Below are 144,179 nucleotides of genomic sequence, written 5' to 3'. Positions count from 1 at the left end.
CTCCACGAAGGAATGAAGGCCATCGCTGAATGGATGAAGAACAGCTGCCTGAAACTGAATTCTGACAAGAATGAGGTCCCCATCTTCGGCTCCACCCCCTCTGCATGGGACGACTACTGGTGGCCTGTCACACTGGGAACCCCACCGACACCCACCGACCACACATGCAACTTGGGATTCATCCTGGGCTCTTCACTATCTATGACCCAGCAAGTCAACTCCATCTCCTCCGCATGCTTCAGCACCCACGGCATGCTTCGGAAGATCTACAAATGGATCCCCACTAGAACCAGAAGAACAGTCACTTCAGCCCTCGTAAGCAGTAAACTGGACTACGGCAATGCCCTCTATGGAGGAACCACAACCAAACTCCAAAAAAGACTGCAATGCATCCAGAACACCTCCGCACACCTCATCCTGGACATCCCCTGCCACTGCCACATCAGAGCCCACCTGAGAGACCTGAATTGGCTCCCCGTCAACAAGAGAATCACCTTCAAACTCCTCACCTGTGCTCAAAAGGCACTACACAACACCAGACCAGAATACCTCATCAGATAGCTCTCCTTCTACACCCCGACCAGACAGTTTCGCTCCTCTGACCTTGCCCTCGCCACCGTCCCACGCATCCGCAGAAGAACCACTGGTGGCAGATCATTCTTACATCTCGCCACTAAAATGTGGAACACTCTTCCCATCCACCTGCATCAGACCAAGGACCTCCTTTCCTTCAGGAGACATCTCAAGACATGGCTGTTCGATCAGTAACAGCCTGCATCCCCCCGAGCGCCTTGAGAGCCTCATGGGTGAGTAGTGTGCTTTACAAATTCCCTGATTGATTGATTGACCTGGGGTATGACACATAACAAGTGCATGAGGAACAGGGAGTCACATGATTGCTAAGTCAGGAGGAAGACCCATATATACTGTGTATAGTACTTGGAGAAACATCACTGTGAAGGCCCGAAGGGCAAGTCCATGTAACTCCTACCACCAGGCAAGTGAACATGTGATATAGTGCATCTGTCTGTGAACTCACTAATGAAGTCTATCCACCTGGGATGGACCAAGATATAGGTCATGGTACAACCTGTGATGTGGCTACACACCCAGAAGCGTCTTGAGCAGCTATGCCTAGATGAAATGTGGACAGGAAGGACAGCTCAAAATGTAGACTATAAAATGAGACATTTCCACAATGCACTAACCATATGATGATAACTATCACATATACTGCAAGGTATTGGGTCTGCCTGCATAACAGCAGACTAGATTTTAAGATGACCCAAACCATATCCTTCTCAGCCACAGTTTTGCCTGCACTGATGGCAAGATATAAGTCTATGACCATCCCTCCAAGTGCTCAGGTACTCAGGCATTCTGAAGCCAGTTGATTGAAATGGAATAGATATGTTACTCAAACTCCAGGGCATTACAAAGGATAGCATTTAAACCTGTCACATAAAGGAAAACTGATTAACCCAAAGTGTACATGGCCCTACCCAAATGTCACTGTTATCTAATGGACATAGATGTCTCAATACAACCTGTAACATTATATCTCTCACATCAAGAGGCTGAGCATCCACTGCCACTACTGACGCCACTGAAGAGACCACCAGAGCCCCCAGGGATGAAGCCTTTAGTGAGAACACCACTCCTAGACGTATGGGTGTTGAGGGCGGTTCTGGACCATCTTGGCAACATGGTCAGTCGGCCACCAGTTAGCCTTACCCTGACAACATTGATTCCTTCCAGCCTAGTTGCCTCAACATGACAACCACCCGGTTGCCCACAAACCTGTGTCCCGAGGACAGTCACTAACATCTTTTGCCCCTCAGTCCAGGTTCCTGAGTCACTCCTGAGCCAACTCCGACAATGAAGGGCTTGAAACCAAGGATGCAGGCACATGGGGGTAAGGTGCGTTGGAGGGATGGTGTGGCCCAGTGGCAAGAAGCTGTGGTGATGCTCCTGGCTAGGACAGCATCAGCAAAGTCCTAGAAATCTACTAACAATCCCAAGGCGTGATGGGCCAGGTACTTATGCAACTCAGGCAGATGAAGCTACTGCAGAGGGACTTCCATCGGGAAGCCATGGGAAAGTGGGAAGTCTCCAACACTGTTAGAAATGGGGTTTTTGGTTGGCAGTTAGGTTGCCCTCTGTCCAAGCAAGAACCCTCACTCTAGTCAGGGTAAGTCACACACAATCCAAAATCAGCCTGTGCTCACCCTCCGGTAGCTTGGCACGAGCAGTCAGGCTTAACTTAGAAGGCAATGTGTAAAGCATTTGTGCAATAAATCATACAACACCATAGTATAACACCACAAAAATACACCACACAGTGTTTAGAAAAATATAGAATATTTATCTGGATAATTGTTAGGTCAAAACGATCAAAGTTGCAATACGAATTTGTAAAGATATCACTGAAAAGTGATATTAAGAGTCTTTAAGTCTTTAAAAAGCAAAAAAATGTCTTTCAAGCACAGAGTACCTGGTTTCTGGTGGGAAATCTCCTCAGAGGGCCACAGGAGAAGAGATGCGTGGAAAAAGGGGTGTGTGCGTCGTTTTCCGCTCAGCACACACAGACTTGCGTCGTTCTTTTCCACGCGGGGAAGTCGGGCGTCGTTTTCCGGCGCGCAGACAGTCTCTTTTTGTGGATCGCGGGGATTACCAGATGTCCCGGGTCTGTGCGTGGATTCTCCTGCTTATTTTCCGGCTGCGCGTCGTTCTGCGGGGCTGCGCGTCGAAGTTTCGATCTCACGGTAGGCGTCGCGTCGATTTCTCCTTGGAAGTCGGGCGTCGTTTTCCTTGCGAGGCCGTGCGTCGAAATTTTGGTCTCACGGCAGGCGTCGCGTCGATTTCTCCTTGGAAGTCGGGCGGCGTTGTCCTTGCGAGGCCGTGCGTCAAAGTTTCGCACTCACGGTAGGCGTCGCGTCGATTTCTCCTTGGAAGTCGGGCGGCTTTGTCCTTGCGAGGTTGTGCGTCGAAGTCTCGATCGTCCCGAGGGCGTCGCGTTGATCAGCATCGGTGTGCGGCGTTTTTCTCGCCGCGAAACAAGCTGTGCGTCGAAATTTTCGGCGCACGGAGCGTCCACGTGAAAGGCAGAAGTCTTTTTGGTCCTGAGACTTCAAGGAACAGGAGGCAAGCTCTATCCAAGCCCTTGGAGAGCACTTTCACAGCCAGACAAGAGTTCAGCAAGGCAGCAGGGCAACAGCAAGACAGCAGTCCTTTGGAGAAAGCAGACAGGTGAGTCCTTTGAGCAGCCAGGCAGTTCTTCTTGGCAGGATGTAGTTTCTGGTTCAGGTTTCTTCTCCAGCAAGTGTCTGATGAGGTAGGGCAGAGGCCCTGTTTTATACTAAGTTGTGCCTTTGAAGTGGGGGTGACTTCAAAGAGTCTCTAAGAAATGCACCCGGTTCCCTTTCAGCTCAATCCTGTCTGCCAGAGTCCCAGTAGGGGGTGTGGCAGTCCTTTGTGTGAGGGCAGGCCCTCCACCCTCCCAGCCCAGGAAGACCCATTCAAAATGCAGATGTATGCAAGTGAGGCTGAGTACCCTGTGTTTGGGGTGTGTCTGAGTGAATGCACAAGGAGCTGTCAACTAAACCTAGCCAGACGTGGATTGAAGGGCACAACAAGATTTTAGTGCAAAGAAATGCTCACTTTCTAAAAGTGGCATTTCTAGAATAGTAATATTAAATCCGACTTCACCAGTCAGCAGGATTTTGTATTACCATTCTGGCCATACTAAATATGACCTTCCTGCTCCTTTCAGATCAGCAGCTGCCGCTTCAACAGTGTATGAGGGCAGCCCCAATGTTAGCCTATGAAGGGAGCAGGCCTCACAGTAGTGTAAAAACGAATTTAGGAGTTTTACACTACCAGGACACATAACTACACAGGTACATGTCCTGCCTTTTACCTACACAGCACCCTGCTCTAGGGGATACCTAGGGCACACATTAGGGATGACTTATATGTAGAAAAAGGGGAGTTCTAGGCTTGGCAAGTACTTTTAAATGCCAAGTCGAAGTGGCAGTGAAACTGCACACACAGGCCTTGCAATGGCAGGCCTGAGACAAGGTTAAGGGGCTACTGAGGTGGGTGGCACAACCAGTGCTGCAGGCCCACTAGTAGCATTTAATCTACAGGCCCTAGGCACATGTAGTGCACTCTAATAGGGACTTACAGGTAGATTAAATAGTCAATCATGGATAAACCAATCAATAGTACAATTTACACAGAGAGCATATGCACTTTAGCACTGGTTAGCAGTGGTAAAGTGCTCAGAGGTCAAAAGCCAACAACAGCAGGTCAGAAAAAATAGGAGGAAGGAGGCAAAAAGTTTGGGGATGTCCCTGTCAAAAAAAGCCAGGTCCAACATGACCCCCCACCAGCCTAAAGCCAGGGGAGAACAATCACTATCCTGATGTACTTCCCTGTTTGAGGCGACAGAACAAGGACCCAGGCCCACAACAGCAGGGGCATGCTCCAGTTCTTCGCCTTCCTGACTCCAATTGGATCCCTCTGTCCATACTCTCAGGGCCCACTAAGCCCATCCATGGGGAACCTTTCTCCTTTCCTGCGGATCCCATCTGTGCAGCACCTAACCTTACTTTGCTCACAGATGTATCCCAGGAGCAGGATAGTACCCCCATGACCAACATAGTGGTGTTGCCCACTCTACCCCTGGGGTGTGACACTTGTCCCCTCCCCAGGGATAACTCTGTCCACCCGGACAGCAAGCCACAGTGATTACTGACAGCTGCCAGGGATGAGAGCCAGGCCCCAGGCCTCTCAAAGCTCTCCAACCACTGTGGCTGTGGAGAGTGGGGGGCGGTAGCCCCAGGTGCTGGGCACCCTTTAACCACTCTCCCTTCCACCAGGTCAGGGATGACAGCCTGAACCTGGTCCTCCCCTCTGGGGCTTTGTACCCTCCTTCCTGGAGCGGTACCCCCAGAGTCCAACATGGCCAGGGGGCTTACAGAAGTCGCCCTGTACCATTCCTCCACCAGTGCAGGGCTGTTAACCTGCCACTGGCCCTCCAACCTGGGGTCTGTACCTTCAGGTGGGACTAGGGCCCGGGGTGAGGCTTCCCTCCCCCTGCCCTCCCTTCTGGGGTCCAGCACCCTCCAACTAGGAGTGGCCTCCTCAGAAGACAACATGGTAGGGGCACTGTTATCAGTAGCCCCTCCCTCCAGGTCCAGGGGGACACCCTGAACCTGGTCTTCCAGCCCAGGGTCTGTACCCTCAGACTGGATCACCGCCTGGCAAACCAGGACTTCCTGGGGGGCACGCCTACCCCCCACCAGGTCAGAGTTTAACCTCTGCACCTGCCCATTCAACTCAGAGTCACCACCCTGAAGTTGAACAATTGCCTGGCACGCCAGGACTTCCTGGAGGGCACACTGACCCTCCACCAGGTCAGAGTTTAACCTCTGCACCTGACCATTCAACTCAGAGTCACCACCCTGAAGTTGAACAATTGCCTGGCACACCAGGACTTCCTGGAGGGCACACTGACCCTCCACCAGGTCAGAGTTTAACCTCTGCACCTGACCATTCAACTCAGAGTCACCACCCTGAAGTTGAACAATTGCCTGGCACACCAGGACTTTCTGGGAGGCACACCTACCTCCCACCAGGTCAGAGTTTAACCTCTGAGCCTGGTTCCCCAACCCAGGGTCACCACCCTGAGGTTGGGCAATTGCCTGGCACGCCAGGACTTTCTGGGGGGCACACCTACCCCCCACCAGGTCAGAGTTTAACCTCTGAACCTGGTCATCCAACCCAGAGTCAACACCCTGAGGTTGGACAATTGCCTGGCACAGCAGGGCTTCTTGGGAGGCACACCTACCTCCCACCAGGTCAGAGTTTAACCTCTGAACCTGGGTATCCAACCCAGAGTCAGCACTCTGAGGTTGAACAATTGCCTGGCACGCCAGGACTTTCTGGAGGGCACACTGACCCTCCACCAGGTCAGAGTTTAACCTCTGAACTGGGCCATTCAACTCAGAGTTACCACCCTGGAGTAGAACAATCGCCTGGCACGCCAGGACTTCCTGGAGGGCACACTGACCCTCCACCAGGTCAGAGTTTAACCTCTGAACCTGGTTCTCCAACCTAGGGTCACCATCCTGAGGTTGGACAACTGCCTGGTACACCAGGGCTTTCTGGGGGGCACACCTACCCCCCACCAGGTCAGAGGTTAACCTCTGAACCTGGATATCCAACCCAGAGTCACCACCCTGAGGTTGAACCATTGCCTGGCAGGCCAGGACTTTCAGGGAGGCACACCTACCTCCCACCAGGTCAGAGTTTAACCTCTGAGCCTGGTTCTCCAACCCAGGGTCACCACCCTGAGGTTGAACCATTGCCTGGTATACCAGGACTTTCTGGGGGGCACACCTACCCCCCACCAGGTCAGAGTTTGACCTCTGAACCGGGTTAGCCAACCCAGAGTCACCACCCTGAGGTTGGGCAATTGCCTGGCACCCCAGGACTTTCTGGGAGGCACACCTACCTCCCACCAGGTCAGAGTTTAACCTCTGAACCTGGCCATCCAACCCAGAGTCGACACCCTGAGGTTGGACAACTGCCTGGCACGCCAGGACTTTCTGGGGGGCACACCTACCCCCCACCAGGTCAGAGTTTGACCTCTTCACCTGGTAAGCCAACCCAGAGTCACCACCCTGAGGTTGAGCCATTGCCTGGCATTCCAGGACTTTCTGGGGGGCACATCTACCCCCCACCAGGTCAAAGTTTAACCTCTGAACCCGGTTATCCAACCCAGAGTCACCACCCTGAGGTTGAATCCTTGCCTGGCATGCCAGGACTTCCTGGGGGGCACTCTCACCCCCCACAAGGGACACGCCGTCCCCAAGGGCCACACAAGAGTCTGGTTGGCGCAGGTCTCCCGACCTCTGCCCATCCGGCAGAGTCTGGGTTTCCCCCAAACCAGAAACGGTCTCACCTGGGTCATTCCTGGGGGGCTCTGCTCTCAGAGCTGACCCCTGACTTTCAAGATCCTCCACTGGGGTCTGCCACCCCCTCTCAACCCTATGTCTGGACTTCTGCACCCCCTCACTAGGAGTGGTACTGCCAGACACCAGAACTGTTGGGATGCTGTCTACAGTCATCCCCCCAAGTTCTTCTGCCACTGCGGGGCTTCCCTCAAAAGGTGGCCCTACGGTACAGGTTAGGCTCTGAGACCTACCTGGGACACTACAATCCTTTCCCACCTCACTTGGTCGGGAACCACCTAGACCACTCCCTTCAGGAGCACCCCCAAATGCCTCTTCAGACTCTCTGGTACTCACCCAAAAGTCTGCCTCCACTGTAAGTTCCCTGGGGTCAGAGAACTCACACTCCACCTGGTGTTGGCGTAGCTCTGGAAAATAAGGACCAGACATATGCTCTCCAGCAATTACATCACTCTGCCCTTCACATGTATTAACCACAGTACCCTTCACCCAACCACCTAGTAACTCAACCTTGGAAAAGCACTCTACTTCACCCTCCTGAGACTGGTGAGACAGTATCTGTCTGTCCCTGACACTCAACCCAAACTCTTCTGGGATGTCTCTACACTCTATATCCAGGACGTCCACCAGGGGGGAACCCTTTTCTCTGTCACTCTCTGCTAGAGTCAGTAAAGTGTCCCTCCCCCCAGTAGGAATATGACTCCCTGTGCCAGTTCCCCAATCCTTCTCAGGGACCCTGTGCATAACGGGAACTACCTCATACCCTTGAACCGCCTGGGGTGTGTCAACTCTCTTCTTCAAGTTGGGTACCACATCTCTGGGCTTGTGCCCTTCTTCAGCAGTACTAGATGCAAGATTTTTGCTGCCACCATCTGAACTGGACTCAGCCCTTCCGGCCTCCAGTTTCAGCTCTTTACAGCTCAGCTCTTGAGCTGCAATCTTTTCTTCTTCCAGGGCTAAGAGACTTGCTGCCTCAGCCCTTTCAATAAACTCATCTAGCTCTTCCATCCACCGTGCTTGAGCCATGAGCCATTCTTTTTTCACTGGGTCTCTTTCCTCATCTGAGTCGTCCTCCTCCTCCTCTGAGGGGTACTTAGTCATTTGGTTTCTTGCTGCCTCTCTCTCTGCCCATCTGTCTTCCTCCCAGACTATGTAGGCACGTAGCATCTCTGCTTTAGTAGATCTCTTTGCTACAGGAAGGCCACATTCTCTGCAAAGCTTCCTTAGGTCAGCCTTAGTGAGGTGGTCAGTAGGCAAAAAGAATAAGTAGGTAAGCGATCCCATTCTGATAGGATCTTACCAGCAAAAACCAAAATCCAAAGTCCAAAATATCAATAGTATATCCAGGAGGACATCAGAGACCAAAAGTCAAAAAAGAGATAAAAAATCAAGTTGACCTTCAACTGTGGGTAGGTAGTGAAATACTTAGCTACTGTATGTCACTGCACAAACACAAGTCCTATCCTCACCGCTGATCACCAATGTTAGAAATGGGGTTTTTGGTTGGCAGTTAGGTTGCCCTCTGTCCAAGCAAGAACCCTCACTCTAGTCAGGGTAAGTCACACACAATCCAAAATCAGCCTGTGCTCACCCTCCGGTAGCTTGGCACGAGCAGTCAGGCTTAACTTAGAAGGCAATGTGTAAAGCATTTGTGCAATAAATCATACAACACCATAGTATAACACCACAAAAATACACCACACAGTGTTTAGAAAAATATAGAATATTTATCTGGATAATTGTTAGGTCAAAACGATCAAAGTTGCAATACGAATTTGTAAAGATATCACTGAAAAGTGATATTAAGAGTCTTTAAGTCTTTAAAAAGCAAAAAAATGTCTTTCAAGCACAGAGTACCTGGTTTCTGGTGGGAAATCTCCTCAGAGGGCTACAGGAGAAGAGATGCGTGGAAAAAGGGGTGTGTGCGTCGTTTTCCGCTCAGCACACACAGACTTGCGTCGTTCTTTTCCACGCGGGGAAGTCGGGCGTCGTTTTCCGGCGCGCAGACAGTCTCTTTTTGTGGATCGCGGGGATTACCAGATGTCCCGGGTCTGTGCGTGGATTCTCCTGCTTATTTTCCGGCTGCGCGTCGTTCTGCGGGGCTGCGCGTCGAAGTTTCGATCTCACGGTAGGCGTTGCGTCGATTTCTCCTTGGAAGTCGGGCGTCGTTTTCCTTGCGAGGCCGTGCGTCGAAATTTTGGTCTCACGGCAGGCGTCGCGTCGATTTCTCCTTGGAAGTCGGGCGGCGTTGTCCTTGCGAGGCCGTGCGTCAAAGTTTCGCACTCACGGTAGGCGTCGCGTCGATTTCTCCTTGGAAGTCGGGCGGCTTTGTCCTTGCGAGGTTGTGCGTCGAAGTCTCGATCGTCCCGAGGGCGTCGCGTTGATCAGCGTCGGTGTGCGGCGTTTTTCTCGCCGCGAAACAAGCTGTGCGTCGAAATTTTCGGCGCACGGAGCGTCCACGTGAAAGGCAGAAGTCTTTTTGGTCCTGAGACTTCAAGGAACAGGAGGCAAGCTCTATCCAAGCCCTTGGAGAGCACTTTCACAGCCAGACAAGAGTTCAGCAAGGCAGCAGGGCAACAGCAAGACAGCAGTCCTTTGGAGAAAGCAGACAGGTGAGTCCTTTGAGCAGCCAGGCAGTTCTTCTTGGCAGGATGTAGTTTCTGGTTCAGGTTTCTTCTCCAGCAAGTGTCTGATGAGGTAGGGCAGAGGCCCTGTTTTATACTAAGTTGTGCCTTTGAAGTGGGGGTGACTTCAAAGAGTCTCTAAGAAATGCACCCGGTTCCCTTTCAGCTCAATCCTGTCTGCCAGAGTCCCAGTAGGGGGTGTGGCAGTCCTTTGTGTGAGGGCAGGCCCTCCACCCTCCCAGCCCAGGAAGACCCATTCAAAATGCAGATGTATGCAAGTGAGGCTGAGTACCCTGTGTTTGGGGTGTGTCTGAGTGAATGCACAAGGAGCTGTCAACTAAACCTAGCCAGACGTGGATTGAAGGGCACAACAAGATTTTAGTGCAAAGATATGCTCACTTTCTAAAAGTGGCATTTCTAGAATAGTAATATTAAATCCGACTTCACCAGTCAGCAGGATTTTGTATTACCATTCTGGCCATACTAAATATGACCTTCCTGCTCCTTTCAGATCAGCAGCTGCCGCTTCAACAGTGTATGAGGGCAGCCCCAATGTTAGCCTATGAAGGGAGCAGGCCTCACAGTAGTGTAAAAACGAATTTAGGAGTTTTACACTACCAGGACACATAACTACACAGGTACATGTCCTGCCTTTTACCTACACAGCACCCTGCTCTAGGGGATACCTAGGGCACACATTAGGGATGACTTATATGTAGAAAAAGGGGAGTTCTAGGCTTGGCAAGTACTTTTAAATGCCAAGTCGAAGTGGCAGTGAAACTGCACACACAGGCCTTGCAATGGCAGGCCTGAGACAAGGTTAAGGGGCTACTGAGGTGGGTGGCACAACCAGTGCTGCAGGCCCACTAGTAGCATTTAATCTACAGGCCCTAGGCACATGTAGTGCACTCTAATAGGGACTTACAGGTAGATTAAATAGTCAATCATGGATAAACCAATCAATAGTACAATTTACACAGAGAGCATATGCACTTTAGCACTGGTTAGCAGTGGTAAAGTGCTCAGAGGTCAAAAGCCAACAACAGCAGGTCAGAAAAAATAGGAGGAAGGAGGCAAAAAGTTTGGGGATGTCCCTGTCAAAAAAAAGCCAGGTCCAACAAACACCATCTTGGCCTCCCTAACAGGGATGTTCAAGGAGATCAGCAGTACCCTTATCGGGGACTGTGAACAACAACATACCCCTTCCTGTGGCGCAACAGCACTAGCTCCTTCAACATCTGTGGCAGCCACTGGAAGGAAGGCCTGTCAGGGGAAGCACCCCCCTCAGACACCCTTGCCTCTGTAGCTACTGAACCTCCCCACAAGTGGGAACGTCCACCCAAGACTCCAGGAGGTGTGGATGGCAAGACACCAACCACTGCCAGGAAGTGACCTCTTCTTGATGAAACTCCTTTGTGTACCACCGATTCACTCTGTTGACTGGACTTTTAACACTTTCCATTTGCTATGGTAGTAGGCCACTGGACTTTGGACTTTAAATGTTGTGGCATCTACTCTATCGATTACATCCACCATGACTTATCACTTCGCCTTACTTTTTTTCAGAGTTTCACAACCATTCCATGTATATATGTAAATAAACACACCTATCACATAAAAACTACCTACTACCTCTTTTTAAACAATTTTGAAATGTTGAATGTTAAACCCATGTAATGCACATGAGGAAGACATACAATGGTAATGGAAGGAGAGAGAGGTCTCAGGTGTAGCCGTACCAAGGATGACAAGCAACACAATGACACAAGGGTGTGGTCATACCAAACATTTGATTGCACTGTACTGCAAATAGGATTTTAAAAGGTCTGGACTGCCATAGCCAAGAACATCTGAACCACAATGAGTTAGGTGAGATATCCCAAAGGGACCATCCCCCAGACCACAGTAGAATGTGCTTTGTCAGACTTTGTCCCCTGGAATAGGCCAACATATTTGTGGATGTTGTTACTATCTTGAGCCTTAGCAGGTCTGCCAGCTCTACATACACCAGAGCACAGCCAGAGGGCAGTATATCATTTCCAGATCCTAGGTCCATCCTATTACAATGACCAAGCATCTCGTGGTATGATGCTAAACTGTGTCAGTGTTGTGGCGTAGGCACTCTGGCCTGCTATGTGGAATCACATTGACAGCCACAAAAGATTGTACATGATCACTGTACATACAATGTGAAGGGAGAATGCATGGATTGCACTGGATGACATGTAGCAAGGACACAAGGTCACACATGAATCAATTGTCCCATCACACCACAACTGACAGGTGTATTGTACATTTCATATCTCTCCCCACCCTCTGTCCAGGCTCCTTTGACACAGGACCAATACATCCCAAATCTGTGACCAACATTACCTGGATCAATCCATGTCCACTTCAAATGTCAGAACAGCTACAACTACCTGTCAATGTCACAACTCTGGGATGCCCACATGAGGATAGCATGATGAAGAGGCCTGGGTGAAAAAGTTAAGGGGAGTTAAGGCATGAAAATTCATACATATGCCCCGCATTCATCACAAAGTACTGTAGATTCACTCACATTGCATTGAGACTGACACAAACAAGGCAGATTGTAAAGGTACTTACATGTCCTAGTCTGACTTGGCAAAGTTTGGCTGCATAATGCACAGCATAGGATAACCTGTTTTTAGTGGGAAATGATCCCACTCAAAACATCCTGACCCCCACACTTCCCCAGGCAATCACAGAAGTCACATCACATGACATACTTACACTGAAGTGAAGTAGTGTTTGATGAGATCTACCCGTAAGTCTTCACCTTCCTCTTCATCACTGTATCCTCACTTGGCATTTCAAGGGGCTCACCCAGTGGCATTGATAACTCCCTGTCATCTAGTATGTATGAGATGTTCATCCTCGGGGCAACGTTGTGGAGCATGCAGGAGGCCACAATGATCTTACTAACTTTTTTGGGTTAGTAGAGGAGGCCTCCACTTGTCTTGTCTAGACAGCAAAATCTGGCTTTAGGGAGCCCAAAAGCCTGCTACACAACACGCGTGTTCTTCCATAGGCATTGCTGAAGTGGACTTCCCCTGCCGTAGTTGGGTTCCTCACCGTTGTCACCAACCATGGACAGTTTAGGTCTGCGGGGATCCCCTGTAAGGGAATGCAACCTATGTGCAACTATGATTCCCTCGCATCATTTTCAGTGCAATAGACATTGCCTTTGAAAAATTGCATGACACATGTGACATACCAACCAACCAGGCTTCTCTGGGTACAGTCATGACATCAGCAGTGGGATTGCACTTTTCCGCATGATGACGGCATCATGGACTGAGCCCGGATAGCAGGCACAGACCTGTGAAACGTTGAGGTCCGCCAGACAAACAGCCTGGACATTGATGGAATGGAAAATCTTCCTGTTCCAAAAGACTTGTTCATTGCAATGCAGTGGAACCAAGGCTACATGTGTACCATCCATAGCTCCCATGACATGTTAGATATGTGCCAAACCATAGAAGTCGGCCGTCACATGGGCAAATTCTTCTTGTTGAGGAACCTGGATGTATCTGTCCAGGTGTTTCAACACTGCTGAGAGTACATCCTTCAATACTATATTGAACATAGTCTGTGACATCCCAGCAGATAGTCCCACTGTATTCTAGAAGGCCCCTGTGGCCAGTTAGTGCAACACTGCGTTGACTTGTGTGATGGGTGGGATGCTATTTGAATGACTAATGGCAGGCATCAGATCTGACTCCAACTGACAACAGATAGCCACAATTGTTTGCCTGTTCAGGTGGTAGATCGGGATGATGTGTCTGTCTTCCATGGCTTGAAGGTCTGCCAGTGGACACTACACAGGAAGATTTCTGATCCTTCCCCTCCTTGGGTAGCTAGGTGGGACAAAAAATGAGTATAGGCATCATTCAATGTGTCCCTTGCAAAATACATATATGTATGTCATTTAAACACTGTGACAAGGCATGTCAGAGGTTGAGGACATGATACACAGTACACATCACAACTGTCAATCACAGAGAAGTAACATGTTTCCCCCTTGCATTCCCACAACGGTGTACACATCATCTACCTGGACAGCAACTATTTGTGCATGAGACCTGCCACTTGGACTGTGAGTTGCTGTTACATACCATAATTTGTGTGGAGGGGGCTGTGTCTCAGAGCAAGTAACCATATGTGCATAGTGTATGCCCAAATGGGTGTTAAAATCAAAGGACCTGCATGCCAAGACAAGACCAGCACTCACCACTAGCACTAAAAACATTTTTGTACTTGTGGTGCATGTTTTTTGGCCATAAACCGCATGTTATGCCCCTAAAATGGCAGCTGCCAGACCTACTCGACTGGACATTGTGAACTGCCCTCAACCACTGGCGGAAGTTGTCATGGTGGTAGGGGGCGCTACCACAGCAGACACTGCCATCAGCTAACGTTGCTGCCAGTGGTGGTTTTGGGCCAATGGCTGTGTCTGCCGGTGGTGACAGCAGCGTACGTGGCAGACATGACAGCCATATTCTGAATATTCCCTCACTTGGGATCACTGTCCTTTGCTATGTGTCTGGTCATATGTGTATGCAGACATTGGCCACCCAGAAGCAAGTGATCTTCAGTGTATGATGGATGTTGGTGCCTTGCTGCAGTCTGTGATACATTAGTGCCCAGCATATATGTTACATGGCTTACCTGGCTAAAGGCCTGCAGGTGTAGCAAACTACTTTCCCTTGGTAAGTGGGGAATGTCAATTGACAAAAATTGTCATGACTGTAGCCAACATACCATTGCGCCTACATGTCAGCATTTTCCTTCCTGCAATGTCATGCATGTTTTACCCGTGTTGATGGGATACTGTATGTAGTCACACATATATATGTACACGGAAAACAGATAATGGATTGGTACAGTAACAAAGGTGGTCCATTTCATGTCGTGCCACAGACAGGAGTGTGCCACGTTTGGTTATCGTCTAACTGATACCTCCCTGTGTCACAGTATGTCATTTGGCATGTAGGACTGCAATTACACTGAGGAACATGGTAGGTAGACCAAGATTGTGGAACAACTCTGTGCTTCCCATGCCCTTGATGTGTCATCATGTTAATTAGTGCACTGCATCTGTCTAGTAATTGAGGATTGGGCCCTGATTCTAGGCATGCATCATGGAGTGACTTGTAGTGATGTTGACATCACAAGTTTTTCAGTTCAGGCATTCATCCACAGACAGATGGCAGGTTTACCATTTCTGAGAAGTGGGTAATGATGTGGCTTCACATTGGATAACGGTCGGGGTCCTTGTATTGGTCATTGCAAGTTCTATGACGCTCCAACATATAAGGAACAGATATTTACTACAGATACTGTCAGATGATGTTATTGTGATTGGTGTCAGACATTTTTGGTGGCGCCCCTGTGACTTGCTGATTCATTGTTGTGTGTTTTCTCAGGACATCTCTCCCTGACCTATTAGACCTGACGTCACTGTAGGTCCTTTTCATGCCACATGTGAGGCCTATCTGAGTGACCTTAACTACTACCTCCTTGACTCAGCTGGGACAGGTGTAGCTTATTGGGCTGCAGATTGTTGGTTTATGTCAATTGTTGGCATGGGAATTTCCATGTCACCTACTCAAGGATATTGCAGATATGAATCTAAGTTAGCTGATTTTCATTGGCATCATCTCTAATTGTTGGTACATCATGTAAGTGCAAGTTAGATCTGTGCATTTGTTTGTGTATGAAATATGGCAGAGTAGTTTACAGTGGGATACCATTGTTGGCTACAAGATGACTGGGGTCTGCTGCATGTGGCACATCTTGGAGGATGGAGAGGTCACCTAGCTGTAGGTATGTTTTTGTGGTTGCCAGACTTCATCCATTCAGTGTTAGTTGTCTGAGATCCTACATTTCTGGTGGAAAACTTTGGTAAGTCCAGATGGCATGCATGCATATGTGAATGTGCCACTTAGTTGAAGGTTGATCGGAGCTAGTTGATATGATCGTATATTCTGTCACTCAGAGTTGTGGTTACAAAGTAGTCATGTACCTGTTATGACCCTATTTCTCTTTGTATTTGTAGCATCAGCACAGGCAGAGAAAGGAGACAGCGCCGAGCTGAGTAGGTAAGCATCTGGCCACGGAACCCCGTGTAAAGAAACAACCTACACAGAGGGACCCAGTGGCCTTGAGGGCAACGGAAGTTCCATGGGGGAGACCGGGACTACGTCATCATCTTCAGATTACTCCTCCAGTGGCCACTCCCTAGTGGTGGCAAACCCATTGGGGACCCCGTATGGTCCTTGTTGGCCACCCTCTGTTCTATCACTGCCCTCCCTGTTGCCCCTCACCCAGTTGGCAATGCCCACTGACCTAAGATGGCGGGCATCTCCTTTGCCATAGGCACTTCTGCCCCAGCCCCTGTTACCCCTGCTGCCCTCAGTAAGGAGGCTATTGGCTTCCTGGGGACAATTTCTTTGGGTCAGTCACCCATCATGAATGTCATACAGGGACTGTCGACACAACTCCAACAGACAAACGTGTTCCTGGAGGGCAGTCACGGTGCAATGGCTGGCCTGCAGAGATCCTTTCAGGCTCTTGCCTCCACACTGATGGCAGTCAGTAACCCCCCAACCCCCACCCTCAGTCACCTCTCCACCTCCCACTTCCCAGTCCAAATCCCCCCTTCCCAGACCTACCCAAAGCACACAAACAACCCTCAAGCATCCACCTCAACAGACAAAGGAAGTGCACACAAACACAAGCATCATGAGACATACTAATACGCACACAAACAACATACACCCACAAAGACAGCAACAGTCATAACTTTCTCTGACATCACCACCACCTCCATCATCACACACACAACATCAAGCAAACCTCCATGCACCGCATCAACAGTCACTGATACAGCCACCACAACCATCCTACCCACAGACACTACCCAAGCAGACCCTCTGACATCCACCCCAATCACCACACCCGCAGAAGCCACAACTACCAATACACCTACATCCACCACATCTACCATACCTGCAGTCACCACCCCAACAGCCACCCAACCACTATAGCATCCCCCAGTACCTCCACCCCCCCAAAGCCCAAGACACATAAACAGTCTCATTCATCCACCCAACAGACATCCACCACACACAAGCATTCCTCCCAAAAGCAAGCACCCACGACATCCACACGTACACGTCATACGACCACCAACTCAACTTCCAAACCCAGTCCCCCTTCTGATGACCACCCAGTGTGTCCAAGAAGTTTTTCCTCTGTGACCTTGACCTAACCTCTGTCCTCCTCAACCCGTACCACACCCAAAAGGTCCTCTGTCTTGTCCAAGGCTGTCCCTTCCACCTCTACGGCCTCCCCTGCCCCCACTGCAAGCATCCATATCCATATCCCTCCCCAGCCAAGAAGAAGCCCACCCATTCCAAGGAAAGACCCCCCTCCCTAGCCCAAAACCCCCCTCCCAAGTCCGATCCCCTCCCCCCACCCCCGGATAATCCCTGAGGTGCCTGTCTGCCTTCTGGATGCCCCTTCTTGTGGAAAATGCATGACTGTCAGGAGTCAAGTAGGAGCACAACACTGTGCCATTTAGGGAAAATTGATAGACTGGCCTATGGCCTTGGACTTTCCGCATTTTTACACTTATTAAACCCAAACAGTTGTTTATTTTGGGTACACCTTTGTCCGGCACTACCATTGTTATCTTTATGTAGTTCCCGAGTGACTTTACAGTGTGCCTGCAGTTTTGTGTGTTTGAGCCTGTGTGCTGCTCCAAGTGGTGTTTTTTTGCAGTATGTGAGTTTGTGTGCAGTGCTGCTGTCCCCCAAGAGGAGGTTATGTGTTGTGTGTGTAGGTATGTGTGTGTAATTGCAATGTTGGTATTGTGACATTGTATAATGATTGTTGTGGTATGTATTTCTTATTATGTTGAGAAATCTGAGCACAAATGATGTTGGACTTCTCCCCATGATTTATATTCTGTACTGATGTGATGTGTATCATTTTGAGTTTTGTACGTGCAGACATGGAGTGTGTTCAATTGTGTTAGCTTTGTTTGCATTTGCCTGTGTCCATTTAGGTGTAAATCCCTTGGAGCTGGTTCCTGTAGAGGTCCGTCCCAGAAAGTAGGAGTTGTGGCGTTTTGTTGACTTGCCCTTCCTCATTGTTTAGATGTGCATAACAAATATTTCTAGTATTGTTTGTCCCTGTGACACATGTAGGGCCATTTCCTGTGGACATGTTGATTGAGGGTCCTGTTGTGATATGTCCCATAGCAGTCTCCTTCCCTGGGTGATCCAGTTGGCCCCATCCCAAATATGTAGGTACAGTTGTGTAGTAGTTCCTGGTGTATTTGTCTCTCTGAGTTTTTTGCATGACATTGTGCTTCCATTGTGGTGTGATGTGTGTGTCATGTGCATTCATTGCAGGGTAGTTTACTTGTGGTGTTGTTTGTGTTCCATGCCACAGAGATTGAGATGTGTTTTGTATGTAGGGGCAGTTCCTGGCCAGTGTTGGATGTGAGTGTGTGAGTTGTATTTGTATATGGACAGTGTGACAATGTTGTGTAGCCTTCAGTGTCCCTTGGCCTGAGCTGTGTGGCCATGTGTATTTGTGTGCTATTGCCATGTAGTGTGTGTGGGCTGGCCAAAAGGTGCACATTGTGAGTGTGTATGTGTCAGTGAGTGTGTATTCTATAAAACGTGTGTCTGCTGCCCATTGCTTACCCCCCTAAAACGTGTTTGCCAGCGCTACATGCAGTTTTTAAGTGTGAATGATACAGGTGGGTGTATGTGTACGTACGGTTGGTGTTGCTGATGTCAATGTTGATTTTTGTGTCTCTGGATGAGCAGGAGCAATGGCATGATGTTTCCACGTTGGCTCCGAGCTTGTGAGGCAGCCTACAGGTGAGGTTTCCCCATAATACTGTCTGTTTTTGCCAGCTTGTACATGGTGGCTAGACGGCCATGGTCACAGTGGCAGTGTGCAACCTGGTAATGGGTCCGGCAGAAACACAGGCTCAGCCAAACTGTTTGTCCTTGCTTGTGACCGTGGTGGTCTGTGCTGCCTGGCGGTGGCAGTGGACTGCTGGCAGTCTTCTGTGGGTACGACTGCCAAACTCTTAATACTGTGGTCCACTCCGCCATACCATTAGCGGTCGAACGCCACCACCAACATGAACCACCAAACTCGTAATCAGGCCCTAAGAGGTTTTCTCAGCATTAGTCATCTGAATGAATAAAACAAGGATCCATCAATAACTGTAAGCTGCATGGCTTCTTCATTGTTAAATTCATTGAACTTACAGTGTTTGATTAATGTATTGAGTCTTTACACAAATTCATTGATTCTTTCACCAACTCTTTGACGTTCTTTACTGAAAATGTGTTGCTGATAATCAATGTTGGTACTGGATTAAATTTGAGATTCAGCCCATTGTTAATCTGATGGCATGTGACTTCTAATCTAGTTCTCTGTATTTTCTTTGCGACTTTTTTCACCCCATAAGCAGCAAGATTTTTGAGGTATTTGATAATCTCAGTCTCTTCAAGTGCATCAATTAAATCTTAAAACTTCTCTATCCAATCGGTCCATCAATTGAAAATATTTTGCTTTTTGGTGGTATCGAAAGGTGATGGAGGTTTTCAGGAAGGCAGCAGCATTTTAACTGTTCATGGGAGTGGCTGATGTTGAGGGTGGACCTCTGTTAGATGCTTTCAACTGTTCCTGGGAACATGCATCATTACTGAGGCAATGGTTCAGCCTCAGGGTCACCCAGGACAGTTTTTGAAGTCTTGGCCCTCTTATTGGGCTATCAGAGCCTTGTCACTTGAGGAGTGATCTGAGCCGTCACCTGACAGCATTGGTGGTGTGCCTCTTCAGGTATCGGACAACTCAGTAAACATAGACACAGTGCTTCTTCTTGGGTCTTCTTGCCGGTGCTGAGGTCATAACACTCCAGTTATTTATACTCTAGGTAGTGTATTAACAGCATGCTTCCTTTTTACTTGTTCTGTCAGCCAGGGCTCTTATTCATTTGTATGTGGTAAGTTATGATTACCCTTGACTGCACTTTGTAAACGTGGTTGTATCTGCCTTTAGCTTTAACACTCTGTATAACAACACATAAAATTAACAGTAAAATATTCTTTCCATTCACACTTCACACCAGCTGGATTTGTGCTTTGGCTCCACATATGCAAACCATTGACTCACACTTCAACAAAAGCACACGTGGCACACACAGCAAACTCTCCAGAACAGCACTTTCTTCTTCTGGTTACTAATCCCTATCTTGTTGCCAGTTGTAGTGTCTTCCCCAGCCTGGGTACCCACCAATGACTACACCACACAAGGAGATGTAAATCACATGTTTTTCTTCCTCTGCGTAACTCTGTAAATTCCAACATTCTAAACTAAGCTTTTATTACATTCTATCCTAGTGATGATATCACACTGATATGAAGTCCGTTAGGAGCCAGAAAGGTTCCATTCTGAATCATGCAAGACACAACAGGTGGATGTGAGCGAGTCAGCATGTGAGTGTTTTTGTGTGTTAATCTTTGTGAATGGCTGCTTGTATGTCAAGAGAAGAAGAGTAAAATAACTCAAAAGGGCTCATTCCATGCATTTTATGACTCCTAGCTAATATCTTATGACAATTGTTGATGACATGCATCTTTCCTGCAGAACAAAGACCTATGGGAGACATGCTTGTTGGCATTACAGCTGACAAGCTGCCATCCCTGTAGCTCATGGCTCATCCATGCCATGATGTGGCATTGTTAGCAACATATCAGCTATCTCTGCAGAATAGTGGCCCGAGCATAATATGATATGTGCATTCTTAGCAACATGCTGGCCAAGATGCTGGCCATCACTACATAATGGTGCTCCAGATTTGTAAAAATTGGTGGGTGTTATTGGTAACATGCAGACTATTCCTGATGGGCAACATACTGGGTATCCCTGCACAATAGTGACAAATCAGTGGCATGCTAGTGGCATTTTTGGTTACATGATGACTATCTCTTCATGAAAGGGTCCCATCTATTATTAATTTTGTCATTCTTGACAAAGTTTTAACTACCAATGGCTTAGCAATTGTCCATTCCTGACTTGCGTTAATATGGCTTGCTTCAGATATTTTGTCTATCTCTTGGAAAATGGTTTTGTAAATATGTGGCATACTTTGGGGATCCCTGGTATTTGATGATGATGATACATTGAAAAGACAGAACTATTATAGTAGTGTATACTATTGAAAATGACAAACTGATGTATAGGAACCAAGAATGTGTTCATGAACATTTGAACTGCCTTTTGTCCCACCAAATGAGGCTGCTTTCCCTACAATAAGAAAATACACTTTTATTTCAGGTCTGTGTAGAGATCAGTTTTCGGTAACTCAAATCAATTTTGAAGTATTGTTAATAAACAGGTTGAACACTTTCATTCAGAATTTATTTCCTCCAGCCTCTTATTGGAAGAAATGGAGCAGCTGCATCTTGCCCATTAGAGGAAGGACCAGGACTGAGGAGCAGGAGGCCAGTGTGAGACCTATCATGGACTTCAATAGTATTTGTACGAAATAGAAGATAAAAAAATATCCAGAGGCAAAATATGAGGAAATAAATATAGGGACACACAAATATTGTGATGCAGAAAGACTGTTGGCAAGCATATTGGTTTTTTTTAGGTAAGTAATATTGTTTTTAATAAAATCAATGTTTTTATTATCGTTTTCAATAATATAGTGGCAAACAATATAGTTTTTAGATTATTTGAATGTGCTTTAATTGATATATTAATTTAATGTTACTATTGTTTATATAAAGGTTTTTTTGCAAATATATAGCTTGTAATTTTTATGATTAAGAATATATATATATATATATATTTTTATAGTAGTTTAGAGCATCATAGTGGAATCTTGGGTTTATAGAGGGGTAGGGTGGGAAGTTAATTAGATAATAATTACACATTATTAAATACATTTCATTTCATTATCTGTTTGACATTTATTATGTATATTGTGTAATGATGATTTATTTTTTATACATGTTATTTGTGGGCTGTTGGGTTTGTGATGGGAAGCGAATTTACTAATAATTAATTAACAACTAAATAGTAATTGTTACATAATTATGTCATTGATTTTAATTAGGTAATTTATGGAATGCCTATTTATTTTACTTATTTTTGAGTAGCAGGCTGCTAGTTTTGTAGGGGTGCAGGAAGTTAAGTAGTAATCATTTTTTTTTTTTTTTTATGTAATTAATTTTTAATTATGTAACAAATGGAATACCAACATGTACTAATTAGGCTGTGATGTTATTTCAGTAATAATTAATGTATTATTTATTATTACTTGTAAAATAATGTTTTAATAGAGTTCTAAATGTTACATTATGGAATATTTTATTATTTAAATATATTTTAGCTGTGGGCTGCTAGTTTTCGATAATCTAGGCTGGGAAACCACCTAAGTAATAATTAATTACCAAAAAAATATTAATTGTTAGTTTATTATTTTATTGATTGTAAATATGTAAATTATGACATAGTTATTGTTTAGGTTCTATTTTAGGTGCAGACTGCTAGATATGTAGGGCATAGGATAGGGTGTTAAATAATTAGTAATTGAATAACAATTATTTATTAATTGATAATTCATTATTTTAATGAGTAGTAACTATGTAAACTGATTAATGTTTTTTATCACACACACACACACACATACCTTACCTACTGGTGGTCCACTGCTAATTACCCCAGATATTACATCATTCATGACATCTTCTATGACATCAGTGATAATATCACTGGAACATTTGCAGTAAAATTATTAATGAGAAAACTTGAGATTTTCATAGAAAACTATGAGCCGTAGTGAAGGCATGCGTTATAGTTACTTGAAATAACTCTTAGCTGAATTTCTATGGTTTTGTGCCTGTAAAGTTTGAACCTACGTATAACGTCCCTGTAAACTTTGCTTTTTTGGTGAATACATAAAGTTTCGTATTTTTTCACATTCATAGTGTTACTAATATATGTAAAGAGTTTGAATTGAAGACTTTCCCTACTCTTGTTTAGACTGTAGGAATAGTGAAATTCGCCTCCTTGCAATTTGACACTTTCCCTACTGTTGCGCTGTTTGGAGTGGAGTAAATCTCACCTCTCCAAAATCAAATACTTGCCCTACTGTTTCACAGACTGGAGTGGGAATAGTAAATCATACCTCACCAAAGCCCCATACTTACTCTACTGTTGTGCTGTTTGGAGTAGGAATAGTACATTTTACCCCTCTAAAATCCAACACTTTCCCTACTGTAGCAAAGCCTGGCATGGGAACAGTAAATGTCACCCCTCCAAAATCCAGTGATTTCCCTACTGTTGCACAGACTGGAGTGGGAATAGTAAACTTACCCCTCCAAATTTCAATGATTTTCCTACTGTCGTGCAAAAAGGGAGCAGGAATAGTAACTACCATCCCTCAGAAATCCAACTCTTTACCCTACTAATGTACGGACTGGAGTCGAAATACTACATTTTATTCTTCTGTAGTCCAACACTTTCCCTACCATTCTTTGAATTAGAGTTGGAATGGTATATTTTATAATCTTGGATTCCAATAGTTTTATTAATGTTGGTTAAATATAGTTTATAGCCTTCATCGTTGTATTTATAATATTTATCATTATTTGTTTTTAGTTTAACATTTATGTTAATGTTTATAGATTTTTTTTGTACATGTGTTTTTAGATCATCACATTTGTAATATTTTATTTATGGTGCACATTATTTATTATATCTTTATACTATATTTATGTTACACCATCAGAATATATATATATATATATATATATATATATATATATATATATATATACATATATTCATACATATATACATACATATAAACATTTTTAAAGTGAATTTATATGTTTTTTTAAAATTGTTATTTCCTAACTGAGCCACTAACCTTTGACAGTGAGAGTGTGAGTTCCTGAGTGGTTTGGTGAGTGGGCGTGTGAGTTTCTGAATGGGTCCGTGAGTGGGTTCATGAGTCTCTGAGTGGGTCTGTGAGTTGGTCCATGAGTGTCCAAGTGGGTCTGTGAGTGGGTGCATGACTGTCTTAGCTGGTCTGTGAGTGGGTACATGAGTCTCTGAGTGTATCTGTGAATGAGTGCATGGGTTTCTGAGTCTGTCTGTGAGTGAGTGCATGAGTCTCTGAATGGGTCTGTGAGTGGGTGTGTGAGTCTCTGAGTGGGTCTGGGAGTGGTTGTGTGAATGTCTGAGTGGGTCTCTGAGTGACTGCATGAGTGTCTGAGTGAGTCTATCAGTAGCTGTGTGAGTGATTCAGCCACAAAGAACCTCACCTGCCCTTTTATCCAACAACATGTTTGCACAAAATATCTACTCAAGTGGGATTCTTTCTGCCTCCTTGGGTAAATGTCCAGTACGTATTCTACACTACAGCTGCACAATGGAGCACAAGGAAATGTCACCAGTGACATTGTATGTGTTTTGGCAATATGATTGTTCCTAGTGTGCCTTCATCCAGACGTTTTGAGGTGATTTGCACACTTGCATACTCATAGCAATTTAGAGAAAGAATCATGTACCCTGCTCTCACCAGGAGAGGACAAGAAAGAACCCACTTGTCACAGTGACATACAGTTTGCGCTTCAATAGATTAATGATGCATTCACCTCCACAAAGGATTTCAGATAGTTTTTCAATATGGAATCACTGAGAAAAACACATTTAATGGCTGTGCGGTCCCCCTCCCCAGGCGGATTTCAGCCCCTGAGACTCCATACTCCAGGGCCTGGCCGTGTCTCCTTGATGCCCTTTGGCACCCACTGTGCAGGATCGGGACCGCTGGGGGAGCCTCAAGGCCTGCGAGGTCCCAGCCTGCTCCCTGCCTCCTGCAGGAGCTGGCATTACTATTGCACACAGGGAGTTGCTAAACATGCAGCTCCCTCTGTGCAAGAGCAATCATTTCCCTGCCTGCATGTCTTTGGGCAGGGAAAGGGATGAAACCTCCGCTTCCAGCAGGCAGGAGCACTTTGACAGCTCCCACCCGCTGGAACTTGAGTGTTTGCTTCTCCTTGGTGGGAGCTGTCTAAATCCTCTCAAGCGAAACCAAACAGCTATGTCCTGGGGTGGGCACCCTGGGACGCATCAGGAGCCAGCCCTGGGGAGTGTCAGTCACTAGGACCATGTAGGGCTCCTGAAGGGGAGATGCAAGGCCCCCTCCTTCCATTTGCATGGGGGGCCCCAGGAAGGTGGTGGTCCCCGGAACCAAGTGCGGCCCAGGAGTGTGCCATGGGACTCCCCCCCCTTTTAAAAAAAAATAGAAAGTATCAACCACCCTGGCAGTCTGAGCGGGGATGTGGAGGGTTGGCAGGGGCTTACTCCCCACACTCATAATGTTGTAGTCTTCACCACCAGCCTGTCGATGGTGAGACCGCCACCGTGGCCCTGGCCCTTACTAGACAGGGTCATGATGAGGGCCTAAGTCTGAGGATAAACTTTTGATTGAAGCCTCCTGCTTGCTGTAGCCGAGCAGGGCTCCATTCCAGTCATCCTCAAACTATGTGCTAGAAAACATTAATTATTTAAAAATGTATATCTGATGTCAATCATTTTGGTGTCATTTTAAAGATACAAATATAATCTATTTTCATAAATTGGTGCTGGATTTTTATTATATTTTGTGTTTTACTTATTTACTGTTTTGATGATATTAAATGGTTTTACACGCCTGTCTCCTAAATTAAGCCTTGTCGCTCGTTGACAAGTTACCAAGGGTTGAGTGGGGATTAATTTATTGAGACCTTACTGGACCTAAGTGGGTGTTAGTGGCCTATTGCTAAGTGTAGGTACTTACCTGCCCTTATCAATTATCCACTTTCCAAAAATATTTATAAACAAGAAATCTTCAACCAATAGTTTTATTGAACACATTAACAGCAGTTTAAACCATTAGAATTACACGAATCATGGATTATAATGTCATTATTGCAAGGAAAGGATTGTCATGAAACAAGCAAATAAATAGTGCACATGTGAATCCTGTATCATCAGGTAATATATGCATACATAATGCCCACAGCACAGTAGCTTTTTGAGTTATGTAGTTTATATTTTTTCATCCAAGTGATGTTTTGTGGATTCCGTGGTGAATGGCAAATGGATGTATGCTCGATATCTACAAAAAATAAAAAAAAAGTATCATATCAAAATAAATATCTGGGCTAAAGAAGCAGGATTACGAACAGAATAATTTAAAAAGACATGGTTATTGATGTTTTATGCAGTATGTCCTTAATTGATATAAACATGTGTGTGATGTTTGAGATACATGTTTTTTGATAAAAAAAAGCACTTTATATAGAAACACATGCATCATATATCCTCAGCATTTAGAATTCATTGTTATCATATTTATACTTGTAAAGCACTCAAAACTCTTTGTCATGCAAGCACTGCCTGCAGAAAAGGAAACCAGGGGCTCTCCCGAGCTTAAAACCAGAATTGTATATTTTTTCATTTCCAAATAAAGCTGCTGGTAGAATCGATTGGTAGGTATTTCCTTTCATTCTACCAATGATCTAATTGAATCTGTTCTATTTTTCCATGTGACTGCTGAATGTTTAGTATAATATTCTGGGAGGAGAAATGTAATGAACAGCTTCTGGTGAAATAAATATATCAGCCCTACTAATGAAACATAAACATACTCTAAAAATATAATTTATAAAAAGATTTAGATGGGTAATAGGGATGAAAAGAAATATAAGCCCTCATTACGACCCTGGCTGTTGGCGGTAATATGGTGGAAAGTACTGCCAACAGGCTGGCGGTACACCAAACCGCCAATGTACCACACCAACCGCCACGGCGGTAACAGCCGCCGGGCTGGAGATAGCAATCTCCAGCCCAGCGGGCGTCACTGTACTGCCGGCGGGATTATGACCCTCCCTACTGCCATGGTTTCCGTGGTTTCCTTACCGCCACGAAAACCATGGCAGTGGGCACTATCAGTGACAGGAAATCCCTTCCCTGTCACTGCCACCCTCCTCTCCAGATTCCCCCTAGCCCCCCTTCCTCTCCAAACCCCCCCTTCACACTCACAGACACAAACACACACCCATTCCCACATGCATCCACGCATGCATACATCCATTCATACCCACATCTGCACGCACTTTCATACATACACACAGACGCATTCACACAACATAACATGCAGGCACTCACACCTCCATACATGCACACACATCCAACACAAAACACACACCTGCATACACACACGCACAAACATTCACACACACACACCCACACCCACACAACACCCCTCACTCCCCCTGTCGGAGACCTCACTTACCTTTGTTCAGGGGGTTGTGCGGCAGGAGACGGGACGGGGCGCTGGTGCCAGCAGCAGCATCCACCAGCAGAACATCGCCAGGCCGCATTATGGGTCATAATACGGCCGGCAGCGGTCTACTGCCGTGGCGCTGCTGGTGGCAGCAGCACCACCTTACCGCCATCCACCGGCATGGCCAACGCTGTATTTCCGCCATCCTTCTGGCAAAAATTTGCCTGTGGCCATACTACGGCAGACAGCTGGTAGCTGCGACGATGGTCTTTTGGCAGCCGTCGCCACGGCGGTAGGCAGATTTTACCGCCAATGCCATCATGAGGGCCATAATTTCTTATTCGTTTTAAAAGGAAGCAATATAGGAGTCACTCCTCCACTGCTCCCCCCTAGATGACACTTCCAGGCCCTAGGCACCAAAAAGAGAAGATCTAGGTTGATACCTTGGAAAGGCAAGGTCTGGGAAGGAATAAAGGGATAATAATCCCCATACTGTATGTTAGCAGTTTATGTTTATTATCCAAACAAAATAGATTTTTAAGTGAAAGGCCCAGAAATATGTTTTGAATCAAATGGAATGGTATAGGGAGCTTATAAGATTGTCAGTAATGAAAATTATGGCCTATATGTCACAGTCCAGAAGACATTGATAGAAAAATCCTTAGCTGGATTTAACTACGTTTATGAAATGTACTTAAAACGAACAGTATTAGACTATTCCACTAATATGCTGGTGGGTTGTGACTGCAGGAACTATATGCTGTGGGAACATTTTTAGGTAATCAATTTTAAAACTATCCAGTGGAAAGGCAAGGAGAACTCTGAAAAGAAGTGACAATATTATATTTCAACATTAAATTTGACTAGGTCTAGAAGAGACCAGTTCTAACTGGCCAACTGTAATTTCCACTAGTACAAACATTTTGACAGGGGAATGAAGGGCCAATGTAAAGAGTTACAACTATATTTGCAACTCTATTTGCTAGGAAATGTGAATCATATGTTTTCATTGACACCTGGGTATAATGTATTTTCTCCCAGAAGGTTGAGCTTGAACACATATTAGTTATCCAGCATTCAAGTTACAGAGATTCTAATGGTTTTTAACTCTTGGAGGACAGATTCTATCAACAAGTTGATGAAAGGAAGCAGACTCCTCATACAGCTTTCCAGCAGCTCTATGTGCAAGTCAAAAAGTAAAAGGACAGAAAGATGATTGAAGCTGACAAAATATCACAACCTTTTAAGAATCACCTAAGACAATGCAAGTGGTGAGTTAGAGAAGCCCATACAATTTAATTGATCTTTAAAAGAGCACTATAGTCTACTAAGTCAAATACAGAGATATCAGAAAGAATGAGTAATGGTCATCTAAACACTGAGGTGATAACAACAGATTTGTAGTTTATGAGATGGATTGCAGCATTCATATCTAAAATCTCACTGGAATTCACTGTTGTGAGTTTTAAAAAACCCCAGTCTGACACCAACATCCTTAAACACTTTTATGAAAACCCATGTGAAGACCTATGCTCCAACACAAACATACATGGGAAAGCCCAGGGTCGGACGGGGACAACGTAGTCCTGGTCACCAAAATAAAAGTGTCCAATTCGAGAATCTGATAGCTAAAAAAGTGGTCCACATTCTCAAATCAGGACAATTTTGAACTTTTAAAACATTCTGCATGGGTGTTTTGCAGGATTTGTGAGACTGCATACATTTGTGTTTGCTGCAGGCAAAGTTTGTGGTAATATCAGGGAAATCAACATTAAAAAATAACCCAGTAGACCATAAAACAGGCCCTCAACCTGCTAAAAAATCAGCTCATTTACTAATTTATCAGACCAGCCCATCAAGTACTGATTGATTGCCCTATAGGCCAGTCTGACCCTGGGCAAGCCAAAACCTTTAGCATCCTGGTGCTCCAAGGACCACAGTGACAACAAAATTTGATCTGCAGTTGAGTAGGAAAATGGAAGGAAAATACACCCCTTAATGATCTCACACTACTAAAGCCTTGAGATGCAACATACAACTCATCACATCAGCCAAAGACAAGTACATTCCAAGGGTCTAAATGAAGCTGCCAACAAAAGCAAATCTTTTTCTGAACGTTCAGGAACTGCGTCAACTTCATGCCTAAACCACACTCCACAGTACAATGACATTCACCCTCTTCAGAGAATAAATACGGAACATCCAAAAGCACTTCCGCAACACCAAGCCTGCCTTACTCTTTGACCCACCACTTCTCATAGTATGATGCAATGGTCATGCTTCCAATCCCTTTGTCTTATGCATCTTGTGGACACACACAAGTCCCTCAAAGCCTCCTCCTTCTTGTTTGATGAAAGGTCTCACCAGGGAGCCTCTTTCACTACTACTCATCATTGCAAGTGTCTTGTCACACAATGGTTCTTCTCAGAAGACAGACCAGATGCTCCCATTCCTAACACATTCACACTAGACCCTTCACTCATTGTTCACATAACATTTGTCAACAAGATCATCAAAAAAGCAAATTATATTAATCTCCAAGATCATGTTGTATCACAGAGGCAGGTCCATACTGTTAATAGAATGGGTGAAATTTCAGATAGGGGAGACTAATGATGATTTCTTCTTAGGATATGGCAAATCCATGATAGGATCAAGGAAAAGATCAGGTCTGACACAAACATGTTTCTATAGCAGAGGTTCACAATTCTTTGAATCAGAAGGTCATGATCCAGGAGAAGAGCAAGTAGAACATTTGGAAAAGGAACATATTTGTAGAACTTAATGCATGTAAGAAGCTCTCTTTACCCAAAGTAAGACTCTAGGCTCATGGAGATCTGTCAGTAGTCAAAATAAATATTTTGGTAAACATAGCAGCTTCAGCACTTTGAAATGTTAAAAAAGAATGTGATTCAATCATTAAAATTGCATTTTGGGGACAAAATATACTGGGAGCCTAACTTTTTCTTTCTTTACGCAAATGCTAATGTGATATTCATCAGGAGTATGTGTCACATTCTATGGTGGTTTTCAGGACAGTCACACAGTGAACCACAAAAAGGACCTGTAGCTTAATACAAAAGGTGCAGAATCAGTATTCCATGCACTACTTACCTGGCCTCATTCCAGATGTGTGCCCCTGCACACCAGACTGTGTGTGTCCTTGCAACCTATCCTCACACTATAACCCCATTTCATTATCTACATCATGTGTATCCCATAGTATCCATCACTTTTCTTGTGAACCCACTGCATCCCCTGCTTACTGTTTCCTCCTGAATTCTGCTGCTGATACTCCTTGATCGGAATGTACCCTTTACTAGGCCAGGGCGAAATTCAAATGAATACAGCATCATTCTTGTTATTTTGTGAATTTTACATTGCATTTCCTATTTGCAAATCCTGTGCAATGGCGCCACTCGCAGTAAACACTTACAATAAAAGCAGCAGAACAACAGAACACAAGCAGCTGTTCGTGGTTGTTAGAATTTTTTTCCTTTTGCAGGGTCATCTCCAGTCTTTTTGCCTCATGACTCCTATTTTTTCTGACCTGTTTTTGTTGGCTTTAGAACTCTGAGCACTTTACAACTGCTAACCAGTGCTAAAGTATATATGCTCTCTGTGTAAATTGTGTTTTTGATTGGATATCCATGATTGGCATATTTGATTTACTGGTAAGTCCCTAGAACAGTGCATTAGAGGTGCCCAGGGCCTGTAAATCAAATGGTACTAGTGGACCCGCAGCACTGGTTGTGCCACCCACATTAGTAGCCCTGTAACTATGGCTCAGACCTCCCATTGTAGTGTCTGTGTGTGCATTTTTCACACAGTTAATTCGATTCGGCAAGTGTACCCACCTGCCAGGCCTAAACCTTCCCTTTTCATATATGTAAGACACCCCTAAGGTAGGCCCTAGGTAGCTCCAAGGGCAGGGTGGAGTGTATGATTAAGGTAGGACATATAGTAATGTGTTTTATATGTCCTGACAGTAAAACACTGCCAAATTCGGTTTTCACTTTTGCAAGGCCTATCTCTCTCATAGGTTAACATGGGGGCTATCTTTAAATATGATTAAAGCGTCGATTCCCTTTGGGAGCAGATGGACATGTGGAGTTTGGGGGTCTCTGAGCTCACAATTTAAACGTACATCATTTAGGAAAGTTGGTTTTAAGATTGTGTGTTTGAAAATGCCACTTTTAGAAAGTGGGTATTTTCTTGCTTAAACCATTCTGTGGCTCTGCTCGTTTGTTGATTCCCTGTCTGGGTCAGTTTGACAGTTGGGCTGTTTGCACCTCTCTCTAGACAGTGACAGAAAGGGAGCTGGGGTGTAGCTTGCATATCCTGATGACCCATCTGTGATAGTAGGGAGGGGAGAAGTGGTCACTTACACCTGAAAGGGCTGTGCCTGCCCTCACACAATGCACTCCCCAACCCCCTGGTGTGTGTCTGGGACCTGGCCTGGGCAAAGCAGGATTTCACAAACAAGAGACCCTTTTGTTTGAAGTAAGCCTACTTCAAAGGCCAAAATGGGTATAAGAAGGGCGCCCAAAACCACAGACTTTATATCACTTCTGAACATTAAGAGGAACCTCTGCCTCTGGAAGAGCTGAACAGCTGAGGAGAAGTGCTGCCCTGCCTGTGACTGTGCTTTGTGGAGCTATCCTGCAGTTGCTGCTTATGCTTGGTGAAAGTGGAAAAAGACTGGACTTTGTTGGCATTCCTGCTTGTGGAGAAATCTCCAAGGGCCTGAAATTGAGCTTGCCTCCTGTTGTTGAAGACTCAGGGCCATCAAAGACTTCTCCTGCCAGCACCTGGACTCTCTGCTGAGTCTCCTGCCCTGCCAAGTGGTGCTCTATCCAGTTCATGGGGCCTTGGAAGGTGAAGCTGGCAGACCAAGACCGAAAATCCAAACACAGACCACAGTGTGGGAAAAATATTGACGCACTTTCTGTGACGTGTGTGAAAAATGACGCGTCGGCGTCTTCGCTGCAGAAATCGATGCTCCACCAGCACCGCTGCTGGAAGATCGACACATGCAGCTAGAAAAACGGCACGAAACACCCACTGACGGAGGCTGATAACGTTGCAACCCACCTTGTGCGGTTTTGCTGATATTGTGCGGCAGGATTTTTGACGCAAACCCTTCTGGGCACGGAAAAATGCTGAAACGCCTGCCCGGCCCGAGTGCTTGCCTAGATCGATGCATCCCTCTCCTGCAGAGTGGAAAAAGGATGCATGCCGACCCAACCAGAGAAGGAGAAACAATGCACAAACTTTCTTGCAGGTGAGAAATGGACACATCGCTAACCTTTTTCGATGCAAACTCGTCCATGCGTGTTATCTTGGCGCTATCCAGGTACTTTTCAACGCTAACAGTGTTTTTACTGTTTACTAAAGGATTTAAGACTGTTTTTGCTTTTTAATTCCTAACTTGACTTGTGTATGGTGGGTTTTTGTCATTTTGGTCTTGTTTTTTTCAGAGAAATATTTTCTATTTTTCTAAACCTGTGTTGTGTCATTTTGTAGTGTTTTCACAGAGTTACTGTGTGTGTTGGTACAAATACTTTACACCTAAACTCAGAAGTTAAGCCTGCCTGCTTGTGCCAAGCTACCAAGGAGGTGAGCGGGGGTTAACTGAGGGTGATTCTCCTTTACCCTGACTATAGTGAGGGTCCTTGCTTGGACCTGACTGGCAACCAAAGACCCCAATTCTAACAATGGTGTTTTTGGTCAAATCCGTCCTTGCACTAAGAACTGCTGCAAGGATGTATTATACGCTAAAATATAGCACAATCTGATGTACATGCAGTTTGCGTACTTCTGCATAATGTTACTGTAGTTTTGTCACACTCTTTCTCTTTACCCTTTGTTTCTTCATTTTCCACAGTATCCATAACTTCAAATGTGCTCGACTTTGATTGGATTTTATAAACATTCTACCTGACTAAATTTGTCGTTGCAATGCGTCCCCACTGTATTCCCAGTTCTGCGTATCGATACTACAATAGCAACTCTGGGCCAGATTTACAAGGCCCTAGCACCTCCTTATGCCATTGTAGAGTCATTTTATTGATGCTAATGTGGCTCAACGAGGCAAAAATCACCATGCCTTAATTACAAAGTGGCGCAATGCAGGCATTGCACCACTTTGCTACTCATTGCACCACATTATGCCTGTGCCAGGTACAATATATGCAAGGGTTCCAGCATTAGGAGGGCCACACAATGGCGCAATTAAATCTACAAACTCAAAGCAGGCATTAAAAGGACGCACCCATTTAATTCAGTAGGACTCCTTGCACTTTGATGTACTAGTGTCAAAATCTTTGACGCTTGTGCAGCAAAATGCCACGATAACGTCAAACCTGTTGACACTATTGGCCTAAAATGCACCATGGTGCACCGTATTTACAACACGGCGGGCCCATGGTGTCGTTAAGTGGCGTGGGGAGGGTGGAACAAATCTTCAACAAAAGTGCTGATGTGCCAGATTCTAGTAAATCTTGGCCCCTGTTTGTTCCCGGTCCTTCTCATGTCCATTTCTCCCAGCCACATTATTACTGCTTGTTCCCCTCCGCACAGAATCTGCTCCATTGTGTAACCAATGCCATTGCATTCCCCTCTTAATGAGAGGTGTTTACACAGAAAATTGGAACCAACAATATCGTAGGACAAAATATTGTGTCAAAAATATCGAGCACAAACATATCATGAAGGTAACTTTCTATTGTTAAGTAAAGTTTTACTATATATACACTTCGATGTATATATACATTTATATGTATGTATACATATGTATGTATAGGTGCATAGATGTGGAGTTAAGAATAGTGAACCTTTACTTACCTGTTTGCACGTATACCTTCTCGATATTTTGGTCCTTGATATACTTGACACAATATTCTGTCCACACAATAATTTTGTTTCTAATATTCTGTCAGTGATCCTAAAGGGACTATGTTATAGTCAACATTTTCTGTGCTCATTTAGATCCTCTGATGTCCAACTGAAATTCCATAGCCATTGTGCCCCTCCTCGGGCTCAGCGCATGTCATTTCCCTCCAGTTCTGCCCATGTAACGCCTGTTCAGAGTATATGCTCCTTTGCATGTTACTCTTGTGATTGTGTGTACCACTGCCACCTCTTCACTGTTTTCTCAAACCCCAGCTACATACTTTTTTTATGTATATTCTCGCCAGCCCCTCAATTTTTGCTCAGCTCTTGAAAATCAGGGTTTGAATTCTCTATTGAAAAACATTGGAAAAGGCAATAGGGTTCACAGTTGAAACCTATTGAGTTTGTAAATGAGAGGTGGATTTGCTGCTGAGACACCTCAGAAATCTGGGTGAGTCATAATCTAACCTGCCAACAGTGTAGCAAAATCAGCATTGACAAGGCAAATAGGTTTGGATTTAATGTGACAAAAAAAGGAGACATATACATGAAGAAAAACCTCCAGGCAATGGCAAACTAAAACCAGACTTATTGCCTTTCCCTATGCTTGGTGGGGGTGGTAGTGCTTCTGGTGGAGATGATGAAATTGGAGTCAGCATTGGTAGTGCGATATTGTTTGGGGTATTGTTATTGTAGTGGTTGGATTGTTGATATTAATGGTGCTGTAGTATTTGCAGTGGAGGTTCTATAGGTGATAGTGATATTGCTTGTATTAGTGATTGAATTGGTGGTAGTAAAATTGGTAATGGTGGGGTTGATGGTATTAGCAAGTGGTGCTGGCAATATTAGTGTTAGTAGTATTAGTAGTTTGGTATTGCAGTACTACCAATGAAGGTGGAGGTAGTTGTAGCATGATGGGGGTATTGCTGGTGGCATTGTTATTGGTGATTTTATTGATGTTCGTTTTATTGAAGATAGTGGTGCAGTCTTAGTTGGTGATTTGTGCTATTGATGATGCTAGTAATGTTGGTGGTATTAGTGGTGACGGTATTGGTGATGACATTAGTGATATTGTAGGTGTTTTGGGGAGGGTTGCTGGAGTGTTTGTTTTGAAATATTGACTGTGGTGGTATTTGCAGTGATTATGGTATTGGTGGAGGTAATTTGTTGGTGGCATTGTTGTTAGTATTGGTGTCGCTGATGGTGGTATGTGATGGTACTGCTTTACTCTGGTGGTAGTTGTATTGGTAGTGGTGGAATCAGTGGTATATGCAGTGGTGGCTGTATTGGTGATTCCATGGTGCTGATGGAGCTGGTAATATTATTGGCGGTATTAATGGCTATCTTGCTAATGGAATTGGTAGTGGTATTTGCAGTGTTGGCAAGATTAATGATGGTACACAGCTGGTGGTATTGGTGTCAATATTGATGATATTGATTGTGGTCTCGGTGGTGCTGTTCGTGGTATATGTAGTATTGTGGTGGTATCAGTTTAAGAGTGGTGGTGTCAGTATTATAGTCATAGTATTGTTGGTGGTAGTCTTCATGGTGGTGGTATTGAGGCTGGTAATGGTGTTGGTGGTATTGTTAATGATAGTAATGGTTGCGTGATGTTGGTACTGGTGATACAGATTCTGTGTGCTCTACTAGTGGATTTGATCATGTTCACAAAATGACGTGTACACCCTGAACATAAACCTCTTTATTGCTATTTAGTTATCACATTGATACAGCTTGATCCCAAGATGGGCTTCTGATTTGATAGTTAAAAGCAATTACTATCGAGCTCGCACTCCAGTCATAACAAATGCATTAAAAATGCATGCTTGAGAAAAAACAGTGCCAGAGAGTCCAAGGTAGAAATAAGCCAACCTACTAAGGTGTCAGAGGTCGCAAAAAAGTCCGCTAGAAGCTAAGGAGTCCAGTGCATTTCTTCTACAAAGTTAGTGTACGTTATTTTAGACCAGTGTCTAGAGAACGCTGGCCTAGTGGAAAGTGAGCCAGAAAGGAGAAATTGTTCGAATGGTCTTTTCAGTTTCACTAGAGGGAATGTTTCTATCCGCTGTTGCCCAGACAAATCAATTATTTGTGTAGTCCGATGACTACGTACTGGATACTTTATGCAAATGCCATCCAGAACCAGCAAGTTTTCATTTAAAAATATTACATACTTGTTTTCTCCTCGTATGAAAAATATGATTGCTGTACAGAGGATTTATCATCTGAAAGGCTAATCTGTGCGGAGGTAGACAGGAAATGTACGATGTGTTACTCACCTGCAAGGCTCAAAGACAATTACCAGTTCAAATCCGCTGTCTTACTTCTGGAACAAAACAAGATTTCAATTTAGTCAGACTGTTTTTGACAGTATTAGGCTCATAAACTCGTGGTTTGTATTGCACAAGGCATACTATATAATATAATGTTCACCTGGATAAAACATTCATACAATTACAGAATAATATTGGGTTTTGCAAAACACTTACATTTCGCCAAAAGGAACAGTACTTAACAGCAGAGAAATGCTGAATTTTAGTGATGATCTGGGAACGTGGCTGGAGATGATGAATCATTTATTTCTCAAAGGATGTGGTACAGCCAAATTACAACAAATAAAGAGAATTTAAACTTAAAATTAATTTGTGAGAGAACATTTCAGTTATAAATGAAAGAATGAAGATTATCATAATTGTTCCATCACAAATGTCATTTTCAAATGCAGAAATTCTGCCAGTAAGGTAGAATATTCAGTCTTACATTTAGGGTCATGGTTGATCTTGAGGTCATTTCTGGTGGTTCTATTTGCAAAACTAGGTGAATTTCCCATAGAGGTTTAAGGCTGTTTATAATACTTTTACTTATCATTCCCACCCTGGAAATGCACACAACGATACTGTTGCTATAGACAAGACGTTATGTGATAATAAGATTGAAATGTGGAGGTAAAAACATTTTATTAGTGTCAATATAGAACAGGGGTTTTTTAACAGCTGGAGGGACAAACATAAAAAAGGAAATTGTGCTAATGCATATTTGCAACAAATTTCTTTGAGCAGAACGTTTCCACCTGTAGAAATTCTGCATTAACACTCTTAATGCATGCAAATACACCAGAAAACTGTCACTCACATAGTTTTCGAAGAGTATTTCAGAGATTTTTTTGTGAGTCCTTGAAAAGTTGGAAATTTGCTCCATATGTTTTAATAATTCAATAACAGCAAATTTCAAGTCACTTTTTCTCTCTCGGTCTGAAATTGTGTTTTTGTCTAATCTAAAAGCATGTACATATGTTTATAAAGCAACTTTAATTGTCCTGCCACAAAATGTACCTAATGTGTGCCTCTAAGAACTGCCTACATCACGCTGCTCTTTCTGCACTTCCGTCTCATTAGGACCTCTAGCAGCATTGTGGGCCTCAGGAAGAGGTACCTTTTAATTGCAATGAGCCATGCAACATTAGTTACTGACTCCATCAGAATTATGAGGTCTGCAGGAACACTGCAAATATGCAGTGCTTCACTCACAGATTTAGGTTGCTTGAAGCAATCAAAATCTCAAGGTGAAACCCCTGGGGCAAATAAGGGAATAGCAGGAGAAATGGAACTACAATTACCAATTCTCTGGTACTACCTAATTTTTCAGTGGAAATTATGGGTTCCATTGTCACCCTCTTTAACTCCACACCTTTGCAATTACTAGATTTCCAGGGATTTATAAAGCCTGGGAAGCACGTGGAACAGGAACAAAATGAATGATCTTGCAAACTCAGCCACTATAGGCTCTGATATGTAAAGCTGCATGGAATTTGGAGCTCAATTTGTACTTATACTACATGTTAGACCTGTCAGCCTTAGGGTGGTCATCCCCCAAACATCTTGCCTTACCTCTCTTTTTTTTGCTGATCTAGTTTTATTAGATTTGGCACTCTCTGCACTTTACCACTGCTAACCACACCTAAAGGGTGTGTCTTCACTCCTTAAAACATGGTGTAACCAGCTAAATGGCACATTTAATCTACTTATCTATCCATAGTAAAGTGGTACCACACTTCATGTACCCAGGGCCCATAAATTAAATGATAGTAGTGGGCCAGCAGCACTAATTGTAACACCCACTTTACTAACCGGTCAAATATGCCTCAGGCCTGCCATTGCAGCCTGTGTGCAATCAGTTTTAAACTGCCATTTCAACCTGCCAAGATAAACCTCTCGCCAGGCCTAAACCTTCCTTTTTAATATCTATAAGACACCCCTAGGGTAAGCACTACATAGTCCAGAGGGCAGGTTGCAGTGTATTTAAATGTTGGAAGTGTGTTGTTTCAGTTTTACATGTACTGGTCGTGAAAAACTCTTAAATTAGTTTTTCGCTACTCCAAGGTCAACTGCTTTCATAGTATAACATTGGGTTACCATATTACATTTAATAAGTGATACCTTTCAATTGGGGCAGGAAGGAATATTGAGTTTGGTGTCTAAAGAAATATAATTTAAAATCCTCTTAATTGTAAGGTTGGATTTTACGTAGAAAATTGTGAAAAGGGCACTATTAAAAAGTTTGCATTTTCTTGTGCTATACATTTGGTGCCTGAAGCTTGTAGCCTTGGTCATATGATTAGGTGCAACTGCCAGTTGGGCTTTGTGTATCACTCCCAGACAGTTAGATGAAGGGCGAATAGGTGTTGGCAAGATGTGCCATCTCTGGCTTGCCAGGGGCTGAGCTGTCACCTACCACATTTGCACATCACAAAGACTCAGCCTCAGAACACTCACAAAGAGTTTCACACCAGTCTACTGTGCTTCCAAACAAGCTGAGGTTAGGACAGGCAGGCAGGCAGGAAATTCCTTAAAATCTCTGGGGGTGAAACCTTCCAGAACCTTTGCCTGCTTCAAAGCTGGCACCAAGTATAAATATTGGTTCTTCAGATCCAACTCTTCAGTACACCTCTGGGCCTATGAAAAACGCAGATGGAATTCTGTGCTGCTCTGCAAGAAGGACTACCACTCTGCTGCCTGCAGTCAGAGTGAAAAGGACTGGATCTGCATCTTGAACCAAATACCACTAGAGTGACTCCAAGGGCTAGTTGGTTGGCCTCCTGATCAGAGACTCAGGGACAGAAAAAGCTCCAACCACCTTGAACCCCATACCTGGACACTGCCTGCTGTGAATCTTGCCCCCAAGTGAAGCCACCCCAGTCCTGGACCTTTGGAGGTGGGTCTGAAGGTACTTTGCCAGTCCAGCTGTGGTCTCTTGGGCAGGACCGACACAGTGCATTGCATCTCCTCACAGTTCTGCGTCAGAACAGCCACTGCACAACACATCCTTGGCGCAGGACACCACATCGCAAGCCTTCAACAACAGCATCCTCAACAGCGATGCAGGATCTACCATCACAAGCCTTATCAACGACCTCATCAGAACTGCCACTGCAAAACACATCTCTGATGCAGAACCTTACGTCACCACCTGCGGCCTCTCGAACTGCCACTGGGTGATAAATCCTCAAAGCAGGATCTTCCAAACCTACACAAACAGGATTGAAGGTGCTTTGTTCTGCGGACCTAATTTGATCTCTTTTTACAGCCCATACTCCATCTTGGTCAGTCTGAACTTATGAACTTATGACTCTTTCCTGGCCCAGCACAACCAGATAATCACACCTGTATAGGTTAGTGAAGTATACAACAGTGTTCTGAAACCTGGAGCGTTGACTACCATTTGTGTTTCCAAGATGTGCAGTTTGCAGCACAGTTATTGAGTTAATAAACCCACTTTATACTGTGCATTTCATGAACGTTCTTGACCCATCATAAGCTAGGTGAAGATCTGAGCAGGCTGTATTGCAGGATTGTCAGAGGTTGGGTCAATTTTTCTCAAGGCCCCTTGCTGCATACTAAGGGTTAGGCAGTTGCCACACACAGCATGTTTCAAAGCATGTGTTAGCCTCGATATGAGACCTGCACCTACAGTGATAAGACATGCTTGCAGCTGATCAAGTGGTAGGTGCCACACACCCAAGGATCTCCACTTTGCTGCTGGTGCTAATAGGGCAATTGTAGTGAGGCAGGGATGGCCATATCCCATACTTTTCTATATCTCCACCTATGTTGCATCCTGTCTGGAAGGGCAGCACCATAAAGGATTACAGCTCATAGCTAAGCTCATAGCTAAGCTTGGGTCTCCTGCCCTGCTGCAAGTGTCATTGACAGCCACTTTATTTAGAGCTGTACCAAATGTATTTTGAAATGTTTCACTTTATCTCATCACTTTATGTCATTTCACTGAGTGGCCTTGCTAAGAAGTATTGATCTGAACACCCTCTGCACTAATGATTATATTTATGACTCAAATGGGAAGCCAGTTGTCTTGTGCCTCATTTAAAAGCCTCAATTATTATAGATTGACCAAAATTATGTCATATTAAGCCAAATATCAGAGAACATTTTGCACAGTGGGTATTCTGAACGGATTTTTTTCACGGCACTCTCAAATGTGTTGATCATTGGAAAGGAGTCACAATGAAGAAAAGTAATTGTCCAGTGATGGACTTGACCCTCTCTGTAGGGCTACCCCAAACTTTTTGTCTTACTCTCTCCTGCTTTCTGAATTTGTTTTTGTTGGCATTAGGACTCTGTGCACGTCACTAGGGGTGAGCAGAACTCTCAGAGGTTTACTCTGCAGAATTCTGTTTAGTACATAAAAGCTCTTTGAGATTCTGCAGAGTTCTGGGAGCGGGTGGAAAATCAGTGCATTACACTGATTTTAAGCTCCAGGAGCTTGGTCTGCGCTGAGAAATCAGCAAATATGGCACCATATGGAACATCAGAGGGCGCTGCTACTAGAGTTGGTTTTACTGCTGCTCTAGGAGGTTTTCATGCATTGGGAATATCTCTGTAGGTGCCCTTCTCACACCCGAAAATTGCACTAGGAGATGCCAATTGTCCAACGCCAATTTACTGTTAGCAAACAACGCTTGAGAAAAAGCTCTGCGACATGACAGTCAGTGCAATTTGGCTGTAACTCCGTGTTACATGTGCCAAAACTCAGCGAAGTGCGACGAATGATCGGAATTTATCCTCACCTCTGCATCTTACCACTGCTAACCAGTATCAAAGTGCTTGTGCTCTCTCCCTTAAACATAGTAATGTTGGTTCATTTAATTTACATGTAATTCCATAGTTTGTGGGACTTCATGTTCCCAGGGCCTGTAAATTATTTTCTACTTGTTGGTCTGCAGCACTCATTGTGACACACAATAATGTAGCACTTTACAACATGACTCAGGCCTGCCCCTGCAGTCTCTGGTGCCATTTCAACCTGCTAATTTGGACTGGCAAAACAAAACATTTGCCAGGCTTAAACCTTCCTTTTAATGCATTTAAGTCTCCCGTAAGGTAGGCTCTAAACAGCCCACAGGGTAGGGTGCATTGTATTTAAAAAGTGTGGCCTGTGTTTGTTAGTTTTACATGCTCTGGTAGTGAAATACTCCTAAATTCATTTTTCACTACTGTAACGCCTACCTCTCCCATGGGATAACATTGGGTTACCCAATTACATTAAATAAGTGCTAACATTTTCTTGGGAAAAGGTAGAAAGTTCATGTTTGAACTAAAATTGAATTGCAATTTAAAATCCTCATTAATGGCAAAGTTGAAATTTAGATTTCAATTTTGAAAATGCCGCTTTTAGAACGTTGGCATTTTCCTGCCCAACATTTCTAAGGGCTTCCAGGAGTTTCCAGCTGCTTAGGCCTATTAATGGCTCCCTTATTAAGGATGTACATTGGGCCCAAATAGTGATCAATAGGACCTTGGGTGTAGCTCAGAGAGGGCTACCCTGCCTGGATTGCTCGGTGTGGAGCTTTACCCTGCTCTACTCAAATTTCAAAGGACTGCCTCCAGCACCACACAAGGAAACGTAACACTGTACTTCTTGGAGCCCTGGCAGGGCATGGTAAGAACATTTTCAGAACTGCATATGGGGATATCCCAAGTGATTTCCTACCTTCAAAGACTGGCACCAGGTATAAATATTGGACATAGTAATCCACTATTCAATAAACTCCTGGACCTGCATACTTACCGAAGAAGGGCCACCTTGTTCCTCAGAGGACTGCCTTGTTGCTTGAGGCTTGTCTTGTTCTCCAGAGGATTGCCCTGCTGCTTGAGGCATTTCTTGTTCCTCAAAGGACTGCCAAGCTGCTTGAGGATTGCCCTGCTGTCTGCAAAGGAAGACTGGACCTGCTCCTTTCACCCCAGGCTACATGTGTGACTCCAAGGGTCAGTTGGCTGACCTCTTGTTCTGAGGTACCGGGAAAATAAATGCTCCAGAGGCCTCCATATAACAGCCCATCTGACCTGCTGCAACTAGACCTATTTAGACCTGCCACTGGACCTGCCTGAGCCCTGTTGGCCTCTGCTAGAGGGAGTCCCTGATCCCCAAGAGGTGCCTCTGAGAAATAGGGACGAGGTTATAGTGGGCAGTTGTCCTGGGCACCCAATTTCTGTGGTGCTTTGATTGTTTGTAGACAGGGTAAAACCAGGGGGCCTCCCTCTGTGCTAAGAAAACATCCACTGTTGGAACTCCATAGGGGTGGACTAGGTGGCCTTAGGGGTAAGTAGTCCCTCAGGGTAGGTGGAAGAACATACCCAAGACTGCCTTAGTTGTGGGATAGACTCAGAGGGTAAGCTTGCGATCCCTAAGGGTGGGAGTCATCACTACCACCAGGTTACAGTGAATTAAACGTCTAATACTGCTCTGAGGCATACCAATGCCTGCCAGACCATGGTAGTGAAAAGGTTGAATACCACAGATCAGTACAACTCACAGGTGTGTAAGGTAACTCAGGCCCATGGACAGGACTTTTTCCTCCCTATGGCTCTGGTGTCCCTTGAGTGGGGTATGGAGGTCTTACTCATTCTCCTGATGACCATTGACTGTGTTCTAGGAAATGAGTTGCCATCGGTGTTAGAAGAGCTGAGAGGGGCAGATGCCCAGTATATCCTCAAAAGCTCGTGGTTCTGGAGAACCAAGCTCAAAAGGAGGGTATTGGGGTTCAGAAAGAGTGTCAGGGTGTGGAAAGCCTCACCCCTGAACAATGTTCAGCGAGGTCAGATGACCTCTATTCTGAGAAATCTCACAGGTCATACAGTCCAACATCTCCGCTTGGAGCCTCCACCTGGCAGTGAATGGCTCTGTGCCTGTCCATTGACACTGACAGGTGTCAGTGACCTCTGTTGGTTGCTCTCCTTATTGGCACAGCTTTCCTTGAGTTAGGGACAGAAGCCTTACGTGGCAGAATGGGCCACATCACGTTTTTGGCTATGGTGGAACTGTCTGCTTACTGGGATGTATCTGTGAGCAAGTGAAGGTTAGGTGCTTCACACATGGGGTCCACAGGTGAGGAGAAAGGTTCTCCATGGGTCAGTCCAGTGACTCAGGTGAGTGTTGACAGAGGGATCCAACTAGGTTTAGCGAGACATAGAACTGACAAGTGCCACTGCCAAAGAGGCCCCTTGTCCATAGTCTATCACCTAAGCATGGAAGACCATCAAGGTATTGATTAGTGTACCCTAGCTTTTGGGTAAAGGGGGTTCATATTGGACTTGTTCCTGGCTGCAGAGTCACCCTTAAACTTTTTGTCTTCACCTCCTCTGTTTCCTGAATTTGTTTTTGTTAGCAGTTGGAGAGCAAACATGAAATAACTGTATAATGTGTGCTCAAAATTTTTGCATGCATTATTTGACCATTTCTTGAGCCAATTTGTAAATCAGTGGTGCTAACCATGCAAAAGTAATGCACAAATGTACTTTGCGCTTTGGAGTAATCGCATTTGGTATGACTGATGCACTATAAAATGAGGAACACTGTATTCAAGGATCATATTCATCTTGACAGAATACACTGCTGAGAAAGACACGTTATACTGAGTTAAAATACAAAAGTATTTTGAGTTAAGCTGAGGCATTTCTAAATCTATTTGGATATGGAGGAAAAACTTGATGTACTTCTGTAATTTATTACCCAGCATTATACGTTGCACGAGGTTTGTCATGGAGTAGGAGTTACACTTATGGTTGTTTTGGTCTTACTTTATTCAGAAAAACATATGAACTAATTTTGTAAACTGGTGTGTAATACGTTTTGTGGTGTTTTCACTGTGTTACTGTATGAGTCATTGCACAAATACTTTACACATTGCCTTCTAAGTTAAGCCCACCTGCTCTGTTCCAAGTTACCAGAGGGTGAGCACAGGATAATTTAGGTTGTGTTGTGACTTAGCCCTACAAGGATTGTGATCCCATCTTTGACAGGGTGCATACCTCTACCAACCAGAGACCCAATTTCTAACACCACTAGAAGTAAGACACACGCGTTTTTTTCTTGCTACTTCTATTTATACCAATTATATCCCAACTTGACACTAGTCTTTTTAGTTCAATAACACATAATAACACAACCCTATAATAGTCAAGATGGCTGATTCCCCCAGTACAATCTTCCATCGTGTAGGCTAATCAAAATATGTAACCTCCTAAAGGATGGGGAATGAGCACATAGATCATTCAGTAAAGTTCAACATGCATATGTTTTGAATATACAAAATACTATGTGCTTTATTTCTGCAAAAATATTAAAGGTCTTCATTTAAGGCTGTCACATAATTTATACTTACTCCAGCTACAGGAGGAAATCCCTATTCAAGAAAAGAAACATTTTGTAAATTAACATTTTTTACAATAAATATTTATTTCCAAAATACAAGTCATTCATGTACCAAGGCAGAAAAACAGAGCATGACCAATATCTGTCTTCAAAAAATGTTTACTCTCATTTCATTTGTAACTGTATAATACATTTAAAGGATCATCCTAAAAATGATGTATAATCTGCTGCCTAAACTAAATTATATTATCTGGAAATTGTGTAGAGCGAAATTGCCAACATTGTGTTGTTGTGGCTTTCTAGCGGCCCTGAGTATTTGGCTGTAGAAGTGTGTGGCTGCAGTGTGACCTATGCGGAAAGAGTTGGTTGAAGTGTATGAGGTGTTCACACAAAAAAAACGACGCAATTCCGGCGCAAACAGAGTATAAATATGCCCCCCAGTGCTCAATGCTGTGAACACAGAGGGGCATATTTATACTCTGTTTGCACCGGAATTGCGTTGTTTTTTTAAACGCAAATCCGACGCAAAGCTAACTCCATATTTATACTTTGGCGTTAGACCCGTCTAGCGCCAAAGATCTGGGAGTTTGCGTCATTTTTTAGCGTGGACACCTACCTTGCGTTAATGATATGCAAGGTAGGCGTTCCCGTTTAAAAAATGACTCCAAGGCATGTGCGCCTTATTTAAACTCCCGTGCAAAAATGACGCACGGAGTGGGCGTGTCAAAAAAAATGACGTCCAGCCGCTTTTGCGTAATTTGTTAACGCCTGGTCAGGGCAGGCGTTAAGGGACCTGTGGGCTCGGAAGGAGCCCAGAGGTGCCCTCCCATGCCCCCAGGGACACCCCCTGCCACCCTTGCCCACCCCAGGAGGACGCCCAAGGATGGAGGGACCCATCCCAGGGAACTTAAGGTAATTTCAGGTAAGTCATGTTTTTTTTTTTTTTGTGGCATAGGGGGGCTTGATTTGTGCCCCCCTACATGCCACTATGCCCAATGCCCAGGGGACATAAGTCCCCTGGGCATGGCCATTGGGCAAGGGGGCATGACTCCTGTCTGTGCTAAGACAGGAGTCATTTCAATGGGGGTTGGGAGTAAAAAAAAATGGCGCAAATCGGGTTGAGGCAGATTTTTTGCCTCAGACCGACTTGCCCCATTTTTTGACGCCCAAGCTCCATTTTCCCCTACGCCGGCGCTGCCTGGTGTGGGTAATTTTTTTTTGATGCACACCAGTCAGCTCCGCCGGCTAACGTCATTCCATAAATAAGGCGCCCGCATGGCGCTTTGGAATGGCGTTAGCCGGCGTTAAATTTTTTGACGCACAACTGCGCCAACGCAAAAAGTATAAATATGGCCCTGAATGTCTGGTATGTGGTGCACAGAGTCAGGAATTTAATTCTTGATCCCACTTTGAGCCAAATCAAACCATCTCAAAGTAGGTTTCTCATGATCTTGTGTTAGAAGATTAAAGCAAATTCTACCAGCCTGATTTTGCTCTAGGTGAACTCTGTCCATGAGATTCTTGGAAAGACTTATGTAGATACAATTGAAGTAAACGAGTGCTCTGGGTAGTTTTATTCTCTGCTGTGACTAAAGGAGGGGAATTATTTTCTAAAGTATGGAAAAGTAGAAACGGTAGCCATTAACTAATGCATAGGCTTGTCAAGCAAATGAGAACTTAGGCCCTCATTAGGACATTGGAGGTAAGTACTGCTTACCGCCATGCCGACTGCTGCCAACATACTGTTGCCGTGGTGGTTTACCGCTACCCATATTATGACCCACACTTAGCAATCCGTCACTATACAGACACACACAAGTCCGCCAGACCAAAGGTCAGTGGTAAACTGGCGGTACCAAAGCCCACACCCTTACGCCAACAGAACTATGCCTACAGCATTATGACCCACAAATCACTGTGGCGGACATTCAACCATGCTAAACCATTGGCAGTACATACTGCAGCGCTCAAAATACACACATACATACAAAACAACACCACATTGGACAATTTGAATAACACACACCTGACACACATACACACACCACATCCACACCACTATAAAACACACACACACATTACCCACAACCCTTTACAACTCAAATAAATTCGACAACTGAGAGACAGACACACCAAGAGCACCCACAGAACCAGAGCCACAGAACACCATCACCCATACACCATCCACTCACCTCACAGCTGAGGAAATTCGATTTTTAATACGATCGTATCGACCCGCCATTTTGTGGCCCGCCGCCATTTTATGTTGCCTTCACTCAGGCAGCACAGCGAACGAAGTCCATTCTGCCTTTTCTGCTTATTCTGCAACATGGTGTTCAAAACAGCCTTCTGCCTCTATCTTTACAAGGCTGGTATTAAGGTCTGACCGAGTACACTAATCCCTGTCTGGTTTTCTAATCCTTGTTTCAACTATCTGTAGGCTCACACTATTCTCCGCCGATCTTATCTTATCGTCTGGCCTTCGCTGTCCTTTGCTAGTATTCTCTCATTTCACAACTGTCCTCCAAACGCACACAAACTTATCGCACCACATGCAACTTCGTTGTGGATCAGTTAATGAATTAGTTCAAGGGAGGGGTGACAAACACAGCTGGAGGGGAGGCAACCTTAAGTCACTTGATACTTTGTTTTCCAATTCCTTCTATTGGTGCGGTCTTGTTTTCCGACATTTCTATTGGCTCTGTTCTATCTTTACATTATTCTTACTGGCTCCTTTCTATGTGTTCTGGGAGTGTATGTAGTTAATAAATGGTTTTTATACGGTATATAAGATTGTGCGCCACAAAGTAAAGTGGCAGTCTCCTGAGAACATACCTTGTGTACTTCTTGGACAACTGTACTAGCTGCAGCTAATAAATCTGATCTTTTACGCCTGACAGAGTGTCCCGTGTCTCTGTTAGTTGAGGCAGGTGAATCCAAGGAGATTTCAGGCGTACCCTGCGCCGCCAGGCCCATAAGGTTCTGGTTCTTCAACTGGCGCCCAAAGTGGGGCGGCTTCAGCGGTACCGGTCCTGCCTGAAGGTCGTGAGGAACCCCGCAAGAAAATTCTGGAGGAATCGCGAGCCACGTCAAGCGACCCCTGTATGTCGAAGTGGTCCGAAGGTCTTTTTCAGCGCGGTTACTCCTTCCTGACGGCTACTGACGACTGCTGCCCTGACTGCCGCCCTGCCTTGGCCCTTTCTTTGATGATGTATGGTAAAGCGAGACGATAGACGGGCCTCTGTTGGTGTAAGAAGACATCCTTAGTTAAGTATTTGGTGGGTCGCGCCCACAAATTTTGGTCTTTGTTTTGTCCTTAGGTCCTTAGATTTGGCCATTGCAGTGGCCAAAGCCGAGGGGTAAGTGCATTTGTGCTGTGTAAACTGAAAGTTTTACCCCCTTGATGTTTGTGAACAGCCAGTAAAAATCGTGAGATGTCTGGTCTGACTAAGTTTGGAAAACTTTGTTGCTTTGGTTGTAATAGGGACTCCCAGCTTGAGGACTCCTGTCCGATTCCTTCGGTTGGAACTCCCACATATGAGCTCTATTCTAAACATGGTGTTGGTCCTATTGCCTTTAATAAGACATGGACCCGATATACAAAGAAAGATGGTGTTTTAAAATGGCCAGAAAATGGTAGTTTCGAAACTGATGTGCTAGATAATTTAGAAGCAACGTTATTTAAAAGAAAAGCCCGGCCGGCAATGTTTGACTCTTTTCGCCTTTGGCGTAAGGAAGCCAAACAGAGAGAAATTAAACAAGCGAAACGAGATAGGAAAACACAGGGAATGACGATTATACAGGCTGCTCAGCAATTCAAAGATGATGAAATAGATAATGCAATGGAAATTTCAGACAGACAGCATCGAATGGCAATAGATAAATGCTATCCGACGTTGCCTATCTCTTCCCTTGATAAGAGAAAAGATTTTGAGGAAGATTCCTTAATGTCCCACTTATTGAAATTGCCTCCGCCCTATGTACAAGGTGCTAATGCACCCCCGATGTTACAGCCTGTTCAGCCGCCAGTTGTGCTTCCGCCTGCTCCAGCTTTTCCACATTTGCCTCCACAAGTATTGCCTATGCCAGCTTTGCCTTTAACTCCTTTGCCTTCTGCTCCTTTGGCAATTCCTAATGCTCCTTTAGTTAATTCACCTAATACCTTGTCCCCTATCCTTATGTCAAATTCTCCATCTATGCGTAAGCGATTTGCAGATACTGTCTCTGGTCTCTTATCACCTTTCTTTGAAGCTTTAAACGTGTCTCCAGCTTTTTCTCGAAGACAGTCTCGTAGTCAATTCCCAGACTCCGAAGAGCGAGAAAAATTGGACTCACTTGCTTGTAGATGGATCAAGAAGCGTCCCCAATATAGTACGTCTGATATTATGTCCACCTTTCTGCAATGGAATGCACCTACGCAGAGATATGTTTTTAAAGTTATGTGCGATACTCTCGCTAAAGAATGGGAGGATATGAATTTGGGTTCGGTCCCACAGGATCTGTTAGATGTTCAGGCTGACTTTGACAAAGGACTTATTGTGGGTCCTAAGGTTGAAAACGCTGTCAGAACACTTATTTCTTTCAGATCCCTATTGTTCTCACAGACTTTTCCTGATTCTGATCCTTCAGATAGGACAGCACTGAAAAACTATCCCATGAGAGAGGTTTCTCCAATATGGAAGGAAGAAGTTGCAGCAGCAGGTGCTAATCCAGCTATTCCTGCGCATTTTCAGCGCATATGGATACATGTCCCCTGGAAAAGGTCTGAAGTTTTAGCACTTAAACAGTCACTACCAGATCCACGCAAAAATCCTGCTGGTTACTATAAAGAGTTGTCGCAAACAGTTGATGCATGTACTATGAATCTAGCAGATATTGACATGTTGATGGGAAATGTAGTTCCACAGACAATATGGGCTAAAATTCGTAGAGAGGATCACGCTCAAGAATTAGGCGGCGATTGGAACGCTATTATTGCCGCAGATAGAGGTCAAGTAGGTGGTGCAAAGCCCGACGCTTTGATCTCAGAACTCCCTGGTAGGATTATTACATTAATGAAAACAATGATGCCTGCCTTGAGAGTTAATTGGGATAAGCTAGCAGCATGTAAACAAAAGAAAGATGAAAGTGTTTCCGATTTCTTTACCCGATTCGAGGAGACATTCATTGATCACAGTGGTCAAGATATGGCTACAGAAGGGGGACAGCGATTATTTGTGGATAAGTTCGTATATAACTTGCTTCCTGAACTATCACACAAGCTAAAAGACTCCGAGAGTTCATGGGCAGTTTCTTCTTCCGCCCAGATATTGGCTACTGCACAATATTATGAAAATAGAGACAAAGAAGAAAGGGAAAAACAAGAGAAAAAGACGAAAGAATTAAAAACTAAAGTTCTCTTGCAACAGGCTTATCCTCCTCGTTATGTTCAGCCTCAGTTTCAACAGCCTCCGCAGTTTCAGAGGTTGTATCAAAAGCCTGAACCATTCATTCCAAGACCTTTGCTAGGTCCCAATCAATGTGCTTATTGTAGGGAGGAAGGTCATTTTAAGAACAGTTGTCCGGCATTGTTGCAGCGTAATGGAGCAACATCTGCTTCACGAGGTCGTGGTGGTCTTCAGTCAGCAAATAGAGGTAGAGGTCGAGGTGTGTTAACCCAAGAGCAGCGTTCTTTTGTTCCTCCAAATTCCGGAAATTACTTTGACCAGCAAAATGTTAGGTCTACACAGTATTATAGTGAGGATCAGTATATTGAAGGAGGGAATGAAAGTCTTCATTTTGAATAGGACAGCCATGGACAAAGTAAGGGGGTTACGTCAATTCCAGTGGATCAGAATGGACCTTATGTTAATGTCACTACAATGGGTGTTTCAGAGCCATTTCTTTTAGATACTGGTGCCATGAGAAGCTCTATCATTCATTCTAAACTCCCTGGCGCACCTTTGTCTGGCTTAACGAATGTATCTGTAGGATTTTCTGGCGCCCCTGTTCGCAATCCAGTTTCTTGCCCTTTGCCTGTTTCAATAGGCCCTTATGATTTAGAAGCTCCGCTTCTTCTGACGAATGGTTGTGGTGAAAATCTGTTGGGTTTAGATCTATTAAAAAGAATGCATGCTACGATATATTGTTCACCTTCTGGTGTATACCTCACTCTAGGACAGAAAATGACTAGTCCAATGTACTTATCAAAAGATCAATTCCCACCTGAATTGCTTTCTCTTCCCGAAACGCTTTGGGCTACGGGTCCGAATGACGTTGGTTGTCTTGAGATCCCACCTTATGTTGTTACTCTTAAGCCCAATGCTGAAATGCCACGTATTCCGCAATACAGAATCTCTACTGAAGGTGAGAAAGCACTTCTGGAAATTGTCCATGATTTGATTCAGAAGGGTGTGGTTGAGGAGACGAGAGGAAATACATGTAACAGTCCTGTTCTTCCGGTTCTTAAACGCACTGATCCTTCTCAGCCTCCTGTTTATCGTTTTGTAATTGATCTTCGGGAGGTAAACAAGATTGTCGTACCGCAGTTTCCTGTAGTCCCAGATATCACTGCTCTGTTGACGATGATACCTTCTACAGCGACTTGGTTTTCAGTTATTGATCTAAAGAATGCTTTCTTTAGTATTCCCATCGCCGAAGAGAGTAGAGATATTTTTGGTTTTTCCCTCGGAGGCCGAAGCTTCCGGTTTAAACGCGCACCTCAAGGTTATTGTGAAAGTCCCTCTATTTACAGTCAAGCTCTAAAATGTCATCTTGATGCCTTTTCCTTACCGTCCGGTGCCGCTCTCATTCAGTACATGGATGACTTATTAGTTGCCGCTGATTCAGAGGAGATTTGCAAAAACGTGACCGTTGCACTGTTGCGTCATTTGTTTGATCTGAATCACAAGGTTTCTCCTTCTAAATTACAATATGTCTGTCGCGAGGTGACTTATTTGGGTCATCTCTTGTCAAAGGAGGGACGACGATTGACCCCCGAACGAATTCAGGCAATTGCACAAATGTCGGTGCCATCCACACAAAGAGAGGTACGTGCCTTTTTGGGCATTACTTCTTATTGTAGACAGTGGATTCCGAGTTTCTCTTTATTGGCTAAACCGCTGTTGGCGCTAACTTTAAAAGATACGCCTCAGCCTCTTCCGTGGACTGACGAATGTCAGAAGAGTTTTACTGATTTGCGTATTGCTTTGTGTTCTGCTCCTGTATTGGGTACTCCTGATTACAGTAAGCCCTTTACGCTCTATGTCCACGAAAGAGAGGGTTGTGCATTGTCAGTCTTAACGCAGCGTTTTAGAGATCAACAGCGACCATGCGCATATTTCTCAGCTACGTTAGATCCAGTAGCTAAAGCATTGCCTAGTTGTCTTAAGGCGACAGCGGCAGCAGCAATTTCTATTCGACAGTCTGCTGGAGTAGTGCTAGATAATACTCTCATTGTTATGGTGCCACATGCAGTGGATACTTTACTAAATAGGACAAAAACGCAGCATCTTACGAGTGCTCGGTTGTCCGGATATGAGCTGACGCTTTTGGCTAGTCACATACACATCAAACGATGTAATACCCTGATTCCAGCTACTTTGTTGCCTCTTCCAGAAGAGAGAGATGTCTCTGAACAGCATGATTGTTTTCTCCGTACTGAAGAAGAGACTAAGGGTAGAATTGACCTAAAAGACACGCCATTAGTGAATCCAGATGGAACACTATGGGTAGATGGTTCTTGTTTCAAGCTCCCGAATGGAGATACAGTTTCAGCCTACGCTATTACTACTTTGCATACGATTGTGGAGACAGCACGCATTAGACATAATTCAGCTCAGGCAGCTGAATTGATAGCCTTAACTAGAGCGTGTGTGTTATCCAAAGGAAAAAGAGTAAACGTGTACACTGATAGCCAATACGCTTTTGGTGTAGCGTTTAACTTTGGGCGTTTATGGAAGGAAAGAGGATTCTTTACTTCCCATGGTACTAAGATACAACATGGTCAATTAGTGACTGAACTTCTTGAGTCACTTACAATGCCTACTCAGATAGCGATCGTGAAGTGTAGTGCACACAAAAAGATTGTGGACGATGTTGGTCGAGGAAATGCATTTGCAGATGAGGTAGCGAAAAAGACAGCCAGAGACAACACAAGTCGAATGTATGTCGCAGGTCCCGCAAACTGCGTAAGAGAAAAGGGAATGTGTGAAGATACAGTAGAGAGTGTGAAATCAATTCAAGGAGAGGCTACGGAGAATGAGTTGAGAAAGTGGAAGGAAAGTACAGGAATGTTAGATGAGATGGGATGTTGGGTTGAATAATCAGAACATCAACGTTGGCTGTTACTAGATGCTTATGTACTACCTGTAGTTACTATGGCACATGGTCCAGCTCACCTAAGTGCAAAAGGAATATGTAAACTTCTGGCTCCAGTGTGGCAAAATGAGGGGATCCCAAAGTGTGCAAATAATGTAGTAAAACATTGTATTGTTTGCTTGATGTACAATCCGGGAAAGGGAACCCCAACTCCAGCAGGTCATTTTGCTCCTCCAACATATCCATTTGAGGTGTTGCAGATCGATTATATTCACATGGAACGATGCAACAACCTCAAATATGTTCTGGTGGTAGTATGTGCTTTTTCTAGATGGGTAGAAGCCTACCCTCTGAAGGACAATACTGCTTTATCAACTGCCAAAATACTTTTGAAAGAATTCTTCCCTAGGTTTGGTTTGCCGCGCATTGTCTGGAGTGACAATGGGAGCGAATTTGTGGGTCAAGTCATGCAAAAAGTTTGTGCAGGTCTTGGCATAAAACAGAAGTTCCACGCGGCGAATCACCCACAGTCGGCTGGTTTAGTAGAATGCTACAATGGAACCTTGAAGCTTAAAATTGCTAAGGTGCAAGCTAGCACAGGACTTAATTGGCCTGATGCTTTACCATTGGCTCTTCTGTCCACCAGAACAGCAGTACACTCTCGTTTGGGGCTTAGCCCTTACGAAGTGATATTTGGTCGCCCAGCTAATGTATGGGGAGTTCCTCGCCCTAAGAAATACTCAGACTTGCCATACCCGATGTTGATTGACTACTTGCATGACCTTACAACTAAATTGCGTGTTCTTCATCAACAGGTTCAGAGTGCTCTACCAGAGGCTTCCACAGACCCAGGTCATTCCATCCGACCAGGTGACTGGGTCTGCACGAAAAATTTCCAACGACAGAGAAATTTGGAGCCCAGATGGAGAGAGCCACGCCTGGTTCTTTTGACCACAAGAACAGCAGTTAAAGTCGAAGGAAAGAAAAACTGGGTGCATGCCGTGCACTGCAAGAAAGTGCCTTTGCCCTTGCCTTTCGATCAGTGGGTCCGTAGAGGCATCAGTGACTCTGAAAGTGAGAAAGTTCCGCAATTTGTACCATTCAGTGATGCGCGTCTAATTGGAACACTTTCTGAGAAAGAGGACGACGACATCCTTCAAGAAGCAATACCATCGCATCGTCGCTTGAACACGACAAATCCAGGAACATTGTTTCAAAACCAGACTGCCTCTGGACAGGAACGCTATAATTTGAGACCAAGACCAAAGAACTTGTAAATTTCTCTCCTATGTAGTACTCTATCCCGGTTGCAGGGTCACGGTAGGAGTCTTAGTTACGACCTGAGTAAGTGGCAATAGGCCTGCAGGACCTCACAGTGTCATAGGACGGTAGATAATCGTGACTACAGTGATTGAGGAAGATTGCCGTGAGCATCCACTTAGAAAGATGGAGGCTACATTAGATAAAAGAGAAAGTAAAAATATAAAGAATAATTGTAAAGAAATATATAGTCGTTGTAGTATTGCTCTATGCGTCATTATATTGTCGTGTATTCTTTTGGCATCTGTAAACTGGATCATTATTACTCTGCAGCAAAAAGTTGTCTCTTCTCCTACCTCTACATCTTCTTCTACTATCTCTCCGCACCTATTTCACACTCTTCCCCAGCATGAACTCATCAGAAGAACTGAATACTTTAACAATTCCTTCGTCCAGTTGTTACATCAACATCAGTTAGTGATCAATACAACTGACTGTTGGGTGTGTGGACTCATACCACATACAGTAGAAAAAGGAATGCCATATTTAGTTCTTCCATTCTCCTATGAAGGTTCCGCTTGGGCTTATTTTGTCATTTTCAATAATGCATATCAAAGTAAAATTAAACAACCTGTCAGTTCACATAGTGTTGGTTCAGATTTCAGTCATAGTTTATTGATAAAGGGAATGGTAGCTATGGCTAAAATCATGGAAAAAAGTGAAGCTTCCATAGATGAAAGAAAAGCATATACCAATTGGAACATAACTAATTACATTTCCAGCCTCAATGATAAGGTTGAGCAAGGAAAATCTCCTCCGATACGGGTCATACCCCAACAAGGAAATTTCTGTCTGCAAATAAATGGTAGAACTCCAAACACCGGACAAAGAGAAAGTTTATGTTCCCATACATATGTTTATTCAGCCCTGAATTCACTGCCGTTAGTACCATCTCAAGGTACATACTTCGTTTGCCACGATAGGGCTTATACATGGTTGCCAGCTGATTTCTCTGGTACTTGTTATATAGCCTTTCTTCTTCCCCCTACATACACCGCTCCTGCGAACCATCATAAAAATAGATATGGCAGAGGGATTGTGGATTCGAAAGACACAGCAGGACAAGAGGGAGGAGATTTCCTCAAAGGATTTCTTCCCTTCTGGGGTCCAATGGCCAACAGCAGAAATATAAGGCAATTGGTTCGTGTCGTAGAAACCACCATAGACATCACTGTAGGAGCTTTAAGTAACATTACAGCTGAACTACAGGCTGATCGTCTTATGACTTTGCAGAACCGTGTTGCCTTAGACTTTGTTCTTGCGGACCGTGGTGGAGTATGCAAATTGATCGGATCAAGTTGCTGTATTTTCATACCTAATGACGCTCCGACAGTATACCAAGCTATCTCTAAGTTACACATAATCTCCGAGTCGATTCATCAGGACGAAGGAGATTGGTCCTTTTCAGAGTGGTTTTGGGGATTACTGTCCAAATGGGGTTGGAAGGTATTGACATTCTTTGGAGTAATTTTAGCTTTTATATTCTCTTGTTGTCTTTGTATGCACTGCGGTCCTGCCATCTGTAACCTATGTGCTACTGCATGTATTCCCAAACCCAAGTCACAAAGAGCAGAGAATATCAAAATGATGGTACAGCAACAGCTTGATGACCTCATGGCCATAGACATCGACTCAGATTAACATGAGTTTGTGTATCTTGCCTGAGTTCTGGCAAAAGGAGGGTCTGAGGAAATTCGATTTTTAATACGATCGTATCGACCCGCCATTTTGTGGCCCGCCGCCATTTTATGTTGCCTTCACTCAGGCAGCACAGCGAACGAAGTCCATTCTGCCTTTTCTGCTTATTCTGCAACATGGTGTTCAAAACAGCCTTCTGCCTCTATCTTTACAAGGCTGGTATTAAGGTCTGACCGAGTACACTAATCCCTGTCTGTTGTTCTAATCCTTGTTTCAACTATCTGTAGGCTCACACTATTCTCCGCCGATCTTATCTTATCGTCTGGCCTTCGCTGTCCTTTGCTAGTATTCTCTCATTTCACAACTGTCCTCCAAACGCACACAAACTTATCGCACCACATGCAACTTCGTTGTGGATCAGTTAATGAATTAGTTCAAGGGAGGGGTGACAAACACAGCTGGAGGGGAGGCAACCTTAAGTCACTTGATACTTCGTTTTCCAATTCCTTCTATTGGTGCTGTCTTGTTTTCCGACATTTCTATTGGCTCTGTTCTATCTTTACATTATTCTTACTGGCTCCTTTCTATGTGTTCTGGGAGTGTATGTAGTTAATAAATGGTTTTTATACGGTATATAAGATTGTGCGCCACAAAGTAAAGTGGCAGTCTCCTGAGAACATACCTTGTGTACTTCTTGGACAACTGTACTAGCTGCAGCTAATAAATCTGATCTTTTACGCCTGACAGAGTGTCCCGTGTCTCTGTTAGTTGAGGCAGGTGAATCCAAGGAGATTTCAGGCGTACCCTGCGCCGCCAGGCCCATAAGGTTCTGGTTCTTCACAGCGCACACCCTTACACACACACCCTCATACACACCACACAGACTACACCCATGGCACCACAAAGACACCCCTGGTTCTCAAAGGAGGAGCTAAGGGTCATGGTGGAGAAAATCATCCGGGTAGAGCCACAGCTATTTGGATCACAGGCGCAGCAGACATCCATTACCAGGAAGATAAAGCTATGGCAGAGAATCGTGGAAAGGGTCAATGCCGTAGAACAGCACCCCAGAACTAAGGATGACATCAGGAAGAGGTGGAATTACCTACGGGGGAATGTACATTCCGTGGTTGCAAGACACCAGATAGCTGTACAGAGGACTGGCGGTGGACCCCCTCCTCCTCCCCCACAACTAACAACATGGGAGGAGCAAGTCTTGGCAATACTGCATCCTGAGGGCCTGGCAGGAGTAGCAGGAGGACTGGACTCTGGTAAGTCAACTCTTTACTACTTTCACCCCCCACCTGCATGCCATCACAAACTACCACCCCTACCCTCACCCCCATCACTCCACCACCTCACATATACCCCACTATTACAACCCATCCATCCCAATACCAAGCCCTGCATGCAACACCAATGCATGGACCCCCCATCACAGACTTGCATGGACACCCATCACTAAAGCATGCACATTAGAGAGAATCACCTAGCCCACAAAATCACTACTCACACAAGGGAAAGCAGACAGGGCAATCACAACCATACAGGGCAACACACCCATGCACAAGATGTCACACGCAGAAACTATAACACTTCATTTACATCCCCACAGGTCCCCCACCCACCGTCACCGGAGAGGAGGTGCCAGCAACATCCAATCCCCCCCCAGAAGAGGTCCACAGTGAGGACAGCAGCTCTGCACGCCTGGATCAGGATGACCAACCTGGCCCTTCAGGGATCTCCAGACAGTCGGTTACCCAGGCACAGTCCCATACCACCACAGAGCCTCCCCCTCAGGAAACACCAGCACAGCACCCACCCAGCGGGCCCATACCTCTGTTCCCAGGACATGTCAATCAGCAGTGTGTGCACCACTATAGGGACCCCAGGCAACCCCACAAACACAGGACGATCAGGGACCTGGGGTCAGTGGCAATGGGCACACGGTTCAGGGGACAGAGGCACAGGACAATAGGGAAGCTGGGAGGACTGCTGTGCGACAGGGGGAGGACAGGCCCAGGGAACCAACTCTCCATGAGGCATTCACCAACATCCTGGGGGCATACCACCATTCCTAGGAGATGATGGGCCAGATACTGGACAAGTTGCTGGAGACCCAGCGGCTGCAGGAGGGACAACACGTGGGGATCAGTGAGGACTTGAAGAACATCCATACCACCCTGGTCACCATTGCATGGGTGCTGGCTGACAGGGCCTACACCATGAGGGAGGCAGTGGCACACCACCGGGCTCCTGACACTAGCCAAACCGATGAACAGCCCTCCACCTCTGCTGTCACTAGTGAACAGGAGGCCCAGCCACAGGAACAACAGGCCACCAGCACCCCACCCCCTGCAGAAGGAGAACCACCCTGTAAACAGTCCCTGCGATCCAGGCAAAAGCTAGAGAACATTGCTAAGACCCTTGACAGGGAATAAGACTCTCCTGATTGTCACCCTTGTGCCCCACTCTGTCACCCTATTCACCTTGAACTGCCATTGCTCCCCTTCCAATGACCCCTTGGACAATGCACCTGTGATACAAATAGACTGGACTCTATCCTAGACTTTCCTCCATTATCCCCCCAGCCCATTGCACATCCCCTTCTACCTCTTAGCACTTAGATCAACACCCTTTGAAAAAATACAAGTATGGAGTATATCAAATGATTAAGCTATGTATTTTCTGAACAATATTTAAACACTGCAATACAACTGTACAGTAATGTATACATCGGAATGACCTGTAGTTGGCTGCAGTCAACACACCAGGTGCCAGAGTGGGGCACAGATATCTGAAAGGAAAGATGCCAAAGGGTACAGTGGAGAATCTGCCCGTCCTGTACAATGTCAAATACAAAACTGTCTATGCAAAGTGAAGTTACAGTGTCTTACCTGTGTGTCATTGGAAGTACTGTCGTATAATAGCTGTTCTGTTGTCATCATCCTCATCCTCTGCCTCCTCATCTTCACTGTCCACAGGGCCCGCTACTGCCCCACACCCATCTCCAGCCTCCTCCTCCTGCAGAAAAGGCACCTGGCGTCTCAAGGCAAGGTTATGCCACATGCAGCATGCCACGATTATCTGGCACACCTTCTTGGGTGAGTAGCACAGGGATCCACCTGTTAGATGCAGGCACCGAAACTTGGCTTTCAGGAGGCCGAATGTCCTCTCAATTATTCTCCTTGTTTGCCCATGTGCCTCATTGTAACATTCCTCTGCCCTTGTCCTGGGATTCCTCACAGGAGTCAGTAGCCATGAGAAGTTGAGGTAACCAGAGTCACCTGCAATTATCGAGGGACAACTGTTAGACACCCATTAACCCTTAGGGGTCACCCCATACCCATACACCAACATCCACTGGGTGGGAACCAGGGCTCACCTATTAGCCACACCCGGTGCCTCTGGAGTTACGCCATCACATATGGGATGCTGCTATTCCTCAGGATAAAGGCATCATGCACAGAGCGAGGATACCTAGCATTGACATGGGAGATGTACTGGTCCGCCAGACACACTATCTGCACATTCATTGAGTGAAAGCTCTTTCGATTTCTGAACACCTTTTAATTTTTCCAGGGGGGAATAAATGCAATATGTGTACCATCAATTGCCCCAATAATGTTGGGGATATGTGCCATTGCATAGAAGTCAGCTTTCACTGTGGCCAAATCCTCCACCTGGGTAAAAACGATGTAGCTGCGCATGTGTTTCATCAGGGCAGACAACACTCTGGTCAGCACCATTGAGAACATTGGCTGTGACATTCCTGCTGCCAAGCCCACTGTCACTTGGAAGGAGCCAGTTGCCAAGAAATGGAGCACAGATAGGAATTGCACAAGAGGGGGGATCCCGGTGGGGTGACGGATAGCAGATATCAGGTCAGGCTCCAGTTGGGCACACAGCTCTATGACTGTGGCCCTGTCAAACTGTAGATGAGGATAATGTGCCTGTTCTCCATTGTTGACAAGTCCACCAGCGGTCTGTACACGGGGGGATGTCTCCATCTCCTATTCACCCCAGCGGTTGTAATCTAGGGGGCAAAATGGGGAGCAGTTCGTCAGTATTCCACATTTCCAAACACTACACTGCATTGCATGTTGTGACTGTAATGGTATGTCGTTGGATAGGCACAAATGGTGCCTATGTGTACTGTGATGCACTTAGGTGCCATAGCCTGCCCCCTCTGTAATGGCGGTAATTTCACCGATGTTGTGCGCCGTTGTGGGAGGCGGTCGAGAACCGCCGTGCAAAACCTCATTGGTTGTCTATGGGCCCTATGGGTTACAGGGGCCATTGGTGATGTAGGTCGGCGGTGACGGTGTGCACCGCCATGGACGTGACCACCATTTTCTATCTGTTCACTCACTTGCTACCTGACCTTCAACAGGAGAGGACCTACGTTGCAAGTGCTGCTGTGACCTGTGTCTGGAACTGACCATGGCTCATGTCACTGGTTAAAGGGCCCCTGCCTTCACCGCTGTGGAGTTGGAGAGACTGGTGGATGGGGTCCCATTACCGAATGCTGTGTGGGCCTCCAGACCAATAGGTGAGTACACTGTGAGCATGATGCATGGGGCATGAATGTATGGAGTGCAGTGTGTGAAGGCCTCATGTAGGGGGGGTTGGTGGAAGGGTTCTGGGCAGCGTAATGCATGTATGGTGGGCAATGTCTGTGTGTAAGGGGATGTGAGGGCCATGGTGGGCCATGAGTGTAACAGGCCGGACGGTATGAATGATACCTTTTTCAATGTATCTTTTTCTGCAGGTCAGTGCCCATCAGAAAAAGGGCATATGGCATGCCATCGCCAAGGACGTGCGGACCCTGGGGGTCTACGAAAGGCAGAACACCCACTGTCGCAAACGGTGGGAGGAGCTGAGACTCTGGGTAAGAAAGACGGTGGAGGCACAGCTGGGGATAGCCTCCCAATGAGGAAGGGGTGCTAGTCGACGCCTGACCCCACTGATGGCCTGCATACTGGCGGTGGCCTATACGGAGCTTGAGGGCATCACAGCAGCCAAAAGAGGGTGAGCACAGTTTCCAAATATACTACTTGTGGGTGGTGGGGTGGTATCCTGATGGGGGATGTGGGCCTGTGGGTGCCCCTAGGCCAGGCCGGACATTGCAGGGTAGGTTCCATGTTGGGCAGGGGCTGATGAACACTACCTCCAACCTAGCTAATTGGCATCCACTACTGGGCAGGGGTCTTTGGGTCTCAAGTATGCTGCTATTGGTGTTAGGTATTCCTGTCCATGGGCTTGTGACTAGCATTGTGACTGGTAGTGCATTGCCTAGTGCGTAGGGATGTTCCCTGTGTGTGTGTGTGTCGGGTATGCCAACGGTGGTATTGTTGCTGCCATTGACCAAGTGTATCCATTGTCTCTTCCCCCACTATTTGTTTTATCACCCTGTCCTTATGTGCATTAGCATCATCTGGCAGAGGAGCAGAGGCACCGGTGACGGAGGGAGCTGCATCCCACAGGGCCCATGAGGCCAAATCCAGCGATGGTGAGTGCACCAGTGGGACGGAGGGCGAGGGGAGCACCACGGCAGAGACAGGAGGGGACAGTTCAGACAGTGATACCTCCTTCGATGGAAGCTTCCTGCTGGTAACGGACATCTCTATGCCCACCCCAACTACAGGTACAGCCGCCACCCCCCATACCAGCCACCCCTCCCAGCAGCCCCTCAGCGAGTTTCCCATGCCCGCTCACCCAGGTGGGTGGGCATCTCCTCCGCCCCAGGCACCTCAGGCCCTGCCCCAGTTAGCCCTGCTGCCCTGAGTGAGGAGGCTTTTGACCTCCTGCGATCCATCTCTGTTGGGCAGTCAACCATAGTGATTGCAATCCAGGGGCTGGCAGGCCATTTGCAACAAACAAATGCATTCCTGGAGGGCATTCACTCTGGCATGGCGGCCCAACAGAGATCAATCCAGGCTCTGGCCTCCTCCCTGATGACAGCCATTGTCCCTGTCTCTAGCCTCCAACTTCCTCTGCCCGGTCCCATTCCCCTCAACCCCAACCTATCCCAAGCACACATTCAGACCAGCATGCACCCAAGACAACACACAGGAGTAGCTGAGGCAAACACAAGCACCACACATCATCCCACATGCACTCACATAAACACCATCCAGATGCAGACATGACAACACCCACTGCCTCCACTGTCTTCCCCTCCTCCTCCTGGTCCACCACCCTCCCAGTAGCATCTCCACTCACACCTGCATGCACTACATCCTAATCCACTACCCCCATCACTATCACGCCTATCATTACACACCCCTCACTGGCAGTCACCACCACCACATCCATGCGCACGTCCCCTGTGTCCTCTCCCACCGTGTCTGTGCCCCCCTCCTAAGGTACACAAATGTAAGCACTCAGACACCGAACAGCCATCCTCCTCACAACAGCATCCAGCCCATGCACCTGCACCCAAACACAGCAGGCACCTCCAACAACCACTCACTCTTCCTCCACTCCCAAACCTTCACCCTCTTCCTGCCCCAGTGTCCCTAAGAAGCTTTTCCTCTCTGCTGTTGACCTCTTCCCTACCCCTCTCTCCATCCTTCACATCGGGCCAGGGTGGTCAGAACCCAGGCTAGCACCTCAGCCACCCAGTCAATGGCCACAGTAGTGTCGGTGGTAGAAGCTCCAGAGAACCAACCATCAGCACTGACAGTCTACCTGCACCAGCTGCCAAGGGGAACAACAAGGAGGAACCACCAGCTGCCAAGGGGAAGGGCAAGGAGGCACCACCAGCTTCCAAGGGGAAGGCCAAGGAGACACCACCAGCTGCCAAGGGGAGGGGCAAGGAGACACCACCAGCTGCCAAGGGGAAGGGCAAGGAGGCACCACTAGCTGCCAAGGGGAAGGGCAAGGAGGCACCACAAACTGCCAAGGGGAAGTGAAAAGGGCCTGCACCCGCAGGCAGGACGGACAGGAGGCCTGGTGCTGGGACTGATTCTGAGCCCCCACCACCAACCATGGCGGTTCAGCCGTCCGAGACTGCAGGGGAAGGGCTGGAGCCTCCCCCTACCACTGACTGCACCACCACCAGCATCGCCACCAGCACCACTGCCAGCAGCAGCAGCCCCAGTGGGCAGCCATCCGAGGCTGCAGGGGAAGGGCTGGAGCCTTTTCCACCACTGCCTGCACCGCCACCAGCACCACTGCCAGCAGCAGCAGCCCCAGTGGGAAGCCGTCCGAGGCTGCAGGGGAAGGGCTGGAACCTCGCCCCACCACTGCCTGCACCGCCACCAGCACTGCCACCAGCACCGCCACCAGCACCACTGACAGCAGCAGCAGCCGCAGTGGGCAGCCGTCTGAGGCTTTGCACTCCTTAGGACCAAGCAGTGGGCAAACCACCCACTTGAGAGACTGTGGCCTTGCACTCCCCAGGACCAAGCAGTGGGCAAACCACCCAATTGAGAGACTGTGGCTTTGCACTCCCTAGGACCAAGCACTGGGCAAACCACCCACTTGAGAGACTGTGACCTTTCACTCCCCAGGACCAAGCAGTGGGCAAACCACCCAATTGAGAGTCTGTGGCTTTGCACTCCCCAGGACCAAGCAGTGGGCAAACCACCCACTAGAGAGATCGTGGCCATGCCCTCCCCAGGACCAAGTAGTGGGCAAACCACCCACTTGAGAGGCTGTGGCCTTGCACTCCCCAGGACAGAGGGATGGGCATGTAGCCCCCTCCAGGACCAATGGTGTTTTACCACCTTCTGCCTGAGATGCCCCCCTATTCCCCGTCCCCCTGAGGTGCCTGTCTAATTTTGACCTGATGCCCCTGCAGTGTTCTCTCTGTGTTGTTGCTTGAGTCAAGTGCGGCCTTGGCCTATGTGATGTGGCCCTGTGGCCCACGGACATTGAGGACTGGGCAGTGTCCCACCATTTGTATATTTGTATATACTGTTTTGATTTTGAATCACAAATTTCTTGTAATGTATCTTATTACACTCACTTTAATCAATTCCTTTTCTCCTTGCATTATTCCTGAGGGGTAGGGGGTGTATATGTAATGTTACTGTATCTGTTTGTGTGTATGGTGTTGGGGGTGGGGGTGTTGCATGTTGCGTGTCACTTTCTTTTTCCTTCCCCCTCCCTTGTGTGCTAGGTGGCAGTACTCACTGTGGTGATCTTTGCCGGCGTTGATGTTCGCAGTGAATGAGGAGGTATACAATCATGGGAAATGTGTGCAAGTAGGGCTCCATGGCGTCGTGGTTCTTCCTTGAGTCTCCTGAGGGGAGTCCTTTGCCTTCTGTGTTCTGCTTCCATCATGCTTTTGATGTCGTTGGTACTGCCCCGGAAAAGGTGGCAGATAGGTCTGTTGTAATACAGTGGGCAGTACATTGTCTTCCGCCTGGCTGTTGGCGGTTACCACAGCAGTCTTTGTTGCTACCGCTGTGGCAGTCGGTGTGTTAAAGTGGCTGTCTGTGTGGGCGGTTTCCGCCGTGGTCATGATTCCATTTTTTTTACTGCCGTCCCATTGGTATTACCGTTGCTTTATCACCGACTGCCAGGGTTGTAATGAGGGCCTTAGTGTTAATAATAATTTTGGGGGGGATGTGTGGCTTGGTGCCGACCGGCATGGCCACCTTCCTCGGAGCTCCGTACAGCTGCGACGGAATGACAAGCTGTATTCCTGCACAAATTGTCACTTTCATGGTGGCTTAACAAAAGCTTTGTAAGAAACATTCAACATGCAGCAGGTTCGTTGGCAGCCCTAATTCCAGTTGCTTTAATACACGCAAGCCAGAATATGCTGCATGCGTGCTGAAGAGAGAGGCTTGCCTGCCATTTTCATTTTTTCCCTGACACTCACTGACATTCTAAATCCTTTAGGAAAGTTGCCACTGGTCACAGGAATCTTTATGGGCAATAATGATCAGTTTTAATTATAATTGTATTCAATACCTTATGTTTGCTCACTTCTGGGCTTGAAAGAAAGAGTGACTTTTTGAACAGTGCTTTCTCCTCATCTGCCTACAACCTGCTTTGAACTGTTTTTTCTCTTCTTCCTTACTTGCTATTTTATTCACATATGGGCAGAGCCGTAAAATTACACATGAACTCTGATAAATCAATATATACTAAGCCTGCCACCCAACTACCTTTTAACCCTTTTGCTGTGCTGGAAAATATGGAGGATTCTGGGGTTGGTTGTCAGGATTCTTCTTATAATATGACAGAAATTTGCCTCACCACTATGAATAAACCTTCCTCAAAGTTACCTACAGTGGCAACGCACAAGAGGGTAAAAAAAGATCCTACCTCCCCCATACAATCCTCTGCCACGATTTCAATGGAGCTGCTACTCGAAGAAATTCAGGCACTCAAACCCTATGTGGAAGACCCAAATGGGAGACTACAAACTGTAGAATAAAAAGGGTCATTTGTGTAAGGTAAAGTTACTCAGGTGGCACAGCGGGTTGCGATGCTTGAGGATACTGCACTCTCTGTACATTCATTGCAATTTAAACTTTTGTGTCTGAAAAATCGAAATAGACAGAGCAATTTATGTATTTATGGTCTTGCTGAAGGAGTGAAGGGTTCCGATCCCACGTCTTTTTTTCAAACCTTTCTTCCCAAAGTTTTGATCTTACCTACTTCCCCTCCTTTGAAATTTCAAAGGGTACATAGACTTGGTCATTTTCCTCGGACTGCATCAACCTCACAGAAACCTACAGGAGTAATACTTTACTGTTTAGAATATTTGGGTCTTCTTTAAGTTATCAAAACAGCAAAAGACATAGGCGGTCATTCTGACCGCGGCGAGCGGCGGTCGCCGCCCGCCCACCAGGCGGTCACCGCCGAATGACCGCACCGCGGTCAAAAGACCGCGGCGGCCATTCCAACTTTCCCGCTGGGCCGGCGGGCGACCGCCAGAAGGCCGCCCGCCGGACCAGCGGGAAAGCCCCTTCAACAATGAAGCCGGCTCGGAATAGAGCTGACGGAGTTGAAGGGGTGCGACGGGTGCAGTGGCACCCGTCGCGATTTTCAGTGTCTGCAAAGCAGACACTGAAAATCTTTATGGGGCCCTGTTAGGGGGCCCCTGCACTGCCCATGCCACTGGCATGGGCAGTGCAGGGGCCCCCAGGGGCCCCACGACACCCGTACCCGCCATCCTGTTCCTGGTGGTAAAAACCACCAGAAACAGGATGGCGGGAAGGGGGTCGGAAACCCCATGGCGGTGCTGCTAGCAGCGCCGCCGTGGAGGATTCCCTGGGCCAGGGGTAAACCGGCGGGAAACCGCCGGTTGCCCTTTTCTGACCGCGGCTTTACCGCCGCGGTCAGAATGGCCCAGGAAGCACCGCCAGCCTGTTGGCGGTGCTTCCGCGGTCCCCGGCCCTGGCGGTCATGGACCGCCAGGGTCGGGATGACCCCCATAGTTTGTATCTCTTGGTCTGGTTGTACTTTATCTTTTGGGCAGGATTTTGATAAGGCTATAGAAGATAGAAGGAAAAGTTTTCTTGATATGCAATCAGCTCTCTGCACTCTTAATGCCAGCTGTGGCTTATTTCATCATGTTTATTCAAAGTAACATACAATAACAAGACTACTACTTAGGAAGACACTTCCCTACTTTCATTGCTAATTGCAAAGGAGAGTCAATGGACATGTCTGAATTTCATGCCACTTTATTTATGATTTTTGTTCTTCTGCTAATATGTTCTTGGATATAAATTTTCTATTTACTGTATACAATATAATTATTGTTATCTTATTTTGGATTTATTCTAAATTCTTTTTCACTATTTTTATTTGATCTCTTCCAGGTATGTTCCATGTCTCATCATGATTCAACGGTTATTGTGGTTATGTGCTTTGATCTTCCTTCCACTTGTTGATCATTTGGAGTTTGGTTGTGTCATCCCCTTTCATGGTCCTAGTACCCTTACGTTTTTGTTTGTCATATGAGTATGTCCTTTTTGTTTTTCTTTCCTGTGTACAATATCTTTACTCTATGTCTTCACTCTCCCTCCATACCTCATTTTTTATTTTTCTATTTTCTAATCCCTCAGCCCTAATGACTCCAACCACTATTTTTCATACTATCCTTTTTTGCTATTATCTCAATACTTCTTTGATTTATTGCATCATTCACATGTTATTATTGGCTTTTTATTGTCATCGTCACTGTTTCAGTTCTATAAGGTCTTGTTTTCTTTTAAATGGTCTTAAGAATTAGCTCATGTAATGTTAAAGATTTAGGCTTGCCTATCAAACATCAGAAGGTTTTAACTCATATTTCCAAATTAAAATGTGATATTTGTTTTTGCAAGAAACACACATATCTGGCGATGAAATTGTTAAGCTTAAGAAACAGTAGATAGGGCATGTTTTTGCCTCTTCAGGTTCAGGGAAGCACAAGAGAGTAGCTATTCTATACCACAACAAGTCCTTAGATATTCAATTTCTTTCCCAAGACAGTGACTCTATTGGTAAATGAGTTACTGTATCCATGATTAAGATTAAAATACCTATTATGGTTTTTAATGTTTATGCACCTACACCCTGAGGAAAGAAATTCTGGCCAGAGGTGTTAGCTAAACTGATGTCTCTAAATGATTTAATTGTGGTGATTGCAACATGGTCGTAGACCCATTTCTTGAATGACACTCTAAGCCCAAATTTGTCCCATGACACTTGCGTTCCCAATTCACATCCACCATAGAAAAAGATCCCTTATGGACGCCTTGAGACTCTCCAATCCTACCCTCTGAAAAAAAATGTTTCTCCCCTCCACATTCTTCCCAATCTTGCATTGACTATTTGTTTATTTCCCTTACACAACATATTATACATTCAGATATTGGCTCTATTTTAATCTCCAATCATGCCCCTGTTACACCAGATTTAGATCTTCTCCCTGCTACTCCTGGTATTAAATATTGGAGACTTAAATTCACTTCTTTTGGACCCCAAATTTACACACAATTATGAAGCCTCTGCCACAGCCTTCCTTTTAGAAAATTTGACTTCACATATTTCACCTCATATTATTTGGGACATCTGTAAAGCTGCCACTAGAGATTTTGCCACTTCCTTTGTAGCTCATAAGAAGAAATCTTCCTCCAAGGCATTACATATAATTCTGAATAATATTAAACAATTAGAACATTCTTATCACCTCTCCAATTCGAAAACGTGTCTAGATGTATTAATAAAGACTAAATTTACTTTTAATATGATTTCCAAAGAAAATGCCTCCTCATACCTTCTTAAATCTAGTGCCAAATATTATGATGGACAAAATAAAACTGGGAAACTCAAAATAAAAAAGGATAATACTAAAATAGATTCCCTTCTGTCCTCCAATAACCACACCGTTCATAAGATAGAAAATGTATTATCTGAATTCACAAATTTTCCAGACTCTACATTTTGTCTTCCCAAACTAGCTGTTGGACCTGGGACCAACGGTGAGGGTAGGACTTGTATTCGTACTTGACATACTGTGATTGGTGTACACTACTGTTTTATTGCAGACCATTACTTACCAGCATGCTGTTTTTCTCTTTCTGTTTTTTTGCAACTCTTGATTTTGGACCACAATCATGTCTCAATCTGGTGAGCCATCAGCAGTAGCTGCAAATTTGGTGTTTGAGCAGGAGACGTTGGAAACCTGTACCGTGCCTCAGCTCAAAATGTTCTACAGATAATTCAAGTGTTCTTTTAAAGGCCTCACTAGGAAGGGGGGACTGAAAAAAGGCGCTGAGGGCCTAGTTGACAGCCAGGAAGGCTGGTGAGCAGACAGAGGAGGGAAATGATGTTGTAGATGAGGAGGAACAATGTCTTCACATGGAATGGATGGAGGAACCAGCATTGCCTGTTGGGCAGGGGCTAGACTGAATGGCTAAGTTGGCAGCAGTGTTTCCTCTTCAGGTCTGTCTCCAGAGGACTTGGAGAATAAGCGGAGAGCCATAAAGCTTGAGTTGGAGCAGCTAAAGCTCAGGTGAAAACAGGAGAGAGAAAAAGCTTTCAAGGAAATGAGACTGGCCCTGGAGGAGGAGAAAGCTCTTTTAGCTCAGAATTGCAGTCTGATGGAGATGGAGCTGGACCTGAGAGCCATGAGAACTAGGTCTGGCACAGATGGTGGCAGGAGAAGTGTTACATGCATACTGTGGGAGAAGTGCCCATGCACAGCAACTTGGTGCCCAACTTGAAGGAGGGGGATGACATACACCAGGAGGTTCAGGTTTATGAGGTAGCTCTAGTGGTGCGCAGGGTCCCTGAGGTGGATTGGTGAACTGGCATGGGGAGTCATATTTCTACTGGTGGGAGGGACACTCGACTGGCTGTAGGTGAGAGTGACAGGGAGAGGGGTTCCCCCTGGTAGAAGTCCTAGTAGTAAAGTATTGGGGAAACCCCAGGGGAGAGTGTGGGTTGAGTGTCAGAGAGAGTGGTGGTTGTGGGGTACTTTTTCAAGGTACAGGATGGTGAGGTGAAGGGTAGTTTGGTTACCACACGTGAAGGGCTGTGTGATGTGATTGCTGGTGAGCATATGCTCAGTCCCTGTTTTCCAGAGCTATGCCAACACTAGGTGGAGTGCGAGTTCTCTGACCCCAGGGAACTTGCACTGGAGGCAGACCTCTGGGTGAGTTCCAGAGGGTCTGCAGAGGCATTTGGGGCTGCTCCTGAAGGGAGTGGCTCTGGTTTTTCTCAACCAAGGGAGGTGGAAGAGGGTTGCAGTGACCCAGGTATGTCCCCGTTTAGTTGGATGGCTGAGGGGTCCTATGCCCTGTCTCAGGAGAGAGGGAGAGGGGGTGGACAGAGGCCCAGGTTGCCTGAGACCCAGGGCCTGGGGGGGTTCCCTAAGGGAACATCAGGGGGAAGCCTAGGTGGTACCAGGAGGCCATCAACTGAATGTGACCCCATAGTGTCAGAAGGACTTGAGGGGGTGGCTGTCACCAGCATCCCATCAGTCGTGGTGTCTGGCAGTACCACTCCAGAGTAGGGGGTGCAGGAGACCAAACAGAGGGATGAGAAGAGGAGGCAGTCCTCAGTAGAGAACCTGGAGGCTCAGGGGTCAGCTCTGAGGTCAGAGCTCCCCAGGAATGACCCTGGTGATACCATTTCTGAGCTGATGGGGCTTCATACTGTACCAGATGGGACGAGCCCCAGACAGACTCTTGTGCTACAACTGATGAAGGTGTTTCCAAGGGAGGGTTAGGAATACTTCCCAGGAAGTCCTGGCTTGCCAGGCTCAGGTCCATACTCGGAGTACAGACCCTAGGTTGGAGGGCCAGGTTCAGGGTGTATCAACTGACCTGGAGGGAGGGGTGACTGCTAACAGTGTACCTATTGTGTTATCTTCTGGGGGTACTCTCCTTGATGGGGGGGTGCAGAACTCTGACGGGGGGGGATGGGGAGGGAGAGACTCACCTTTAACCCGGGATGAATCCAAGGGTACAGCCCCAGGGTTTGGAGACCAGTTACAGGGTAGTGGCCCTACACTAGTAAGAACATTGTGGAGGTCATCTGGCAACAGTGCCCTGACATCTCTGGAGTCTAGAGGTACTGCTTCCAAAAGGAGGGTACAGAGCCCCGAGGAGGAGGGCGGGGGAGGAAGGACTCGCCCTTGGCCTCTGCCCAGCCTCAGGGTACAGACCCTGGGATGGAATACCAGTAGCAGGATACCACCCCTGACGTGGTGGGAGGGAGAGTGAACAAAGGGTGCCAGTCACTTTGGGATACCACCCCCCACTCTGAGAAACCACAGAGGCTAGAGACCCCTGGATGGGCTGAGGTCTGGCTCTTATCACTGACAGCTGTAGGTGGCCACTGTGGGTTGCTGTCCTTGTGGACAGAGTTCTCCTTGGGTTGGGGACAGGTGTCACACCTCAAGGTGGTAGTGGGCCACACCACTGTGTTGGCCACGACGATACTTCTGTGAGCAAAGTAAGGTTAGGTGCTGCACAGATGGTATCCTCAGGTGAGGAGAGGGATCCCCCATGGGTTAGCTTAGTGGGCCCTGAAAGTATGGCCAGAGGGATTCAACTGGGTTCATTAAGGCATAGAAATGGAACATGGCCCTGCTGTTGCGGGCCAGGATCCATGTTCTGTCACCCCCAATCAGGGAAGTCCATCAAGATATTGATCCGTCTCCACTGGCTTTAGGCTGGTGGGGGATTTGTTGGACCTCGTCCTTTTTGCAGGGTCATCCCTAAACCCTTTTGCCTCCTTTCTCCTATTTTTTCGAACCAGATTTTGTTGGCTTTAAGACTCTGGGCACTTTGCCAGTGCTAACCAGTGCTAAAGTGCATTTGCTGTGTCTAAATTGTATTGGTGATTGGCAATCCCTGATTGGCACATTTGATTTATTAGTACATCCCTAGTAAAGTGCACTAGTGGTGCCCAGGTCCTGTAAATCAAATGCTACTAGGGGGCCTCCAGCACTGATTGTGCCACCCACATGAACAGCCATGTAAACATGTCTCAGATCTGCCACTGCAGTGTCTGTGTGTGCAGTCTTGCACTGCAAATTTGACCTTGCAAGTGTATCCACCTGCCAGGCCCAAACCTTCCCTTTTACTGCATGTAAACCACCCTTAAAGTAGGCCCTAGGTAGCCCTGTGGGCAGGGTGCAGTGTATTTATTATTAGTTGGACGTGCACTGGTGTGTTTTACATGTCTTGATAGTGAAATACAACCAAATACATTTTTCAATAAGATCTATCTCTCCCATAGATTAACATGGAGATACGATTTTATGTCTTCTAAGTCCAGTTTCTCATTGGGAGCAGACAGGTATAATGTATGCACCACGGCGTTCCCACGCAGGGAGGCCGCAAAAAATGGCAGAGTGAAATCTAAGCCTGAGACTACAGGAGAGAGAGAATGGGAGGGGCAAGGCACAGAGAATGCTTTTGGAGAAGGAAAGAAGAACGTTTAGAGAAAGAGGGAGAGAGAACAAATGAATGGAGAGAGAGAAAGATTCTGCAAGAAGACCAAGGGAGTGGGACTGTTTTGAACATTTTTGCCAGGGCTGATTTTGGTTTGCCAGTCTGGCCTGGTTGCCAGTCAATGCTTCTACTTTAAAAAGGAATTTTACTTGAATACAAGCTCTGCTCAATAAAATACCATAAATACTAGTTAGTTGCTCCCAGAACATAAAATCCATTGTGGTCTTAATGTATTCCTCTTCTTGTATTTTCATTTGTATACACCCTGTCAGGAGGGGAGAGGCGCATGTCCACAGTTTCAACTTCTAAAAAGTCATCAGCTGCTTTCACCTCCAGATGCTCATGAAGATACAATGCACATAAGTACAAATATAAGAGAAGGTAGGAAATACTAATAACATCCTTTTCTACAGGGCTTTTGCAGAATAACTAGGGTGCAACCCTTAAGGAATGTCCCATTGGCCAATCAACCTCTTAAATGTAGTCAGTTTCTGTTTAGGAAAAATCTCATCCATAAAGTAATACCCTATATGCTTCTAGCAATAACATAAATGGCTATTCAAAAAGTGTGCTTAATGGTTTCTCAGATGCATACAGAATAACAGGGCTACTGTTTTTAACAGCCAATGCTTCATGTCAAACTGCAAGTGTATTACTATATTTGGACCAACAGATAAAAACTTTGACTTTCTGCATGTATAAGTTAAATCTAGTTGTTTTAATACAACAACTCACAGTTAAGAAAAGGGCCTAACCCCTTTAATATGTGCATTTCCTTCTTAGACACAAAGCACTGACACAATGGTTCCTGACTCCACAAAACCTAAATTCACATTCTAGCAGTGCCTTCACAAAAGTTATACCCCAACGAGTGGGTTAAAGTAGGTACTGGTATGCTCCTCAGCACCTGATTGTTTCCCCATGGGATACTTAGGGTGTGAAAATTCTCTGTGCTGCATTAGACAAATTCATTTTCTCCAGGTGAATTGTAGTCTCTTGTACATGCCAAGGCCCAAAGGCAAAGTTTTGGTTACCCTTTATGTTTCCTTGGAAGCCCAGGTGTGCTTTCTTTTTGATGGGATGTACACTTGTGGATTACAGTGAATTTACCCATGTCGCTCCGTGGTGCAATAAGAGTTAGTCATTGGGACCATCGAATGGTTCCAGAGCTGCAAGGACTTTCGTCTCCCTCTTCATGTGGCATGCCACTCTTGAAAGCTAGGCAAGGAAGGGAGTTCTACCTGCATGACTTCTCCTAAGCATGGCAAGTGAGAGATGTGCATAGTTGCTGCTTCTACTAGCTGTAGGGTTGACTCTTTGTTCAGGGCTTTGTCTGTATAAACCTGGGGCACAGATATTGCTCTTGGAGACCATGGAGGTGGCAAGGATCTTGGCCAGTTTCACACAACTAAAGGGAAAAGTGTTTAAATAAGCATGGACTCACTCCAATGCCCCCACAGGGAACCACAGGAAATAGATACATTTTGGGATTAAGGCACACTCCCCCTTTCTGATGGCTGCAGGTGCCCCTGTTCCCAGGCTCGCAGTGTGGAAAGTGCACAATTGGTGAGTTATTTTGTTAAGAAGTTGGGCCTCACTGGATGGATTCCAGTGAGAAGGCTCCTGGTGGTCTGTTTCAGCAACCTAAGACATTTTCCATGGCCATCCAGTCCCCTAAAATGTAATTCTTTTCTGCAGCCTTGCCACAGCCTCTAGCCCTTTTTCTTGGTCCTTCTGAGTAAGCTTGCGAGTAGGGTCTAGCCCTGGCAGACTGTCGAGTATAGTGGTCTTCTGACCTGGAGTCTTGTTAACAGCAGGACCCCAACATTCCCTATTTTCCCCTCCTGCACTACAATATGGAATGATACAGTCCTATTTGAGCTCCATGTGTGGAGGTATTCAAATGCAACCAGCTCCGAGTTCCTAATAACAGCTGACCAAAACTGCTGACCTTATTTGAAAAGGAGGACATTGGGGTTTACAGACCCAACCTAGTATCGTCTGAGAAACTTTTGGAAGAATTAAGCAAAATTGCATGGATTGTAACTTCCGCATTTACCACTATTTAAGGGTGAAATTAATCCTTATGTCCAATTTGGTTGTTAGACTTGAATTACGTCAGGTTTTTGGGGTTTTTATTTGAATAGGGATGTTTGATAAGGCTGTACAACTAGAAAGATACACAGAGAACATAAACTAAGGTAACCTAGGAAGTGAAATTTAAAACTGGTACATGCAACTTTATTTAAGTTCACCCAGTATATTGCAAATACCTTAATTGTCCAATTAAATGGGACACTAAATCTTATTCAGGTCATAACACATATCAACCAGCACACATCAGAGTTGACTCCCTGGGGGGAAGGACATCTTTAGAGCCTTATGGTTTTATTTTTTTTCTTTATGATACATAGGTCTAATGCTGTACAAAAAATACGTAAAATAAAAAAACTTTCTATTCAATAAAGTTGTATTTCTTAATTATTTTCAACTTGTCTTACCCCATAAGGTGCGTATGGAGGATAGCCCTGTAGAAAGAATGGAAATTGGGATGATTAAGTTGTGTATCATCTTTTTCATATTTCATAAGAAATACATCTCAACCTTAATTTTCAATATTGCATTTAATTGGATTGATCATCAGTGCAGGGATTTGTCAAACAAGTATCCCATAATTATATAGACACTTCTTTCCCCATTATTTTTTACAAAAATGAAGCTATTGCAATTTCAAACATAAATTTGTAAACTCAGAGTGAAAATAGTGTCACTTTGATAATGGCTTACTTAGACCAACCTGTAATGTTTCAACGCCAATCATTCTCGCGTTATTCTTCCCTGCATCAATTTATGTTAACTGCACCTCCATGTTCCCTTCGGATTTGTTTTCATAAGAACTAAATTTATGATCGTAATACAGTGAGGAGTATATGTTCCATCACAAAAATGTAAGATCTAAAATTGTTCAGCTCCAGAGGAAGGTAACTGAACGTAACTGACCAGTGTCCCATTCACCCAGCCCGAGGGATTTGCATACGTTTTGGCAGACGGTGTGCCCCTAGGCACTCCGAAGTGTCCACCTTGAGATATGTGCTGTGATTCAAAGAGCACAATTAAAATTGTTTAGCTAAACAGCCATAGCAATTACATTCATATAACAACAGATATTGGCAAAGCAGTAACATTTAATCTTGGTAAGTTAATGCAGCTGTTATTTTAATTGTAAGCATATTGCTCAAAACATTTAAAAAATACTTGAATCCACATTTCTGCCTAAGCTTAGTGGTCATATGATGGTAATAAAAATGTTAAGTTTAAAGAAAAATACCCCTTTCATATAAGTTTAACAGAAAAGTACAGATGCCTCATGGCAGGGATGTGAATTTGGAACAGGAATAGTAAACATGTTCAGTCTTAATACATATCACAGGAAAACATACTTCTTATTGATGCAAAGAATAGATACTATTGCCTTCAAATTACTATAACCTTAAATCATAAATGAAACACATAAGGATAAGTAAAAAAGCAGCATTGGCAATGTCAGAAATTTATGGCAGTGAAAAGCCAAGCTTTTGGGTTTGCCAATACTGCTTATGCACCAAGGTGGATACACACACGTGCAGACACACAGGCAGCCATCTTGGAATGTGTTTACTAGTGAAGATGAGCCTTTCCAAGATGACAATTGATGGGTGCACATTCATCATGATTCACCAGTGTATATTTTGCCATTTTTAGGTCGAGCGTGCAAGCGCTTAGACCTGTTGTAAGTATTGTGGGCTTTAACTCACGCCCACCTGATGCCCATCACTTTCACTCTGTGGGCTTGCCTTTCAAAAATCCCTTGTAATTGGTAATTACTTTGTGTTCGTCCCGCTTTGGGGCGGTTTTGTTACCAACTTGCAGAGTGCCCCTGTTACATGGATTAGCACAATTGCCGATATACTTCAGTGTGGGCGAACAATTTTTTCCCTTTGTCTCTCCCCTTCATGCAGCACAGCGGTCATGACGCTCACAGCAAGAATAGCCACAACAGCGTGAACTCGATCGTGGAATTGGAGCTCTGGCACATTGTTCACAGTTACCTAGTCAGAGTATTTGTTTGTGGATCCCCCCTTAAAGAGCTTGAAATTGGTAACAGCTTTAAGTAAAACAGAAATCCTCAAAGCAAAAGTGACACACCCAGCCCAATGAGAGAACCCATACTACAATATTCACTTCACTCTGTAAATTTTCTGTTCTAAGTATTGCGGTCATATCAACATACTAAAATATTTGTGGCGTGGAAACTTGCCCCATAATGCTTTGCAGGGCATTACTTTTACAACACATTTGTGCTCATAACGCAGCCTGTGGTGGTCCTAGGACAATGGGATCACCACCAAAATGTTCACAGCAATGTGCTCTCTCTGTCTACATCATATATGGGTCCCACACCAGGGAACTGGTGACATCAAAATAATAACCCCTCCCACCATTCAAAATCTTTTTAAGTGTTCTTATGGCTGGAACTTTTGTTTTATGAGTGAGGGTAGTAACTTGCCTGTGTTTTAAGGGCCTTGTTAGCAATATCATTGTTATAGGCCTGCTATCTCTGCAAACCTGTAATGCACTATATTCGCCAGGGGCTAAATTCATGGCTAAACTGCATTATTCTCTGCCATTTTCTACTTATGTGGGCATCTTCTGGAGGGGCTAACTACATAGTTACATAACCATGTTTATTACAAATACTATCCTCATTGAGGTGTTCACTAAGGGCTGTTCTAAGCATTGCAGTCATATCAACATACTAAAATATTTGTGGCATGGAAAGTTGCCCCATAATGCTTTGCAGGGCCTTACTTATAAAAAACATGGTTTGCTCATAACTCAGGCTGTGGTGATCCTAGGACAGGGGGACCACCACCAAAAAGTCCATAACAAAGTGCTCTTTCTGTCTACATCATCTCTGGGTCCTCACACTCCTTTAGTGGGGATCCCAAAAATAATAACCCCTCCCAACATTCATTGTCCTTTAAGCTTATTCATGGCTAGAGCTTTTGTTTTATAGCTGGGAGAAGTTTTGTTTTAAAGGCCTTGTTTGTAATATTGGATGATGGTTTATATAATGATTGTATATGTTTTAGTATTTCTTTCTTATTACAGTCTTGACCCTGATTCAGGCCATCTCAACATCTTTGTTACACTCTGGCTGTTTGAACATTCTTGATATGTTTGGGTGATCCTTCCAGTTTATTTCTCCTCTGTGGCTGTCTTGTGTCTGTATTTGGGTAATTGTGTTAGCCAGCCAGCAACTCTGATGGTGGGGTAGTGAATGTAGTATTCTGTTGGAATTAGCTCGGCAGATTTACATTAGGATGCTAAATGACAATATTTCCATTTTTTTTGCTGCAGATAGAGGAAGAAGGTAAATGGAAGTGCTTTAGTTACATGCAAGGCCACAGGAATTATATGGCAGGAACAGACAAAATTATGAGGCAGGATTGACAACTTTATGTGACAATAAAAGTCCAGTGATCAATTTACAATGCCAATAGCCCTAACACAAGCAAGTATGAGACCTATTGCATTGGAAATGCTTGTTAATTTACTGATCAGCTTGGCCACTATCCATTTTAGACCACTAATTTACAAGTTAAAAAGAAAGTGTGGAGCAACACAAACAATGGAAGTGAAAGAGGAAGGTAGCACTTAGGGCCTAATTCCCAAAGGAACTCTGCGGTCGTGGGAAGGCCAAACAGTTGCAGTGGGGGTCCAGCACTCATGGCACGACCTCCACAATCAAAAACTGCTGTACAGAGGTCCTGCCATGAGTGCGGGACCCCCACTGCAACTGGGAGGCCTCTGCTGTGACTGCAAAGGCACTTTGTTAATTAGGCCCTTTAGCCCTGATTTAAGAAAAGTGGTGTTTCACCCAGTGCAGTGCCACTTTTGTTGCGTCCCTTAGTGCACCCCTACCTATGATACAATGCACCATAGTGGTAGTTAGGGGAACTAGCGTCAAAATTTGTGACGCTAGTTCGGAGCTTTGCAGGATTAGCGTCCCAAATTTCCTGCAAAGCCAATTTAGGCCCATTGAAAACAGAGGTGTGCCTCCTTTTAATGCCTGCTTTGAGCAGACTTTAAAAGTGCAGAAAAAAATGATGCAAAGAAATCTTTTAGATTACTTTGCACCATTTGTTCAGCACCCCTGTCAGTGGAACTGCCTGGCACAGGCATAATGTAGCGCAAAGGTTTACAAAGTGTCAAAATGCGTGCATTGTGCCACTTTGCAAATTTGGCACAATGATTTTGGCCTTGTTGGGCCACATTAGTGTAATTCTTTTTTACACTAATGTGTTTAAATAAGCATAGACTCACACTAATGTCCCCCATAGGGAACCATCGTAAATAGATACCCAATAAGGCAGACTCCCCGTTTTGGATGGCTGCAGGTGCCCCTGCTCCCAGGGTGGGAAGTGCACAATTGATAGTTTGTTAAGAAGTTGGGCCTCACCGGATGGATTCCAGTGAGTAGGCTCCTGCTGGTCTGCTTCAGCAACCTAGGACATTTTCTATGGCCATCCAGTCCCCTAAAATGTATTTCTTTTCTGCAGCCTTGCCACAGCCTCTAGCCCTTTTTCTTGGTCCTTCCGAGGAAGCTTGAAAGTAGGGTCTAGCCCTGCAAGACTGTCCAGTATGGTGGTCTCCTGACCTAGAGTCTTGTTAACAGTAGGACCCCAACATTCCCTATTTCCCTTCCTGCACTACAATATGGAACAGTACAGTCCTAATTGAGCTTGGTGTTTGGAGGTATTGAAAAGCAACCAGCTCTGAGTCCCTAATCCAAGCTCACCACAACTGCTGACCTTATTTGAAAAGGAGGACATTGGGGTTTACAGTTCAAACCTAGTGTCATGTGAGAAATTTGCATACATTTATTTATGAAATTAGGCAAAAAATTGGAAGAATTAAGCAAAATTGCATTAATTGTAACTTCCGCATTTACCACTATTTAAGGATGAAATTAATCCTTATGTCCATTTTGGTTGTTTGACTTTGATTACGTCAGTTTTTTGGGGTGTTTATTTGAATAGAGATGTTTGATAAGGCTGTACAACTAGAAAGATCCACAGAGAACATAAACTAATGTAACTTAGGAAGTGAAATTTAAAACTGGTACATGCATCTTTATTTAAGTTCACCCAGTATGTTGCAAATACCTTAATTGTCCAATTAAATGGGACAGTAAATCTTATTCAGGTCATAACACATATCAACCAGCACACATCAGAGTTGACTCCATGGGGGGAAAGATATCTTTATAGCTTTATGGTTTTAATTTTTTCTTTATGATACATAGATCTAACAGCTATAAAAAGAATACATAAAATAAAAACTTTCTATTTAATAAAGTAGAATTTCTTAATTATTTTCAACTTGTCTTACCCCATAAGGTGCATATGGAGGATAGCCCTGTAGAAAGAATGGAAAAGTGTGATGATTAAGTTGTGTACCATCTTTTTCATATTTCATATAACTAGTCATTAAGCTTGTTTCTTATGTTCATAAGAAATACATCTCAAACTTAATTTTCACTATTGCATTTAATTGGATAGATCATCAGTTCAGGGATTTGTCAAACAAGTATTCCATAATTTTACAGACATTTCTTTCCCCATTATTTTTTACAAAAACGAAGCTATTGCAATTTCAAACACAAATTTGGAAACTCAGAGTGAAAATAGTGTCACTTTGATAATGGCTTACTTAGACCAACCTGTAATCCTTCAATGCCAATCATTCATGTGTTATTGTTCCCTGCATAAACATCAGTTTATGTTAACTGCACCTCCATGTTCCCTTCGGATTTTTTTCATTAGAACTAAATTGAAGATCATAATACAATGGGGAGTATATGTTCCATCACATACAATGTAAGATCTAAAATTGTTTCGCTCCAGAGGAAGGTAACTGAACATAACTGGCCAGTGTCCCATTCACCCACCCTGACGGATTTGCAAACGCTTTGACAGACAGTGTGCCCCTGGGCACTCCAAAGTGTCCACCTGGAGATATGTGCTGCGACTCAAAGAGCACAATTACATTTTTTTAACTAAAGCGCCATAGCAATTACATTCATATAATAACAAACATTGACAAAGCTGTTACCATAGTCTTGGTAAGTTCATGCAACTGTTATTTTAATTGTAAGCATATTGCCCAAAACATTAAAAAAATACTTGAATCCACATTTCTGCCTAAACTTAGTGGTCATTTGATGGCAATAAACTGCATTATTCATTGCCATTTTCTATTTGTGTGGGTATCTTCTCTACAGGCTAACTACATAGTCACATGACTATGTTTATTATAAATGCTAATTTCATTGAGGTGTTCTCTAGGGGCTGTTCTAAGTATTGCGGTCATATCAACATACTAAAATATTTGTGGCGCGGAAACTTGCCCCATAGTGCTTTGCAAGGCATTACTTTTAAAAACATGATTTACTCATAGCTCAGCCTGTGGTGGTCCTAGGACAAGGGGGCCACCACCAAAAAGTCCATAACAATGTGCTCTTTCTGTCGACATCTTCTCTGGGTCCTCACACTGGGTTTGTGGGGATCACAAAATATTAACACTTCCCAGCATTCATTGTCTCTTAAGCTTCCGCATGGCTAGAATGTTTGTTTTACAGCAGAGAGAAGTTTTGTTTTAAAGGCCTTCTTTGTAATATTGGATAATGGTTTATATAGGGATTATATATGTTTGAATAATCTATTATCATTATAATCATGACCATGATTCAGGCCAAATTAACATCTTTTTTACACTCTGGCTGTTTGAATATTCTAGATATGTTTGGGTGACCCTTTTAGTTTATTTCTCCACTGTGGTTGTCTTGTGTGTGGGACACCTTCCCCCACATAAACAATAATTTCTGGCATTTTGCTTTTTCTATGCGTGTGGAAGAATGCAAAAAAAATAAAAGTATTCCTCCATGTTGCGCCCTGCTAACACGACCCCTGGGGGTGGCGTTAGATTTTGGAGCTGACTCAGGTTTACGTGATTACATAAATCTGAGGCAGTGTCAAAATGCAATGGGTGTTGCTGTGGCACGCCCACAGCATCACCCATTGCACGTACCTTCCACGCACAGTGCTGCGTGGGAAGGGGCCATATTTAGAGAGTGGCGTTAAGCCACAAAAAGTGGCTTAACGCCACCTTGTAAATACGGCTCTGTGTTTAGAGCCACAGAAGCATAAAAAAAAGTGAAGCTCCTCTGGCTCTAGGGCCGTATAAATACGGCCCTATATTTAGTAACTTTGGTTTGTGGCATGTGCACTGGCTTCGCTAAGCTTTTTTGCAGTAGAGAGGACGGGAGGAGCTTTAATCTGGTAGGTCAAAATGGTTGACAACTCTACAAGTCTGTATTTCTTCTTAGGGTCCATAGGAGTTGGTTTTAGAGAACAATGATAAAAGTATCTTAAAAGTCTCCAACTTTACGACTTTATGCTAAATATTAATGTGTGGATAACATGATGTAATGCTCATTTAGTTTATATATTGGTGTATTGAAGTTCAGGTTAATTAATGACAGGAAGGGCTGCATGAGATGATAAACATTAAAGGGGTAGCCTAGAATTTTCTCTAGCTTACTTAACAAATATGGTATTCGCCACTTAAACTAAGCTACATTATTAAATTGGCAGTGTGCATCGTTGAGTGAAATTACGGTCAAAATTTAAATTAAGCTGAATTTATAAAGTCACAAAAGGCATTCCTTGGCAAAGCAAATATGATGGCAGTGGGAAAAAGGAAGATTCCCTTCAAAATGAACCCATTTTCCAGCCACCAAAATTTGTGACGCCCTCATAGATAAGGGTGTCATGAACCCTCACTTTGGCACCTTGTGCTGGGGTTGGTGCCAATAAGATGAAATTTTGCTGTGCTGCTTCATTTCAGAAACACAGGGATGTGCGGTATTTACTACACTGCAGTGCACCTCTGTGTGTTCTCTAACGCTGGTGCTAAAATTGGGTACCTAGCACCAACGCAGGCATACCCTTGCACCAAAGAGCAAGGGTGCCTGCATTGCAGGGAATTATTATGTATGTGCAGGAAGGTCTTCCTTCCTGCACATAAACAATCAATAATGGTGATTTGTTACTTTTATGTGTGCTGCAGAATGCAGCACACATATAAGTAGCAAATCACCATTATTTAATGATTGTGTATGTGCAGGAAGGGACACCTTCCTGCACATTCACAATCATTAATGGCATTTTGCTCTTTTTATGTGTGCTGCAAACTGCAGGGCACATACAAAAATGCAAGAACAATGAGAAATAAAAGTATTTTTCCTCGTTGAACCACTCTAATGCAACCCCTGGGGAGGCATTTGTTTTTAGTGCTGCCTCAGGTTTACGATTTCTCAAAAGTCTGGGGCAGCATCGAAATGCAATGGGTTTTGCGGTAGAACGTCCATAGCAACACCCATTGCACGCCCCTTATTTACAAGGCAGCATTAAGCCACAAAAGTGGCTTAACTCTGCTTTGTAAATATGGTGCAGGGCGTTGCAGCAATGGAAATTCAGAAAAAGTGATGTTCTGGTGGTGCAATGCTCTTGTAAATGAGGCCCATGATTTACCAATCAGAGGACCTCATGTACAAAGAAGTGGAGCAGCTCTGCGGCAAATGTTGCAGTGCCATGCTGCGTCATTTCAGATATTCAGGGATGTGCTATATTTACTACAATATGGCTCAACCCTGTGTTTTCCCTAGCGTTGGCACTAAAATTAGCTACCCAACACCAATGCAAGCACCCTTCCACCATAGTGCAATGGTGTCTATGTTGCAGTGAATGATTGTTTATGTACAGGGAGGGATACCTTCCTGCATATAAACAATAATTAATGGTTTTTTGCTCTTTCTATGTGTGTGCAGAATGCCTGCTTCATCTTTCAAGGGCTCAGGGACTGGATAGCATGCCACTTGGCAGGGCAGGAGGCTAGCCAGAAAGTCCAGGTCCTGGCAGAGGAAGTCTTTGATGGCCCTGGTACTTCAAAACAGGAGTGAAGGTCATTCCAAGCCCTTGGAGATTCTTCACAAGCAGTAATATACCACAAAGCCCAGTATGTGTTCTCTTTAAGGCAGAAGCAGCAGCTGCAGGCGAACCCAGCAAAGCACAGTCATAGGCAAGGGGGCAGTACTCCACCTCCAGATCTTCTCCTTGGCAGAGGTTCCTCATGATTCCAGAAGTAATCTAAAATTCTGGGGTTTTGGGTCCACCACTTATACCCCTTTCTGCATTTAAAGTAGTCAAACTTCAAAGGAAAGTCTCTGTTGTTCAAAAGATCCTGCCTTGCCCAGGCCTGTGTCCAGACTCGCACCAGGGGGTTGGAGACTGCATTGTGGGAGGGCAGGCACAACCCATTCAGGTGTAAGTGACCACTCCTCCCTCCACCCCAGCCCACATGGCCCATCAGGATATGCAGGCTACACCATGGCTCCCTTTGTATCACTGTCTAGAGGGGATTCACAAACAGCCCAACCATCAATCTGACCCAGACAGGGAATACACAAGCAGGAAGAGTCACAGATTGGTTTAAGCAAGAAAATGACCACTTTCTAAAAGTGGCATTTTCAAATAGACAATTTAAAGACCATCTTTTCCAAAAGATGTATTTTTAAATTGTGAGTTCAGAGACCCCAAACTCCACATCTTTGTCTGATCCCAAAGGGAAACTACACTTAAAAGATATTTATAGGCAGCCCCCATGTTAAGCTATGAGAGAGGTATGCCTTGCAACAGTGAACATCGATTTTGTCAGTATTTCACTGTTAAAACATGTAAAACACATCAGTACATGTCCAACCTTTAACAAACACTGCACCCTTCCCATGGGTGCTACCTAGGGCCAACCTTAGAGGTGCCTTACATTAATAAAAAGGGATGGTTTGGGCCTTGCTAGTGGGTGCACTTGCCAGGTCTCATTGGCAGGTTAAAACTGCAGTGGCAGGTCTGAGCCATGTTTACAGGGCTACTCATGTGGGTTACACAACCAGTGCTGCAGGCCCACTATTAGCATTTGATTTACAGGCTCTGTGCACCTCTAGTGCACTTTCCTAGGGACTTACTAGTACATCAAATATTCCAATCATGGAAAAGCCAATTACACAGAGAGCATATGCACTTAAGCACTGGTTAGCAGTGGTAAAGTGCCTAGAGTCCTACAGCCAACAAAAACTGGTCAGAAAAAATAGGAGGAAGGCAGCAAAATGTTTGGGGGTGACCCTGCAAAAAGCGCCAGGTCCAACAGCTTGCATCTCTTTCTGTTGGTTCACTGAAACACTTATATATGTCACACAATTTAGAGAAAATCAATCTGTTTTATTACTTTTTTCTAATGAATTATGTATTTTTTTCAGAACTGTTTATAGGAAATTTAAACTCATTGTTGAAACGTGCAGCTTCCTGAAACAAAGCTACAATGAATGAAAGAAGCAACTTAAAAAATGTACTTCAGTGAAAAAAACGATCAATAAAACAGATGAATTTCCCTCTCAGTCTTGCGTCAACAGAAAGAGATGCGCATTCAATTATGTATGTGTGCTATGTGGGTGCTGTAAATTATATGAAACGGTTCGGAGGTGCGGAACGAAATAAACAGTTACGTTGTTACCCGTAGAGCTGCTTTTACTATTTGTTTTTCCCAGGGGAGAAAGCAGCTGTGAATGATGTCTATCACTCACAGTCAATAGAGGGCGCTGCATTTTAATTAATTTGTTAACAAGAGAAAAACCACCAAAACCTGCTCAATTTTAAGAGAAATGAACCCTCACCTGCCATATTTTCAGACACAATAAGTGATAGAACACACTACAAATTTACACAATTACACAAAAATAATAGTTACACGAATTTGTATAGCGTAGCGTTTTTAAAAAGAGTACGATTCTAACGATGCTGGATCCGTAGCATAGTGCCTTATCCTGCTAGGCCATGCTCTGTCGTAGAACGCACCAGCACCTGGGGCTTAAACCTAGGAAATCTGATAGCGTCTCGCTGTGCACTAGAGTGAAGCTCATTACAGGTATCGTTCTGAACGATACCCCTAGTCTTACGAGAGCTGCACAGTACAGAGAGGAGAAAGCCAGTAGGCAAAAATGAATGAAAGGAAGTAACTGTCTTAACAGTCGAAGAAAGTGTGTGTTTGTTGTTGGGGGTGGGGCGTTTCGGGGTCGGGGGGCGGGGGGGGGGGGGGGGTGCAAAGAGAACGAATGAGAGATGCTGTGCCACAACAGGGAAAAGGGAATATCCAGTCTCAGGAGGAAACTTGAGGACGGTGAAATAGGGGGAGGGGGATGGGTTGGAGGGGGAAAGCACAACGAAAAACGAAAGAGAAGAAGGAGCGAGGCATGCACTTCATTTAGTAGAGCTAAATCACAAATTCATTGGAGAAAAACAAAAAGAAAAATATCAGCAGTGGAAAGATACAAGTCATCCAATCGAAACTTCGTGGGACTGCAACCCTCCTGGAATCAGGAGCACACAACTGAGATAGAGAATTTAGCCATCTATTCATGAAAAAGGGACTGGCCTAAAGCCTACTCTGTGTATAGTGGGAACAAGAAGTCTGCCTACTGACTGCTGTAGCTGTCTGTAGTAGAGACCTAAGAAGGACAATAAACGAAAACAAAAAGCTTAGGCACAGTAAAGTATTCACCCATCAGCATTGGCACTGAAATGCAATTCTTTTTAGGAAGATGTGCAAGGTGCTTGGGGGGATATTCAAAAGCCCCTAGCGCCACCGCAGTGTCACTTTTTGTGACGCTCTGGTGACGCTGTGCCCTTCCCCATATTTACAAGGTAGCGTTAAGCCCCTTTGCGTGGCTTAATGTTGCCTTGTAAATATGGGCACCACCGACACAGATTTCTGCAGCAGGGGGGCATGCAATGGGTGTTGCAGTGGGCATACCCATGCAACACCCATTGCTTTTTGACACTGCCCCATATTTACAAGGAAACGTTAACGTGAGGCTCCGTTTGCATGGCTCAATGATGAGAAATACTTTTTATTTCTCCTTGTTTTTGCTTTTTCTGTGTGTGCTGCATTCTGCAGTACACATAGAAAGGGCAAAAGGTCATTAATTACTGTTGATGCGTAGGAATGTGTCCCTTTCTGCACATAAACAATCATTAAATAATGACAATTTGCTACTTCTATGTGTGGTGCATTCTGCAGTACACATAGGAGAGACAAATCGCTATTATTGATTGTTTATATGCAGGAAGGTACAATTTCCGGCATACAAACAATCATTACCTGCAATGCAAGGAATCCTGGCACTATGGTGCCAGGGTGCCTGTGTTGGGGCTAGGCAGCTAAATTTAGTGCCAGCTCTAGGGGAAACACAAGTTGCACTGTATTTTTGGAAATACAGTGCCTCCCTGCATTTCTGAAGTGACACAGCATGATGCTGCCAATTTTGACACAGCCCCCCCCGCTGCACCACTTTCTTGTGAAACCATCCCTCAATTCTGGAATGCAAAGAAGATTTTTTTGAGTCTTATTAAAAATGGTTTCTTTTTCTAGATGTGATCCAGATTTATGCAAAAATGGTGCATCAGCTCTGATGTGCCACTTTTTCTGCCCCCCGCCCCACCTAACGACACCATGGGTGCGTCTCATTTACAATATGGTGCACCATGGCACACATTATGCCAATAGCATAAACATTTTATATGCTATTGTAGTGCTTTGCTGCACTAGCATAAATGTTTTTTACGCTAGTGCAGCAAAGTGGAAGGCGGCCCATTGATTAAAATGGGTGCATCACTTTAACGCCTGCTTTGAGCAGGTGATAAAAATTATGCCAAAAATGATGCAGTGAAATCCTGTAGATTTCACTGCACCATTTTTGCGGGCCTCCTAACGCTGGAACGCCCCCCATTGCATACATTATGCCTGTCGCAGGCATAATGTGGTGCAAGGGGTCGCAAAGTGGCGCAATGCATCCATTCTGCCACTTTCTAAATATGGCACAGCAAAAATTGCATCTTTGAGCTACATTAGCGTAAACCAAAATACACTGGTAAGGCACAAGGAGGCGCTAGGGCCTTGTAAATCTGGCCCTTAGTTTTTTAGCAAAACATACACTGACAAATTTAAAGGCAAAATGAATTCAAAAGAATTAAGGCTTATGCATAGCAGTGTAATCCGCCAAAGCATTAGAGCTTGTAAGTGGGTGCTGACAGGAAATTTGTGGAGGGCAATTACCTGTGCTTGAGAAGCTGGTACAACAGGAAAAATGTGGTGCAGTAACTAGGAGTCAGACCATAAAAAGGTCTGGGTGATATGTAAAAGAGCTCGAATTATACTCCCTTCTTGACCAGGAATGACTTGCATGCTGACTGCATGTGTCATACGGTGATGTGATTACATTATGAATGTAAGTTTGCCTCAAAGCAGGTGTAGATAATGGAAGACATTTGTGGTACGTTTCAATCACATTCAGAGAGTTCATACACAAAGGGGCATATTTATACTCTGTTTGCACCAAATATGCATCAAAGATTTTGATGCACATTTGGCGCAAACCCTGCACCATATTTAAACTTTGACACCCGAGCGCGCGGATGTCAAAATTCCTCCATGTGCATCATTTTTTGGATGCGGGAAACTGCCTTGTGTTAATGATATGCAAGGTAGGCGTTCCAGCCCAAAAAATGACTTTAAGGCCTATGCGCCTTATTTATACTCCTGCGTCATTTTGACGCACAGGAGGGGGTGGGCCTTAGAAAACGGCGCACAGCCTGATGTGTGCTATTTTTTAATGCCTGGGTGAGGGCAGGCGTTAAGGGACCTGTGGGCTCACTTCCATGGTCTCTGACCATGGAAGGAGCCCAGAGGTGCCCTTCCCTGCCCCCAGGGACACCCCCTGCCACCCTCGCCCACCCCAGGAGGGCACCCATGGATGGGGGGACCCATCCCAGGTAAGTTGAAATAAGTATTTAAAAATAAAAAAAATAAACTGCCATGGGGGCCTAATTTGGGCCCCCCTATATGCCACTGTGCCCAATGACCATGCCCAGGAGACAGAAGTCCCCTGGGCATGACCATGGGGCAAGGGGGCATGGCTCCTGTCTAGGCTAAGACAGGAGAAATTTCAGTGGGGGTTGTGCGTCAAAAAATGGCACAAGTCCGGTTGAGGCACGATTTTTGCCTGAAACCTGACTTGCACCATTTTTTGATGCACAACCCCCATTTTCTCCCACGCCGGCGCTGCCTGGTTTGAGTCATTTTTTGATGCACAACCCCCATTTTCTCCCACGCCGGCGCTGCCTGGTTTGAGTCATTTTTTTTTACTCTGACCAGTCTGCAGCTAACATCATTCCTTAAAAAAGGCACCCGCATTTTGCGTAAGAATGGCATGAGCCAGCGGTAAAAAAATTTACGCCAACCAGCGCCGGCACTGGTTGGCGTCAAAAAGTATAAATGTGGGCCAAAATGTCGACAGCGAGACATTTTCAAGTATGCTGTTTCTGATTCAACTCAAATTTTGAATATCACCACAATTCTTACCTTATACAGTCCATTTGGATAGAACCCCTGCACAGAAAAGATATTAGGTATTAAAAGATTTGTTAGACTTAAGCGTCTCCCATAGTATGCTTGTTGTCGGAAATAAACATATTAATAATGACCCTAGCCCCACCTGTGGTACAAGCTTATTTCATTAGCTTCAATTAAAGACAAAATTTAGCACAAGTGTCTTCTGAATACAGGGTGACAGATTGCATCAGATCACGCTGTCAGCAGCGTAACCCAAAAAAGTGCAGAAAGTGATGAGGGGCCCTCATATCTCACAAACATTCATTGGTTTTCGGTTAAATGGGACCCACTGAAGCAGCAGGGCCCTCTGCACCACAGAGGCTAAAGGAGCCTCCATAATGCACCCTGCTTGCTGTATTGAGAGAATGACAGCAACAGTGTGCTTCTATTTTGGTATGGTGATTCTGATGCATCACGCTTTACCACCTCCACCCACTTCCTCCTTTTAGAACTTTCTTTTTAAAGGGTGAATATTTTTCCTTGGAAGTAGGAAACCCAGTCAGTCCTTACAAATTCTTGCTGTTTCTCTTTTGGAAAGGCAGGCGGCTCTGTAGCTAAATGTGTGTATTTATTCCTAGGTCTATATTTAGTTATGGTGCCTTTCTTTTGCTCTACAACATGGGGGTATTTTACAGTTCCTTTTAAAACGACTATGCTGCATCATGGTCATAATGTATAGTCACAGATTGAGAACGTGGTGACCTTACTCACTACTATGATTGCTGTGGGTTGTGTTTCTTTTTGTTCCATTTTCGGAGACACATGGAGCTTGATTCACAAAGATATATATACATGTGTATATTTACTTATGTGTAGATCTACTCCTACATCCACATACAGCTCTTTACTGCTTTGCATTAATATGTCCCTATCAACCTGCCCCTTACATTTCTCCAAGTCCCTCCTATTTAATATGTTTTCACTATGTTGCAGTTACTCCCCTTTGTCCCTCCCAAATGTAGTACAAAAATTATACCTACCTGTGTGGAGAGTTAGGAAAAGTAAGCACAGAAAAGATTAAAGAGGCGAAAGTCTCCTGTTGTAGGTGTGTGAATTGCATTTTGTGATACAAGAGCAATACTTGTGAATCAGACCCAAGGGAAATCATGGTCTATGGCTTAAATCTTGGTAGCTTCAGTCAGCTTTTCATACTTCTTATGTTGATAAAATAAGTGCCATTGAGTGAGATACCGAAAGTGTCTGTTATTTAGGGCTAAGATTCCCTAAAGGGTGAACATATAATTTACAAATACGCACGTTATGTTACTCACATGCTGGTACTGCACACTGCTCACTGCTGTTTTTAATTTGTCACTGTTGAAGATTTTTCTACTCAGACATCAGTGCCTTTAGATGGAAGACATATGGTTTCTAACTAGTTTCATGGATTGTTGTCTGAATGAACACCTTGCAGAGGTCCACAACAAAACGTTCTCTCCTTTTTTGTCAGTTCTGTCTTGTTACATCTAACATATACAGCTCAAGTAATCTACACTGAAAGAGATACTAGGTTTAGCACACCTCAACCTTTGCTTGCTGTGAGTGTCATTCAACACAAGCATCATCCAAATGCTGACTGTAGTTGCCATGTATGACATATTGAGTTTGGCCACTGCATTAAGGAATGTAAGCATTTTATTGGTGTTTATTAGACCTGTCAGCCTAAAGGTAGTGCTCCGCCAAACATTTTGCCTCTATCCTCCATATTTTTCTGATCTAACTTTTGTTGGCCTTTAAGCTTTGCAACTTTACCACTGCTAACCACTGCTACACGCACATGCTCACTCCAAAAAACATGGTAAGATTGGCTTATCCCCAATTGGCACATTTAATTTACTTATAGGCCCCTAGTAAAGTGTTACTACATGTGCCCTGGGCCTGTAAATGTAATGCTACCCGGGGGTCTGCAACACCGATTGTGCCATTCCTTAAGTTACCCTTTAAACATGTCTCAGGTCTGCCATTGCAGCCTGTGTGTTCAGTGATGAACTGTCATTTCAACTATGCAACAAAAACACATTCTGCCAGGCCAAACTTTCCCTTTTAATGCATATAAGCCACCCATAGGGTAGGTCTAAGAAGCCCACAGAGCAAGGTGCAATTTATGTAAAAAGCAGGATGTGTACTTATAAGTTTTACATATGCTGACAGTGAAAAACACATACATTCATTTTTCAGTTTTTCATTAGTGTAGGGCCTACCTCTTCCTTAATATAAAATCGGGATTATCTATTACATCTAATAATAATGAGTCCCAAATATGAACAGGTAAGTAAGTCATGTTTGGTATCTTTGGAATTGTAATGAGAAATCCGCTTTTATGGTAAAGACAGATTTCAAAATACAGTTTTGAAAATGGCACTATTAGAAAGTTGGCACTTTCTTGCCTTAGTCATTCAGTGTCTGAAACCTATCTCTGGGTCACATTACTAGAATTAGTTGACAATTTGCCCTTGCGTAATCTTCTCAGACAGCCACACATAATTCAGAGCTTAGGAATGCCTGGATGAGCCATCACTTTCAGGATGGGGCATAGAGCTGGGTACATCCTCAATTACAGCCGAAAAGGGCATGTCCTGCCTTAACAAAGAGGGCTGCATACCCCCGTAGTTAATTTGGAGCCAGGGCAGGAAAGGCACGAAACCTGTGCACTTCAAAAGAAATCCTCTGGAAGAATGCAGCATATCTGATGCATCTCCTCTGCTAAGCGGTGCAACCCCCAGGAGAACGAATGTATCACCTCTGCTGTGTGGACTTTCCCGGCACCAGGACTTCACATCACCCTCGCAGCCCGCACCCTCTTCGAGACCACCACTGTGTGACACATCCCCAATGCAGGCCATCATATTGCAAGCCCCTTGTCAAAGGCATCCTTGATGACAACACAGGACTCTGCAATGCAACCCTCTAGTTTCTTCCAAACCAGTCCATGCATAATGCACCCTTGATGCAGGACTTCACATTGCACATCCTCTATTTGATGATGCTGAAGGACTTCAAATCACAGACTTTCAGCTCCCCAGAACCGATGCTGCACAACAAATCAGTTTCCCAGAACCCATATCGCCTCAGCTTCATGACACATCCACAACCTGGGACCTCTCAGTCCTCTGCCACCAGCATTTAAGGTACTCTTGTTCAGCAGGCCAAACTTGGTACCTGTAGCCAGCCAGCATTCTATTGAGGTCAGCCTAAACTTGTGATTTTGTTCTGGTCTGGCATGACCAGATATTCACAGTTGGCGCCTTGTGCTTTTTGGTAATATTTTCACTGAACTCTTTACATTTGCATATCTCTGGTCCTACAGTTTGGATTTTTGTAATTTTGGTCTTGATTTATTTAATAAAATATATTCTATGTTTCTAATTTAATGTGGGATCCGACTTGTGTTGTGTTGTCACATTGCAGCTGTTTGAAGTGTGCACAAATACTTTACACATTGCCTCCAAGTTATGCCTGATTGCTCTGTACCAAGCTACTATAGGGCTGAGCACAGGTTAATTTGAGTCTGCTTGTGACTTCATCCTGCTAATGATTGTGCTTGCTGCTTGAGTAGGGTTTCATCCCTCTTAAACATTTACCCAGATTCCTATAGTGTTGTAGTTGAAAGAGGTCACATAAGGAGATGCAGACGTCATGTCTTTCCTTTTTCTGCATGCATTAAATTAAACCTAGCAAAGATGTTTGAGTCCTGAGTAACTCTAATCCATCTCTGCCTTTTACATGTAGGTGGACCTCAAAGAGGCATTCCTTGTTCATTTGGTACTTAGAAGATATTAAGCCTCTGAACCATATACTTGGGTAGGTCTAAAACGACATGGGTTTCTTACTTGTGGTTGGCAGTAAACTCCACTCTGCAGGCACAGTTCACAGAGTTTTGCCCACTTCACACTCTGCTTCCAGTGTGGAGTTCGGCAAAAACTCCTCCAAGCACCACATCCTGGCACCCACCCCTTGGAATCGACCATTGTGTGATTTTTTTTCTGGTCCTCTTCAAAGTGTCCTTCTGACTTATGCGACCCAGTGTGGAATTCAGACAAATCCTCTTTGTCAACAAAAATGTGCCTTTTCAGCCAATGCAATGCACTCTTGAATGCTTTATTTGACCCCCCCCCCCACGGCTTTAGCTGCTCCAAGCTGTTCTGCCACAAAGGAGGAAGAGTTAACTGTCCAGCAGCCTTGATTGGCAGCTCGGGCAGAGATTTCAGACCCAGATTTGTACCTTTCCTAAGAGGAGCTGAAAGTTTCTTAGAGAAGTCTACAGGACATGACAGGAAAGGAGGAGAGGAAACCATAGGGTTCTGAGGGGAACACAGGCTCCTGGAGGATAATCTGGAATGGTGACAGCATCACCCAGGGGAAGTCTGAGGCTAGCACACTGTCTGTGGATCCATGGGCAGGGTGAATCAGCGGGCCCGGCTGGTAATCCCCTATCCTGTTAGCTAGGAATGCTTTGACAGAGGAGTTCATCAAGGCAACTTCCTTGGCCTGTGGAGTACTGTGCAGCATGATCCCTGCTTTCTGACACATAGTGGCCAGCACTGAAGTGGGCACCACAAGCGCTGCCCCTGCAGCACAGAACTGGGAAACCCAAGTCCTGTCTTGTACCCTACACAAGAACCTGACACTCCATGCCCTCCCCTCTGCCCCACACTGCACCATACCGAAAGCTCTGAGAACTGCTCCCTGGCCTTGAGAACTGCACCTCAACATCGGTTACATTGTGGTACCACAGCCCACACCGATTCTGTAGAGGATCGCACTGCTCAGGAATATGCATCATGGTGACGTCGTACCTGGATCACATTGTCCAGGTGGGACTGCAAAGGTGGAATTGTATAGTCTCCCCTGTTGGACTATACTACACCAAATTGGACAGGTCTGCTATTGTTGCCCTCTCTGTCATCCTTGAAGTAGGTATTTGGTATTGCATAGGGATAGACACGTTATCACTGCTCCAAATGGGATCTGGAGAACTGTCTTACTTAGAGTTGCATGACTTTTTTGCTGCTTTGTGGGCCTCTGCAACTTGTGCGACCCTCTGTGTGCCTTATTCTGTAGCTGGAAGCCCGATGCTGCCTCTAACCTTTTTCGATCTGGGACCTCTCTCTAGTGACCCTCCAAACATCCCTCTGTGCCTGTGCCCCTTCAGTCAACATGCAGTGGGGCAGCAGGCTGCAATAGCACCTTGTGACCGCCTTCCTGCTGCTGGACTCCCTGCTGCCTCCCTTCAAAGATAAGTGTATCCAGGAGTGTATCTAGGACATTTGTTACAGATGCACTATGCAAAGAAACCCCTAAAGTGGATTCTGGTGTGTAGCACTTTTTCTACATCCGTAAATAAGCATATATCTTCTAATATCTATTTGCAGCTTTTCAAAGCATTAGTCTGCCTCATACATTAAAAAAAAAATAACACACTCCCCTATTACCCTTTTTCAGATGTTTTCTGACTTCCTATTAACTTTAATGATGCCCCCTCCTAAAATATACTTTTATTTTAGGCCCAACACTATGGACCACATTTACATAGCTTTTTTTTGGTTGCAAATGGACCGATTATGTGAATAGGGTCCATAGTACAACTCACTTATAGCTGGTGTGCAAGTTTGTGACCAAAAAAAAAAACATTTTCCCATGTACAAGACCCCAAATTGGCATTTTGTAACCTATTACCGAATCACAAAATGGGTATGCGATTGGGTATTAGGAAGTGGTGTGTTAGGGGCATCCCTTACTAATAGAGACTCGCAGTCCTATGTACAAATGTTTTGCGACTGGAATGTGATCACAAAACATTTGCGTTTTAACTCCAATTTTAACTTGGTGCTAACGCATTCACAAAGAGGAAGGGGTCCCCAACGGACCCCTTCCCCTTTATGAACTCATGCAAACATGTTTTTTGAGAGCAGGTAGTGGTCCCACGAACCACTACCTTCTCTTAAAAAATGAAACTGAATTTTTCTTTTTAAAAGTATTCATTTTTCCTTTAAGGAAAACAGGCTGGGCTTAAAAACAAAAAGATTGCTTTATTTAAAAGCAATCACAGACATGATGTTCTGCTGACCCCAGCAGCCACAATCCTTGTGATTTTAGCAATTCCCAGTGGGTCGCAAATTGCAACCTACCTCATTAATATTAATGAGGTAGGTGTATTTGCGACCCACTGGGAATCGTAAAAGAAAGTTAATGGAGTTACATACATTTGAAACTGCAATTTCCTAACTACGATTTGCAAAGAATCACAATTCTGAAATCTCAATTCCTAACTTGAATTCTCTCTGGCCTGTTGAATGTATTGAATCCCACTAGCATTGTTTTCAGATCATCTTGTGAAGATCCAAAGGTGCATTGTTAATATTTATACAATTTTCTTTTTCTGAATATTACGTTCTTCTTTATATTTTTAGCTGTTTTGAATTGTTCTATATGTGTTTTGTATGCCTTTTTTCCACTCCTGACAGGATTAAACTGTAAGCTCAAGCATTTATGCATTTCAAACCTGGCTACACCGAGCAGACTGTTGTACAAAGAGAATGGAAGCACTTCCAATATTCAGGTTGGGGTAGTTTTATTGAGTCAAGGAGAAATATTCTTTTAGTAGTGAGTCTTAAAATCTTTCCTGAGCTATAGATGGCCTGAGTTGTTTTGATGGTCAAACTAATATTCTTTCTCATCTGAGCAAAAGAAACGGAGTAGACCTGTTTTCTGTTTTTCCCCTTTTTTCAGTATCATGTCTTCATCCTGGCTCTGTGCTGAATCCGATGAGACGTAGTTCAACAGTGGTATTTCCTTAACCAAATAGGCAATGGATGGCCTTTCGGGTGGCTTTGAATATTATGCAGTTTGTTTTGAGGCTAATGCAGACTTGGAGGGAGAGCCAGTTAAGTTATATTATTGTCGAGTTAGTGAGGTCAAATTTCTCCAGGTGTTAGATGAGACATGCTGGGGCCTGTGGAACACCCTTCCCTTCTGTGAGTAAAATGGGCAGAGATGCAGTGTGGTGGACAGGAGTCCATACAACAGATAGATGATCGATTTCTGTGAGTGAAGACAAGTTATTTCATGGCATGACTGAATCCATTTTTATGGAGGAAAAGCTTAACATTTCTCAGAAAGGTAAACTGACACCAGGGTGCATTGATTTACTTTTCTTTACAATGAGTTCCTTGAAAGAGATATTGCATTGAGGGCTATGTAGTACTCAATGTAAAATGGGCGTTGAAGCCATCTACGTTCAACTTGATGAGTCATATTTAGGCTTCTTCTTTGCTGTTAAAGGCAAAGAGGATGAATTCAGTCTTGCTTCGGGTGAGATTCAGGTAGGTGCAAGGTTTGGATAAGGCAAAGTCAGTCTTTGAGTTTTTGAAAGTTGAAAACAGCAGTCATTCATATACAGATGAGTTTCATGATATCATCATATTTGTGACTTTTCTTATTGAAACAACATTATAAAACTTTATATTTCTTGTAAAACAACATTATATCGATGAAAACAGTTTTTTTTTAAAACATCCTACTCACAGTCCTCACTACATACACATTATATTGATGATATTCAATTTGGCAAGGTTCTGATGGCATATTTAGATGTAAAATATTCATGGGCACACCACATTTTACATTGACAGACAATGGCATGAATTTGAAAGATTTGGAGTGCTTCTGTGTAGTTCCATGTATCTTGGGCAGTGGACAAAGCTTTTTTAAAAGAGATATAATTGTCAGCATATTAAAATAATGTTGATGCACTAAATGGTGTAGTGCCGAAAGCATACAAAATTCTTGTTGCATATGAAAGTTTTGCATTACCTCATAGCTTGAATCCCATCCATATTTTTCCATCTTATTGGAACAAAAAACAAAGCAGTGTAAGTCATTGTTCAATTATATCGTTTTTTAAGCAAAATAATATTAAGGCACATTTTCTTTAATGTTATATATGTTATTGGAGACTTCAGGTTGATAAGATCATTTGCAATGTGCAATCTTTGCACTTTTCTTAAAATATTGTGTGCAGGCCTTCAGTCATAAAAAGTTTAAGATATACATTGCACTATTTTTCAGGATAAGTAGCTAGAATCTTACTGAAAAAGTCCATAGAGCTAAGTTCATTCTTTTCCAAAGTCAAGACTCCTCAAAATGAAAAGCCCGGCCCCAATCGGCTCAACAAAATATGCATCAATGTCAAATGGCCCATTCATAGAAGAAATATTTTAAAAAGAAGTGCTTTCTCAACTTAAAAAAAATAATGAAGAAAATATCTACGTTACAACAAACCAGGCTGAGGAGTAGAGTCAGCCACCTTATGCCTTTAGAATGACCTAACGCACAAAGTTGAAAAGAACAGAGTGGTTGCCCTACTGCTAATAGAACTATCAGTGCCATTTGACACTGTACTCTACATACACTATTACAAAGACTCCATCATCTCCGAATATATGGAAATGCTCTAAAATTGATTGGTGTTTAACCCAGTGACAGGCAAAGCATGGTATACGTATGACATTTCACATCAGCTTCTCACACTCAACATTGTGACATCGCTCGAGACCCCACTATACCTCTTCTATTATTCTACATCTACATAACCCCTTTTCTAGGCCTGATTAAATCAGTCAACCTCACCTGTCACAACTATGAAGATGACAAGTAAATTGCTCTAAAACTGTATGACCCAGAAGACATTTATGATTCAAAAATTGTTGACTGCATTTGCACCATAAGTGCATGGTTGAGTCATTGCATAACCCTGAAGACCATACAGACAGGAATGGTGGCCTGTGGACAATAGAAAAAAATATCAGCCTATCACTATATAGCTCAGGGAAATAAAGGTCCTTCCAACACTATCAAGAGAAGAAAGAAGCCTAGGAGTAACCACAGACTAGCCATGGGTTCAGACCTATTTGTGCTATCACATGTCAATAAGATCATGAAGAACACCTCTAGACAAGGAAAACACTATGTAGCACCTTTCATTACCTTGGACACTAGCACAAAAACTGCAACATCTCCTCATAGTCATAATCTCTAACCTTGACTATCCCAACAACCTATATCTTGACGTACCCAGTTTCAGCATATGAAAAATACAACTAGTGCAAAATGCTATTGCAAGATTATTTTTCTGCTTTCACTGTAGAAAATACAAACCCCTAGTCCTGCAATCACTCCTCTGGTTACCTACAGTGTTCATTCACTCTGCGTTGTCCAAAGAGCCTTACAAGGAAAAGGATTGCTATACCTACAGGACATTGAGCACCAGGCTTGCACCACAGACCACTATTCCACGTTGCTATAAGAAATGAATAGGAGCCATTATTTTCTCAGTATAAGCAGCCAAGTTTTGGAGCTCACTACCAGCCAAGATTAAAAAAGGAGCCACTGTTTTCTCATTATAAATGGCCAAGTTTTGGAGCTCACTACTAGCCAAGATTCAAAGCATTCAGGAGCATATACACTTCACAGTATGAAATATGGCTATTTCAACAATAACTATATCATCATACAATGCTGGGATAGAGCCTGGAGTGCTATTCACACCTTCAAATACAATCCGTAGTTTGCAGCCCACAAATATGGATGGGCCAAACCAGCACACTATTTTCCATATTGTCGTACGCTATGGAGAATTAACATATAGCAATGTCAGGTTAATATACACTAGTGCCAATTTGTTTGTAATCCTTCTGGCCCACACTAACACTAATAGCATAACCCTCTTCAGTAAGCTGCCATTTGGAGTTCATACAGCGGGCATAACTCATTTTTTTTCCCAGTCCTCCTTCACTCACATAAGGCATATCTGCTACGAGCCTTGTCTATTACCCAGTACTGTATCTGCCCATAAAACAGCACCATCAATTGAACAGGCATAAAATAACTGTAGGAATCTTCCACATATAGCTGGTGAAGGAGAGTACATAATCCTAGTTCACCACTACAGGTCTGAGTTAGACTGATATTATGATCACTTCTTTACATCTCACAACAGTCATATATGGGATGACAGTAACAATGTCCATGCCAGCAGATCTACCTACAATTTCCCTGCCAACAATGACTACTTAAGACCATTAATGTTAAACCAAACTACTCAAAGTTGACAACCTAGTGCAGTAGCCAGCGACATGGGCTATGAAATACTACCATAAAGGGAACTGCAGAGTTGCAAAAAAATGTCAGCTAGATGAAAATCATAAACTCTGAACGTTCTTTCTCACCTCTTCATCAAACACACTGAAAAGATCTTCTTTTATTTTTTTATTGTCCTCATAATAGTCTGCATCGGCGAACAAGGGTCATCAACATGTGCCCAAAAGGAAACAACCCATCCAATTCGGTCAGTCGACATTGAAGGGCACATGTAACTTCTCCTCTCCCCACCCTGATACCTAAGCCAACCAGACTCGCGTGTATAACCCCATGAAAACAAGGGAACTATAATCATTGGACTATACAAAACAAAAATTACCACATTGCTGGGCATTTTCCCAGATAGCCCAATAATCATTTCTTTTGCTAAGGGGACCCATATACTCCAAACTGCAGTAATAGTTTATAGATGCCGACCAACCGGAGGCTGAAGGGGATGATGACAAAATCCACCTCAGGAAGATTTGCCATCTAGCCAGAAGAATCAGCCAAAACAGCAGTTGCTTATAACATCCAGAGAGCTTCGAGTCCCATGTTGAACCATGTGCTACTCCAAAAATTATTAAGGAGAGAGTTACCTCCACCTCTGAACTTATGACATCTTTAAGTGTTCTTTCTACGGCAGCCCAAAAGTTACTAAGCTTAGAACAGCTCCAAAACATATGCACATCATTTGCCTTTACCTCACCACAGCGTGGGCAATTTCTCTTTGACTTCCCCAAGGCTAACAGCTTCTCCGGGGACCAATATAATCTATGCAGCGTAAACAAATGATTTTTCTTCAGTGAAGCCGAGCTGGTGGCAGACCAAAGCATAGAGCAAGAAGTTTCCCATGTTTTACACATCTAAAGCTGGGAGGGCCTCTCCCCATTTCTTCACCTGAAGAGGCAGCACACCATCCGATGCGTCTAATAACGCCTGGTACCAAAATGCAATCTCTTTATAAACCGAAGCTTGAACTAGTTTCTCTTCCCAGATGTTCTTCACGGCATCCTCTTCTTGGATAGTGGTGACCCAGCTGGCTAACTGATAGTATTTAAACTTTGAAATCCTATATCCCACTAATTCCTCAAATTTAGACCAGGAGATCAACTTGGAGCCCTTCATAATTTGTCCCCACCTTGCCACCCCCTGACCTTTAACGGAAGTGGCAACTTATCTGTAAGACAATCAGGGGTACCAGGTGAGTCCCAGACCGGGGCAAAAAACTATAATACGTAATCTCTAATGCTTGTCAAACCAACCACCAGACCCTGGCTGCACCCTTACGTATCTTCAAATGAATCTTTTTGAAGTATTTTGGATGACCAAATTTATACAAAAATGTTTCACCCGCCTTTGATAATTCCTAGAGTCATTGTGTCCCAAAATACCATATTCTCAGATCTATCACGTAACAAAATCCGCACATTCTTCAAATGAAAGGCAAGATAGTATTTATAATAATCTGGAGCCGCAATCCCTCCTTTTTCTTTTTTCCTAAATCATTTTTGCCATGCAATACGCACCCCTTTAGATTACCATTCAAACAAAGTCAAGCCCCCCTGTAACTTTTTAAACCAACACCCCTTAAATTCTAATGGAATTGCATTGAACAAAAAAGAAAAATTTGGGAGAATAATTATTTTAAGAATATTAACTCTTCCTGTGAGAGACAGGGGGAGACCGGCCCAGGTTCTAAACAGTCTTCTAGTTTCTGCGCACGCTTTATTAAAGTTAACCTTAGCCACTTCCTTTAGGCTAGAAGTGAATTGAATCCCCAGATATCTAATCTGTTGCTTAACTAGGGGGCAATTGTAAGTAGTATTCCAACACATAATCTCAGTTTTCTCCGGGTTCACAGAGTATCCCAACACCCTACCAAAATCCTCTAACAGCAGCGTGATTATGGGAAGAGATTGAATCAAATCACTGGTATGGATTATGAGATCATCGGCATGTAAGGCAACCTTCTTTACCCAGCCCTTACTTTGGAAAGGGAGAATCTGTCTATCAGCTGTAATTGTTGCAGCCAACAGCTCAATATATAGATTAAAAAGGAGAGGGTACAATGGACAGCCCTAACAAGTCTCTCGCCCAATCCTAAATCTCAGAGATACCTTATCATTAACCAAGATACTAGCGGTCGGGCATTTATGAATAGCCTGAATTGCTCTAACAAATTTTGGCCCAAACTTATACACCTCCATGACAGACTGTAAGAAGGACCAGTTAACCCGATCAAAAGCCTTAGCAGCATCGAAGGTAAGAACCGTTAATGGAGCCCCCCTTGAATTGCCATATCTACTGCACCTAATAAATCATGGGTAAGTTCATGCAATTGTGTACCCTTAATAAAACCCTTCTGATCTTCATGAATCAACGTGCAAATCGGTTCCTGAAGCCATTTAGACAAAACATAAGTATAGAGTTTGTAATCTGAGTTCAACAAAGAGATACGTCGATATCAACTGCATTGTACCGGGTCTTTCCCGGCTTTTAGAAGGAGGCTAATTATGGCATCATCCCAGGACTTTGGCATATCTACACCTTCCTGCAGAAGAAGGTTAAACAATTCCACTAAAATTGGCATGAGCTCATCACATAACAAACAGTACAATTTATTCGGCAAACCATCCGGCCCAGGGGCCTTCCCATTTTTAAAATTTTGTATCGTTGCCTCCACCTCCCCCTGATCTATCCTCCTCTCCATCAGTAATTGATCAATTGCATCTAGATGGGGGAGATGAATCTCCTCCAAAAAGCCTATGGCCACCTCTTCTGAAATCTTCAACTCATCAGTACAAAGATTCTGGAAAAAGGCTGTGAAAGCCTCCTCTATCTCAGTGTCTCCCATACTCAAGGATCCGGTAATCTCTGATTTAATTAACGAAACATAATTCCTAGCACGGTCCATTTTCATTTTCCATGCTAAAAGCCTACTACAGCCTTCCCATATTCATAGTAAGCATACCGACTACTGTCCCATCTCCTTCTATTTTTCCTCTCAAGAAATACATGTAGCTCTGTTTTAGCAGATTCTAATTGGGTTTCCAAAGTAGCTAACTGACTATCCTCATTATGATGAATTTTTTAAATTGCTTTCTGCAAGGAGGCTATCTGGGATTCTAAACACTTTAGCTGTTTTCTCTCTTCCCTATATTTATAGGTAGCCAAATCCACAAGCCTTCCTCTAATAAAAGCTTTATATGCATCCCACATCATCTGTAAAGTGGTAGAACCATAGTTAATATCCAAAAACTCTTTTGTATCCTGCCTCAGACCATCAACTATCAGTTCATCCAAAAAAAGAGCTTGGTTAACTGTCCACCTGGGGATAGAGGACTGAATATTAAGAGAAACACGCCACTTTACCACAGAGTGGTCCGAAAGATGAGCCAGAGCATAGCCTACATAGTTCACCATATCACCTAGATTATTCTGTACCAAAAAAAATCTATCCTAGACCGGTGGCCATACTTTTTATTGTGAAACGTAAACCTTGGACCCTCACCTCCTTTCCAAAGCCAAATCTCTACCAGGCCGAAGTCTACAATTGCTTGTTTTATCCAAGACCAAGTTTTAGGGGAGTTCACCGTCGGTCTGGAAGTAGACATATCGAACATAGGATCCAACAAAACGTTAAAATCCCCTCCTATTACAATTGGATGTTTTGATACCAATAAATGACTGTACAGTTCCTGAAAAGGTGCTAAGTCATCCACGTTGGGTCCATAATATCCAACTATTGTAAAACAAATCCCATGCAAGCCCACTACTTTTGCTACAGCTGCCCTTAAAGATTTCTTGATAAGGATTGCCGCACCTTTAACAGCACATGATTGATTAGGGCTTGGGTTGAAACCCACCCAATTCAAATGCTTAGGGATATTATTCCACTCTGACTGTAATAAGTGGGTCTCCTGTAAAAAAATCACCTCCTCATCTATCCCTCTTAGAAATTCCAAAAATGTCCTCCTTCTCCCTTTGACCCACAGACCATTAACATTCCATGAGACAAACTTCAATAAGACCATCTTATGACTAGCCATTTTTCGAAATGATAGAAAGAGAGAGAAAAGAAAACAAATCTAGATGCACTGTCAGACCCTTAACTAAACCACATGTGACACTCCTGAGGACACTTGTGTATACATTTTAAATTTGTATTCCCATGCTCCCTCACCTAGTGTTAAAAAAACCCCACCCAATACCAAAAATCACCCAAAGATCTCCCCCTCTCCCGTGGGAACCCCCCCTACTATTTTAACGGGGTGCATATTACTACCCCATTTGAGCTCACTTCCGGACGACTTTTTCTAAAAAAGTTTCCATCAGTGTGATACTTTAATCTTCTCGAAAGAAGCCCAAACTTCAACAGGGTCCCTAATATTATGCATTATGTTGTTCCACATAATCCTTAGAGACGCCGGGAACCTCATCTGAACTGTGGCACCAAGAGATCTAAGCTCCTGCATAAAATTCCCCAGTTCCCACTGTCTAACTGATGTAGCCTTAGAGACATCCGATCGTATCCAAAAAGACCAATCCCCCTTAGAGAAACTGCCCACTTAAGAGCTTCAGAGAGGATTTTCTCCTTCACGGAGTAAGTTCCAAAATTAATAAGTATTTTCCTGGGCACTTTCCTGTCAGATTTCCTTATAAAGGGATCTCAGTGAATTCTTTGGATGTCCTCTTCCAGCTTTAAATGAGCCATAGATGGAAAAAACTCTCTAATCAAGGAAATTACATAGCCCTTAATATAGTCGCCTTCCACTCCTTCAGGAACATTCAACAACCTAATATTGTTCCTCCACAAGTTATTTTCCAGTGAGTCCATCTTCTCCTGGATAGCTTTTTCTTTAAATATCAGTTGAGAAATGTCCTGGATATTAGCGAGTAATTATTTCTCTTGTTCTGCAACCACCGCCTCCAACCTACCCATTCTCTCAGTTAGCACATTCAGTTTGCTCTCTAATGCTTCACAAGATTCCTTAATTTTCCCTTGATTATGCCCAGACACCTCAAATTGTTATCTAATCTCTTTAGTTAGTGAGGTCAAGAGGTTCTGAACTACAAGACCTTGTGGAAGTAAAGAAGCCACTGGTGATTCAGATAATGAGGGGTCAGAGGCCTCTATCTGCTTCTCAGATTGATCTTGATCCACCTCTTTGTCACAGGGAGAAAGGAGGGGTTCTTCAATATTTGTAGAGTCTGCATTTTGGTATCTCCTTTAGGGAATTTTTTCAAAAAAGGTAAAAGCGATGAAGCAGGCATACACCCCTCTGATAACTGAGCTAGCAAGAGGGTGGCCTTATTTAAGCTCTAGGTTAACCTGCCTTATTGCTTTGTCTCTTTCTTGGTTTAATATAAGGCTGTAGGGTTACAGAATAGCTCCCCTTTTTAGTATTGGTTAACCCCCTCCCTAACAATTTCTTAATGCTGTTGTAATATCCCCCCTTTCCTGACTTGGAAGAATCTCCAATAACCGGCCCTGAGGGGGCTCCTTTACCTTCAAGCACACTTTATGGCAGCTGAACAGATGTAAGCGGGGTCCTCTAGAAGTTGCCCGAGCCTTCAGCTTTGCCGGCATCATGTGAAAGCACTCTTCCACCCCGGCCGCTTGGTACAACCTACAGCACCCAGGGGGTTCCCTTTCGCCAAGGCGACGCCGCATGGAATGCTGAGAATGCTAATAGCGCACGGGCCACAGGGGCTGCAACAGATGAGGCAGCGTCTCTCACGACGCACACTGCAGGCAGCCTCCGCCCACATTCCTTAACTCAAGAGGCCAGTCCTGCGCATCTCCAACTGGCCAAAATCGTCTTCAGCCCCACCAAACCAGGGGGAAAATACATAAAATTCTGCTCCAGAAGAGAAGTTTGTGTGCGGTATGATCAAATCATGCCTATGCTTGTCGTCCGGAACAATGAGCTCCCGACTGCTGAACTCAAGCGGCCGCCATGTTTCCCCCCTTGGTTTCACTGAAAAGATCTTCTACTCACAACTTGATAACTGCACCCTGTGCTAATCACACAAAAAATTGAATCATTTTTCACATAACATTAAAAGAAAAGCGAACACCCTTCTAACAACACACCCTAGAAGGCATAGCATGCTGCCTATATAGGCAAGCAAATGTTAATACAATGTTAATGTTAATATTATGGAACACAACACAGGAGATTTCTTCACTGAACAAAATGCAAAAACAGCACGTTTTGCTCCTGGGTATATCTCCAAGTTTCCCTGAATTACTTACAACAGAAAGAAAACTAAAGCTCAGATCAAAGAGGAGGACTTCATAAAGGTTGAATGCTAGATATTATATTGTGTCAGTTATAAAGATAACAAGACTCTTCGTGTATTGCTGCTGTTAGTCATCAGAAGATAATGGATATTTCTAAAAAACTTCATAAGTTGTGGTAGGTTTACAGTGTTACAGCGTTGTTGTGAACTCACCGGCACTGGGACTGGAACAGCTACAGCAACACACAGAAGGCAAACGAATATTGCAACCTTCATGCTTATGTAGATCTCCCTAGAAGTACAAACACAGCGAGTCACAATGAGTGCAGTTCCAAAGTTTTAAGTTTCTGTAATTCCCCTGAAGTCATGACGTCATGCATACCCACAGTTACTCCAGGTGAACACAACGATTTCACTTTTTACAGTCATGACTCCAGCGTGCTACTTTGCGTGCCTATTTTCTAATGGTTCATGATATATTACATCTCTGTGACTTGCTAGAAATTCTATGACTATTGGTCAACAATGTGACTGTTTAGGATGAGTTAATATAAACATGTTGTTTGGGGTGATATTCTTACTTGGGGGCAGTGCTATATAAACATTTTACTGTTCAATGATTAGTTGTAGTTTTTTCAGTTAGATTTCCTACGGTAATCTCCTCCGTTTACGGTTGAGTGCTGATGATCTTAGCTGGGTATAGTGAGAGCAACGCTTAATTCAGATCATGCCCATCATGGTTAGGAGTCACCAGGTGGTGAAGTCAGTGAAGAGCTGAACAGAATAAACAACGTCTGGAACAACACCCTCACCAGCATCAGAACTGTTTAGGCTTTCCTTCACTTTAGGATGAAACTGAAGACAGGAGTTGAAACAACACTAACACCTCACATGATGGGAACCTATGTTGAACCATCTGCTAATTAAATATCTCTTGGTCCTGGTAGGGTGTCTTTTAAGCCGATATGAAATATTAAAATTTCGTTTCAAGAAATTTTGTGATATTTCATGAAAATTAGGTGAAATTATACAAAGGTTTATGAAACACAGGGGCATATTTAAGAAAAGTGGCGCTGAGCACAGTGCAGCACTACTTTTCATGCGCCCTTTCCCGCCCCCCAATGGCCACCATGTGTGTACTGTATTTAAAATATGGTGCACCATAGCGCAGGGTAGGGGACAATGGTATAATTTTATTTTTATGCTATTGACATACCCTGCAGCAGTTTTGCCGAAATTATGGAGCTACTCCTGCAGAGTACATAGGGGCCCATTATAAATAATGGTATGCCCCTTTATAACGCCTGTTCTGAGCAGGCGTTAAAAATGCTGAAAAAAATGGTACAAGGAAATCTCTTTGATTTCCTTGCACCATTTTTTCACTCCCCCTAATGGGGGAATGCCCCCCTTGCATACATTTTGCCTGGTGCAGGCATAATGTGGCGCAATGGTTTACAAAGTGGCGCCATGCATGCATGGCGCCACTTTGTAAATATGGCGTGGGGATTTTGGGCATCTAACATAACAATACCGTGAAAAAATGATGCTAATGTGTCTGTAGATGGCGCTAGGTGCTCTTAACTATGCCCCTAGATTTCACAGCATAATGCATGAAAATTGATGTAACAGTGCAGTGCTTCATTTGTAAATAAAAACATGCTGGTACCCAAAGCTCTACTCTGAAACACACAGCTGCTGAAATTGAATGTAAGAGAATAGAATACTGAGGTAGCATAATCCTGAAGCCAACTTGGGCCTCTTTAATCCATTTACAGGCGCTCCCTTCAGCTCACTGTTGCACCTTTCTGCTTTCTCCCTTTGTGACGCTTTTTCGTTTTTCTCTTTCGCCATCTTTCCCATATTTGTCTTTTGCTCACAGTAAATGCTTGAGGCAGAAAAATAAGTGCTGGTAACCAGCCCTGGAAACCACCAACACAAATTAAGCACTGCAACAGTGACAGAAGGAGGAGAACTAATTGAAGGAGAAAAAGCCTCCTGACAGTCAGTATCTGCTCAAAATAGTGTCAAAAAGATGTACCTGCGAACATTTCAGAACGTGGCAAACTTTTCATAATGTGAAATTCATTTATTTTGTAAATTTTACTGACATTATAATCATTTTACACAGTCCTAGTGCTTAGTACAATTCCCTTACTGCTATCTAAACTAGACTGCATTCAGTGATACTAGAAACAAAGCTGTTTTCGGACCTGCATGTGTACAAAGTGTGCAGCATTTATTTAAAATTCCAATTCCAATATAAAGATTATAGGACAACCATAAACTAGACCAATAATATTTTTTATTAAATTTTAGAAGCATCTTGTTTGCATTGTAGTTCCTTTACTGAGAACTAATAGTTAACATGAAATTAATAGAAAAACAAAAGCTATTTTGATAAAAATGAGTGCATCATGTCTGTATCTGAAGCTAATCAGTTGATTGTCAAGTAGAAACAAGGATAAACCAACTTTCTATTCCCCATATTTTTTGTTAAAGTATTTTTATTTAGCATATACAAGCAGATAGGACATTAAAACATTGAAATTACAATTCAAAATCACAACATATTCATAGAAAAATAAAAAACAATAGAACTCCACTTTGTGCAGAATTTTAGTATGCTTCCTATAAAAAGTAATAGTACCCCAATAATTTGTGGAAACGTGTTAGTTCGATGAATCTGCATTCAAGATTTGGTTCTGGACCAAAGTGAGGATGAAGAAGTCTTGTCCCATACAGAATAATGCTTCCGTATGACCCTGATCATGTGATGGAGGTTGGGGGAAATCCGTTGTTGCAAAAGCAGGGATTTCGCAAGCAGTGTTGCAATAAAAAAAAGTATTGCTTTGTACATTTGGACAGCCCGGGATGATTAGCTATGCCAAAAAGGGCGTTCATTGGATCTGGTGTTAATGTTACCTGGAGTTTCAAACTAATTGATTGGAAAATTTGGATCCAATGGTTAGTGACAACAGGACAGAGATAACAGCCATGGAGCCAATCCCCAGTCTTGCAATGGCATTGGAAGCAGTTGCTTGAGATTGATAGCACCATTTTATTAAGTTGCTCGGGGGTATAGTAGAGCATCCACTTCGTGAAGAATTAAATTCTTTTAAAATTAGCGCCTCTTACCGCTTTGGTGGAGTAGCTATTTAAATGCTTCCAAGTCTGAGAATCCATTGCAGAGGACGTAGCAGCTGCTATTCTGCTTAGTGCAGGAAAGAGAACATTAGCTGACAATTCGTCTAGACAGATACTGTACCAGTTACCAACCCCTGCCCATTTCTGAACCTACATAGCTTGTGTAATTCTGAAAGACAATGAATCAGCAGGATACTGGCCTACAAAACCCATTGATTGGATAGAGTGAAGTATTACTCTAATAGGTAAGAAAAGTTTACATGTGCTGGAATAGCTGGATTGATGAGTTAGAGTTGTGCCAATGTTATGACACTACCCCCTAATTGGAAATCCTGAATTTTCCCCAACCCCAGATTTTCCCAGTCGTTTAAAGCTTTGGTGGCAAGGGGAAGTCCAAATGCATCAGCTTCTCTTAAAGAGATAGTTGGATGAAATTGACTAAAATGAAAGCTTTGCTGGAGATCTAGACCTCTGGACCATAGAAAAGTTTGGATCTTATATCTGGTATGTTTCGGGAGCCATGGCATTTTAAGAAAATGAAATAAATTAATATTGTTTTCAAGAAGCATCAGTTTCAAATAGAAGTTTGAGTCAACATGATGTAGAGGTAGCAGTTACAATCCAATCAATGCAGGTCGCCTCGTAATATTTTTAAAAACGGGGCAAAGCCAGCCCCCCATACTCTGGCGTCAGCTGAACTGTCTCCAACCGGGTGCAAGATTTTTTATTTGACCATATAAATTCCAGTACCATTACATTAAGATCATTGAAAACATTTTGTGGAGCCTTGATCATAATGTTATAAAATATAACATATTCATAGAAAAATCAAAAACAATAGAACACCACTTTGTGCTGAATTTTAGTATACTTCCTATATAAAGTAATAGTACCCCAATAATTTGTGGAAACGTGTTAGTTCGTTGAATCTGCATTCAAGATTTGGTTCAGGACCAAAGTGAGGATGAAGAAGTCTTGACCGATACAGAATAATGCTTCCATATGGCCCTGATCATGTGATGGAGGTTGGGGGAAATCTGTTGTTGCAAAAGCAGGGATTTCGCAAGCAGTGTTGCAATAAAAAAAAGTATTGCTTTGCACATTTGGACAGCCCGGGATGATTAGCTATGCCAAAAAGGGCGTTCATTGGTTCTGGTGTTAATGTTACCTGGAGTTTCAAACTAATCGATTGGAAAATTTGGATCCAATGGTTAGTGACAACAGGACAGAGATAACAGCCATGGAGCCAATCCCCAGTCTCGCAATGGCATTGGAAATAGTTGCTTGAGATTGATGGCACCATTTTATTAAGTTGCTCGGGGGTATAGTAGAGCATCCACTTCGTGAAGAATTAAATTCTTTAAAAATTTGCGCCTCTTACCGCTTTGGTGGAGTAGCTATTTTAATGCTTCCAAGTCTGAGAATCCATTGCAGAGGACGTAGCAGCTGCTATTCTGCTTAGTGCAGGAAGGAGAACTTTAGCTGACAATTCGTCTAGACGGATACTGTACCAGTTACCAACCCCTGCCCATTTCTGAACCTACATAGCTTGTGTAATTCTGAAAGATAATGAATCAGCAGGATACTGGCCTACAAAACCCATTGATTGGATAGAGTGAAGTATTACTCTAATAGGTAAGAAAAGTTTACATGTGCTGGAATAGCTGGATTAATGAGTTAGAGTTGCGCCCATGTTATGACACGACCCCGTAATTGGAAATCCTGAATTTTCCCCAACCCCAGATTTTCCCAGTCGTTTAAAGCTTTGGTGGCAAGGGGAAGTCCAAATGCATCAGCTTCTCTTAAAGAGATAGTTGGATGAAATTGACTAAAATGATAGCTTTGCTGGAGATCTAGACCTCTGGACCATAGAAAAGTTTGGATCTTATATCTGGTATGTTTCGGGAGCCATGGCATTTTAAGAAAATGAAATAAATTAATATTGTTTTCAAGAAGCATCAGTTTCAAATAGAAGTTTGAGTCAACATGATGTAGAGGTAGCAGTTACAATCCAATCAATGCAGGTCGCCTCGTAATATTTTTAAAAACGGGGCAAAGCCAGCCCCCCATACTCTGGCGTCAGCTGAACTGTCTCCAACCGGGTGCAAGATTTTTTATTTGACCATATAAATTCCAGTACCATTACATTAAGATCATTGAAAACATTTTGTGGAGCCTTGATCATAATGTTATAAAATATAACATATTCATAGAAAAATCAAAAACAATAGAACACCACTTTGTGCTGAATTTTAGTATGCTTTCTATATAAAGTAATAGTACCCCAATAATTTGTGGAAACGTGTTAGTTCGTTGAATCTGCATTCAAGATTTGGTTCAGGACCAAAGTGAGGATGAAGAAGTCTTGACCGATACAGAATAATGCTTCCATATGGCCCTGATCATGTGATTGAGGTTGGGGGAAATCCGTTGTTGCAAAAGCAGGGATTTCGCAAGCAGTGTTGCAATAAAAAAAAGTATTGCTTTGCACATTTGGACAGCCCGGGATGATTAGCTATGCCAAAAAGGGCGTTCATTGGTTCTGGTGTTAATGTTACCTGGAGTTTCAAACTAATCGATTGGAAAATTTGGATCCAATGGTTAGTGACAACAGGACAGAGATAACAGCCATGGAGCCAATCCCCAGTCTCGCAATGGCATTGGAAATAGTTGCTTGAGATTGATGGCACCATTTTATTAAGTTGCTCGGGGGTATAGTAGAGCATCCACTTCGTGAAGAATTAAATTCTTTAAAAATGTGCGCCTCTTACCGCTTTGGTGGAGTAGCTATTTTAATGCTTCCAAGTCTGAGAATCCATTGCAGAGGACGTAGCAGCTGCTATTCTGCTTAGTGCAGGAAGGAGAACTTTAGCTGACAATTCGTCTAGACGGATACTGTACCAGTTACCAACCCCTGCCCATTTCTGAACCTACATAGCTTGTGTAATTCTGAAAGATAATGAATCAGCAGGATACTGGCCTACAAAACCCATTGATTGGATAGAGTGAAGTATTACTCTAATAGGTAAGAAAAGTTTACATGTGCTGGAATAGCTGGATTGATGAGTTAGAGTTGCGCCCATGTTATGACACTACCCCCTAATTGGAAATCCTGAATTTTCCCCAACCCCAGATTTTCCCAGTCGTTTAAAGCTTTGGTGGCAAGGGGAAGTCCAAATGCATCAGCTTCTCTTAAAGAGATAGTTGGATGAAACTGACTAAAATGATAGCTTTGCTGGAGATCTAGACCTCTGCACCATAGAAAAGTTTGGATCGTACATCTGGTATGTTTCGGGAGCCATGGCATTTTAAGAAAATGAAATAGATTAATATTGTTTTCAAGAAGCATCAGTTTCAAATAGAAGTCTGAGTCAACATGATGTAGAGGTAGCAGTTACAATCCAATCAATGCAGGTCGCCTTGTGATATTTTAAAAAATGGGGCAAAGCCAGCCCCCCATACTCTGGCGTCAGCTGAACTGTCTCCAACCGGGTGCAAGATTTTTTATTTGACCGTATAAATTCCAGTACCATTACATTAAGATATTGAAAACATTTTGTGGAGCCTTGATCATAATGTTATAAAATATAAACAATAAAGGTAGTATCATTATTTTTATCAAGGCAACACGACCAATTATTGTTAAAGGTGAGTTCTTCCATTCACGCACAAGAGCCTGTGCTTTCCTAAAAGTAGGGAGATAGTTCATCGGGTGGAGTTCGGACATATTTTGAGTGACATTGATGCCTAGGTATCTGATAGGATGGGGAGTCCGGTAGTTAATTTGCATCACAACTGTTAAAATAGAATCTTGAGCGTTAAAAAGCAATGCCTCTGTTTTAGATTTATTAATCCGATAACCTCCCAAGTTGGAGAACGCTTGAATTTTACTGAAGGCCTTCTTGATGTTCTGCGAGTCAGCCGCAAGATACAAAATTGCATCATCCGGGAAGAGTTTGAGCATGGGCGCACCCGGCATCAAAGGTTTTATAGAATTATCCTGCCTCAATTCTGCGGTCAATGGTTCGCCAAAAAAAGCAAAAAGCAACTGAGACAAAGGGCAGCCCTACCGAGTCCCACGCCGTATTGAAACCTTACCGACTACTTGTAAATTGACAAGGATGTTAGCTTCCACCCCTTGATAAAGATTAGATAAAAGTTGCACCATTTTGTTAGGAAATTTAACTTTTCAGGGGATTGCAAAAAGGAGCTCCAATTATACAAGGTCAAATGCTTTTTCTGCATCGGGCATTATTATAGCTGATTTGCTTTTATTTTTAGAATAATAATCGATTGCCTTGAGCAAAAAATGTGTATTAGTGGAAATAAATCTTACCAGGAGAAACCCACTCTGGTCATGATGAATAAGGCTAGAGCTAGAGGTGTAATACGAGCTGCCGAAATTTTCATAAGACTCTTATAATCATTGTTGAGAAGCCTAATAGGGTGAAAAGAATCCGTTTTTTCGCTAGGCTTGTCTTTCTTAAGGAACCTGACAATAGTCACCCAGGTAAATGAACTGGGTATTTCTTCTCCTTTAAGTATCGCATTAAAGAGCCAAGCTAGGGTTCCTTCAATCTGCTCAGACAGTCTTTTGTACAACTCTGCTGGAAGGCCATTTTCCTCAGCCGCTTTGCCATTTACAGAGCTCCTAATGGCTTCTACTACCTCTTGTTTAGTGATTGCCTGTAGCAGTGCAGATTGGTCAAGACTTGCTAGAGAGACTGATATGAGATATTCAAGAATGAGCTTGTCACATGTAACTGACTTGGGAGTATAGATATTTGTATTGTGAATTAAAAACACCTTCCCTATCTCTTTAGTTTGGTCCACAATGCGCCCCTGGGACTCGTCAAAAATGGTTTTGATTAAAGAAGCATTCTGGAGTTTTTTAAAATAGTGCACCACAAATTTACCTACATGCTCGCTCTCTTCATAGTATTGCTGAAAGCATGTTTTATGATTAACAGTCTCTTGTTCTAGAAAAAAATTCTTCAATTGGGTTTTAGCATCATAGAGGCGAGTCCAAGACTTAGGATCGCTGAGTAGCTGGTGCAAACGCATGGCAAGATTGAGTTCCTGCTGAAGGCTGTTAACTTTTTCCTTCTTGGTTTTTCTAAGAAAAGCGTTGAATTATATGGCTTCCCCTCTAACATATGCTTTACATGACTCCCTCCCGAAAATAGAGGCAGATGCTTCATTTCTGGTAAAAAACTCGGTAACTGATACCTTAAGAGAAGAGATCCAGCCTTCATTAGTCATTAAAGATTTATCTAATGACCACCTGGGTCTTTCTCAATGCTGATAAGAGGAAGATAGCTGAAGCAATGGAAAAGAATAATTGGACATTATGCCAGAGCCGATTCTGTCCCAAACATGGGATACTAAGAAGAAGTTGATCCTTTATGCCGAATTAAACCTTTCAGAGAAACAAATATAACATTGATCTTGTGGATGGTACAGCCGCCAAGGATCCTGCCGGGCCAGACAGCGAATAAGTTTGGTCAAAAAATGATGTGCTTGGGGCTTGTTTTGTGAATGATTTTTGCAGGAGGCATCAATATTCATGTCTTGAATTATATGAAAATCACCGCTGACTACCAAGAGGCCTGGAAGTGTACTCAAAAGATTGTATAGACTTTGCAGAGAGGTAATTTCATCTCTATGGGATCATAAAAGCTTGTAATATGAATTAGTTGCCTTCCTATATTGACACTAACTACTATCCATCTTGCTTGAGGATCACAATGGACCTCAAGAACTTCTCCTTGAAAGTCCTGAGTAAGCAGAACTGCGACTCCACGAACAGCTGCTTTAGTAGATGCAAAAAAGTAATGGGAAATAAAGTTTGGGACATGAGGACAGGTTACCTTTTGTGTAAAATGAGTTTCCTGTAATAGAATCACCTCAGCCTGGGAGGATCTTAACCAATGAAGTATTGCTCTGAATTTATGTGAATTATTCAGTCCATTTGCATTGCATGAACCAATTATGAAGAACCTAGAGGAGTACGTACTAGTTTGACCATCACTAATTTAATAAGGAAAAAAAGGTTTTTCAATAGCCTTTTGGCCCAGGACCTGGTCATACAACCGATTAGTGGAATACAAAACGTATTCATGTTGATTTTTATCCTCAGCATACCACTTTTTCTCATCACAATCATTCTAGACCATGAGTTACTAGTTCCTTGTGTTTGTGACCTGCTCCTTTCACCCGCCCCTCCATGTGCAGTAAGCCCCACCACTCAGTGCTCACACCCCCCACCCACAACTCCTAGGCCCACCTGTCATGGCCTCTTCCTCCCAGTGACCCTGACCCCTCCCAGTAGTGAGACTCCCAACCCTGTACTAAACAGACCGCTTCCGCTGCTATCCTGAACTCTCACACCACCACAGGAACTGCCTAAGGCTGAACCCAGGGTGTCCCACATTTCAATTGGTCCTTAAATAATCCTTGCCCCCCTGGAAGAAAGCAATAGTTGAGGCCAGGGTAAGTCACTGGCCCTACAATCATCTGGAGGCACAAAATACAAAATAAGCCCTGTGAGGTTTTGTCTTTAATATTCTCCTGATATTGACATTGACATCAACATGAATTTATGAACATTCTGATGTTGGTGTTGTGCCTCTTGATGCCTACTTTCCTCTTTTTATCCTTTAAAGAAGGAGGCAATGCCCCATGCGGCTATGTCTGAAATTTCCCCATTTCTAGTATAGTCCAGTACTGCATCAAATTTTAACTTGATGTGGTCACCCTGGACAAGTAGCCTGCTATAGGAGGTAGAAATAAGTGGGAGGTAAAAGAAAATAGAGTCATTTTGATCAAAAAACGAAATGTCTTTCTGAATACTTTGCTTTTTCAGTTTTTCTGTTTTTATATTATATATTATTATATTTTATATTATATACTTTCTTTAAGTTTTTTTTTGCCCTCCCCTGCGTATAGTGTGCAGCAGTCGATTTTACCCTCCGTCCTTTGATACACTTGCTGCCCGTTACCTGTGCTCATAACTGCTGCTCGTTTCCGCTATGCCACCATGTTGTTTGGGCTGTTGTGCTGTGGGGAAGGAAAAAAAGCCACTTGAACAGAGAAGTAAGTTGAATTTGGTGCCTCCTGGAAGTGTGTCTCTGGATTAGCTTCAATGATGCTGCTGCTGCTGTGGCCGCGGTATTGTGTGCAGCTATTGCACTTTCTGCTTTGCTTACCACTTGGGTTTCCTGCAGTGTTCTAGTGCAGCTTCTTATTCGCCACGCCACACATGTTGCTCCAAGCCTGGCTACTGTTTCCAGTGAATCCCCTCACTGGAGCTCCTGGAATCCAGATTTCTGACTCTGACACCCCAGCACAATCGTAGGAGCCTTCGTCTGCTTATTCGAACACCTCCTTCTCATGTTTCATGCCTCAGCTTCCTGCCCCATTTCCTGCCGTCCCAGACACAAACTAGTCACAAAGCATAAGTGTGGGGGCTCCATGTGACCTCTATTTCCCATATCTGTGCTCCTGAACTGGCAAATCGGTGTCCCTTCAAACTGCTCCCATTTTCATTGAGGATATAGGTTCACGAACCGCCTAGTTCCATGCATAGTCTTTACTCCTATACATAATCATAATTTTGGTTACTGCGAACCAAGGCCCTGATTTATACTTTTTGATGAAAAACTGCACTAACGCTGTTTTGCACCAAAACGTTTAGCACCAGCTTGCACCATTTCTGTGCGCCAGCTGGGCACCATATTTATGGAATGGTGCAAGCCGGTGCAAAGGGTAGGCTAGTGTAAAAAAAAAAAATGACATTAGTCGGGTGGGCTGGCGGTATGAAAGAAGGGGGTTTTGCACCAAAAAAGACATTAGGCAGGTTAGAGTAAAAAAAAAATGACTCTAACCAGATTAGCGTCATTTTATGGCGCTAAACCTACCATGTCACATGACTCCTGCCTTAGGAAAGGCAGGAGTCATGCCCACCACCCCAATGGCCTGCACAGGGGACACGAGTCCGATGAGCATGGCCATTGCACCCTGTGCCATGTATTGGGGCCCATTTCAGGGCCTCCTATGGCACTTTAAAAAATAAAAATTAAATATCAACCTGTACTTACCTGTAATTACCTTGGATGGGGTCCACCATCCTCCACAGTCCCTCTGGTGTGGGTGTCCCTGGTCCTGGGGAGGGAACCTGTGGGCTTATACCATGGTGTTCCCCCATGGAAATAGGCCCACAGGTACCCTAACGCCTGCCCTGACCCAGGCGTAAAAAAATGGGGCAACGCAAGCTTTGCACCATTTTTTGACCCCTCCTACCTCCGGTGCACCATTTTTGCATGGTAATATAAATATGGCATTAAGGCCATAGAGTAATTTCTTGCACGGGAACCCCAACCTTGTATTTCATTAAGGCAAGGTAGGTTTCCAGGTCTAAAAAATGACTTTAACTCCATAAATTTGGCGCTAGATGGGTATAGCACCAAAGTATAGATGTGGAGTTAGTTTTGCACCGAATTAGAGTTAAAAAAATGACGCTAATTGTGTTCAGAGTACAAATATGCCCACAAATTTTACTTATGGTTGACCTAATGCTTTTCTTTAATGCTACTTTGCTAGGCTTATGGTGTATTCCTGGGTAGAGTTCACTTATCTGCACCCCGCCTATTCCTGCCTCATGTAAATCAGTATGTACATAGCAAAATTACTAGTAACATTTTTTGTTGTCAGTGGGTGTTTTTTGTCTTTGCCCTGATCAATCTCTGTCAAGTAGTTGTACAGCAGTTGTAGATACCCTGCTTGTGACCACCATAGCTTACAGCCATGTTTTACATTATTAAACATTATGCCCACAACTGTGCTTATGCTTGCACTGGCTGAGGACGGATTGCCTTACTCAGCCAGCATAGGTTAAATTAAGCGCTACACTCTTGCTGTACTCCGCCACGTGCTTCTTGTGTACTGAGTGCTCCTCACCATGACAGGAAGAGCAAGGCAGTGTGAACTATTTAAATGTGTCCTTATTTCTCGGTTCGATGTCTTTGCCCTTGTGGGATGATTACGAATTTCCATGTGGTGGACACACACACTGCAGGAGAAAACCGGTTGAAGCATGGAAGTTAGGACTGAAGGGATTGGGGAGAATCCCTTCTGGTTGTGCATTACACTGACAGCACCCATACATTTGTCACCCACTTTTCACGGTTATTGTGTGTAATATGTATTTGTACGTTCGAAATAACCTAATGATTTTCCAAGTCTTATGCACTGGACAATTGTTTCGGACTTTTTTGCAATGTAAAACAATAAAGAAAGATTAGAAAGTAAATTATGGATTGCCATTTAGGTGATCTACCTTTTTTTGACCATTTGATTTTTTTTGTGTTTTGCAATTGTGGTCATTAAGGCACAATACATGATGATAACAATGAGCCTGTCAGTAATGGGTCTATATATTTGCTGAATTGACCACACTGTGGCACATGGGCATGGTTGCGAAAGGGCTTCGAGGGTCATTACTGACTTCCAGTCGGCTGTATCAAATGTTTGGTTTTGCTGTACGAGAGTTCTTGTAATTTGAAGAGGCAATTTTTGAAGACCAGCATGAGAAAGAGTTACTTAGGTCAAATGGGAGAGAGTTTAGGCAATAGACCATGAGAAAAGAAAATGACGTTCATTTAGAGGTTGCACAAAGAGGTACTGTGATACAGACTTGGTGAAGGGCTACAAGTTAAGTTATTAGTAAGTATTATTCTACTGAGACAACTCACCTAAAACTAGTCTAAAATTAGTCTAAAATAAGCTTTAGCTGCTGAAAGTAAAAGGTGCTAGTTTGGGGAGAAGGTATACCAAATGACATACCAAATATATTCAGTCATTTACACTTTTAGGTACGTTTACTACCTTTTGACTACTCTCAAAATCAGAGCATAAATTTACTCCAAAAGTATAACTTCCAAGTTGCCACCAAATGTAAGGCCCTGGGGGCTATTCACTAATTTAGTCTTACACTTTTGAGTAATTAACAGAAGCAATTAACTCTTACACCTTTGAGTATCTTCCCACTCGGAATTCATGAACATCCAAAGTAGTAAAGTTACTCAAAAGTGTAAGACTAAATTACACTTGTAAATTATTCAAAAGTGCAAGTTACCTTTGGCAATAGGCTCTTCCATTTTGTAGTACATTTGTAGTACTATTGTAGTACTACACAACTTACTACAGAATGCAGTTTATGACCAGTGCCCAGGCCCTTCAGTTTGTTGGTGATGTACATTACACTTTTGGAGTAAATTTAGGGTCAGATTTTATGAATAGCCATAAAGTAGTAAACTTACTAAAACTTGTAACTAACTCAAAAGTGTACGTTACCTTTGTGAATCAGGCCCTGTCCGTGATTTGCCTAGAATCACAGGATGTTAACCTGACACTGGGACTTAAACTTACTTCCCCAATGTCAAAGCACGCAACTCCAGCTGCTAGGTGACATCTCCTTTTCCATACATTCTAAAGCAACAATCTTGTCACATGATTTTTTTTATCTTAAAAATACTTCTTCGAAAACCGCCCGGGAGCAAATTTTATAAGTCGCTTACTTAATTTACAGAGCCCAAATTAGGCAGTGATATATTGTACTGTCTGGAAAGTATGCGATGTTCTATTTACAATTTAACTGAAAAATGTTAGTGGAAATGAAAACATGCATTCTTACGCAGTTCACACTGTGCGTTGATGTGATTAGCCCTATTTGACTCGTAGTTTTATAGCAACTGGCTCCTATAACCCCACAAAATTAATTTGTACGTCTGCTTCTTTCAGCTGACTGCCATATGTAACTGCCCATTAAAACATAAATTGAGAAAGTAATTACATCTAATATTGGAACACTTCGGATCCCAAACAAGCGGTACATTTGAATAGTCTAAGAATGATAGCCTGAATACTAAGGCTTTATCTCCTAAACCAGTGGTTTCCAAACCTTTCACTTATGTGGACCCCCCCCCCCCACTTTATCATTACTGGAATCCGGGGACCCCACTGAATCACTATTGGAATCCAGGGACCCCCTACCGAGTCATTACTGAAAGCTGGGAATATAATATGTTAATATTATTTCATTTTCTAAGCAGTTAAAGACCCCTGAGGCGACTTTGCGGACTCCCAGGGGTCCCTGGACCACAGGTTGGGAACCACTGTCCTAAACATTTCAAATTGATTTATTATGGAAATACTTCATTTTAACAGCATTATATATTACCGTAAGTACCAAAAAACAAATGTGTGTGTGTGGAAGGCACATAAATAGTTACTAATGATGTCAATGTGGGTAATAAAACAACAAAGGAGCCCTTTTGCCTTAAGTGTTTTGTATCCCGTGCTAAAACTACGAAGGTAGGGGTATCGTGGCTGAATAGTCTAATACATGAACACAACTTACCTGGGTATGGCCTAGGGGGTGACAGATTTAATCTGCAGTCTCCCTTCAGCCTACCATCCTTCCAATGTTGATAAACTCAGTAGCGTTAAGTTGGATAACAATAAACATCTGTCATTCAGTGCCAAGGTACACAAGAGAAGTTTGTGCTCCACACAGGCACGTTTTGTTTACAATACCTTGCCGTATCATTCTATTTCTGTATCGAAATTGTGAAAAATCACCATAAAGTATGTAAAAGAATAATCGTAATGTATGGTAAAACTATCAAACTACCGTCAGTTTAGAATGGATTCTCTTCTACACAGAGAATGCACTTCATTGTGCAAGAGATAGGGGTGTCCTCTAAATTTCCCTGAACCACTGGCATTTTGGGGACCCAATATGTTGTATTAGAAGTTGTTCATTCCACTTGATACCACAGGTGTCTGTGACACAACTTATGCTGCTTCTGTCAGAGAAGGGACACATTACATGGGTTGAAGGGTGGATGTGGCACAGGTATACTGACGTTATTCAGAATTGTGCTGACAAGAGTCAATCAATTGAGGTGGATATGAACTTGTAGCAATTGTTTTTAAAACTATATACATTTACATCATATTTCATAAGCAAGTCAGATGTGTGACTCTTTCCACACTTAAGTCTCAATTTTCATTTTTGTAACTTGCAACCAGCCACTGCCAATAAACCACTTTCCACAAAAGACAAGTTAGTGGTGTGAACAAGTCCATTATATATATCCCCGCAACCAGAAGAGTCCAGCAGACGTAGTGGTATATTGCTTTAAAAAATCTGCCATCGCAGGAAAAAGTTACAGAGTAAAACGTGGGAAAAAATTGCAGTTTTTTCACCTCAATTTCAATATTTGTTTATTTAAGTTCTTATTTTCTGTAAGAAAACCTTGTAGGAGCTACACAAATTCCCTCTTGCTGAATTCAGAATTCTGTCTACTTTGCATAAATGGTTTGCTTTCCGGGGCCCAGCATTGGTCTCACACCCATTTCTGTCACTAACTGGACGAAGGCTAAAAGCACAAAAAATAGTAAAAATGGTGTATGTCCCAGTAAAATGCCACAATTGTGTTGAAAAATGTGTTTTTCTGATTGAAGTCTGACTGTTCCTGAAAGCTGGGAAGCTGATGATTTTAGCACTGCAAACCCTTTGTTGATACCATTTTCGGGGAAAAAACCACAAGCCTTCGTCTGCAGACCTTTTTCCCATATTTTCGCTGTATTTTGGCTAATTTCTTGGTCTCCTTCAGGGGAAACCACAAACTCTGGGTACCTCTTGAATCCCTAGGATGTTGGTAAAAAAGGACACAAATTTGGCATGGATAGCTTATGAGGGCAAAGAACTATGAGGGCTTAAGCGCAAACTGCTCCAAATAGCCAAAAAATGGCCTGGCACCTGAGGGAGAAAAGGCCTGGCAGCAAAGGGGTTAAACATGTTTAGGTATTTTCTCTCTTTTGTGGGCAGCTTCCTGTTGCACATATGTGTCCCCTATTACTTCTGTTGAGGGCAGGGTTAATTACACTTTTGAGGTAGCACCATGCCTAAAATCGCAGGATTATAAGAGAGAGATAGATCTATGAGGTATAAATAAATGGAAATACTTTGAAGTGCAATTGCACCATTCCGATGTCTGCATATTTGCGTTATTCTGCAACATTTACCAATAAGAACATGCCTTTACATGTTCCGTATTTAAGAATGAAGAACTAATTTTATAATTAATCCTGGTTCCCAAAATTGCCTATAATTGTTTTTTGTAAAACCTCTGCAATTTGTTTCATAATTTGCCCATAAGATTTTTAACAGTTCTACGCCTTTAAAACCACCACACAGTACTTAAGGTAGTACATTTGCATTCCTTTTAATTGTTCAAGTGAACATTGTAATCAATTTAAAAAGTATGTTAGTACCAGTTTTAACCCATATCAATAAAAATAAATCACAACCAATTTAACTTGATGCAATTGCAGTACTAAGTGCAACCCAAATATTCCCGACCTTGTTTGAACTGCTTTCATTGCCATTTCACACAATCTGATAACATAGATTGCCCTTTGTTTTATCATTACAACAAACGTGTTTTTTTCAAGGCAACACACTAACCTATTTGTTTTTAATTATACATTTGCATTAACGAGCATCCATCATCACATTACTTAAATAAGTAAATTTAAATGTACCTTTTGCAACGAGAACGAAAAGGATGCTGCTGGACAAGTAGGAAGTCTGGCAATGTTGTCTAGTTTCGTGTTTAAGGGTTATTTATATTGTTGGCATACATGAGACTCGGCTGTGGTTTAAAAGCAATGCAAATTAATTGCAGTAATCCAAGCTCTGTGATCTGAAAAGCTGTTGTAATTTCCAAATACACACCCACCAACATTCCTAAGCATGACTAACATTTTGTTTTACAGCTTCACATGCCACGTGTACAAAGCAACCATGTAAACAGAGTGATCTAATTGAGTTCCCTAGTACTAGAGGATGGATCTCTTACAGGCTTGATTCTAGAATGTGTAATGTCTGGCAGCTAAAGGAAAGAGGGAAAGATAACATGAACTGGCCAGAGGTGGTAATTGTCCCCTCGATGCTATTTAGCACATCATTATGTGATAACAGGAATAATCTATCTATCTATCTATCTATCTATCTATCTATCTATCTATCTATCTATCTATCTATCTATCTATCTATCTATCTATCTATCTATCTATCTATCTATCTATCGTGGCAGCTCGCAGGAGGGAAAAGGGGCCGGGCGGTGTGGCGCGTGGCAGGGAAATTTTACAACAAAAATAAAAATATATAATAATAAAAAAACATACCTTCTGCGCCTCGCTGCTCATCGACTGCAGGCACAGGCTCTCAGCCTGTCCTGTGTCCAATCCTAATTATGCTTTCATGCTGCTGGCAGCATGAAAGCAGTGTTAGGATTGGATGAAGCACCCAGCCAGGGTGCTCCGAGGCTGAGTGCAAGTCTCTGCCTGCTCTCTCAAACCAAAATTGCTGGGTTTGAGAGAGTCCAGTGCGCATGTGTGTTTGCTTGGCCCGAGACCGTCGGCCAAACATACATGGGCACTGAGGGGGAGTACTGTGCACTTCCCCTTCATCTCGTCACGGCCCCATGGCCCGCCCCTTTTACTAGAAAACAATAATAAACAGTTTATTATCGCTCTATGGCAAATGCTTTGCAGGTGCTGCTGGTGGGCGGGTGACACTCCTTCCCATAGCGAAGGAGCTGCCCCTATCTATCTATCTATCTATCTATCTATCTATCTATCTATCTATCTATCTATCTATCTATCTATCTATCTATCTATCTATCTATCTATCTATCTATCTATCTATCTAGCTATCTATCTAGAGTTTTTTTGTTGCCACTATGTAGTTATAATTATGTTAGTGTTTGCATAGTTTGGCCAAAGTATGAGCACTTTCTGGTTTTGTTAATAACTTTAATGCGGTTTGAAAAATCTTCAAAATACATGCCAAATATACGGTCATCCACTCAGCTTCTTATTTGAAAGTTTTGAGTTTGGGGGGATCTGGCAAGCGGAGGCTAAGGAAAAGAAAGGGACATCCAAAGAACATTTGTCCAATGATATTTCACTAGAGAATTTACAGACTACAGAATAGAGGATGTAGCCCAGCAGTCAGAGTGATTGCCTCAGAAGATGAAGATCTGGGTTTGAGCTTTGGTGTCAGTGCAACGTCCGGCGATTCTGGACAAATCACTTAATCTCCCTTTGCCCATGGACAGAGCCTTGAGACACCCACGGGTGATAAGCCGGGCTATATAAATCTACATTTCATTTAATTTCAGAATACAGGGAAAATAGCACAACAGAATTACACCAAATTTGGAAGAAAGCTAGATCTTTACCAAAAAAGTGTGCTTTTTGTGATTTGGTGCAAATCTGTTGAGCCATTTTTGAAAAATTAAGGATCAAAAAATAGAAATATCTGGATGGTTGGACCAGCAGGATTCCAGCAGAACTATGCATTTAAAAAAAGAGCTTTCTGCTTGGTTGCAATGGCTTTTTTCCCATCAGCCCTCTTGGTACCACAGTAAGGAAAATGTTGTGGGTGCTATTACAGGACATGGGGACTATTTACCTGTGTCCTGAAAAATAACATTAAAAACAGTATGACCGGGCAGGGTGGGGCTACCTTGACACTCTGGCCGTTGGTGGTGTCCAAAACTGAAATAATTTTACCAGCTCCTGCAGGAGTCCCACAGGGCCCAGCGAGGCTCTTGTTGTTCCCACACAACTCCCATGGGACCAATCAATGCCCCCAGGTGTTGACCACAGGGAATCCTGCAGGAATCCCATGGGGGGAAAGAAAAGAAAAATATTGGCTGAGGGGGGTCTGTGGCCTGTTGACCAATAGAAGGCAGTAGGCCACCCCCCAGATGTGCAAGTGCGTGGTCGGCTACAGACAAATGGTTCTAACATCTTACTTTACTTTCAAGAAGGAAAGACATTCAATGAAAAACTTCAAAGGTTAAATTGGAGTTCACATAAGTAAGGTAGCAAGATTTTAAATTATATTTAAAAAACGTACAACTTTACTGCAAAATAGTTTTTTATTAGGAGAACACCTACATTTAATTCACTTTAGCCTTCGTTTTTTCAATGATTATGGATTATCACAGGCTTGTTCTTCCTTATATTTTATGACAACTCTGTTACCCTGTTGTACTATGTCACAATACTCTGAGGGTTGCAGTTCATGGTAATACAGGGCTCATTCATGGAGTTTTGCTTATCATTTTGTTTTTCAAGGATGAGCTTTAGCTTCAGTTTTCATTTCATCTGTCATGATCGTCACTGTTGCCGGTAAAATGTGTTGGAGGGCTATCAAAACTGGAATGCATTGATGTTGTGCAATGTCACATTTTGATAAAACAGGCACATTTCATACATTAGATTCCTCTTCATTTGAAAATGTCCATGTCACTGTGATCTCTTCTAGTGAGCTAGTTGTTGATGAATTTACTAAATCAATTTAATTGTATTGTCCAGCCTGTCCACATATTCCTGATTTGTTTTAATGTCTACACACTGTATTCTGTACCTCACTTCCTTTATTGATCTGTCCAGTGGGGTTATTGTTTATGAGTACCTCCAGTTGGTCTCTAACATTTAGTGGCTCTTCTCTATTGCCTGATGTCCTAGTACTGGCACATGAATCAGGCATTGTATTGAGTCAATATTTTAAAAATTGAGCCCCTCATGAGGGCTGGAGGCGCGTGTACTAATGGAATGTTACACAATGCATATAACTAGTTCATCATCAATGTTCAGACTTTTGGACAATTGGGTTCTTAGTCTGATTAGGTATTTAGATTCTACTTATCTTATTGTCTTGTCTTATTGTTCTTTCCCAAACCCTTCTTTTGTAGATTTTTACTTGTACAAGGGCATAGTGTCATATGTTTTTCTAGTTGCTGTCATGCTGGAGTTTCATATGTTTGCTAGATATATCTTATTGTTACTGGTGACAACTATAATGTGGTCACTTGGTAAACATTAAGGATTTCAACACTGTTTATTCCCTGCAGGAGTGATTTAAACAGCATTTGGAGTCCTTTTCAATTCAATGCAGCATTATCCTTAAGCCCCCGCAGTATGAGGGTGGTTGGGAGACTTTCTGGCCCGGGATTAACACGCAGCTCTCACTGGAGGCCTTTTCATGGCCTACCTGCCATGGAGGAGGTGGACCTTGTGGGTTCTGGTCAGGCTTGATTGGATTGCCAGCCTCCAGAGGCAGCGGGGCACCTGGGCATGTACTGCTGTCATTGTTGCTATTGTAGGGCCTGCTATGCCCAAGGCGTTGGTATTCGACCAGGTGAAACAAAAGCTAAGAGCTTTGGGCATCTGTTATATGCTTATTTTCCCCAAATTAAAAAGTAATTTTCAATGATAAGACACTTTGATTCTCCAGAACAAGCCTGGGAGTGGGTCCAGGAACGCCCATGCGGAGTCTCTGGTTTCCTTGATGGGGACCTGATGGTCCAGGACCAGAGAAACACTGAGGCCCTCAAAGATCAGCAGAAACTTAATTGGTGTCACTAAGTCCACCTAAGCCTTTCCAAAGACAACTTTGAGACAACAACATTGAGGCATCCCTCCACAAGAGAGTCATCAGCATCTGGCAATGATCCAAAGCAAAGCCCTAAGGTGGGCCAGATCACATAATCACAGGGTGCTGCAGGTAGTCCTCACCCCTCCGATGTTATGTGACTATTCCACTCAGAAATGACAATGATCCGAAGCATGAGTTCTCTGACTTGGGAGCTGGTCTTATGGCTTTAGTATGAGTGTAGTGTTATGCTCCTTGGTGGTTCACATACACTTTCTCACTTTCTTACTGTTTCAACTGGACTAACGTTTTATCCTCATATTATCTTGGGCCAGACAGCCCCCACATTATGTGTTTTTATTTACTTTGATCTTTTGCCTTTACACAATTTTATGTTGATAATGATTTTGAGGTGATAGATGTTTCTTGGACAGACATATGTGAAAGGGTTGCTATGTTGCAGTTACAAGTGTTAAACGTGTTCACAGACACCAACAGTTTCCCCATTGAGGTATTATACACATGTCAATAGAGACAGTGATGCCAATACAACTAGACAATCATGGAATAAAAATGTTTGGAATAATAACATTAAACGAGGAGCAAGAATGTTTAATGTCAAACATCATGTCCCGATGTCTTGCTGCCACAGGAGATCCCCCTTTGCTTGGTACTAAATGTGGGTTCCTGTGTCAATATATATATATATATATATATATATATATATATATATACATATATATATACAAAACTAAAGTTACAGGGAGGTTATAGGTAGAAAATAGAATTTTAAAAAACATAGTAATTCACTTAAAAAACCAAAGGTTACAGGGATGTTATAGTTAGGTTCACATGTTAAAGGAACCAAACCATAGAAATTAACCTGTTATAGTATAGTTATCTCAAGTAATTATAATTTGTGCCCTAAGGTAACTACAACTATAACTCGCGCCCTCGCCATGCAGTTTTTTGGGAAAAATGTTACTGTAAAGATTACATTGAATTTATCAATGATGTTATCAAAGATGTCATGAGTACCGTAATTTGTGGGCTAATTAGCAGTGCATGGCAAGGGCGCAAGTTCTAGTTACCTTAGGGCACGTGTTATAGTTACTTGAGTTAACTCTAACTATAACTGGTGAATTTCTATGGTTTCGTAAGTTTAAAATGTGAGCCTACCTTTAACTTCCCTGTAACCTTTGTTTCTTTAAGTTAATTTCTATCTTTTCTTAACATATAGTAATTTTCATTTTTACATTATTCCAACCACTGCATGTGGCCAACCCCAATAAGCACCCAACCATGCACCCTGCACAGGGATGAGAGTGGCTGTGAGGGTGTCTGTCTGGGTGTGAGAGTGTGTACATCAGTGTTTTAATGCATGTATCAGTGTGTATGTGGGTCTGTGATTGGGCGAGTGAATGTCTGAGTAGGTCTGTGACTTGGTGTGTGAGGATCTGACTGGGGCTGTGAGTGGGTGCGAGAGGTTCTCCATGGGTCTGTGAATGGGTGTGTGAGTATCTGAGAGGGTTTGTGAGTGGGTGGATAAGTGTCTCAGTGGATGTGGGAGTGGGAGAAAGAGATTAAAGGACGGAGAAAGAGAGTGAAAGGGAGAGAGATAGAGACTTTGTTAGGCTTTGATGTTTGATATACTTAGATTGACATATTTCTGCTCAGTTTAAAAATATATATTTCTTGTTTTTAAAAAAAATATCTTATATTTTGTATTTAAACATTTGTAGTTTTTTTTTTTTTTTAAAAGAGGGGTTGGACTTGAACCTTCAGTACTCAATGTGAAGGTCTGTGATCTTCCGGCTGAGATATTAGATTTTTTTTATGCTCCAGGTGTTTTTTTCTTTTTATGCCCATGGTCCCATTGCTTCAGGACCATGGGTATGCTTTGACAGGAGCTCCGTGCTTGTTGAAGCAAACATTTAATCTCTGTTTCTGTGTGCAGGGCACAGAGATGAAAGGTCTAATTTTTGACAGCAGGACCTGTTTGACAAAAAGTGGACTACTTGTTGTGGCTTGGTTGCAGCTTTAAAGCTGAGCCAAGCCACAGCAAACAGTTATGTCCTAAGGGTGGGCACCCCAGAAAATAGCAGGAGCCAGCCCTAGGGGGGTGCCGGTCCCCCTGGCCATCAGTTGCTCCATGAGGGGGGCCGCGTGGCCCCCCTCCAACATATGCATAGCCCCAGGGAGGTGGTGATCCCCAAGGTTAATGAGGGTGCGAAATGGCCTCAGGGGGTGGTGATCCCTGGGGCTGTTGGGGAGGCCATTGGGCCCCCCCACTACTTATTAAAAACATTTTTCCTCGGGGGTGGTGTTCCTGGGTCGGCGGGGGGCCAGGAACCCCCTCCCATTAAAAAGAAAAAAGGGCCCCCAGGACCTGGCCCACCCGGGGGCTTAGTTAAAAACAAGTGCGGGCTTGTTTTTTTTACATTTTTACTGTGGATGTGTGACCCCATCGTGAATTTCCAGTAAGATGTTTTTTTAAAATGCTTTTTAGCCCCAGCACCAGAGCTAAGCGGTTAGGGTGTTCGTACCCTGGCCCCTTTTGTATTTTTTATTATTTTTTTACTGATGGCTGACAACACTTCAACGGCTTTGTTGTTGAAGTGTTGTCAGCCAATCTGATCTCAGCATGAGATCGGAGGGGTCACACATCCTTTGCATCCCTATATATAGACATTTCGATCTTCTTTAATTTTTCTAAAATTACAGAACGAAATTGCACCAAAGCAAAAAAAGGACCAGGACCTACCGTTGTGCCCCATTTGGTGTAATTGTGTTCAGTAGTTTCAGCCCTATAGCTGAAAAAAAATCCCTGTGGAAAAATGAATAGGGGAAATGTGTTTTGGGACCCCCCCTTTTTCCCAGCCACCCGCTGGACAGATCATCCTGAAACTTCCAAGACAGCAGCTGACTTGACTGGCAAATTTTTTGGGGAAAGTTTCATGAAGATTTGTCAAATGGCGCCAAAGATATAGGCATATAGGCAAGTAAAATAACATTTTTATAGAAACTAGGGCCCATATTTATACTTGTAGCATCGCATTTGCATTTCTTTTACGCAAAAGCGGCGCAAACTTACCACATACAATTATATTTTGTACGTTTGCGCTGCTTTTGCGTCAAAAAATGACGCAAATGCAGCGCTGAAAATGTATAAATATGGGCCTAGGTCCTATATACTTATATATATATGTATATATATATACACACATAATTAGGACCTAGTTTCAATAAGTGGAGTGTTTTTGTTTTGCCAATAACTTTGGCACCTCTTGACGAATTGTCACAAAGTTTTCAAAACTTATAATTTGGTCAGTCTAGCTGCTGTGTTGAAAGTTTTTGGGTGATCTGTCAAGCTGTGGCTAAGAAAAAAGGAGGGTCCCAAAATGGATTTTCCCCATTCATTTTTACACAGGGATTTTAAACATGACTGCAGTCCGAACCGCTATTTAGAATTACACCAAGTGTGACAGAAAGTTATGACTTGGTCCAGAAATCACTCTTTTTGTGATTTGTTGAAAATCTGTTCAGTGCTTATAGAGATACTTTAGGGCAAAAAAATATAGATATCAACAGAGTCACAAGCAAAATAAAGAATCTAATTGGTTGGCTGTAACTTGCCAGGGAAGTTGAGGCTGCCTTTTTCTTTCATCAGGGAATAATCCCTGAGGTAGGAATGGGTGCTGCAATCGAAGTAAAGGGTTCAGGGAAGAGGAACCCTGACCCTCTGGAGGTTATTTAGATATCATAAAACATTAATTAATGGGGTTAAATAGTGTATAAAATATTTTGCGAAATTCACAGATTCAGCCGCAGGCCCACTGTGGCCCCCGGTGTGAATTTGTGCGTGAATCCGCAGATTTCGCGAAAGGTTAAAGAAATAGATGTGTTTATTTTCATACCCACTCTTACTCCCAGACACACCCTGTCACACCCACCCTCACAATCAGACAGATATTCTCACAACAAGAGAAACTCTCACACACACTCTCACACCCAGACAATCTCACTGCCACGCTCAGACAGACACTCTTACATCCACCCTTACACTCAGAGAGACACTCTTCCATCCATTCTGACATCCAGACAGACACTCTCACACCCACTGTCACACCTAGACAGGCACTCTCAAATTCCCTATAACATCTAGACAGACACTCTCACACCTATTCTCATATCCAGAAAGACACTCTCACACTCACTTTCACACTCAGACACTCTCACACTCACTTTCACACCCAGACCGACACACTCAAATACATTCTCACACTGAGAGAGACACTCTCACATCCGCTCTGACATCCAAACAGACACTCTCATACCCACTCTCATACCCAGAGAGACACTCTCATACCCACTCTCACCCCCAGACAGACACTCTCACACCCAGAGACACTCTCACACCCACTTAAACAGGTACACACTCTCACCATCACTCTCATACCCAGGTAAACACTCTCACCCCAACTCACACACACAGAATGACACACTCACATCTGACTCACACCCAAACACTCTCACACCCACTCACACACCCAGACACTCTCAACTTGATTCACACACCCAATCAGACACTCTCACACTGACTCTCACACTGAGAGCAATACTTTTACCCTCACTCTCATGCCCAGCTAGACACTCTCACCCCCAGACAGACACTCTAACACCCACTCTCACACCCAGCTAGAGATTCTCACACCCACTCTCACACATAGAGACTCTCAGAACCATTCTCACACCCAGAGAGACATACTCTTATCCACACTCTCACACCCAGACACCCACACACCCACTCTCAAACTCAGACAGAACCTGTCACACCCACTCTTAAATGTATACACACACTGTGACACTCACTCTCACACCCAGGGAGACACTTTCCCACTGAACTCTAACACCGATTCATATGCAGACAGATACTGTCAGATAGCCTCTGACATTCCGAAATTCTCAAGTGTAGTTTCATATGAAAAATGGAAGTGAAGTAGGTCTGAGGACAATACTGTAACTTAATGAGGTTGTTTCAAAATAAAAAGCAGATAGTTGGCTTCAGCTTATCAGGGAAGTTGCAGCCACTATTTTCTTTCATTGGGGAACGGTCCCCTGGACTGAAATGTGGGATGCAGTGGAAGTAAAGAGATCAGGGTAGAGGATGCTTGACTCTATGGCAGTTTATTTAGATAAAACATTAATTAATGGCTTGTAATATTGCAAAACAATTTTTTGTCATTTTGCACAATACAAAGATTCATTCCCAGGGCTCAGTGCAGCCCCCGGTGGCAATCCATGGGTGAATATGCAGACTTCGCAAAATGACAAAAAAACATATATTTGCTTTCATATCCTCTCTCACTCCTAGACAGACCCTGTCACACCCACCCTCACAATCAGACAGATATTCTTACACCAAGAGAGACTGTCACACACTGTCTCACCCACAGACACACCCTCTTACACTTACTCTCAGAAGCATATAGAGACTCTCATGCCCACGCTCACACCCAAGAGACACACTCACACCCAGAGAGACCCTCTCACTCTCACACTCAGACAGACACTTTCACATTTAAAGACACTCTTACATCCACTCTGCTATCCAGATAGAGAGTCTCACACTCACTCTCACACCCTGAGACACCATTTCACAACAACTCTCACACACTAACACATCCTTTCACACCCATTCTCATAATCAGACAAAGACTATCACAGACACTGTCACACCAAGAGAAACTCATACACATTTTTAGGTAGTACTTTTTTGAGAAATCAAAAGTGATGTTGAAGTCGGTTTTGAGACAGTAGAAAAATCTTGTGACACTGCTTCCTCTAAACCACAACATGACTGAAGGTAAACAACTGACATATTTATTTGATTTCTTTCCTCTGTGATTACACATAGCTACTCCTTCGCCAAGTAGGCTCCAACTGACATCCCTGGAATGCTCAGTTATAACAGAGGTCTGGAACTTGGAACATGGTACACTTCCAAGTTCCAGTTACATGACATTTACATCATAACATAGCCTCCTCCCTTTTAAACACTGGGTAGGAAGAAATAAAAAATTATACACACCTTACTTCCCTTTTAAAACAGGTGGTGAGAAAAAAACATGTTACTACACCATAAGGGAACAGTAAGATACACACAGTTAATGAATGTAGGGGGTCATTACAACATTGGCGGTAAGTGCCGCTTACCGCCGTGCAGAAGACCGCCAACACACCGCCGCAGCAGTGGAATTCTGCCACAGCTACTACGACCCACAGCTCGGAAGCCACCAAAATCCAGACACCCACACAAGTCCGCCACACCAAAGGTCAGTGATAAACTGGCGATAACAAAACCGACACAGTCACGCCAACAGGAATAGGCCCACACTATCACGACCCATGAATCCACGCGGCGGTCTTTCAACAGCGGTATTCCATTGGCGGTACACACCGCCACGCTCAAAATACACACACATTTACAAAACACAACCACATTGGACAATTCCAAATACACACACCTAATACACACACCACACACTCACACCACTATAAAACACAACACCCACATTACCCACAAACCCTTACGACCAGAAATTTAGATGAAGGCCAGAGATACTGCACAGCAAAGACAATCCCACCATACAGAGGCACACAACACCATCACACATACACATCCACGCACAAAAACACCACACACCCCTAAACATCACTCCACACATCACAACATACACCACTCCACACATCACCCACACCACCCCATGGCAAAGACACCCCAGGTTTTCTGAGGAGGAGCTCAGGATCATGGTCGAGGAAATCATCCGGGTAGAGCCACAGCTATTCGGATCACAGATGCAGCACACCACCATAGCTAGGAAGATGGAGCTATTGCACAGAATCATGGACAGGGTGAACGCAGTGGGACAGCACCTAAGAACACGGGATGACATCTGGAAGAGGTGGAACGACCTACGGGGGAAGGTGCGTTCCATGATCTCAAGACACCAGATTGCAGTTCAGATGACTGGCGGCGGACCCCCACCTCCTCCCCCACAACTAACAACATGGGAGGAGCAGGTCTTGGCTATACTGCATCCTGAGGGCCTCGCAGGAGTAGCTGGAGGAATGGACTCGGGTAAGTCAAATCTTTCACTACTTCATCCCCCACCCTACCTGCATGCTATCACATACCACCACCCTCGCCGCCCTCACCCCCATCACTCCAGCTCCTCACATATGTCCCTCTATCACAACCCACCCATCCCAACACCAAGCCCTGCATGCAACAACAAAGCATGGACACCCATCACCAATGCATGGCCACTGCACATACCCACACACACCCCTAAACAATTATCACACAAGGTCCTACACAAGAATGCAAGCACTGGGGTACGGGGTCATCCACCCATTGCACACCATGGCACACACAGATGCAATAATCATGCCTTTACACCCCTGCAGGACTCCTGCCCAACGTCACCGGACAGGAGGGTTAACACATGTCCACTCCACCCACAGAAGAGGCCCACAGTGATGACAGCAGCTCTGTCCAACTGGATCTAGATGACCAGCCCGGCCCATCTTGGACCTCGGAACAATCGGTTCCACTCACACTGGCACAAGCCACAACAGAGCCTCCCCACTCTGGAAACACCAGCACAGCACCCACCCAGCGGGCCCATACCTCTGTCCCCAGGGCACATCAAGCAGCAGTGTGTCCACCACTACAGGGAACCCAGGCTAACCCACCAACCCAACAACAGCAGGGACCTGGGCGCAGTGGCAGTGGGCACACGGTTCAGGGGACAGAGGCACAGGAACACAGGGGAACTGGGAGGGCTGCTGTGCAACAGGGGGAGGACAGGCCCAGGGAACACACTCTCCACGAGGCCCTCTCCAACATCATGGGAGCCTACCATCATTCCCAGGAGACAATGGCAATGGTACTGGCCAAGTTTCAGGAGACCCAGCGGCTGCAGGAGGAACAGTATTTGGGGTTCAGGGAGGAACTCAAAGCCATCAATTCCACCCTGGGCACCATTGTAGGGGTGCTGAAGGAACTCGTGAACACCAGGAGGGACACTGTGGCACAACAAGGGGACCCTGACACTAGCCTGGACGATAAACTGCCTACCAACTCCGCCGGCACGAGTGGACAGGAGGCAGTGCCACAGGACCACGACACCAGCACCCCACCCTCAGCAGATGGAGAACCACCCGGCAAGCGGTCCCTGAGATCCAGGACAAAGACAGAGAACAATGCCAAGACCCCCGCCAAGAAATGAGACCACCATGATTGTCATCCTTCTGTCCCACTTTGTCACCGGGTCCATCCTTAAACTGCCCCAGCTCCACTTCCTATGCCCCTTTGGACATTGCACCTGTGAGACTAATAGACTGGACTCTGACATGGACATTCCTCCACCATCAGCCCTGACCATTTTACAGCCCCCTCCACTATTTAGCACTTAAATAAACACCCTTAAATCACAAAACTATCTGGAGTCAAATGTGTATTTGCAATAACTGAGCAAAAATGATATATCCATTGTATTGTCGACATACCTATGTCACACAGCTCTAGTCCATGAGGAAACAAAGCAGATGTCACACAGTGGGACCCACATCTGTGAAATCGAAAGGGAAAGTGACAACTTAGGGTCCATACACTGGGTGAAAGTGACAGACAGATGAGAGGTAGTACAAGTGTATCAGATGTAGCAGGCAGTGATGTCTTCTTACCTGTGTCTCACTGGAAGTATTGATGAATCACTGTGTTTCTGTTGTCGATATCCTCTCCTTCTGCTTCCTCATCTTCACTCTCCACCGGCTCCACAGCTGCCACAAGACCTCCATCTGGACCATCCTCCTGCAGAAAAGGCACCTGTCGTTGCAAAGCCAAGTTGTGAAGCTTACAGCAGGCCACGAGGATCTGGCACACCTTCTTTGGTGAGTAGAATAGGGAAATACCTGTCATATGGAGGCACCTGTGTTCTGCTTTCCTACTTATCTCGTATCAGAGCTTACAGAACATATCAAGAATGCACTTCTGAGTTCAAAGAAGACCTTTATTGTTGTTAATTCTTCCCACCCACAAGTTCGTGAGAGACGAATTAATAGATTTCAAGCACACGTTCAAATGAGCAAAAGTATCGCAGCAATGAAAACAAAATATATCACAGTACTTCTCAGTTGCAATGTACACAGCAGGTTATATATATATATATATATATATAAGATATTGATAAGATATTGAATGCAAAGCAAAACAAATACTTCACCATGTGAGAAACTATTTACAGCTTCATCTTTCTGGGGTCTGCAAGTTGATGACTCCGGTCAACTGCGAGAAAGAGATTATCTACCCACACAGGAGACTGGCAACTGGCACCAAGTTCCAGTCCGAAGTCAGGCAGATTTCAATCTAATTCTCTGAAGCCCTGAGCCATCCTTAGAAAAGCGTGCCCCCTCCTCTCAGACCTGGGAAAACTATGCAAGCCTTTGGAGACTGGCCAGATCTCCTAGACTCCTCCTCTTCCCAAGCCTGAGCAGAAAGGAAAACACCAAATGTACTCTCTCTTATCAGGTCTAGTCTGGTGAGAGAAAAACAGTTTGGTTCATCTTGTGGTAAAAACACAGCTTGTAAAAATACAGCTTGGATTCTCAACTGCAATGTCTAACTCCATGTTAAAGGCAATAGGCAGCTAACCTAAATATAAAATGTAATGTCTAATATCATGTCAAAGCCAATAGGCAGCTGAGCTGAATACAAAATGTAATGTCTAATATCATGCCAAAGCCAATAGGCAGCTGAACTGAATACAAAATGTAATGTCTAATATCATGTCAAAGCCAATAGGCAGCTAAACTGAATACAGCATGTCAAAGCCAATAGGCACAATACAGAATGTAATGGCTAATGCCATGTCAAAGCCAATAGTCAGCTAAACTGAATACAGCATGTCAAAGCCGATAGGCAGAATACAGAATGTAATGGCTAATGCAATGTCAAAGCCAGTAGGCGGCTAAACTGAATACAGAAAATAATGGCTAATGCCATGTCAAAGCCAATAGGCGGCTAAACTGAACAAAACATATAACGTGCTACTGGTGAACATTGAGCAACTAATATGCGCAGTGGTGAAACACAAAGTCATTGGTCAAACCCCATTAATAGCATCACAACCTGAACCTGGCTGTCAGGAGGCCGAAGGTCCTCTCTATAACCCTCCTAGTTCGTCCACGGGCCTCTTTGTAGCGTTCCTCTGCCCTTGTCCTGGGATTTCTCACAAGCGTCAGTAGCCATGACAGGTTGGGGTAGCCAGAGTCACCTGCAAATGTTGAGGGACAACTGTAAGACACACACTAACCCTTAGGGACAACCCCAGACATAGACACCTAGTCGCACTGTATAGGGTCCATGTCCTCACCTAATAGCCACACACGATGCCTCTGGAGTTGCCCCATCACATAAGGGATGCTGCTATTCCTCAGAATATAAGCGTCATGCACTGAGCCAGGAAACGTTGCGTTCATATGGGAGATGTACTGGTCAGACAAACACACTATCTGCACATTCATAGAATGGTAACTCTTCCGGTTTCTGTACACCTGTTCACTCCTGCGGGGGGGGGGGCAAGGCCACATGCGTCCCATCAATGGCGCCTATGATGTTGGGGATATGTCCCAGGGAATAGAAGTCACCTTTTACTGTTGGCAAATCCTTCACCTGAAGGATGCGCATGTGTTTCAGCAGGGCAGACAACACTCTGGACAACACGTTGGAAAACATAGGCTGGGACATCCCTGATGCTATGGCCACTGTCGTCTGAAAAGACCCACTTGCCAGGAAATGGAGTACTGACAGCACCTGCACTAGAGGGGGGATACCTGTGGGATGGCGGATAGCTGACATCAGGTCCGGCTCCAACTGGGCACACAGTTCCAGGATTGTGGTATTGTCCAGTCTGTAGGTGACAATTACATGTCTCTCTTCCATTGTCGACAGGTCCACCAGCGGTCTGTACACCGGAGTATGCCACCATCTCCTCACCTGCTCCAACGGACGTGCCCTATGGACGAGAACAGCGAGCACAGGATCAGCCAACACTGAGGTACGAAAACACTACTTTATTGCACACATGTTTTCAATCCGCTATGTCCCTGCCGTAATGTGTTTGCAAGGCCTAGATATGTGTGACACATTTAAAATTAATGCCATGAGGCCCCCTTAAATGGCGGCTGCCTGACCTGTAATGTGGGACAAGGGGATATGAGGTAACTACACTGGCGTTGTACACCGTCTCGGTAGGCGGTCGAAGACCGCGGCGCAATCCTGCATTGTTTAACATTGGACCCTATGGGTCTCAGGAGCCAATAACGATGTACGCCGGCGGTGACGGTATGCACCGCCGCAGACGTGACCGCCATCTTCTGTCTGTTCACTCACTTGATACCTGATCTTCGACAGGAGAGGACCTACCCTGCAAGTGCTGCTGTGACATCAGTCTGGAAGAGACAATGGCTCATATGTCTGTGGAAAGGGCCCCTGCCTTCACCACGGAGGAGTTGGAGAAACTAGTGGATGGGGTCCTCCCCCAGTACACGCAACTCTACGGTCCTCCAGACAAACAGGTGAGTACCCTGTGAGCATGCTGTACAGGCAATGCCTGTGTGGAGTGGTGTGGATGGAAGATGTAGGGGTAGATTGGGGCGTGCATGAAACAATGGTGAGTGCATGTGCGACATGGCAAGGGTAGGAACGCGGGCCAATGACTGTGACGGTCCGGACCGTTATATCTTCTCCTTTTCCCCTGTACCATTCCTCTAGGCCAGCGCCCACCAGAAGAAGGATATTTGGCGTGCCATCCCCAAGGAAGTCTGGACCCTGGGGGTCCACCACAGATGGAGCACCCACTGCCGGAAAAGATGGGAGGACATTCGCAGCTGGAGCAAGAAGACGGCCGAGGCCCAGCTGGGGATGGCCTCCCAACGTGGGAGGGCTGACCGTCGCACTATAACCCCCCTGATGCTCTGGATCCTGGCGGTGGCGTATCCGGAGTTGGATGGGTGCTTGAGGACATCACAGCAGCCACAAGGGGGAGAGTACACTCTCATTCAGCTGATTCAGCACGCATCACGAGGTGTCTGGGTGGGGGAGGTGGGCAATGGGTTCCCCTAGGCCAGGGCGAGTTTAGTTGGCAAGGTCCCTTCGTAAGGCAGGCCATGTGGCACCCCACCCCACCAGTGTTCAGATGCAACTACACCTAATCAGGCTTGTGTGACTTCCATGTGTGCATCAATTGGGCATAGGCCTTGTACCCCATGTCCCTGTGATTAATTAGGGAACTCTAAGTGCACAGCGTAGTGCAGAGGTCTTCTGTGTCTGTAGTGTCCCCCAACGGTAGCGGTATTGCATGCACTCAACATGTCTTTCTTTTGTCTCCCCCCCTTTTTTTGGTCTCCCTGTTCTTGTGTGTAAAAGCATCATCAGGCAGAGGAGCAGTGGCACTGGAGCAGGAGGGAGCTGCATCCCACATGGCCCTGGAGGGCGAGACAACGGAGTCTGAAGCCACCAGTGGGGCGGAGGGCAAGGGGAGCTCCACGGCCGGGACAGGAGCTGAGACCAGCAACACGGACTCCTCCTCTGATGGGAGCTCCCTTGCGGTGGCGGGCCCCTCTGTGCCCCAGCATCTACAGGTACAGTCACCAGCCCCCCTACCAGCACTGCCCTCCCAGCAGCCCCTCAGCATGTGCCCCGTGGCCGCTCACCCAGGAGGGTGGGCATCTCCTTCGCCCCAGGCACCTCAGCCCCTGCCCCTGTGAGCCCTGCTGCCCTCACTGAGGAGGCCATTGACCTCCTCAGATCCCTCACTGTTGGGCAGTCTACCATTCTGAATGCCATCTAGGGTATAGAGAGGCAGTTGCAACAGACAAATGATACCTGGAGGACATTCATTTTGGTCAGGCAGCCCAACAGCGAGCTTTTCAGACTCTGGCCTCAGCACTGATGGCAGCCATTGCCCCTGTGTCCAGCCTCCCCCCTCCAACTTCCTCCACCCAGACCCAAACCCCTGTACCTCAGCCTATCCCAAGCACACCATCAGGCCAGCATGCACACACCTCAACACACAAGGGAAGTTCTGGCAAACATGAGCACCACACATCCCACAGGCACTCACACAAGCATCACACCCATGCAGGCATCCCAATAGCCACTGCCTCCACTGTGTCCCCCTCCTCCTCGTCTCCCTCCTCCCTCCCTGTCACGTCTCCACTCACACCTGCATGCACTACATCTTCATCCACTATGTCCATCACCAGCACACCCATCACCACACTCCGCTCATGTGCAGTCACCACCCCCACTACCATTCACACATCCCCTGTGTCCTCTCCCAGTGTGTCTGTGAGCCCACCTCCCAAGGTACACAAATGCAGGCACACACCCACCCAACAGCCATCCACTTCACAACAGCTCCAGCCCATGCACCTTCACCCAAAGTCAGCAAATGTACACCTCCTTCAACCACTACCTCTTCCTCCACTCCCAAACCCCCTCCAATTGCCCTTCCCAGTGTGTCCCAAAAACTTTTCCTGTCCAACCTTGACCTCTTCCCCTCACCTCCCCCACCCCTTCAGTCCCCTAGGGCCCACCTTTCCAGGTCCCAACCCAGCACCTCAGCCACCACATCAGCGGAAACAGTGGTGCCAGCAGTAACCGGCTTCTGGAGTGCGCCAAGCAGCAGGGCAGCCAGTGTGCCAAGGAGCCAGACCTCGGACAGTCCCCCACCTAAGAAGCATAAGAAGTCAGCCACTGACCGGAGGGCGAAGGGTCATACACCTGCCACCAAGGGGCCTCCTAGGACTACAGTTGGGAGTGGGAAGAAAGCTGCGCCAACTTCCAAGGTGGGGAAGGGGCACAGAAAGAAAGGGAAATCGCCGTCAACCTGCACCATGGACACCGCCACCACCAGCAGCGCTGCACAGGACACCGCCACCACCAGCACTGCTGCCCAGGACACCACCGCCACCAGCACCGCTGCCCAGGACACCGCCGCCACCAGCACCGCTGCCCAGGACACCGCCGCCACCAGCACTGCTGCCAAGGACACCGCCGCCACCAGCACCGCTGCCCAGGACACCTCCGCCACCAGCACACTCACTGAGCCGCCCACCAGCACCACAGGCCAATGAGCGCCGCAAGCACCGCCGCTACTGAGGCCGCCACAAGCAGGATGAAGCACTCTGGGCACCAAGCCCCCTCCAGAACCAGTGGAGAAAGGCATCCACTACCTCTGTCCTTGGCAGGATGAAGCACTCTGGGCACCAAGCCCCCTCCAGAACCAGTGGAGTATCACATCCACCACCTCTGTCTTTGGCGGAATGAAGCACTCTGGGCACCAAGCACCCTCCAAAACCAGTGGAGTATCACATCCACCACCTCTGTCCTTGGCAGGATGAAGCACTCTGGGCACAAAGCCCCCTCCAGAACCAGTGGAGAAAGGCATCGACTACCTCAGTCCTTGGCAGGATGAAGCACTCTGGGCACAAAGCCCCCTCCAGAACCAGTGGAGTATCACATCCACTACCTCTGTCCTTGGCAGGATGAAGCATTCTGGGCACAAAGCCCCTCCAGAACCAGTGGAGACTGTTATCCACTTGAGAGACTGTGGCTTTGCACTCCCCAGGATACAGCAGTGGGCAAACCACCCACTTGAGAGACTTGAGAGACTGTGGCTTTGCAGTACCCAGAATAAAGCAGTGGGCAAACCACCCACTTGAGAGACTTGAGAGTGTAGTGTAGCCATTTTTAATGTAGCTTTCTGCGCGTTTGCTTAAAGTATTAGGCCTCTGTGCACTTTGCCCTAGATGCATTTTATTTAGCCTCGCACTGTTATTTTACAATAACCAGTTTCACAGTCTTGTTTTATTTTCTTCTATCACACTGTTTAGCTTACTTCAGCACTGAAGTTCTCAAACAATACATTCTTGCTCGCTCTGTGCTTCAGTCAAGGACACAGTCTGGTACATTGTCGATAGACATGGTAGAAGTTTAGTCTTTAGGGTTCGTAGAAAGTACACATTCTTACATAGGTACGTTTCTTAGAACATCGACGTGTTAGTTATAAAAACACTTCCTAGTCTTGGTCCACGTGACAGGGAGATTCCGACCAGAAACCCACAACTAGATGCTGACTGCCCTGTTGCAGATGCTGATACCGATCACAGGCCTTTGCTCAGGTATGAGGGTCGATGTCCTCCCGGGGGAACCTGAAAGGCAGGCTTAGAGCTTAACATGCTGTGCTCAAAATAGAACTTAGAGGAGAGAACGTAATCTAGTTGCATTATGACAGCATTATTCTTATGTTTCACTCTCCTCGTTACTATTTCAATCCTACTGTTTTGTATGGTTCTGGTTATTGCGGCTCACGCCTTGTTATCTAAAATGCAGTTGTTTTATTAAACCAATCTTTAAAACTTAAACTGCCTTTGTCATTTATATGTGAGACTACACTGTGTATGAGAGAACTGGTTGGGACCTGAGTGACCATGACTTCCCTGGGAAGCACTAAGATGTCATGCGCTCGGCTGCCCAATTGTCTCTTCCCTTTTGGAGAGATAAGGCACTGCTAGTTAGTCGGAGCTCAACCCGGATTTGGGGTGACAAGGGTCTTTCGCCGTGGGTTAGACTTAGTCCCCCACACTGTGAACGATCTTGCCGCCCAAAAATCCAATAGTCTCATTAGGATAATGAGAGCCTACGCGACAAGAGACTGTGGCTCTGCACTCCCTAGGATAAAGCCGTGGGCAAACCACCCTCCTGAGAGACTTGAGAGACTGTAGCTTTGCACTCCCCAGGATAAAGCAGTGGGCAAACCACCCACTGGAGAGACTTGAGAGACTGTGGCTTTGCACTCCCCAGGATACAGCAGTGGGCATGGAGCCCCCTCGTGGATCTGGTGTCGTGCACTCATCCGGTTGAGGTGCCCCCTCTTCCCTTCCCCCTGTGCCTGTTGTATTTCTATCTGATGCCCCAGCAGTGTTCTCTCCGTTTTCATCGGGTATCAAGTGTGGGCCTCACCCATGCATTTTGGGCCCAGTGGTCCACGGACTTTAATGGTGCAATACCTGGACTTATATTATTGGTGTATATATTTGTTTATAGTATATATATTTTTTTGAGTACTGGATTTTAATGGATTACAATCTTTCAAATAATTTCCTTCTGTCTTTGCATTCTTCTGGGGGGGTTGAGGGGTGTAACTGTAATGTATCAACATGTATTTGTGTGTGTGTTGTAGTGGGTAAGGGTGAGGGTGGGGGTGGGGGTGTTGCGTGTGTGTGTCACTCTCTTTTCCCTCCCCTTTCCCCTGTGTTGTAGGTGCAGTACTCACCGTGGTCTTCGCAGCCGGTGTTCATGATCTTGGTAGAGGAGCAGGAAGACAAAGGCAGGGAGAATATGGAGTTCCGGCTCCATGGTGTCCTGGCTCCTTGTGGGGTGTGTAGAGGTGAGCATTTTCCCTTCCAAGTCCTGTTTCCGCCGTGTTTTTGTTCGCGGTGAAACCGCCCCAGAAAAGGTGGCAGATTGGCCTGTTGTAATACTGTGGGCAGTACATTGTGTTCCGTCTGTCTGTTGGTGGTTACCGCCGCGGTGTTTGTTTGTACCGCCGTGGCGGTCGGAGTATTAAAGTGGCTGTCTTTGTTGGCGGTTTCCGCCATGGTCATGATTCACTTTTGTTTTCCACCAGCCTGTTGGCAGTCTTACCGCCGCTTTAACACCGACCAACAGGGTTGTAATGACCTCCATAATCTTTTAAATACTCACAGGGTGAATTTGAGTCTTGCCCTATCTGTTCCCAGGTTTGTTATTTTAAAACCTCCCAGATTTGGTCCTCCAGCATCACCCCTGTTTTGTACCATCATAACTGTGTGTCCCCTGTTGTGGGATCACTGCATCAATTCTCCAGCCATCATCAACATGAATGTACTATTTCCTTCCTCCTGATCTCACACTCCATGTTGCCCCCTCTTTGATACAAGGCTACTCACCTCTTGTTCCATTTCTCTCCATTGTCCAATTCAACACAAAATCAAAACTCACTTACCACTTTGAACGAACCCCTAAACCTAGACAATCCAGTTCCCTTCCATGCAAACCGTAGTTTGACTGAATCACCTACTCGTATGCGTTTGTTGATCCTGTCCCTCAAAATCTGACTCTCATTCTCACCAACCCCTTCAGCTCGCTGTACCACCCCCTTCATCCATGCAGGAACTGACTTTGTTCTGCGCCTTCTCCCATGCATCACTTCAAACATGCTTTTACCCGTCACACTATGCACACTCGTCCAATAATCCCAGACCATCTCTCTCACCATCCTGATAACATCTAGTCTGCTGGTAACTGCCATCTGAATGGTGCCTTAGACCACCCTATTGACCCTTTCCACAATCCCATTGTTCAGTGGGTTATATAGAGAGGTGCAAATGTGCTGAATCTCATAAGATCTAAAAAAACTCTGCATCTATGTGAAGTCAACTGTATGCCGTTGTCTGTAATGATGACTAACAGAACACCCTTTTCACACATCACTTATTCCAACAGTGCAACCGTCTTTTTGATGGCATTTCCCTTATGAACTTAACCACTATCCACCTAGTGTGTACATACACAATCACAATGGCATACCTCAACTGTCCTCTCAATTTGTTCAGAGGTCTGATGAAGTCCATCCACACTGTGTACCAAGCTTTTCCTGGATTCTTTATATGCCCTAAATCTGTCTGCATTCCTACTCTCATGTGTTTCTCTTCTTCCTTGCATATACCACATTTACCTACCCACTCATTCACCTGCTCATCCATCTCAGGCCACCACCACGCAGCTCTCAACCTTTTCTTTGTTTTGAGTTGGTCTAGGTGACCCTCATGTGCCACCCATACAAGTTTCCGACATAAACCCTGAGAAGGAATGGAAACACTCTGAACACTAATAAGTTCCAACGCATCTAACACTGAAGCCGCTGCACATCCATTCTCTGTTGTTAAACAATTGTTCCCCTCTCATGATCACCATATCTTCACAAACCAATGATTCATTTAGACTTTTGATGTAAGGTCTCACAGGAAATGCAACTGAACTCTCCCTTTTACCTCCCAAAATAATCAAGTGTTTAACTTCCTTAAGAGTGCCATCAGACTCCATCTCCTCAACCCATTCCTGCATGGAAATGGCATGCACACTTCTAATTTCCAGCACATCTAAAAATGAAGCCACTGCATCTTCATTCTCTTTGTCGAAACTGTCGGACCATCCACCACCCTCCAATTCAAGAACATTCTAGACAAACAGTAGGTATGTATAATGAATTTTGCACCCCACAAGTAAGTCTTAAAGTACTCTGCTCCCCAGGCTCCTGCAAGAGCCTTTCAGTCAGTTACAGAATAGTTTCTCTGAGAGGTGGCTAATGTTCTAGATGCAAATGCCACAGTTTCCTCCTATTCATTGTGTACTTGTGAAAGCACAACTCCCGGTCCTGTGGCACTTGCATCAATGGTGAGAATAGACTTCAACTTAGTGTCTAATTGTTTTAAAATGTTCTCTCTACAAATTTCTTCCTTGAAATGCTGAAAACACTTCTGTTGCTCCTCCTCCCACTGCAAATTGGTATGTTTCTTTAGTAGAAGCCTTAAACACTCTGGTGCTGATTATGAGTGCGTTGACGGTTTACACCATCTGCCGAACTTCTGAAGGGAGGTTGCTGCCACACAGGC

At 44.2% G+C, this 144,179-nt stretch overlaps 1 long non-coding RNA gene across 1 annotated transcript; it reads right to left on the bottom strand.

Moving 5' to 3' along the window:
• Positions 1–25,567: 25,567 nt before the first annotated feature.
• On the bottom strand, positions 25,568–121,531 carry LOC138285771 (uncharacterized). Its single transcript, XR_011201646.1, has 9 exons — positions 121,487–121,531; positions 104,945–105,023; positions 96,158–96,190; positions 88,316–88,342; positions 79,175–79,201; positions 74,242–74,268; positions 44,575–44,595; positions 36,179–36,225; positions 25,568–25,838 (listed from the first exon to the last, which is right to left on the bottom strand). It is a non-coding gene; the product is annotated as an uncharacterized lncRNA (long non-coding RNA).
• Positions 121,532–144,179: the final 22,648 nt, after the last annotated feature.

The sequence above is a fragment of the Pleurodeles waltl genome, chromosome 1_1 (genome assembly GCF_031143425.1).
Source record: "Pleurodeles waltl isolate 20211129_DDA chromosome 1_1, aPleWal1.hap1.20221129, whole genome shotgun sequence".
NCBI classification, from domain to species: Eukaryota; Metazoa; Chordata; class Amphibia; order Caudata; family Salamandridae; genus Pleurodeles; species Pleurodeles waltl.
This window is presented reverse-complemented; position numbering and strand designations above follow the sequence as displayed.